General features: G+C 38.3%; 2 protein-coding genes across 9 annotated transcripts in view; both read left to right on the top strand.

The window, feature by feature from the left end:
• Positions 1-25434: 25434 nt before the first annotated feature.
• golga4 (golgin A4) lies at positions 25435-86844 on the top strand. 8 transcript variants are annotated; one of them, XM_079843486.1, is made up of 25 exons: positions 25485-25659; positions 27669-27743; positions 31853-31954; positions 37124-37192; positions 40383-40706; positions 44994-45041; positions 45206-45262; positions 48916-49014; positions 49084-49225; positions 49336-49529; positions 53296-53379; positions 56727-56874; positions 56950-57128; positions 60758-60856; positions 60973-61128; positions 61306-65303; positions 65441-65562; positions 66702-66832; positions 67310-67396; positions 69618-69635; positions 69848-69916; positions 71466-71541; positions 79532-79629; positions 83203-83289; positions 86098-86844. In XM_079843486.1, the coding sequence occupies exons 1-25, from the start codon at positions 25591-25593 to the stop codon at positions 86110-86112; spliced, it is 6546 nt and encodes a 2181-aa protein (XP_079699612.1). In that variant the 5' UTR covers positions 25485-25590; the 3' UTR covers positions 86113-86844. The 8 variants fall into 8 exon arrangements, with proteins under 8 accessions (XP_079699613.1, XP_079699615.1, XP_079699614.1 ...); XM_079843485.1 differs by having other exon boundaries at positions 49333-49529; XM_079843483.1 differs by having other exon boundaries at positions 25499-25659; positions 27666-27743; positions 49333-49529.
• Positions 86845-89565: 2721 nt separating this feature from the next.
• itga9 (integrin, alpha 9) overlaps positions 89566-144179 on the top strand; it is a 112859-nt gene continuing 58245 nt past the window's right edge. The window contains exons 1-15 of the mRNA XM_079842837.1: positions 89566-89958; positions 91978-92105; positions 106780-106886; positions 113268-113391; positions 117365-117432; positions 122597-122726; positions 122805-122890; positions 123008-123070; positions 124348-124485; positions 124683-124788; positions 131044-131138; positions 132450-132540; positions 135207-135252; positions 135377-135531; positions 137152-137312. Of these exons, the coding sequence (XP_079698963.1) occupies positions 89747-89958; positions 91978-92105; positions 106780-106886; positions 113268-113391; positions 117365-117432; positions 122597-122726; positions 122805-122890; positions 123008-123070; positions 124348-124485; positions 124683-124788; positions 131044-131138; positions 132450-132540; positions 135207-135252; positions 135377-135531; positions 137152-137312 (1710 nt within the window). The 5' untranslated portion in view covers positions 89566-89746. The remainder of the gene's footprint in view (positions 89959-91977; positions 92106-106779; positions 106887-113267; positions 113392-117364; positions 117433-122596; positions 122727-122804; positions 122891-123007; positions 123071-124347; positions 124486-124682; positions 124789-131043; positions 131139-132449; positions 132541-135206; positions 135253-135376; positions 135532-137151; positions 137313-144179) is intronic.

The raw sequence follows: 144179 nt of genomic DNA, 5'->3' as shown, positions 1-144179 counted from the left end.
ATTTATAGTGGAGAAAAGCGTCTTGGAGTTTCCAGGGCTATTGTTAATGATGTAAAAGTAGAATTGTGACTGAGCATCTCTCGAGGACCTTGCGTAGGCCTTCTGATGCTCTCTATCGGCTTGCTTATGAACAGTGAATCCTCAGAGCTTGAGGCGCTGTTCAAGTACACGCCCAACTAGGGCTGTGCAATTAATCGAATTTCGATTTCGATTTCGATTTTGCCTCCCAACGATCACCAAAATAGTACAATCGAGAAAAAACGATTATTTTGCCTTGCGTTCTGAATGAAACGCGCATGCGCTCATCCGCCCCTCCCGAAGCCACAAACTTTCTCAGATCGGGAGTCTCGTGTGCAGAATTTAAAAACTCGGCGCGAGTAAAGATGGCAGAAGGAGGGCAGTTACAGCAGCGTTTGGTGAGCAAAAAAGGCAAAACCAACTCCGTTGTCTGGGAACAGTTTGGCTTCGAGGAATCAGACGACGAGCAGAAACATGCTAAGATTTGCTATGGTAGTGGCTGCAACGCAAGGGAACATCACGAATTTGTTTAACCACTTGAAAATTAAACAGAGTGACCTATGACAATCTAATAAAGAAACAAAAACTGACGAGAGCAGGGGTGCCGTGTAAACGTCTTTTTTCCCCTCATATTTTTCAAATAATTCTCTCTTTGTAAACTTTGTTCAATGCATGCGAGTGCTGCCGTATGTTTGAATATGACCAGTCGTTTTCACCGTCATCACCCGGGTTTAGTGCCAGAAGACGTGAATGAGAAGCCGCGCGCAGTGAGAAAATGTATCTCTGTGCTCATCTGAGAGCGCGCACACGTCTCACAGCGCGCAAATATGGAGTTCTCTTTCAAGTCTTGCTCTTGAACGGACAAACTCACACAAAACGTATGTCAACATGTCCATCTTGATGAGTATCCTAGCAGACATAGTCTGTATATGCCTTAAGTGAACTTTATACAGTCGATAAAGACGACGCATATCCGATCCGGATTGAATAGCTTTTGTAAGTTTAATAGGATTCATCTTTAATTTATGCACTCAAATATGCAATGTTATTTTACATTTGAGACATTTCTGTACCTGAAAACTAAGGTTAGACGTACCTGAAAAGCATATCTAGCCGAACCATATTGTTGATCTTATTTATTTGTGATTATCATTTTTACATGAATACTTTTATACTTTGATTTGAATATATGTTATATTATTTATTTTAATAGTTCAAAAAGTACAACAAATGTTACAATTTCAATTGAATTGTTGAAAGGTGTATTTTTAATAAATACAACACATTCCCAAAGTCATGTGAAATAATCGTGTTACATAATCGTGATTTCAATATTGACCAAAATAATCGTGATTATGATTTTTTCCATAATCGAGCAGCCCTACGCCCAACAGTGTGAGATGGTGACAGTTCTCGTTCTGACAGGGGCTTGGAGATCTAGAAGGTCAACCGAGTCCGGGACTGAGGTGAGATCAACAGAGATGCTGGAGGTCTGTAGTTAAAGGGGTGGGAAAACACATTCTTTCGAAGGCTTGATTGTGTTTGTGGGGTGCACTGTAACGTGTTCATGCTTCGTTTTTAAAAAATTACATTATTTTTCATATATTTGACCTTTATTCTACACTGCTCTGTCCCTCCTTGTAAAAACAGTCTGATGGTTTCCGGGTTGGATGAAGCCAGTCCCTCAAAAATACGCAATGGGCTCAGATTGGTTAGCTGGCCCAGTGTGTTGTGATTCGCTAACCGCAGTGCACGTTTATCGGAAACGTCACGCCCCTTACCTTTACCGGAGGCTGTGTTTTGGTCAGTATTAGAAACGATGGAGTCAATAAAACCATACCAATTTGAGCCCGAATCGGACCCAGACAATTTTAGTGAAGATGATCGAGCAGAACCTGTTCATTCCTCAAGAGTAAAGACTGCGGATCTATAGTGATCGCTACTGAATGGCACTGTTACTTTTGTATTTTTAGAACGATTATAGCCAAATATCTGTCGCAAGAACTATTAACCCAAAACGAACACTAAACATTGGCTTTACTATAGTAGCCAAATCACACACAGAACCATGTTTAGCAAGCCTGTAGATAAACAATACATAAAAGCTCTAATCAAAGAATCATTTACACTAATGCCAAGTTCGCTGTTGAGATTTAAAAAAAATTTGTAACGTTAGGTGTTTGTCGGATAACGTTTAAGTATGAATGAGCATTAAAAAAACTGGTTTGCAGAGCCTAACAGCGTTGTCATTTGTGTACTTCCTTGCTACAACATACAATTAACAACACAAACTATTACAGGAAAACACATCGACGAAAAATAAATCATACTTACAGGTTGTGGCCCATAAACAGCTTCTGTTTTTAAATCCACCTTTCAGGACAAGCCGTTGTGCGAATCCTGCATTGAACTCGCGAAGATTGTAGAAGCTTTCCGTGAAATGTGCAGCACAGAGAGCAAGATTTGGGTAATAATTATGAGGGACAGAGTTAAAAATAAATTTTAACCATTGATCCCTAACTCCCCCGTCCCTAGGAAGGCTGAACAAAGTGGACCTGCAATCCGTATGAAAATTGCGGCAATAACACTCCAGCTTACTAACTATACCACAACCAACTCTCTCTTCCCCACAGCAATGAAAAATGGCCTCGGTAAATTTAGTATAGGGTGTGAAAATTGTACAGCTGTGGTATTTGTATAGGTTTAGCTCAATTTAGGTTTAGCTGTATTTTAGCTCAAAAATGGGTTGAATACATGTGGTTCTGTGTAATTAAATAGCATTCTGTGGACAACATATCTTATATAGAGAGAAATTAGATATAGTATGCTATTACTTTATCATACATTTACATGAGCAGACAGATAGCATTTAAGTCATTGCTTATAGTAACTCATCAGGAGCAAAGTCTGGCCTAAGTAAATTCCCCCATGCAGCTTTGATGTGTCTAAAAGCTAACATTACAGTAACTTTTCTTTAACACAGTAGAAATGGAAGAAGAGGATATGTCTGTCACGTTTTACTTGTTAACATCTTGGTTTCTTGACTGGTTGTTGACATAAGTGTAGCTCTAGATGTGAGTGTTAAGATTTTGCAAACGCACGTTACAAATACCCTGGGGGCTAAGCCCCCCCGTCTTCCAATCCTAGTGACGTCCCTGGTGGGGACATCCACATGCTGTTGGAGATTGAGTCCAGTAATTGCAGAAACTCAGCTGCAGTGGCAGTAGGGGGTGTCTACAAGAATATTAAAATCTCCTAATATTAAAATGTTGGCAGAAGTAGAGCAGAGTGTTGTAAGAAAGTCATGCATCTCTGCGATGAAAACTGAATTTGTTTTGGGGGGGCCGGTAAATGAGGAGTATTGTCAGAGAAAAATTAAACCTTTAAAGTTGCAAACATTATTTTGTAGAGTTCTGTTGACATACTAATGTTGATCATTACATCAACTCATCGTCTGTAATTTAAACTCTGGCTTTTAAAAAAAAAATTAGGCTGTAGTAACTTCATTAAATTGTCTTGATAACTTCAGTGAAATCCTTCGGTGGATTTGTAGTTCCCAGCATGCTTTGTATAGGACTGGGTAAGGAGAATAAATGTTGAAATTAAGTATTCATTTGTTTGTTTTAGGGAAGGGAGAGACCTGTTGGTGTTTAATGCTGTTACTTCTGACATGCGTTTCTGTAATGTTGAAGTTTTTGTGGTTACCATTGTGCTGAAGAGTAGAAACATGAAGGTAAACACTACACTGACTCTAAGCATTGACTGCACTCTGCACTTATGCCAGTCACAAGAAATATCTTACTTGTTCATTATGTTAAATAAGTTATGCTATTATATATATGATAGGTGTTGATTTGAACTGAAATAGACTAGATTAATTGGTGCCATGGCTCAACTCTTAATTTTTTTGAGTAATCAACTTAAAAATTTGTGTTTATGCTACAAATGATTAAGTTCCTCTGACTCAGTGTAGCTTGTTGGTTGAACGTAAATTCACTCAAAGTTGTCATTACTCAAAAACAAATTATGCGAACTGTTTTTGTTGTTGAGACAACACATTATTTATTAGAGTGAATAGGAAAGAAAACATGCAAAATACACTTTATTGCACTTTATCTATTTGTGTTTGTAGATTTCAGTTACAATGCATATCTTTAAAGGCAGTTTAGTTTAGGGTCTAATTCTCACTATTAACTACGACTTTTGCCTCAAATAAACTCATAATTACTGCTTATTAAAAGTTAGTAAGGTAGTTGTTGAGTTTAGGTATGGTGTAGGATTAAGGGATGTAGAATATGGTCACGCAGAATAAGGCATTAATATGTGCTTTATAAGTGCTAATAAACAGCCAACATCCTAGTAATATGCATGCTAATAAACAACTAGTTAATAGTCTGAAATCTCCACTTCAGCACGTACATACAACAAACTTTACAGTTTTATTCCTATCTATATTCTGAAAGTTTTTACAGAGGAGTTTGTTCATATATCATTTGCCTGATTTTATACAACATTTTATTCCTACGTGGTGATAAATGTATTTGTTTCTGGCTGTTGACAGTTTTTTTCTGATTTATGGAGTGATAAAAAGAAATCTCTAAAAAAATCTCTCCTGTAAAAACCTTTGACTCTAATATGCTTTATCCAAAGTTTAGATTTCTGTTCTGTAAAATTATGCAAATCAGTGCATATTTAATTAGATAATGATAATTAGATAATTATTTGCATATTGAAAACTAACGGTACTTGCCTGACTGCATTGTGCCGAGTGTAAAGTTTGGTGGAAGGGGGGATTATGGTGTGGGGTTGTTTTTCAGGGGTTGGGCTTGGCCCCTTAGTTCCAGTGAAAGGAACTCTTAATGCTTCAGCATACCAAGACATTTTGGACAATTTCATGCTGCCAACTTTGTGGGAACAGTTTGGGGATGACCCCTTCCTGTTCCAACATGACTGACCACCAGTGCACAAAGCGTCGCTCCATAAAGACATGATGAGCGAGTTTGGTGTGGAGGAACTTGACTGGCCTGCACAGAGTCCTGACCTCAACCTGATAGAACACCTTTGGGATGAATTAGAGCAGAGACTGCGAGCCAGGCCTTCTCGTCCAACATCAGTGTCTGACCTCACAAATGCGCTTCTAGAAGAATGGACAAAAATTCCCATAAACACACTCCTAAACCTTGTGGAAAACCTTCCCAGAAGAGTTGAAGCTGTTAGAGCTGCAAAGGGTGGGCCAACTCCATATTAAACCCTACAGATTAAGAATGGGATGTCATTAAAGTTCATGTGCATGTAAAGGCAGGCGTCCCAAAACTTTCGGCAATATAGTGTATTTTGGCTTTAATACTTGTATTGTGTGGTAACCGTTTTATAAAAGCAATAAGCCCCATGACGCCGTGGTTTACGGTGAATTTATAACAGCTTAAGTTGCGTTGTTAGGCACGACGCAGAGCATAAACCATGGCTTCACAGGGCTTATTGCGTTACTTATTCAGCTGGGGGGTCTTGGCCTAAGGCAAGGAGTATTTCAAGAATGCATATCTGCATCTGCATGTCTCCAAAATATGGTAGAGAATTGGTTGTGAGCTCCTTTTACTATAGTAAAGAACCACCTAGCAATTACAAGAACACCTTTGCAATCACCTAACAAACCTCCTAGCTGCAGGCACGTGCAGAGGGGGGGGGGGGGGGAATCAAAAGTGAATCAAAAGTGCCCCTCTCAGACAAATATCAATGATAATATCGTGGTCAATAAAACTAAATAAATGTGATTATTATAACATGACATTGATGACAATGTATACAATAGTAACGGACGGCTCAAAAGTCAGACAATTTCTGTTGAGGCGTACCATAACGCGTTGCTATGGGTTGCGTGCGTTTTGATTGATTGCTGATTTTCCTCTGTTCGGAAGCGGCTCTCGAGCCAAATATGGTCCTTTCAGAGAGTGTGTGGCCTTACGGAAAAAAAGTAAACCAATATTTTTTTTCATCCATAATAAGAGCTAATGTGTTGATTTAATTACAAATGTACGGTGCGCGCGTGTACCGAACGGTTATGAATGTAATCTATAACAGTCGGCTTGTTTAAAGCGCGGAACACACTTCAACCCGAGTTCCCACACGAACATATTAAGTATTCAGTCCATTTTATCACGAAATTCAAACGATAAATGCCATTTTAACGCTCTATTATGTGACGTGTGACAGATAGACGTGTATCAGTTCAACTTCAAGCAGCAGCGCGCGCCGCGCGAGTGAACGCGATCATCTCTTCCTAAAGAAATGAATATCTAAAGGTATGTTGAGGATACATTACAACTTACTGAAACGTATCATATGTTGTGTAATCGCTCCATCAGTGTTTCAACCGCGGAAAGACAATAAAACAGCTTGTAAACAATGTCATGTAGAATCACATTTACCTCAGAAGTCATTCAGTGTCCACAGCTGTGAGCACTAGAGAGATTAACTCTTTCACTGAATACATGCACCATATTAGCCTATATATTCGTTATATTAGCCTATATATATTCATTATATACCACTTAGCCTGTTAGTGATGTCTTGTTTATTTAATGTATGTTTAAATAAACCTGTCATGAAAATTACAGCCACTAAATGATTATATTTCAACGAGTTGGAGAAAAAATAATAATAATTAGATTTAGATATTAATGCAAAAATTGCCTTATGTGAAGCTTATGAGTGTTGATTATTATATCTAAAAATAAATAGCAAATGAATTTAAGCTAATAGTTTGGGCTCTGTTGTTAATCTTTAATAGCAATATGTAAGGGCTCCCTATATAGTTTACAGAATTATCTTTAAGAAACTTTTAGTTATAACTGAATTTATTTAAGGACAGACACAATTTTTTTTTCATTAAACCACTGTTGAATAAAAATTAATAAAAAGCAATTTTGTAAAACTGCTGTACCGAATCCGTACCGAACCGTGACTTCAAAACAGAGGTACGTACCGAACCATCAGTTTTGTGTACCGTTACACCCCTAAAATATATATATTTACATATTGCCCCTTTTTTACATTTGAGCCCCTGCCTCTGAAGAACTCTCTGCACGGCCCTGCCTAGCTGCATAAGATGATTTAGTTTCTGCTGCACTTGCATTTTCAAAACAATATCTAGCTGTTATATTGGGAATTAAACCATCTTCTCGGATCCCAGTGTTCTCATTAATCAAGCCAAGCATTTCAGCTGTGCCAGTATGTGTTGATGAATGTGTTTGTTCATTACTTACAAGTTCCAGCCCTTCATTAGTGTAATGTTTTTGACTATTCTCCTGCATTTTCTGGTCTATCCCTGAAAATCACTTTTTAAATATAAAAGCAAACACTAAATATGAGATTCACGATGAAAAAAGAAGAAAAGGAAATGTTAGCGCTTCTACTTCAGCATCATAGAGATTGCAAAACTAATGCAAACTGTCATTTTGGGGTGAACTATCCCTTTTAATCAAACAAATAAACGTTTAAAAAGTGACACAAGTTACACTTCACCAAGTCAAACTAATGTTGATTTATATTTGACTCTGAATGTTAAATATTAGAGAATGTATTTTAAAATCTCATTTGAATGCCCCTCAGATTTTGAGTTCCTCAAAAGCTTGCAATTATGACGGACTGTTTAATTGCTTATCAGATTCAAAAGCTTTTCACAAGCATAAGCATGTGTTAAATGACTTCTTACATTCCAGTAGGTCTTAAGATTCTCATTCATCTGTTGTTGTTGTTGAATCAAAAGCAGATGGACATTATTTCAGCACATGAGATGAAGTTTCTGAAATATTGATGGAGTCTAGTTGAAACTGGTGGGCGGTGAGAGGCATGAAGCAGGTATTGATCAGCGTGTGTAAATGCTTTAATGAGAAGACATGCTGCATGACTTTTAGTTCTAGAATTGAAAGCTTAATAGAATTGAGTTCAGTGTTCAAACAATCACACTATAGACAGTTGATTAACACAGATTCAATTTAGGTTTATCAATTATAGTCTCAGACTAAAAATTTAATTAATAAAAATTATAATTATAACCATTATTAACAATTGAAAATAAATAAATTATTATTTTAATCAAATAAATAGAATGTATATTTAGCCGCAGCTCCACAGCACAGAGCAGATCATGTGATCGAGTCATGACAGCACAGAGCAGATCATGTGATCGAGTCATGACAGCACAGAGCAGATCATGTGATCGAGTCGGTCCAGAGTCATGACAGCACAGAGCGGATCATGTGATTGAGTCGGTCCAGAGACACGATAGCACAGAGCGGATCATGTGATCGAGTCGGTCCAGAGACACGACAGCACAGAGCGGATCATGTGATCGAGTCAGTCCAGAGACACGACAGCACAGAGCGGATCATGTGATTGAGTCAGTCCAGAGACACGACAGCACAGAGCGGATCATGAGATCGAGTCGGTCCAGAGACACGACAGCACAGAGCGGATCATGTGATCGAGTCGGTCCAGAGTCAAGACAGCACAGAGCGGATCATGTGATCGAGTCGGTCCAGAGACACGACAGCACAGAGCAGATCATGTGATCGAGTCGGTCCAGAGACACGACAGCACAGAGCGGATCATGTGATCGAGTCGGTCCAGAGTCAAGACAGCACAGAGCGGATCATGTGATCGAGTCGGTCCAGAGTCATGACAGCACAGAGCGGATCATGTGATCGAGTCGGTCCAGAGTCATGACAGCACAGAGCAGATCATGAGATCGAGTCGGTCCAGAGACACGACAGCACAGAGCGGATCATGTGATCGAGTCGGTCCAGAGTCATGACAGCACAGAGCGGATCATGTGATCGAGTCGGTCCAGAGTCATGACAGCACAGAGCGGATCATGTGATCGAGTCGGTCCAGAGTCATGACAGCACAGAGCAGATCATGTGATCGAGTCGGTCCAGAGTCATGACAGCACAGAGCGGATCATGTGATCGAGTCGGTCCAGAGTCATGACAGCACAGAGCGGATCATGTGATCGAGTCGGTCCAGAGTCATGACAGCACAGAGCAGATCATGTGATCGAGTCGGTCCAGAGACACGACAGCACAGAGCGGATCATGTGATCGAGTCGGTCCAGAGTCAAGACAGCACAGAGCGGATCATGTGATCGAGTCAGTCCAGAGTCATGACAGCACAGAGCAGATCATGTGATCGAGTCGGTCCAGAGACACGACAGCACAGAGCGGATCATGTGATCGAGTCGGTCCAGAGTCATGACAGCACAGAGCAGATCATGTGATCGAGTCGGTCCAGAGTCACGACAGCACAGAGCGGATCATGTGATCGAGTCAGTCCAGAGTCAAGACAGCACAGAGCGGATCATGTGATCGAGTCGGTCCAGAGTCAAGACAGCACAGAGCAGATCATGTGATCGAGTCGGTCCAGAGTCAAGACAGCACAGAGCGGATCATGTGATCGAGTCGGTCCAGAGACACGACAGCACAGAGCGGATCATGTGATCGAGTCGGTCCAGAGTCATGACAGCACAGAGCGGATCATGTGATCGAGTCAGTCCAGAGACACGACAGCACAGAGCGGATCATGTGATCGAGTCATGACAGCACAGAGCAGATCATGTGATCGAGTCAGTCCAGAGTCATGACAGCACAGAGCGGATCATGTGATCGAGTCGGTCCAGAGTCATGACAGCACAGAGCGGATCATGAGATCGAGTCGATCCAGAGTCAAGACAGCACAGAGCAGATCATGTGATCGAGTCGATCCAGAGTCAAGACAGCACAGAGCAGATCATGTGATCGAGTCGGTCCAGAGTCATGACAGCACAGAGCGGATCATGTGATCGAGTCGGTCCAGAGTCATGACAGCACAGAGCAGATCATGTGATCGAGTCAGTCCAGAGTCATGACAGCACAGAGCGGATCATGTGATCGAGTCGGTCCAGAGACACGACAGCACAGAGCAGATCATGTGATCGAGTCGGTCCAGAGTCAAGACAGCACAGAGCGGATCATGTGATCGAGTCAGTCCAGAGACACGACAGCACAGAGCGGATCATGTGATCGAGTCATGACAGCACAGAGCAGATCATGTGATCGAGTCGGTCCAGAGTCATGACAGCACAGAGCGGATCATGTGATCGAGTCGGTCCAGAGTCATGACAGCACAGAGCGGATCATGTGATCGAGTCGGTCCAGAGTCATGACAGCACAGAGCGGATCATGTGATCGAGTCGGTCCAGAGACACGACATCACAGAGCGGATCATGTGATCGAGTCGGTCCAGAGACACGACATCACAGAGCGGATCATGTGATCGAGTCGGTCCAGAGTCACGACAGCACAGAGCGGATCATGTGATCGAGTCGGTCCAGAGTCACGACAGCACAGAGCGGATCATGTGATCGAGTCGGTCCAGAGTCATGACAGCACAGAGCGGATCATGTGATTGAGTCGGTCCAGAGACACGATAGCACAGAGCGGATCATGTGATCGAGTCAGTCCAGAGACACGACAGCACAGAGCGGATCATGTGATCGAGTCGGTCCAGAGACACGACAGCACAGAGCGGATCATGTGATTGAGTCGGTCCAGAGACACGATAGCACAGAGCGGATCATGTGATCGAGTCGGTCCAGAGACACGATAGCACAGAGCAGATCATGTGATCGAGTCGGTCCAGAGTCATGACAGCACAGAGCAGATCATGTGATCGAGTCGGTCCAGAGACACGACAGCACAGAGCGGATCATGTGATCGAGTCGGTCCAGAGTCATGACAGCACAGAGCAGATCATGTGATCGAGTCGGTCCAGAGTCATGACAGCACAGAGCGGATCATGTGATCGAGTCGGTCCAGAGACACGACAGCACAGAGCGGATCATGTGATCGAGTCGGTCCAGAGACACGATAGCACAGAGCAGATCATGTGATCGAGTCGGTCCAGAGACACGACAGTACAGAGCGGATCATGTGATCGAGTCGGCGCAGACCAGAAAACGTATAAGACCTAGCGATATGGAGGAGATCAGGAGGAAAGTGTGGCTTTACCGAGCTCAACGTCTCTGGCTGAGCTGTGATATAAACTAAATGCTATTGGCTATTTTTTAAATAGGGTAGGAGCTGCTTGTTATATCCCGCACTGTCTTCCTGTTTCAGAGGAAATTACGTCAACACATTGAATAACGCTCTGCGTTTCAGTGCACTTCAGTGTTAAGCCTTTGGTTTTCCTCAGGTGGTCCTCTGTTAATGTTATGCTAGTGTGTAGTGCTTTGTTTAGTCCTAGTGTTTATTAAAAGTATCTTGAATCGCCTTCCTATGTCAAACATCTCTCTCTTTTGTTGGATAATCTACACGCACCATCAAGTCCTCAGAAAGACCAGTGTGAGAGAAATTAAAATAATCAATTAAAGCAGAAATATATCCATTCCACATTTGAAGCAGTAATAATGGAAAAGAGCTGCTTTGTGAAAGGTCTCCGATAACAATAGCTTTGGCAAGAGTGTGTGCTTGTTTTTATTCCACTAATGCTAATATCATCTTGCGTATGAAAAACTCACCCGCTCTGTTCTTCCTGAGCACCTTGTTATGCATGAGAGCTCACCATAGGTCAGCTCTAAAAGGCTTTTTATTATGATAATGTGTGTGTGTGTGTGTGTGTGTGTGTGTGTGTGTGTGTGTGTGTGTGTGTGTGTGTGTGTGTGTGTGTGTGTGTGTGTGTGTGTGTGTGTGTGTGTGTGTGTGTGTGTGTGTGTGTGTGTGTGTGTGTGTTGGTAAACCCTACATTACAGGGATAAAATGTTCCCACAATGATGGCAATATCCAAAATCCATTTTTTTGAATCCCCATGAGGAAACCAGCATATACATCATCCTAAGTGGTGATGTTTTTTGTAAAAATGCAGAAGGTTTTGTGTGATGGATAGGTGTAGGGGTAGGGTTAGTGTAAGGGAGGAGAATATACAGTTTGTCCAGCATAAAAATCATTATGTCTATGGAAAATCTCCATAAAACATAAAAACACAACATGTGAATTAAGGCAACGATATATCCAGCCTCTGATTCAGGCTGAGCGGTCATTGCGTGACCCATCATGCATCTTTCAGAGGGACTTGTTGAGATGCAGAGGAGTTTATTTATGGTGTTACTATAGTGTTGCCATGCAACTGTCCCATATTACAATGAAAAGGCTGAAATATTACAGAGCTGACAACAACTATGCAATAAACAAAATGCCAACAATGTGATTGTGTGCTTAGGTTTAGGTTATACAATTTCACTCTGGCTGTTTAAAAAAAGTGTATTGAATTTACATTGTATACTTCTCAAAGTTAGCATTTTCCAGTTTAAATTATGCATATATAACAACTTTATTGAATGCAGTCATGAATTAAAAATTACAATTGCCTTTCCAAATCAAGTTCTTAATCAATATTTTTGTCTTTTTTCCAGTAAAAAAAACATCTAAACATCCTTAAAACAAGATAGAAAGTAAAGTGCTTAAAGTAAGAAAAAGTATTAAGATTTGTTGTCATGTCTTGTTTCTTAAACAGTATATATACATATATACACTCACCTAATGGATTATTAGGAACACACACTAAGGGCCCTATTTTAACGATCTGAAACGCAAGTGTCAAAGCGCGAACCGCAAGTAACTTTGTGGGCGGGTCTCGGCGCTGTTGCTATTTTCCCGGCGGGATAAATGGCTCTTGCGCCCGGCACAAATCTAAAATGGGTTGGTCTGAAGTAGCTTCATTATTCATAGGTGTGGTTTGGGCGTAACGTGAATAAACCAATCCGAGCGTCATCCAACATTCCCTTTAAAAGCAGGTGCGCAAGTTCAATTATGGATTGCTATTATTATGGCGTATTTACCAGGCGCACGCCAGGAGCGGTTCACAGCCGAGGAGACTGATGTTCTTGTAAGAGCAGTGAAAGACAGAGAAGTGAAGTTGTAATGTTGTACATTATGGTAAAGGTGATTTCACAGTCTTTTTTTTTTTCAGTCTTTCAGTTTTTTCAGTTTTTCAGTCGATTTTTTTTCCTGGTTCTTGACGGACAAACCAATTTGTCAGATGTCCTTATATACATATATGTCTTGCCACTATTGGGCAAACAGGTCTTATCCTTAATTATTACAATTAGCCTGAATCATTTGTAAGCTAGATTTATGCCTATTTTTTCACATCTTCGTGGCACACCACAATGATTTCCGTCATCTCATGTGTTAATATTTTTTTAGTGTAACAATTTATGATTTGAAAAAATAACTGTTGCATCTGTGTAGATTACATGAGCAAAGTGTATGCGCGTTGTGCACGCTATACATTATGGTCAAGCATGCGCCCTTAAAATAGCATAATGAACACCGCGCAACGCGCCACTGACTTTAGACTAGGTTTTTTCTGGTCAGTGGCGCAATTGTTTAATGGCACGAAGCTCCCGTTCCATCACATCCCAAAGATGCTCTATTGGGTTGAGATCTGGAGACTGTGGGGGCCATTTTAGTACAGTGAACTCATTGTCATGTTCAAGAAACCAATTTGAAATGATTCGAGCTTTGTTATGGTGCATTATCCTGCTGGAAGTAGCCATCAGAGGATGGGGACATGGTGGTCATAAAGGGATGGACATGGTCAGAAACAATGCTCAGGTAGGCCGTGGCATTTAAACGATGCCCAATTGGCACTAAGGGGCCTAAAGTGTGCCAAGAAAACATCCCCCACACCATTACACCACCACCACCAGCCTGCACTCAACTCAACTCAGCTTTATTTATATAGCACCATTAAAAACAACAATTGTTGACCAAGGTGCTGTACATTATATCAAATATTAGTAAAATATAGCACCATGTAGGCTAAAACATACATTAGGACACAAAACAGACCAGACACAGCACAAATCATCTACAATTAAAAGCCAGAGAAAAAAAATAAGTTTTGAGTTTTGCTTTAAACTCGTGCAATGTAGAGGCAGTTCTAATAGAGACAGGTAAACTATTCCAAAGTTTTGGTGCAGCAATGGCAAAGGCACGGTCTCCTCTCAGTTTCAGCCTAGACCGGGGAACATTTAACAGTCTCTGGTTGGTTGACCTAAGAGACCTTCCAGAATTTTGGATCGATTGTAAATCTGACATATATACCGGAGCTGATCCATTCAATGATTTAAAAACCAGCAGTAAAACTTTAAAATCAATTCTATAACGAATGCACAGTGGTAACAAGGCATGATGGATCCATGTTCTCATTCTGTTCTGACTCTACCATCTGAATGTCTCAACAGAAATCGAGACTCATCAGACCAGGCAAAAATTTTCCAGTCTTCAACTGTCAATTTTGGTCAGCTCGTGCAAATTGTAGCCTCTTTTTCCTATTTGTAGTGGAGATGAGTGGTACCCGGTGGGGTCTTCTGCTGTTGTAGCCCATCCGCCTCAAGGTTGTGCGTGTTGTTCAATTCAAATTTCAATTCAAATTTATTTGTATAGCGCTTTTCACAATACACATTGTTTCAAAGCAGCTTTACAGAAAGTGCATTTCATAAATGTACATTGAAAAATGTTAGAAAGAGAATGTTAAAGAAAAATCTTAGAAAAAGTTAATCAATCATGTATTCATTTAGGCCATAACAACGCTGGCGTTGAGTCGTCTCTTCACAGGCGTTGAGTCGTCTCTTCACAGGCGTTGAGTCGTCTCTTCACAGGCGTTGAGTCGTCTCATCACAGGCGTTGAGTCGTCTCTTCACAGGCGTTGAGTCGTCTCTTCACAGGCGTTGAGTCGTCTCTTCACAGGCGTTGAGTCGTCTCTTCACAGGCGTTGAGTCGTCTCATCACAGGTGTCGGGGCATCTGAAGTCTCCATGAGAGGCTGGATACAAACTGGAGCTGACGAACTAGTTACCTCGGGACTAGTGTCCCGAGATAACAACAGAAAAGCAGATGGGAAATAATTAGCATAGCTGCTGTTCAGAATATTAATGCCTTTGATCCGATTTAACTGTAGTATAAAAGGTAATTATAATGTGAATGCTTGGCTAAAGAGATGCGTCTTTAATCTAGTTTTAAACTGGGACAGCGAGTCTGAACCTCGAACAATTTCAGGAAGACTATTCCAGAGTTTAGGAGCTAAATGTGTTGAGGCTTCACAAAAGCTTTGCTGCATACCTCGGTTGTAGCGAGTGATTATTTCAGTCAAAGTTGCTCTTCTTTCAGCTTGAATCAGTCGGCCCATTCTCCTCTGACCTCTAGCATCAACAAGGCATTTTCGCCCACAGGACTGCCGCATACTGGATGTTTTTCCCTTTTCACACCATTCTTTGTAAACCCTAGAAATGGTTGTGCGTGAAAATCCCAGTAACTGAGCAGATTGTGAAATACTCAGATCGGCCCGTCTGGCACCAACAACCATGCCACGCTCAAAATTGCTTAAATCACCTTTCTTTCCCATTCTGACATTCAGTGTGGAGTTCAGGAGATTGTCTTGACCAGGACCACACCCCTAAATGCATTGAAGCAACTGCCATGTGATTGGTTGATTAGATAATTGCATTAATGAGAAATTGAACAGGTGTTCCTAATAATCCTTTAGGTGAGTGTAAGTCAATAAACAAATATTAATAATGCAACGAGTAGCCAAATGTACAGAGGACATGTCCTTTATTGTTGTTTGACTTCTAATCCTTGTCCAACTGCTCAAACACACTTTAAGGGCCGTTTACACGACACCGTTTTCAACTAAAAACGTTAAAAATTGATATCAGTGTATACGTGAAAACATTGAGGATGTTGGATAGAAGAGTTATTCGAGGACCATGTCCATTTGTGCATGGCAAATGGTCGTCCAACCCCAACCCCAATGGGAAACAGCCTGGTTGAGCTGCATTAGAGAGTGTTGTCGCTCTGTCAAAGAGACAGTTTTTTCCACGTTCCCAAAACTCATTTGTTTCTTAGGAATGATGAACTTAGAGTGGTTACTTTATTTTAAACACTGTTCCCGTAGATTTTAACCCCAACGCTTATCTGTGCACTGCACATTTTTTGGAGAACAGTTTTCTCTAACTTTTGTAAGCTCTCCACTTTTGTAACCCTCCCCTTAGGAAAATGAACCATGGTTTTGTGCTCGAGTACTGTTTGTATTACCTTAGTTTTCTGACAAATATCATGATTAAATGGTGGATAACATCATATCTATAATGTATAATTACAAAAAAACATACCACTCTGAAACGTCCTGTGAAATCCGTGCTTGCAAAGTCTGTGCATGGAATCCGCTTTGGACGATCCTCTTGTCATCAGGCTCGAATTGGTTTGAAATTGATGCCATCATTAATATTTACTAGAACTCGCAAACACACACTAAGCGTTACCAATCACAGCACATTTCATATTTCGGAAGAAGGGGCTTCATCAGACTAAACGGAACTAAACGGTGCATTCAAGCCAGACTGAGGAGAGAGGAGCTGTAATAATGTTAAATATGTGAAAAAAAAATGTAACAGTCAAGCATGAAAACATATTCTAGTACACCCCAAAAACAAAATAAAAACTAAAAGGGCATAATAGGACCCCTTTAAGAGTTTCAGGCCCTAAGCCTTTTCTAGTCAAGTCCAGTGCTCTAATACGCCAGACTAAAAGGTTTTCATATGGAAACTCTTTTGCATTGCAGATGCATGAGGAGACGAGTGTTTCCTGAATGTCTAATGCAGTTGTGTAATGTAGGTCTGGATGGGTTGCAGAGGTTAAAGAAGGATCTCCAAGTCTCCCGCACATCTCTGACTCAATGGAGGGAAAATGCTAATGCTAGCTAGGAACCGTTCCTCATTCCGGGGCTGAAGAGAGAGTGTGTAGGTGTTTAAAGATATTCTGTGGAAAATTAGAGGTTGAGAAGCCAGCGGGAAGCATGGATCATTTTTACAGCGAGACTTTAGCTGAGAGAGTCTACCATTTATTCATGCACAACTTTACCACACCTACAGTGAAAATTTTTTGGATTTACTTATAATGTTAAGTATTATATTCACTGTAAAAAGTGATCCGTTAATTTAACTTAAAAAAGTGAGGAAACCCATTGCCTTAAAATTAAGTAATAAACTTCATGCATAATTGAAAAAAATAAGTCCACATAACTTAATTTTTTAAATTATGCTTGAAGTTTATTTGATCATTTTAAGGCAATGGGTTTCCTCATTGAAACATGAATTTTTGAAGTAGAAACCCTAAAATAGTATATTCTTGTAAAACATAATAGCTTAACTTTGTTACTTAAAAATCTTTATTTTATTGTAAAAATCTTTTTATTTGGAAAATCATTTTTACACTGTAAAAAAGTGCTGCCTTAAAGGGTTAGTTCACCCAAAAATGAAAGTTAGCCCATGATTTACTCACCCTCAAGTCATCCAGGTGTATATGACTTTCTTCTTTCAGACGAATAAAATCTGAGTTATATTAAAGTCCAGGCTAATCCGAGCATTATAATGGCAATAATAGTTGCTCTGTTTTTGAAGTCCATAAAAAATGCATCTGTCTGTTGAATAACGTGCTCCACGCGGCTCTGGGGGGTTAATAAAGGTCTTCTGAAGCGAAAAAATATCCATATTTAAAACTTTATCAAGTAAAGTTCCAGCTGATCGCCTTTGGTGGAAAAGTGTTGAAAGTGCCTTCTCGCATTTCAAGATGCGTACGTGACGTCATCACGAGCGCACCTGGTCGCGTTTGTCTTTCGATCGGCAGAGGCACTTTCAACACTTTTTCCATAAATTGAATACGGAATGCGGTCGGCCAAAACTTTACTTGATAAAGTTTTAAATATGGATATTTATCTTACACAAACGCATCGATTGGCTTCAGAAGGCCTTTATTAACACCCCGGAGCCGCGTGGAGCAGTTATTCAACAGACAGATGCAATTTTTATGGACTTCAAAAACAGAGCAACTATTATACTATAGTTAACTATAATGCTTGGATTAGCCTGGAGTTTAATATAACCTGATTTTATTCGTCTGAAAGAAGAATGTCATATGCACCTAGGATGACTTGAGGAGTAAATCATGGGCTAATTTTCATTTTTGGGTGAACTATCCCTTTAAGTACAATTTTTAAGTGCAATCAACTTGAATGTTTAAGTAATTTGAACTTAAATTACATTAAACTGACATTTAAAAAGTTGAATCCTGTATAACTTATAAAAAAGTTGAACTTATTTTGATGAGTTAAAGCAATGTAAAAACCAATGTTGTAATAACTTGTTAAAACATTTTTTTACATACAGTGTAGTGTATTTATTTGGGTCACATATTTTATGCTCATTCCCAATCAAATTCCAAGCATGTATGTTTCCTTTCAGTTTTTAAATTCAAATAATCATAATTCAATTCCAATAATTACTTATATGGAGTTAGGTAACTGCTGGACAGATCAATAACCTGCAACATATAATTTTTGCACTTGACATATATAAATAAGAAGTGGTGCTCATGCTAAATTTGACTGTATAATGTTAGGGTGTTGTGGGTGGTTGCTAGGGCGTTGCTATGCAACGTTGTTCTATGTGTTCTAAGTGTTGCAATGCTAAAAAAGATTCAAAAGCGCTCAGGTCTCTGATATTTTGCTCTGTCATATTTGGCTTTGGGGTTTATTCAGATCACTAACCCTGAGTATAAACTTGCTTTAGTAAGTAACAAAAGATTCTCATTGTGCTTCAGGTCTGGCCTGTTTTCTCTCCATATGCAGTGACAGTCACCACGGGATCATCCGCCTGACAGCGGGACGATCGATTCACCTCAGAATAACGAGTCACCTCGCAGCTCGCTCGAGATTTTCCCTGCTGCTGAAACTGACACTTTGTATTGGATGAATATTTCATGGGCACAGAAGAGAAGGTGATGAAAACAATGAATAATGTGAAAGGCCGTTTCCTTGAGGACACACGGAAGATCTTTTTTTTTTTTTTTTTTTTAAAGGAGAGGAAGAAATTAAAGTGTTTTTGCTTCCAGATCAGGATAACGATGCACGTCCACTGGCGCAGAGAGGAGCAGACGCTTACAATTCATTCTCTATGGGAGGCTCGCGCTGGGGATTGTGGGATTGATAGCATGGGGAGAATGTCAAAAAAAGTTCACGAATGTTCGACTTTATGCAGTTGAGAGGCTGACATCTGTCACGAGTGTTTCGAAATCTGCTGATGGTGCTGGATTACTTAAATCACAGATCATTCGGATTTGAAATAGGGTCACATGGGGGAAGATGCCCCCCTTGAGAACAATGTGCATTTACTTTTAAATTGTAAAAGATTTAAGTATAAGTTTAGCATGTGCAGGAAGGATGATGATGCATCAGCCAATGTGTAAATAAACAGAAACATTTGCTAATTTAGTTGTTATTGAACAAAATGTAAAAGTATTCAAAGAGGCCATCTTACCCCACAAATGAGATAATTTGGCCCCCTACCTGAAGTAAGTTGACCCCCCTGGCTAAACGTTTACAGGATGTATAAATATAACATTCATTTTAAATATTTATATATTTTTGCAAGTGTCACTAATGCAAAATACTAAATCAGCTATTCTATTTGAATTAAAATTTTGATAATTTAGTTGAATAATTGAATAACCGATGACAGACGAAGCAGAATTATTCTGTGATTTATGCCCATATTTTAATCGAAGATATGTCATAATTAGTGCTGTCAAATTGATTAATCGTGATTAATAGCATCTACACTCTAAGCAATTGGGTTGTTGTAACCCAGTGAATGGGTCATTTTAACCCAGTGGTTGGGTTAAATGTTTGCTTAAAACAACCCAATCGCTGGGTTAAAACAACCATAGCATAAAAGTTTGTGTTTATATAATATATGGGTGTGTTTATATTATATATATGTATGTGTGCGTGTCTGTGTGTGTGTGTGTGTATATATATATATATATGTGTAATATATATATATATATATATATATATATATATATATATATATATATATATATATGTGTGTATATATATATATGTTGATTGAGTTGATTGAAATCATTCAATTTGCATTCATAGTGTGTTGCTCCTAGTGCTGTCAAATCGATTAATATTAATATACAAAATTTTAATATTTTTGACGGCCGGATCTGCGTCATATTCTCGCGCATGCGTCGTGGAGGCACACACGGAAGACAAGAACAAGTTGGATAAAGGCGTTATTTTGATTTTTTTTTGCGCATAAAAACTGTTGTCGTCGCATCGTAAAATTATTGTAGAGTCACTGTGGTGAGATAGACTTTGTAACGACGTTTTAAGTGCCTTTTATGGGTCTTGGAAGTGTAAATGTACTGAATGCCAATGGAGGCCTAACTGAAGCCTTTCTCAGCCATCAGCTTTCAACTAAAATATCTTCATTTGTGTTCCGAATATGATCGGAGGTCTTACGGGTGTCCAACGACATGAGGGTGAGTAATTAATGACAGAATTTTCATTATTGGGTGAACTAACCCTTTAAGATTTTAGCATATGCAGAATTATTCAATTAATTCCTATAAAATCCTCTGCTTCAGTCTATTGCAGATATAGATATTCATACATGCAGCATGCGTATAACTACGGTTGCAGACGCACAGGCAACATTTGAATGTTCACAAAGCGCGTTCACAACCTTTGACAGTTCGAAAGCGGCCCATAGAAACACTCGCTAGGCATCTACTTATGGACAGCAGCGCATGGGTTCAGTGGCGCTCATCAGCGCCATACCGTCGGGGAGTTTGAAAAGAACGAACGAGTCTCGGCCCAAGATCGGATTCTTTTTTTTTGTTTTGCATGAGAAATTGGATGTGTGGCAAAACCGTGTGTCACACGGCAAAAGCGTGAGAGTTGGCAGCTCTGCATTGATTGTGGCCATGACCTTTGTAATCTGCCTGTGAATGCTGCATTTATCAGATATCTGACACAAATCTGCAGGAAATATGATTTAATGAACCTGTGTGTTATTAGACCCAGTGCAAGAGGTCTTTCAAGAACCAATAGCACAGCTGTGGCACCAGAGAAGGTCTGGTGTCACATGATCACATCCTATGCTGCAGTGGAGATACATGGATGCCCCGCGGTTTCCTGAGGATGGATGTTATTTGGCATGGTGATTTCATTCTTTGAATAGGGTACAAAGGGTCAAAAGGGTAGAGGGTTGAATTAAGCAAAGCTGACATACCGATGTGCAGTTAATGCACATGACACATACAGTATAGGGGACACGAGTTTGAGGCTGGCTTGTGTCATGTTTCAATCCCATTCCTCATTCTTTCCCTTAGATTTCCTTTCCTGTCCAATAAAAGTAAAAACAGATTAATTTCATAGATCACTATTACACAACAATACAACATGACATAAAAGCTGATTAGATGTTTATGATGAAAATATGACTAGGGTAACTGATGACGACCAATTTGATTGAAAAATTGTTAGTTTATATGCTGATCAGGCATAACATTATGACCAGGTGAAGTGAATAACACTGATTAACAAATTTGTTTGCCCATATAATCTTAAGATATTTAGGTTAAGCTTATTTGGCTTGCTGTCTACTGATGAGGGGCTCGATGAAGCAGTTTCAACTCTAGCTCTGATATTCCTCCATAGTGACTAAATGATTATGTAGGGCAAGGTACCTAAGATAAAAGTGGAGTTTGGGGAGGTGGTGGGATGCTGGAACATCTGAGACTGAGGAGAGGTGAGCAGCTGTTTATATACTCTGGCTGTTGATTGGAAGATTAGATGGGCTCGCTCCTCCCTAAATTACGTTTGGAACTTCACTTATCTCTTCATCACGGCACCTGTTAGTGGGTGGAATATATTAGGCAGCAAGTGAACATTTTGTCCTCAAAGTTGATGTGTTAGAAGCAGGAAAAATGGGCAAGCGTAAGGATTTGAGCGAGTTTGACAAGGGCCAAATTGTGATGGCCAGACGACTGGGTCAGAGCATCTCCAAAACTGCAGCTCTTGTGAGGTGTAGCTCTTATTAGGAAGGTATAATGTTATGCCTGTATATATATACACACACTTTATTGCCAAAAGTTTTGGGACGCCTGCCTTTACATGCACATGAACTTTAATGACATTCTTAATCCGTAGAGTTTAATGTTGGAACAGGAAGAGGCATCAAATTGTCCAAATTGTCTTGGTATGCTGAAACATTAAGAGTTCCTTTCACTGGAACTAAGGGGCCAAGCCCAACCCCTGAGAAACAACCCCACACCATAATCCTCCCTCCACCAAACTTTACACTTGTCACAATGCAGTCAGGCAAGTCCCGTTCTCCTGGCAACCGCCAAACCCAGACTCATCCATCGGATTGCCAGACAGAGAAGCGTGATTGGTCCCACCAGAGAACACGTCTCTACTGCTCTAGAGTCCAGTGGCGGGGCACTTTACCCCACTGCATTGAATTGCACTCGGTGATGTAAGGCTTGGATAAGCTGTTGGGCCATGGAAACCCATTCCATGAAGCTCTACGCACTGTTCGTGAGCTAATCTGAAGGCCACATGAAGTTTGGAGGTCTGTAGCGATTGACTCTGCAAAGTTGGCGACTTCTGTGCACTGTGACCCTCAGCATGCGCTGACCCCACTCTTTGATTTTACGTGGCCTACCACTTCGTGGCTGAGTTGCTGTTGTTCCCAATTGCTTCCACTTTGTTATAATACCACAAACAGCTGACTGTGAAATATTTAGAAGTAACCCCAAGTGGATTTACACAGACTGAGAAAGTCAAAAAGCGTTAGGTTGTGCCCCGCTCTCCCCTATATATGAAGGTGAATTATTTTTCATGTTTTGGTAATGGCAGTTAACCATGTTTCAACAGCTTTCAACTTCTATAATATGATGTATTTACGATAAACTTGACAGGCTATAAAAACACATTAAAACGATGACCTAAAAACTATAACAAGATAATCTTTTGTCATAACATCTGATACATAGAAAATAACCACATTATGCAAGATATTGAATAAGCTTGTGTTCCTGGATACAGCATCCTGAACATGGTGACTTCAGACATTGATGGATTGTTTTCCGCATACGGCCAGTGATGAAGGATGCACACAGACCTGCAACCTGGCACAAACCTGACGCTCATGGCATTATCTGCTTCAATATGACTGATCAAACTCAGGTTATCTATGCAAAACACTACTGTACTTCTTGTAATATAATACAGGGCTGTAACCACCATCAGAATCAGAAAGATTTTCATTGGCTCATGCACAAATTCAATTTGGTTTGGTAACAGATGCTTCCAGTGTTCATAGAAACAGACATTACAGAAAAATGCAAAAAGTAAATGCAATGAGGTATCAGTCAGATGTGTATTTAAATATGAACACCAAATAAGATATATAAACATTGTGCATTGAATATCACAGGAGCATTTTGATATTGCACGGAAGTTTTATCATACATAAATTGAGGGAGAAACTTCCCTACAATATTTAATATAGTGATTGATCAAACAGGGTTTATAACAGAATGTATTGCCTATTAGGCGACATCCTGATAGCCTAATGTTTAATAATTGTGTTTCCGTTGACTTTATCACAGATACTACAGCTTTATGGTTACAGTGAGCGCCCTCTAGAGCTTCTCAAGACTATGTGCAATATTGAGTTGTGAGCCATAAAGAAAGAAAAATCAGTTGAATCACTTTGACATCTCAATTGTTTCGCCTAGACAGCAATGAGATCAAATGGAGAGCAAAACTGATGCTTTAAAGCACAAGAAACAGTGACCCACTGAACAGATCAGGTGTGAATATTCAATACTTCTCATCCGTAAATAATGTGTTGTTTTTATTCGTACAGCGCACAGTAATCAAATATTTATGGCTCATTAGGCTGATGCTTTATCTGAAGTGTATTATACAATGCAGTTTCTACAGTGATAGTCCAGAAACCTGGTGCCTTGCTCGAGGCTGTAAGAGTAAAACTCCAGTAACTTTGATCACCAGACCAGATATTTAACCATTATGAGTAAATTAACGGTGACCTTTGACCCCTGAGACGTGTAGAAGAGCACAGCCTGAGTGCATAAAGAATGAGAAGGGTAAGGCCAGACTCTTATACTTTGAAAAAGTGTGTAATTAAGGTTAAATGTCCTGCCAGGTTCAGTTTGCTTGTGCAGTGAGTGGGTTTACATGACAAAAACACACAAGCAATGGATCATTCATATAAAACAATACAAAACACACTTTTATTTTGCTAAGACGATTATATGCACATCATTTAATTTGCTTATTTTCGTTTGAAAGTTTTTTTGTCGAAGTTTGGCTGTTTCATCATTATGCATGTGATTACGTTTTACAGACCCTAGACAACATTTAATGCTATAAATATTTGTAAAAAGGTTAATAAATTATAATCAAAGGTGAAATTTCAACATGTTGAATCAGCGTAATGTCTTCAATTACACACAACGGAAAATCTGCCTTTTAAATGATATGATAAATATTATTATTTTATTAACATTTATTATATTTTGATTATTATATTATACGACCTCTTCGGAAATCTTAATGTATATGCTAAAATTATATAATATAATAAATAATAATTACATATTTTAATTGACTATAAGTATATATTTTTATTTTTGTATTTAATGACTATATGCATAATACTATGATATTGTATCTACATACAAAAAAGGTGCGACTTATGAAAATGAACCATGGTTGTACTACAAATAAAACAATTACAAACTACAAAAAATAACAATGATCTGTATGTCGAATCAACATAATAATGTATTCAATAACATACAACCGAAGAAAGCTGCCTTTTAAATGATAAATTATATGATAATTATTTTATTAGAATTTTATTGTATTTTGAACATAATACCTCTTCAGAAATCTAAATGTATATGTTAAAATTATTATAAATAATAATAATAAAATATAATAAATACATATTTCAAGTGACTATAAGTATATTTTATTATTTTTATTTAATGACTATATGCATAATACTATGATATTGTATCTACATACAAAAAAAGGTATGCCTTATAAAAATTAAGCTACAAATAAAACCAAAAACATTGTAGTTAAACCAAAGTAACCACATATTAACCTTGTTTTGCTACACTAACCATAGTTTAACCATGGTATTTGCAGCAACACACCAAAAACAAAACAAAACATGGTTACTACACTTTTACTATAATAAAACCATGGTTAATTTTTGTATTAAAATGTGTTTTTTTTAGTACCACAATACTACCATGGTATTATTGAAAATACCCTGCAGTACCACATAAATACCCTGGTACTTGAATTCTATTAGCATTGTATATATCAAAGAGAGTATATGCTATCTTTTTATTTAAAGTGTCACACTGTGTGAGTTCGTGTTATTCTGGTGACATTGAAATGTGGGGGAATTCAATAACTCACAATCGTCCTTTCTGAGCCTCTCGTCGACCCGTAGCTGTTCACTTTTCCTCCACGTCAGCTGCATCTGCGCACTGCTCTCATCCACACATACATCAAGTTTCTTACACTGGTAATCGGACAGTAAAATCTTCCCCTGGCGTGACAATTATCGCATGGAGTGATGTTTAAGAAACTGAAGCAGAAGGTGATAGAGGAGCAGTCGCCTCAGCGGAGCAGCGCGCAGGCGCAGGTCAGTGCACTTTGCTCATGTAGCATGTATGCTAACAAAACAAAACACAACATCAAGTATGTACTGCAAGGATGCTTTCTAATACACTTATTACCGTGCTATAGATTAAAATTACACCATGAGCTCTTTAAATAACTAGTCAGCTAGCGGATTGGTTGACGGTTGTACACTAACAGTACCAGAATCACAATTAAAGCATCAGAGGGTTATAATATAATATGGTGTAATATACTAAATGATTACCATAACATGGAGTTTCAAATAATACTATGATACTACCATGGTGATGATACTATGGTAGTATGAAATATACATGGTACTGAAATTAATTACTTAATTATTAATGAATTACTTCTAAGAATACCTAAAAGCATGACAATAATACCCTGTTACTTTTTGCTATGTTATTTGTTGTAATGAATGGGTGTCACAGGTTTACCTGGACCATGGCACTGGCAGTGTGTTGTGTGTGTGTATGTACCATGGTATATTACTATTAAGATAAGTCATATAGGTAATCATGTAATGACATTTCAGAGATTTTATAGCCCATCAGAAGGTTTACGTCATCAGATCAGTCGTTTTGGGATTTTAGGTGTTGATCTGTCAACTACTTAATGAACCACAAACCAACCTGACCTGTTAACCAGACCTGAGAGCCCGTTTCCCTAAACATGAAAGGTTAAACTGCTACTTCAGTTGAAATTCAAGTCTGTTTGGTTTAATTATTAAGCAAAGTAATGAATGAAAATTACATAATAATGAAAAATGAATCGTGATTAATCGCATCCAAAATAAATGTTTGTGTTACCTAATATATGTGTGTGTACTGTGTATAATTATTATGTATATATAAATACACACACATGCATGTATATATTTAAGAAATAGTTGCATGTATATACTGTATATCATTTATTTTATATATAAATATATTTATTTTATTAAAATGTAACTTTAAAAAAAATATATATACATGCATGTGTGTGTATTTATATACAGATAATAACTATACAAAGTACACACACAAATGTTATGTAAACACAAACTTTTATTTTGGATGTGATTAATCACGATTCATTTTTCCTCAGCACTAATAAAACGACATGTCTGTGTCATATTTTACCCCAAAATCTTAAGAAAAAAAGATTTAAATCTCTTTTTATCTATCAATTTATCTTTTTTTTTTCCAAAACTATTTTACACAGTTTATTTGTATTTGCAGGATTTTTCTAATAATTAAGCACATTTAAAAAAAATTCTTATTGATTTATATGATTTATATCTGTGATCAAAGCTGAATTTAACATCATTACTCCAGTCTTCAGTGTCACATGATCCTTCAGAAATCATTCTAATATGAGGATTTAATACTCAGTTATTATTATTATTGCAAACATAGTTTACAGGATTTTCATTACTTATAATAATAAGTTTTTCTTTAGTACAATAATGAACATTTGAGGGGAAATTGCATAAATAATGTCACAGTGCAAAATATCTCAAATAAAATCTTCATGCAGAATTACATTTCTTAATTTTATTTTTCAAATATGCCATTTCTTTTGTGTTGTGTTTTTGTGTCCATGTTGAAATCAGTACAGTAAAACACGAGGTTAACGCCGGCATGAAACAGAAGTTACGATAGCCTTTTCTTACGGCTTTTGGAACAAGAACAAATGTAGGGCTGGGATTGGATGGTTGTGGTTCGCTATTGGTCGATCTCATGTGAGTGACAGGTTGCCCCGTCCTCGTCATCATTGAAGAAAAGAGATGTCGATGCAAGAGGCAGAGGAAGTTATTTTGATTCAAGATTATGAGGGCATATGAATTTATCAAAAATAATGATGTGTACAGATAAATCATTTATAGTAAATACTGAAGAATCATCAATGTTTGATTTCATGGTGACTTTAAAGAGCAGTAGTTTCCTCTGAGTCTAATGTATTTGGTGCACTGGTAGTGATTACTGTGTCTGGATGTATAACACACATGTCTGTGTCCAGCAGGTGAGTTCAGGAGAGAGGCGTAATCAACCCCCTTTCCTGCAACAAGATGCCCCGTCCTCCCCCAACGACCGAGAGGTGAGCGCACAAACCGAAACACGCCTTCTCATTGGTCTTGAGTGCATGTAAATGAGCAGCAACTGCTTCCATGTGCCAGATATGCCCTTTAACTCTTCTAGAATATCTGACCTGTTATGCATAAGAATACACAATACTGTCAAAACACCTGCTTTCCACAAGATTACAGACATTTAATGAATGCCTTCAGGTCACATCTACTAATTGCTTTACTTTCTGTGGGATGCAATGTGTCCCATACTAGGATTAAAGTATTTACTTTACAGTAAATTTATACAGTATATCTGTCATTTATACCCAAGAAACACCAAACGTTTAGCTTGAAAAGTGTGCTTGTGCTGTTTTCGTTTAAAATAAATTATACTTGGTTTAAAATTTTAATATAAAGTGTCACTTAAGTATCTAAATACTGGTGTAAGTTAATAAATTCTGTTTTAAATGATATATAATAATAATCAGTGAATTAAAAGTTAAACGATCTACCTCTTGTTTTACAGAGAACGTGCCGAGATATAAAATCAGTTTGATAATCTCCAGCTGGTTGCTTAACTCATGACATGCTATTATTGTAATAATACGAGCTAATAATAGTCTAGATGGTTCAGTTTTGTCATTTCTGGACCGTGACATTAGACCCCCTTTGAAGCATGAACCTTTAAACATGGTAAATAATGACTTATGAATACACCTTAATGGACTTTCAGACACTCTGCTTGGTTTATCTTTAGGAGTTTCATCAAACTAGCATGAATCAAGTTACTATTTTTTGTTTTATTGATGTCTTTGTCCTCTTTTATGAATCATAGCTCAAACAGAATGCGGTATAGAATGAAGTATATCACCACTGCGGGTGAACCGTTTGACTGACCAGTGAGCCGAGGTTTTGATTGCACTTTTGTCTGTCACATTTTCTGTTTGCATTTCTTTTTGAAATTTCCACCATATCTCAGAATGAATTCCACATCATCTCAGCATTTCCAGGGCTCAACAATAAGGATTTTTTTTTGTTTAATCTTTCACTGGCCCTGCCACAATTAATATATGCAAAAATCTAAATTGATTTCTGTCAGAATTTTATTTTCAAAATATTTAAATACTTTATATAATATTGTTTTAAATGTAATATATATATATATATATATATATAAAACATTATATAATATGTACAGTAAATATTATAAATTGTTGGGGTAACAGTTTAGGACCCAAGACCAGTAGTGAAAAATCAGTAAAGTAAGGAGTGCAATTAATTAAAGAGAAATGCTGAAGAATAGTTTGCAGTTTCATCAGCAGAAGCCAGTTTCAAGTCTCACAAGGAGTTTGTAGGCCGCGCTCCCTCTACCAGTCTATCGTACATACAATTTCTCAACAGTTATACTGTTTTGAAGGTCTCGCCACGTGATTATTGCCAGGTGGATGATTCTGATTGGCTCAGAGAAAATGAACAGTCATGGTAAATTCAGGTTCACATGTACATATATCACTTGTTGACGCTTTCACCCCGGAATTAGGCACGTAGTGACCTTCCAGATTCTGGAGCAGGTGCCAGCTTGCCCAAAACAACAAGTCCATCCATTTCTTAGGATGCCAGTAATCCACCTCCAATACTGATCTGTAACACACAATATTACGCAGATACACAGTCTCTCCAAGGTTGGAGTTGGTTGAGCTCTGGTCCTAACCAGAAAAAGTTTCCCAAAACATACTGATAACATGTGCTTTCTCTCAGTGAGAAGTATCGACAATAGTACAGGCCATATTCATACAATTCTTTAGGGTTTCAGTAAAAGGAAATAAAAAATAAAAAAAAGAAAGACAAATCCATATTTCATATCTGGAAGCTAAGTGAGCAAGCACTGTTACTGCACTCCTGTCAGGTAAGGGGTGTGTGATGGCTCCGAAATCTAAACACATAACTGAAATCAAGTGTTTAGCGACACATCACACATCCCTTGGACGGTCTAGACCAGTGGTCGGGAACCTATGGCTCGCGAGCCACACCTGGCTCTTTGACAAAAATAGTGTGGCTCAGGTCTCTCACCCTTTACCAACAAATTATCGATAAAAAAAATTAGACGCATCAACTGAGATCCGCTCTCTGCAGAAAAAAGCAGCCAGTTACAATTCCCTTGTACAGCCTACCGAAGTTAATGAAACATATGATAATAGCTAATATTCAAGTTGTACCGGCCGTGCGCGTTCAGTGCTGTTCACGAGTGTCACGAGTCGCGACAGCAATCAATAACCACTTGCGTTTCTGTGGTAACAGCTTCTGCACTGGGATTCACGCAGCTGTTGCTTGTTAAAGGTAACTGAAAACCATTTTTAGAACAGCAGCGAAAATGTAAAAGTAGGCTATATAAACGTTAATATATCCTTTTATTGAAACTGGTGCTCTGCTGTGGAAGAGACATTTCGAAACATCACCCGCGGGTACTTTCGCTTTTGCCGCAGAGACCCTTGTGATAAATAAATGTGTATTTATGATAATCCACGCAGATTTCAGTTGACGAAAACAAATGATAAAAGCGTGATAAGTCACGAAAGACAACTGAATTACTGACAGGATGCTATGCACGCGCTCCGAGCGCAACACGGACAAGCACAGCTTTGTCCTCGGCTGCATGTCAAATTAATAGGCTACAGAAATATATCAAAATGATATGTCGAGTATTCACGTTAACACAGTAGATGTAAGCACTGTGTGCGTTCACAAACACGAAGAGGATTTATAACTCAACCTCACAAAGCCCTGCACAATTAATTCCATATTGCAACTTATTTATTGTTTGCTGCATATGTGTTTTTTTTAGTTATGGACCTAATAATTACTATTGTTGAAATTTTATTGGGGAAAAAAGCTTGTTTTTTAATAATAATTTAATATTATTTTTTCTGTGGCTCTTTTGGAAAAATGCATTAACCAAAAATAAAAAAATGGCTCTTTGGTCCAAAAAGGTTCCCGGCCCCTGGTCTAGACCCTCAGTCCCCACTCAGAGACCAAATACAAATTTTAGAAAACATAACGGAAAAACAATCATTGGCCCTTTTGATTTAGTAATATCATAACTGAGAAGAATCATTAAAAATCATCATCATAATATAGGAGGATAAATATTGATGAAGGCTTTGATTATAAATTCAATTAGAATATATACAATTATATTGAAGCGGCGGTGGATTTCAGAATCCAACCTTTCAAAATATATACATTAAATATGTTTATATATAAAACATTATATAAAAATATGTTTATTTATAAAGATAGTATTTTTATATTATTTTCTAAATATTTAAATGTAAATACTTTATATAACATTTATTTAATTTAATATATATATATATATATATTAAATTAAATAAATATATATATATTAAATTAAATAAATATATATATATATTAAATTAAATAAATATATGAAGTGTTATATTATATAATATATACAGTATATAAATATATACATTATATATGTTTAAATATAAAACATTATATAAAATATATTTATTAGTATTTATAAATATATACTAGCTATGCTAGTATTTATAAAGATTTATATTTATTTATAATATAGATTTTTCTTATACATTTTGTTCTATTTTCATTATATTACACCATGATATTATGATTTTATGTTTTAAGTTTTGATTCCAAGACTATCACTAAAGGCAAAACTTTACCTCGGTGACATGTTTAATTTGACACAAGGAATAGACACAAAAACTTGTGTACATCATCAAAAACAGTAAGATAAAGTGACAACGCAGCTTTGTCATCTCACCGACCCATCCTTATTTTTGAGCCCTAATTTCTTCTGTGCCAAGACGGCTTGAATTACCCTTTTGATGTCTCTACTAATGACATATCATGCTTCGATGCCAATCATGGACCTCTACACATTCAAGACACAAAATCAGCTTTGGTAGTGACATCAAATAGTGTAAGCCTCAGTGTGGATCCGCTGTCTCAATTCTCTTTCTGTTTCCACAGATGTCATTCTCTCATCCTCTGGCTCTTTTTCTGTCGTTTCACTCATTGTGTTGTTTTCTCATTGCTCTTCACTCCTTGGTCCCGTCATTAATGCGTTGACTCGTATGGGGGGGTCGTTCAGCTGCTGGCTGGGATGATAGCAGAACCTGCTTTTCTCTCTGAGTATACTATCTTTGCTCTGGACCACTCAAAACGACCCAAAGCGGCCCAGGTGCCCAGTGCGGTGAGTCTGTCCTCACACATCGCCTCCTCTTCCTCACCCCTCGAGAAATACTACAAACCCTCCTCCTCCTCCTCCTCCTCCGTCCCTCTGTGATGCCTTTGGAGGTTATGGGCTAGAGGAGGCCGAGTAACACCTGCTTGCAGCTTTTCTCACTGAGCGTTTCACTAGCCGCTCTGCATAACTCAAAGGCATCTCGCTCCTAACCCCTGCATCTAATCTCTTGCGTTCCTCGTTAGGCCTGATTTGTGGGATGGCAGTTGCTTTTCTCTGTTTTTGTACCTTCGGAATGGTTGCTCTTAGGGGTGGGCGATATGACCAAATTCATATTCACGATAATATGAGAATTTATTTTTTCACAATAACGATATACATCACTATATATTTTATTTAATTTCATTTGTTATTAAAAATAAGAATAGAGAAGCAAATTACAAACAGTAGGACCAATACAATATAACAAAATATGAATTAAACAAATTAAGTTTTTCAGGTGCAATAGTTTTTTTTAACATGTAGTTAAAATTAGTACAGAAATGTAATAATCAGAAGTTATTCAGTCAAGAGCAGTAAATTATCTTCTCTTTGATTCACATTAATGATACTGAGCAACACATAGTTGCAGTCAACTCCAGAATTATTGGCACCCTTGTTAAATATGATCAAATAAATCTGCATTGTTTATCCTTTTGGTCTTCATTGAAGTAAAACAATTAAAAAGTGGGGGAAATCTCATTATGAAATAAATGTTTTTCTATAGTTCACATTGGCCACAATTATTGGCACCCACTTATTGCAACGTCCTTTTCCCAAGACCATTCCTTCATGCAAAATCTCTTCAGATGCTTCAGATTTCCAGCTCTTCTCTTCAGTTCATCACTCATTCTCTATAGAGTTAAGGTCAAGGACTGGGACAGCCATGGCAAAAGCTTAATTTTGTGCTCAGTGACACATTTTTGTGTTGATTATGATGTTTGTTTTGGATCGCTGTCCTGATGGAAGATCCAACCACGGCCCATTATAAGATCTCTAGCACTTCAAGTTTAGATTTTTTTTATCTGTCGGTATTTGCCGGAATACATGATACCATTTATCTGAACAAGATGTCCAGGACCTCCAGCAAAAAATAGGCCCACAACATTATAGATCCAGCAGTATTTTTAACCATGGACATGGGGTGCTTTTTAATCCTTGTTTGCACCAAACACCAAAAGCTCTTTTTTTATAGTTTCATCTGACCACAGAACCAGGTCCCTTTTGAAGTTCCAACCGTGTCTGACAACTGAATATGCTGGAGTTTTTTCTTGAAACACTCCCAAACAACTTTTGGTGATCCTATGAGAGTCTTTGGCCGCTCAAACTCTCCTCCTCACGGTGCATTAGGACGATATAGACACATCACACATGTCAAGGGAATTTGGCCTTTTCCTCATATTTATACTTCTGTGGAACAGGAAGTCATGGCTGGACAATTTCTTGCTCCTAGTCACTCTGGTGTACTAAAAAAAACGTAAATATGAATGGGAATATACATTAGAGATATTTATTTATAAGAATTTCTTGGGGTGCCAATAATTATAGCCAACATGCATTGGAGAAAAACATTTATTTCATAATGTGAGATCCCCCCCTACTTTCAATTGTTTTACTTCAATGATAGTTTAGAATTTTGTGATTTTTTTTATTTTTATGAAAGATCAAAAGATAAACACTTTGCTCATATTTACCAAGGGTGGCAATAATTCTGGAGTTGACTGTATATTAGGCTGCTGTCACTTTAAGACCAAGTGCATGATACACATCCGGTTCACACATAACTATTTACTTTCTCTTAAAGAAACACGCCACTATTTTTGAAAATAGGCTTATTTTCCAACTCCCCTAGATTTAAACAGTTGAGTTTTCGAATTCATTCAGCCGATCTCCGGGTCTGGCAGTAGCACTTTTAGCATAGCTTAGCATAGATCATTGAATCTGATTAGACCGTTAGCATCTCACTCAAAAATGACCAAAGAGTTTCGATATTTTTCCTATTTAAAACTTGACTCTTCTCTAGTTACATCGTGTACTAAGACCGACGGAAAATGGAAAGTTGCAAAAAAATTAAAAATAGTCCCCAACACGCTCCCTATGCAAGCAGGTTGTCAAGTTGGTTATGTTGACGGAATTTAGCCTATTTTCAGGCGCTGCATAATATCATTGCGCCTGATGCACCCATGGTACGCGAAAGTACAGTGTTGGTACGGTCTTAGTACACGATTAAAAAATATCGAAACACTCTAACGTCTAATCAGATTCAATGATCTATGCTAAGCTATGCTAAAAGTGCTACCCCCAGACCCGGAGATCGGCTGAATGGATTCGTAAATGGTAAAACTCAACTGTTTAACTCTAGGGGAGACGGAAAATGAGCCTATTTTCAAAAATAGTGCCGTGTTCCTTTAAGACATAACTGGCTGTTTTTACATGAATACTCCGCATGATGGGCATTTGTTTGTCATAATTGCACGTGTATTCGACCATTCAAGCGCAGTAAGACTTGAAAAATAACTGAATTTGCGATCACATGCTGAGAGACGTGGCTTTCTGTGCACGCTTTACACTATGCCAGTTAGTGCATGCACCGCATTTAGGTTCTTTTCACTGCTTATTGTGCTTGATAACACTTTTGAACATTGAGCACATCCCAAATTTGTGCTCGCCTTCTGAGAGAGGCAGCTTTCTGTGTGTGCACCGCACCGAGTTCCTTTTCAAGATATATTGTGCTTATAACTCTTTTTAACATCAAGCACGTCCCACTCTTTATATTCTCATTCATGCTTTTTCATCACTCTTAAGTGCCAATAGTGCACGATATAGCAAAACCTCTAAGGATAGACATTTTATACCATGGTAAGTAACGATATATATCGTCATACCGCCCAGCCCTAGATCCTCTAATTTGGCACCTCCAGGAATGATTGTTATTCCCGTAGTATTAGAAATTGCCATGGATTCCCTGTCCCTTTCCCTAAGTAGCATCCTCATAGATTCATTCCCCTCGGTTATACAATGTTGAATGTTCCCGTGCTGTTCCCTTTCCTTACAAAAACGTTCAGATTCTTTGTTTAAAGGTTTAGTGCTTCTAAACTTGGATTACTGAAGGTCTTTCGCATGACTTGCGCCAATATTTCCCCGTGCACTATTTAGTTATTTTACACTTATTTACTTTTGAAAGATGTTTTTTGATTTTCAAACTGACACAAGGGGGATCTAATGGTTAATTGGTTATGTAATCTAATGTAAAATATAATTATGAAGTATTTATTATCATAATATAAAATAATAATGTAATATATTGATGATAACAAAAAAGTTTGAATCATAATGATATGTTTTTACCCCTAGCTTTATTTACTCGAGGCACAGTTTTACAGCAAGGCCACGTTACCTCTTTCCACTACAGTTATATTGTGTTTGTGGAGACGGTAGACGCTCAGCTCTGACAGACGGATAAGCGCATTATCTCTAGATACTGATAATCCCTCCATATGCACCTGAGCACATTACACACACATCAGCTGACACACAGCCCCGCCAATCTGATCAAACACACTGCTCATGTGATCTTGTGTGTTATTGGCCACGTCAGGTTCATTTGGTAGAAATGGACAAAAGGATGATGCAATATTTCTTTTTAAAATGAAATTTACAAGAACATTCGGATGTGTAAAGTGGACTTAATTTTGTTTTTCAGCATAATGGGATTAGGTTGGAATGTATGTGAATGTTTAAGGGTATATTTTTATTAAATAAACATACTTTGTATCTGCATTCTGCACCAAATTAGTCGTAAATCTCAACCCTAATCTGATTATCAGATACTCTGGTGTTTGTTAGAAAGCTTTGCATCGCTTTTTCCCTTCAGCATTGCAACAAACTGTGTTTTTTTTTTATATGATTAGAGAAAAAAAATGCTATAATAAATGTTAATGCCCCTGCAAATCAATTCTAGGGACAAGTATTTGTAGTATTGTTCATTAATTTAGTCTTGAATTGATACTGTAATAGTAGATCAATATTATAGACAGGTGCAATGATAACTGCATAAATACACTGCTGGTGTTGTTGCTTATAATGTGACATTACATAGTCAAAGTCTTCCTGGCCTTCATTGGCATATGCAAATGTGTTTAGTTCCTCCCTCAGTAAGTAAAGAGTTATTTATTGCTAAACGTACTTGTGTATAATGTTCTGAAGGACGCATGTGGTTTGAGTGCCCTTGTTTTAGGTTATCAAAGTGAAAAATGTCTGATTATTACTTTTGGCCCGAAGTGGGTAGAGATTGCCCTCGGCGCAGCGAACAGGAAGTGAGCTTCAGTTGTGGATTTTGATGTAAATATGACTAGCTTTGACCGTTTCCAGCATTTTGACAGGAACATTTTTTGAGGTCGCCGAGGTCCAGACTTCGGTCAATTGTTCATATCATTATGATTTATGCATCATTTTTAAATGCATTCATTTTTTTCTTCCATTTTTAATTTTATGCAATCTTACTATATGATATGCATCTTAGCTAGAACTGGGTCAACATTGAGCACAAGTTCTCGTTTAATTGCAACAATGAAACCTTAATATTGCCAATGTTATGCCTGCAAAAGAAATACTTATTACAGATTTTGTTAACCTGTTCATATAAAAAAAACAAAAAAACATTCAATTCTGACGTACAATAGGGTGAGATTTGTATACATTCTCATGTCCATGAACACAAACAGAGTAACATTACCCATGACTTCTTTCGTCTACCTTAGGGAGAACGCTGTGGCCGTCTAACTCCTGCAGATCTCCTCAATGCCAAACGCACACGCTCTCAGTAACCAGCTCCTCTAGTGGGTTTGGACTGTTTTGCAGTTGACAAAGCTGCTAGTGTAGTGCTGCTGTGTTTAACTCCTTGTTTGTTTAACGCAGTAGTTATGCTGTCTATGTTTGTATTTAACCCCTGTGTTCCTCTTCGAGTTGCATGAGGTTAGGGTGGGTGTAACCAGAAGCCCCTGCATTTCTCGTAGCAAAAACTAATATTGCTCCCAGAGTAATCGGGGTGCAGCACGATGGCTGGAGGAATACTAACCGGGCCTGAAGGTGACCAGCGAGACAGTTTTACTCATGTTTGTTGGTTCTGTTCTGATGCAGAGCATTGCTAAAGCAGCCGGCAGCTCTCCGAGAGGCAGTGTCAACGGGGATGGAATCGCTTCTCCTCAGGCAAGTGACCCAAAAATGAAAATCATCCCTTAATTTACTCACCCTCAAGTAAGTCATCCTAGGTGTAAACAGACTTTCTTCTTTCAGCAGAAAACACTCTGAATTGTATTAAAAAATAATGGGAGTGAATGGTAGATTTTGAAGCCCAAAAAAGCGCATCCATCCATCATAAATGTAATCCATACGACTCCAGGGGGTTAATAAAGGCCTTCTGAATATCCATATTTCTAACTTTATAAACTATAATCTTAAGCTTTCGGTAACGGCTGTACATGAGTCTATAGTTTCGGTGGAAGAGTGACCTCTGTCGCAGAGAATCGCCTCTCATGTTGCCTCTGGCTTGGCTTGCTCAGTTGGGGACACTAAATTTTTCAACTAAACATCGAAATAAATCTAATTAATAAACTAAATTAACCATTTAAACTAAATTACTGATCTAATTATTGATCTAAAGCCCACACTGTCACTGTATGATAATTGAAATGGAATGGCTATACAGCTGAATAAAATTATGCTGCATTATTTTCCTGTTTAACACTGTAAAGCTGCTTTGAAACAATCTACATTGTTAAAAGCGCTATATAAATAAAGTTGACTTGACTTGACATAGTTTAAACAAATAGGGCCGGGCTTGCACTTTTTTGGGCTTCAAAATCTATGGCATTCACTCCCATTAAAAAAGCTCGGAAGATTTTTTAATATAGGCCTAAAGGCCTGTACACACCGGAACGAATATCGCACGCGCTTATCGCCAGCGTTTTTCGTGACGTTTTTCGGCGCGTCTTGAGTGTTCACACCCAAGCGATTTCCACTGGCGATGCGCCGAGTGAACGTGCACATTCAGTAGATGCGCTCCCGGTACACAAGGTGGTGCTGCGGCACTTACGCTTCTGACATTCGCTTCTCACACAGAAAAAGAAGAGGAGAGACAGTATTTACGTGCTTGCCAAAACCACAGATATATTATGTCTATGGCAAAACCATTCACACACTTTTTGCTAACTGGCAAGCAGCATTAGCAGCCCATCTTCTTCTTTGTCTACTTACTACTTCTTCTTCGTATCAATGTGTGCTCGGCAAGACCGATTTTGTGCTTGAGCGCCACCCAGTCGTGTTTTACTGTCACTTCAGCAGCTCCAGGCACGTGAACAAAAGCGCTGATCTCATTGGTCGGCCAGTTTTTAACGCGCCGCGTCAAAATAAAAAAACGAACCCGAGGCGTTTTTTTTTTTAAATGACGCTTTTACGCCTGGCGTTTTACGCGTCGGTGTGAACACTCACATTGGCGCCCATTGTTTAGTCACGAGGCGTTAATCGTCGGCGATAAACGCGCGCGAAAATCGTCCCGGTGTGAACAGGCCTTAACTCTGATTAGCTGAAAGAAGAATGTCATATACACCTATGATGGATTGAGGGTGAGTTTTAATGTGTAATGTTCATGAACTGATTTGAAGCACAAAAACTATTCACATAGTGTTTGATGCTGATTTTTCTGAAATAAGTTGGACAGCAAAGTCATTTTATAATGAAAGAAATTCTTCTATTCAGTAAGGACGCATTAAATTGATCAAAAGTGACAGTGAAGACATTTATAATTTTACAAAAGATTTCTATTTCAAGTAAATGCTTTTTTTCTGAACTTTCTATTCACCAAAGAATCCTGAAAAAATGTATCATGGTTTTCACAAAAATATGAAGCAGCACGAATGTTTTCAACACTGATGATAATAATAATAATAAATGTTTTTTTGAGCATATCAGCATATAAGAATGATTTCCGAAGGATCATGTGACACTGAAGACTGGGGTAATGATGCTGAAAATTCAGCTTCGATCACAGGAATAAATGATATTTTACAATATATTCACATAAAAAAGTTATTTTAAATGGTAATAATATTTCACAAAATTACAGTTTTTACTGGTATTTTTTTAACAAATAAATCTAAGAGTGGAAGAGTGGTTGTGCACATACAGTGCTGTGTGAAAGTCACTAAAGCAAAAGGTATACAGTAAATAAAACAAGTTTTTGTAAAGCATGACTTTTGCACAGTACTGTATGTGTCACGGACATTGCATCTTCCTTTTTCAGCTCTTCACATTTTAAATGTCCTATTTTGGAGGAGTGTCATTGTATAACTGTCATTGGATTTCAGTTTTCATTGCAAGGTATTGCATTGTCATTTGAGTTATAGGCCTAATTAAAGGATTAGTTGACTTCAAAATGAAAATTTCCTGATCATTTACTCACCTCCATGCCATCCAAGATGTTCATGAATCTCTTTCTTCAGTCGAAAAAAAATTAAGGTTTTTGAGGAAAACATTCCAGCATTTTTCTCCACATAATGGACTTCAATGGCAACCAAAATGTTAAAGGTCCAAATCAACGCAGTTTCAAAGGAAGGGCTTCAGAGGCTCTGCCCGATCCCAAACGAGGAATAGGGTCTTATCTAACGAAACCATCTGTCATTTTCTAAAAAAGAATAAACATTTATATAGTTTTTAACCTAAATTGCTCATCTTGTGCTGCGACGTGCCATGGATTACGCAATCACGTGGGAAAGGTCACGTGACGTAGGCAGAAGTGCCGCCCCCGTGTTTACAAAGCACTCGTGCGAAGACTAAAACAAACATCCTTTAGCAAAAAAAGGTTAGACAACGATGTCGGCGATTTTGAAGTTGAAGATGGAGTTTTTTACTAATACGTTTGTGTTAGTCTTCGCACGTTCGCTTGGGGCGGTACTTCCGCCTACGTCTAGCGTGACCTTTCCGACGTGATTACGCAATCCGTGGCGAGTCACAGAGCAGTGCAAGATGAGCAATTTAGGTTAAAAGCATATAAATGTTTATTTTTTCTTGAAAATGACAGATGGTTTAGCTAGATAAGACCCTATTCCTCAGCTGGGATCGTGCAGAGCCTCTGAAGCCCCTCCTCTGAAACTGCATGGATTTGGACCTTCAACATTTTGGTTGCCATTGAGGTCCATTGTGTGGAGGAAAATCCTGGAATGTTTTCCTCAAAAACGTAATTTATTTTCCTGAAGGAAGGAAGACACGAACATCTCGGATGAGATGGGGGTGAGTAAATGATCAGGACATGATCAGGTCAAAGTTTGAATCTTTGATCTGAAAGAGGGTCTACTTATTTTTCTGAAATTTTTGTATACTCAAAGTGTTCATTGTCCTCCAGAAAGAGGAGCCTCAGTCTCTGGCCCAGAAGCTGCAGCAGAAGGTATCTTCCGTGGAGTCTTTGCTCCGGGGTTCGGGTCGCAGTGAAGGGCTCTTCCGCTCCAGCTCGCGGGACAGTCTGGTTAGAAGCTCCTCTAGAGACTCCCTCACTCTCATCGGAGAGAATGACGCCCAGTCGTCCCCGGCGTACGACCCTCCGTCAGACATCGAGAGTGAGGCGGAAGACTCGCCCGGCAGCATCGAGAGTCTGTCCAAAGAGCAGCTCTTAAACCGCCTGCACAGGGTGGAGAGAAGCCTCGGCAATTACAGAGGGAAATACTCAGAGGTGAGCAGCCTTGGTGTAAACATTTAAGGCGATCCAATCGCTCGTGGACAGACCAGATCAAATTATGATCAGTTTTTCAGGGATTTTCTAGGAGAGTGTCTCAGAATTACATATATTACTTCAGATGCTTAATTTCCAATAAATTTCTTGTTTTGGCACAATTTTTACTTGTTAGAAGTAGGTGGTCACATCAGATACTGATTACTTTTTGACGTATGTGGCCCTGACCGGGTTTTTCCTGGGTCAAAAATGGTCTTCGGTGGTGGTTGACACACACACACACACACACCCTACCCACGTGATCTGCGAGCGCAATACTGACAATACATTAAAAAAATTATAGTCATTTTCATCATCTTATTTTGACATCTAATATTATGTATGATCTCTTACATCGATGTTTGTTTCTTTTGTTCCTCATTTTTTACACCATTTACAGATAATTGTTTTGGTATATAATCAAATCAATATTAAAAAGTAGCACTAAAAATGAACAAATAGCCTAATTTTCTGCCATATGCATGCAATTTAATTAAAATGATCAGCTAGCTAATAACAACTTTGTTCTGGTTTCACCTCACTCCAGTCTAAATGATTGTAGGCTATTTATTTTACTACACATTGTCAACAAAAATGAGCTGAAATACTGTTGATAATTAAAAATAATTCTTACTATCCACTCTTGCTAAATTGGGTAAGCACACTTGTGTTCTCATTTCAGATGTGTTCTGACTGAGTAAATGATACACTGATTCATTAGTTCAGTGTTGGACAGTTCAGTTGTTCTAACCAGTCGTTAAAATGATTCGGTTCAAAAGAGTCATTAGGTCACGAATCGGACGTTAGCAGATGCGTTGTGTGCGAATCCCGTCTGTTAGAACATTGCGAAAGATGTCAACACACAGAAAACACTTCATAACTGAATATAATTTTTGTCCTGTTTATTGAAAGTATGCTTTATGTCAGCTGGTCAGAGAAGAGTCAACGTTTTTTGAGCGCAATTCACACCCAGCGGTAATTCTAGGAAAAAATTGTCCGAATGTGATTGTGATTGATGATTTGGATTAATATGTGAAATATGAGAGAGCTAACAGCTAACACAGTGATTATTTTGAAGACCCAGAGAGTGTGCGTGTGGGGAGGAGCTCTCTCTCTCTGTCACAAGCGCAGCATCTATTCTACATCACTCATAAATCACAATAACTCATTAAATTAGGCTTTGGTGGGACAAAAATTTGTTTTGGCGCCCGCCAAAACATTTTCAATGCAGGAAAAACCCTGCCTGAACACCTCTGGTCACAAAATGCAAAAAAAAGTTATTTAACGTCAAAACTTTGACTTATTGATGCATTTTATTTATTTAAAAGTAACTACTTCTGATTAAAGGGTTAGTTCACCCAAAAATGAAAATTCTGTCATTTAATTACTTGCCCTCATGTCATTCGACACCCGTAAGGCCTCCGTTCATCTTCGGAACACAAATTAAGATATTTTAGTTGAAATCTGATGGCTCTGAAAGGCCTCCATTGGCACAATGCACTTTACACTCTCAAGACCCTTAAAAGGTACTAAAGACGTTGTTACAAAGTCCATCTCACTACAGTGGTTCTACAATAACTTTATGAATCGGCGACAATAGTTTTTGTGCGCAAAAAAACCCTAAATAACGACTTACATACAGGGAGTGCAGAATTATTAGGCACGTTGATTTTCTGATCATATTTTTTTTCCAGGCACATTTGACCAATTCCAAACCACAGTAATCCTAATAACTACTATTGATTTAGTATTTAATAATGTATAAGTGATATATAATTGTTCATGAAGGCTGGAAATGAAAATCACCTTATATTCAGGTGTGCAGAATTATTAGGCATGTTTTCTTTTACAGATAAATTGAGCCAAAAAAGAGATTTAACTCAGACTGAAAAGTCAAAAAGTATCAAATGCCCATGAGAAGGATGCAATACTAATGCAGTACTAGACATTGCAGTTAAGGCATGACCATTGGACAGTGAAATGCTCGTTGGGTCAGCAGGATCTGACAAAAACATGTGGCGGAGAAAAGTACCACTGTTTGAAGAATTCATCTTCCAGAATCTGGCAATACGTTTTGGGAGTTCATTTTAGTCCATCCTGAAGTCCGTTTTGCAGAGATGGACTAAAAATGAACTCCCAAAACGTACTGCCAGATTCTGGAAGATGAATTCTTCAAACAGTGGTACTAGAGGATGTGGTGCTGGTCCTTCAAGAGTCACTCTCAACCTATCTGTCCATAAAGCCTATAAAAAAACCTTCTTCATGTATTTTACAACACTTCAGCTTGTGATTCTTATCTAGTGGGGGTCATTTTTTAGGATTCTTTACCTAACTGAAGTCTCTGAGATCCTGACACCTTGCACTTCTGGAGACTCCAGGTAGGTTGCAGCTCTGGAAAATGGTGGCGCTGGAGACTAAAGGGTTCCAGATGGTTTCACCCTTAATTCTTCACCTTCATTCTTCATTCTTCATTCTTCACCACCTGTTTTTGTCAGATCCTGCTGACCCAACGAGCATTTCACTGTCCAATGGTCACGCCTTAACTGCAATGTCTAGTATTGCATTAGTATTGCATCCTTCTCATGGGCATTTAATACTTTTTGACTTTTCAGTCTGAGTTAAATCTCTTTTTTGGCTCAATTTATCTGTAAAAGAAAACATGCCTAATAATTCTGCACACCTGAATATAAGGTGATTTTCATTTCCAGCCTTCATGAACAATTATATATCACTTATACATTATTAAATACTAAATCAATAGTAGTTATTAGGATTACTGTGGTTTGGAATTGGTCAAATGTGCCTGGAAAAAAAATATGATCAGAAAATCAACATGCCTAATAATTCTGCACTCCCTGTAGTGATGACGATTTCAAAACAAAGCATCATGAAGCTTCGAAACGTTATGAATCACTGAGCCGAATGATGATTCGGCTCGCTTGTCAAACCGCCAAACTGCTGAAATTTGCCGATTCAAACCGCTGAATCGACTCAGTGATTCATAACGCTTCGAAGCTTCATGATGCTTTGTTTTGAAATCGTCATCACTATGTAAGTAATAATAATTACTATAATAATAATACTTTAATAATATTGATATTTATTACATTTATGATCTTACTTGGTGCCGTCATGTTCATGTTACTTTCATTCATCGCAGCAAAGTCATTGTTCATGATTTTGGAAACTTGGCTGATATTATTGTTTTATGTTTTAAGCGTGAACCAAAGCGAGCAGTGCATGTGTGTTTCAGCCAGATGTTGTCTTGACTGTCTGTGATCTGTATAACAGGTCTGCTCCAGGCAGTTTTAAAACGTTTTTATGATATAGTGTATGTTGGAGACTTATACGTCAAATGCAACACAATTTTAGGCTGTTGCTAGATGCTTCTAGTATTGTTGAGCGTCTAATTCAACAGATTAGTTTCTAAATTACTTGGCATATAGCAGATTGTGTTCATTCAAAGTGGCATGTAGTACACTTTTTCCAGGGATAATTCCCCTAAATCATGCTTACTTGAGATGTAAACCGCAATATTTGTTAGCCGTCAGGGCCTTAATAATTTTTTCTAGAAAGTATGTAGTATTGCTCATTAGTTATTTGAATAAACCGCTGGCCAGTGGCAATACTCTTAAAAATATTGTGTGATTTATTGGTCTGGTAGCAACCCACATCCAAATCTAAGGCCTTCCGATTCCCGGCGCATTGGGTTAGATACAAATTAAAGCGCAAACCCGCATGTTAAATATATAAAAGGTTTCGTGTTTCAAGGAAAGCTCTTTGGCTTATTTGTAATCCCTGCCTTTTCTGTGTTGTAGAGTTCCTCTGGATGTGTCTCGAGATAATAGCGAAGTAATAGATCGATAGACCTTGCGGCATGAACATGTGTTGCATATGGTTAAGCTCTCATTAAAAGATTATTTGAACAAGTCTGTTTTGTTCAAGAAGAGCTCAGCCCTCTAGTACAGACTGTGCATACTAAACATGACACATCGGCGCTGCCTCAGTTGAGCAGATATCTGAGATAATGCACTGCGCTGACACTGTGAGGATTATTAACTGTTTACACTGGTATTTATTTACACTGATCCAGTCACTCAAACCACCTTAGGAAGTAGTCAGGCACTATTTCTGATCAGATGTGATCCTACACAGAATTCCTGATTTGGGAATGAGATTTAGTTTTTCACGAAATGAGTTGATCATTATTACTCGACTGATAAATTCTTTCTCTTTTTCTTCTCCCAGTTGGTAACAGCCTACAGAACCGTGCAGCGAGATAAAGAGAAAACTCAGGTAATTTCATATTCAGCCAATGCAGCAGAATAAATGAATGTAGTTTCCTCGCAGCTCGAGGGATGTTTTTCTAATGTTTTTCCTTTAATGAGTTGCTGTATTTGTGCTGTGAGGTTTGGCACTGATATTAGTCTGTCATTCATCTCTGTCTGTGTTTATTTCAGGCCATCCTCAGCCAGAGTCAAGATAAAGCCCTGAGAAGAATAGGGGAGCTCAGGGAGGTTCGTCTTTTGCTGTTCACTTCCTCTGTTCATCTGGCACTCACATTAATACTTCATCACAGGCTCTACCGTCAATGTTTTTCCATCTCTGATATCTCTATTACTCCTCGCTTCACACTGTGTACTCAAAGGCAGCATGAAACAGCATTTACAATGCAGTTAACGTCTGTAATGTGGCATGTTTCAGAGACATTTCATGAGTTTGTCTCTCTGGTTTTGACTGTATCGGGATTAGGCGTAATATATCAAATATTTAATATACACTATTGCTCAAATATGAATCACTCTTTAAAGAAATTAATACTTTTATTCTGCAAGGATGCATTATTTCGATCAAAAGTGACAGTGAGGACATTTATAATGTTATTAAAAAATTATATTTCAAATAAATGCTGTTCTTTTGAACTTTCTATTCATAATTTCAAATTTCCACAAAAATATAGCAAATAAGGGCATGTTGCAGGTAAAAAAAAATCATAATAAATATATAACCTTGTATGAAAATACCATTTGAAAAGGTGATGCAGGATTTAAAATGTTTTAAAAAGCACAAATTTAGTAGAAAAAGTGGCTGTATTTTTTTTTTTTTAACATCGTGTCATATTACGTCACGAGAGGGAGTCGTTTGCCAGGCTCTGCGTTGGCTCAGTGCAGAATAGGTTGGTATTCAGTACGAGTCAGTGTATTTTTGGTAGTTTTTCTATTTCAATTTATCATCGTCAAGGTAAATTATTGTGTCCAGCGTGTCAGGACATCGAGTCCACTCCACAGGTTGCCTAAAAAGTTAGGAAACCTGCATGGTGGTTTTTTGCAAGTGATGAGACGGGACTTCACTTCTGCATCTGCTTGGAAACACGCGGTGGTGTGTGTAGTGTTCACTTTAGACCGGAGGATTATCATCCCGGCGATATGATGGAGTCAAACATTGTAATACTCATGTAAAGGATGATATTAAACGAATAAACATCCACACGCGAGGCTTCTTTGCCGTTGTTTTTACGTGAATCAATTTCAACGTTGATGACTATGCATATTAACACAAATGCATACGGTCTCACACTTTGTTTGGAATTATGTGCTGGTAATATTTTTTATATTTTATTCATGCCATGTATGTACGTTCAAGTTCACTTAAATACATACTCATATTGTCATATACAGTGGCATGAAAAAGTATGTGAACCGCTTGCAGAATCTGTGAAAATGGGACTAATTTTAACTTAATAAGAGGGATCATACAAAATGCATATTATTTTTTATTTAGTACTGTCCTGAATAAGATATTTTACATAAAAAATGTTTACATATAGTCCACAAGACAAAAAACCCCTGATAAAAAGTTTATGTACCATTGATTCTCAGTGCCTGATGATCCACGGCTGTTTTTTTGTTTTGTGATGGTTGTTCATGAGTCTCTTGTTTGTCCTGAGCAGTTAAACTGATCAATGTTCTTCAGAAAAATCCTCCAGGTCCTGCACATTCTTCGGTTTTCCAGCCTCTTTTGCATATTTGAGCCCTCTCCAGCAGTGACTGTATGATTTTAAGATCCATCTTTTCAAACTGAGGACGATTGAGGGACTCAAACACAACTACTAAAAAAGGTTGAAACATTCATTGATGCTCCAGAAGGAAACACGACGCATTAAGAGCCCGGGGTGAAAACTTTTGAACAGGATGATGTCGTCCAAATTTTTCTTATTTTGTTTAAATATTTAAAAAAAATAATTTAGTACTGCCCTTCAGAAGCAACAGAAGATACTTACATGTTTCCCGGAAGACAAATTAAGTACAATTTACCTTGATTTTCTAATTCAATAGGTTTTCACCCCCCCGCTCTTAATGCTTTGTGTTTCCTTTTGGAGCTTCAGTGAATGCTTGAACCTTTTTTTAGTAGTTGTGTTTGAGTCCCTCAATTGTCCTCTGTGTGAAAAGATGGATCTTAAAATCAAAGCAAAAGTTTTTGTCTTGTTTTGGGGGAAAACAACTCAAAATTAAGGGAGTTTTTGCTTAAAATAAGCAAAATAATCTGCCAATGGGGCAAGCAAAATAATCTTGTTTTCTGTTTGAATTAAGATTATTTAGCTTACCCCATTGGCAGATTATTTTGCTTATTTTAAGCAAAAACTTCCTTAATATTGAGTTGTTTTCCCCCAAAACAAGACAAAAACTTTTGCTTGTCTAGTAAATGCTTCTTAATGTGAGATTTTTTTTAGATATTTTGACTGAAAACAAGACAAAAATACTAAGTAAGAAAAGCATTTTTTGCAGTGTATAGTGTCTGTGGTTTGGCCGCCAGCGGGAGATGTGACGTCACGGATCCATCAGAGATGCATCTTGAAGAAAACGTGAATTGTGTACCGCAAATCTTGTTTTTTTAAAACATTTGCTAACTACCAAATCAGTCGTGATGAGAAGCCGCTAACGTTATATCACTCAAGGTTAGAATCACGTAACGTTTAGTGTGGACGGATATTAACGAGTGTGACTTATGCCTGATTGTCAAAGCTTATTCGTTTCTGTTATTAGTAAGGTTCAATACTCCTAGATGACCAATGCCAGCTTTGCTATTGCTGGTCTCTCACCGAGACACTGGTTCTCCTCACACAACAACTCAATTTGTCTCCTGTAATCGTTGATCTGTCTAATCCTGGCCTGTCCCTAATTGTGTGTCATAATTGTATGGCTGTGCTCTGCCATATAAGTATTAATACACATTTATAATTCCCTCAGCGTCCGAACTGTCATTGCGATCCATTGTTTTCCTATTGTTGAAACTGACCGCACTCCCTCCCGTTACGTCACTTCCGGTTTTGGCATTTTTAGATGCAGAAGTAAAATGTTCTCACAAAAACGACTCCAGAAGCCTTTAGTAGTATATTTTAAAGTAAAATCTAGTTCCTTCATAATTTTTCTATACATTGACTCACTGGGGTCTCTAACCTGCAATATGCCCTTTAAGATGCTTTTCAACATTGATAATCATAAATGTTTCTTGAGCAGCAAATCAGCATATTAGACTGATTTCTGAAGGATCATGTGACACTGAAGACTGGAGTAATGATGCTGAAAATACACCTTTGCATTACAGGAATAAATAACATCTGAATTTTTTTTATTTATTTTAAATTGCATTAATATTTCACAACATTACTGATTTTACTGTATTTTTGATCAAATAAACACATCCTTTAAATGTTAAAAATATTATATTTTTTTTATTTTAGGGTTCAATTCTCACTATTAAATACTTGGATATTTGCTGTTTATCAGTATAAAGCACATATTAATGCCTTATTCTGTGTGACCTTGTTCTACATCCCTTAATACATCCCTTGTTCTCACCCAATAGCTACACTTAAACGCTACAAAAACTACCTTACTAGCTATTAATATGCAGTTTATTGAGGCAAAAGTCGTAGATAATAGTGAATATGTGTTCCCCATACTAAAGTGTTACCATTTTTTCTATATTGAAATGATTTATTGTGCTTTTTTATTTATCCTTAAACCGCCAGTAGGCTATTTTTGCGTCCTGATCGTGTCACGGTTCCCAAGTATGAGTTTACCAAAACTCCGAAGCGAAAGTGCCAATAGAATTGGGAAGCTGCTGTAAAACTCTTGATATGATGGCGAGCCTCATATCTCTTCCTCAGGAGCTCCAGATGGACCAGCAGACCAAGAAACACCTGCAGGAGGAGTTTGACGCTGCTCTCGAAGAGAAGGACCAGATGATCACTGTGCTTCAGACTCAAGTACGTGTTTATTTTGGTTTGCTCATTAACGAAGTTAACGAAGGTGATACTGAAGCTGTTTGTGTTCAGGTGTCTCTCTTGAAGAAGCGACTACAGGCTCCTGGAGGGATGGGATCACCAGAGCTCGAGACCTCTCAGTCCACGGATACGGTTGACGCGACCTCTGACATTCAGAGCCCCACGAAAGACGACAGCTCGACATTTAATACAGGTGTGTGTGTGTGTGTGTAGGCTCTCTAGTGCACACTTAACATGTTTAGACACAAAAGTTGTCTTGACTCTTTAGCCAGTTTGTCTGTCTTTTGTGTGTGTGGCCAGCAGAGGGCAGTGGAGAGCCGGGCGACACGGTGGACCTTGAGTTGCTCCAGAAGCGAATCAAAAGGCAAGAGAGTCTCCTGCAGAGATGTAAAGAGATGATTCGCTCCAGTAAAGAGCGCTCCGCTCAGCTGGGCAGTGAGAACGAGGTTTTACAGCAGCAGCTGCAGGAGAGGCTCCAAGAGCTTGAGAAAATGAAGGTATAGAGAAACCAAATGACACACAAACTGAAGAACATCTAGTTTTTGCTTAGCTTTAGATTTTAGATTTTGCTTAGAGTTTGGTCAGGGATTTGTCTTTATTTATATATTTATATCTTTATATCTATATACAGGGGTGTGTATCTTTATTTTATTTTTGATTTTATTTTATTCATACATACATACATGGTTTATTTTATTTTTGATTTTATTTGATTTTATTCATACATTATTCATTTTTTATTTGATTTTATTCATACATTATATATATATATTTGTTTTTTTATTTATTCATACATTGGTTTGGTTTATTTTATTCATTTTATTTTATTCATACTTGGTTTATTTTATTTTTTAATTTTTTTATACGTACGTTATTTGTTTTAATTTTATTTTTGTTTTAATTTTATTCATACATACATGGTTTATTTTATTCAGTTTTTATTAGAATTTATTCATACGTGATTTATTTTATTTATGCATACATGGTTTATTCATTTTTTTATTTGATTTTATTCATACATGGTTTATTTTTTATTTTATTTAGTTTAATTCATACATTGGTTTGGTTTATTTTATTAGTTTTATTTTATTCATACTTGGTTAATTTTTTTATTTATTTTTTATATGTACATTATTGGTTTTAGTTTTATTTTTGATTTTATTTTATTCACACATACATGGTTTATTTTATTCATTTTTTATTTGATTTTATTCATACGTGGGTTATTTATTTATTCATACATGGTTTATTTTATTTATGCATAAATGGTTTATTAAATGTTTGATTTTATTTTATTCATACGTGGTTTATTTTTTATTTTTATTTTGTTTTATTCGTACATTGGTTTGTTTTATTTTATTAGTTTTATTTTATTCATACTTCGTTTATTTTATTTATTTATTTTTTATACGTACATTATTTGTTTTAATTTTATTTTTGATTTTATTTTATTCATACATACATGGTTTATTTTATTCATTTTTTATTTGATTTTATTCATACGCAAGTTATTTTATTTGATTTTTTATTTTATTCATACGTGGGTTATTTATTTATTTATTTACTCATACATGGTTTATTTTATCTATTTTATTAATGCATACATGGTTTATTTAATGTTTTTTATTTATATGTGGCTACTTATTTTATTTTTTATTTTATTCATACTTGGTTTTATTTATTTTTATTCATACATGTTTATTTTATATATTTTTTATATATTTTATTCATACATTGTTTGTTTTACTTTGTTTAAATATAATATTTAATTTTATTGTTAGTGTTTTTAAGCTTTATTTTATTTTATTTTATGTATCATTAATTCATGGTACTGTCTTCGGGAGCCTGTTTGGTGCTCTTGTGTGTGTGTGTGTGTGTGGTGTGTGTGTGTGTGTGTGTGTGTGTGTGTGTGTGTGTGTGTGTGTGTGTGTGTGTGTGTGTGTGTGTGTGTGTGTGTGTGTGTGTTGTGTGTGTTGTGTGTGTTGTGTGTGGTGTGTGTGTGTGTGTGTGTGTGTGTGTGTGTGTGTGTGTGTGTGTGTGTGTGTGTGTGTGTGTGTGTGTGTGTGTGTGTGTGTGTGTGTGTGTGTGTGTGTGTGTGTGTTGGAGTGGTAGCGGGTGGAGTCCCGTGAGTGTGTTTCCTGTGGATGTGATGTGTTTGTGCTGTGTGTGGGAACAGTGCTCAGCGGGGACAGTGAGAGCGGAGGTTAATAGCCCACCCCTCCCTGCCTCAAACAGCGTACACACACACACATTACAGCCCCTCCGAACCCACCGTCACACTCACTCACACTAAAACACACCAGCTGACGCTCTGCTCACTGATTTACTCTTCTTCGCTTTGCTTGGCCACTAAATCATTTCAGATTTTTGTGAAAAACTGAAGTTCAGCATTAAATTATAGCGGTAGTATAAAACTAGATTTGAATTGAAGTGAGATTTGAGCTAGAAACACAATTCTTGGGTGTTGATTGCTAGGTGGTTAAGTCTCTACCTTCAGGTCTGTACACTTCAAAAAATATTTTCAGTAAGACTTTAGTTTAGGGTCCATTTCTCACTATGAACTAGTTCCTTATTAGCATGCATATTACTAGTATATTAGCTGTTTATTAGTACTTATAAAGCACATATTAATGCCTTATTCTGCATGACCATATTCTACATCCCTTAATCCTACACCATACCTAAACTTAAAGGGTTAGTTCACCCAAAAATGAAAATTCTGTCATTAATTACTTGCCCTCATGTCGTTCGACACCCGTAAGGCCTCCGTTCATCTTCGGAACAGAAATGAAGATATTTTAGTTGAAATCTGATGGCTCTGAAAGGCCTCCATTGGCACAATGCACGCTTCACTCTCAAGACCCTTAAAAGGTACTAAAGACGTCGTTACAAAGTCCATCTCACTACAGTGGTTCTACAGTAACTTTATAAATGGACGAGAACAGTTTTTGTGAGCAAAAAAAACCCTAATAACGACTTTAGCCCTATTCGCACAGTGAACCTATTGAATCAGTGAGTCGAATCATGATTCGGATCGCGTGTCAAACTGCTGAAATTTGGCGATCCAAACTGCTGATTCGACTCACTGATTCATAACGCTTCGAAGCTTCATGATGCCGTGTTTTGAAATCGTCATCACTATATAAGTCGTTATTTAGGGTTTTTTTGCGCACAAAAACTATTCATGCTGATTCATAAAGTTATTGTAGAACCACTGTAGTGAGATGGACTTTGTAACGACGTCTTTAGTACCTTTTAAGGGTCTTGAGAGTGAACCGTGCATTGTGCCAATGGAGGCCTTTCAGAGTCATCAGATTTCAACTAAAATATCTTAATTTGTGTCTGAAGATGAACGGAGGCCTTACGGGTGTCGAACGACATGAGGGTAAGTAATTAATGACAGAATTTTCATTTTTGGGTGAACTAACCCTTTAACAATTACTAATTATTAATAAGCAGTGAATTGAGGCAAAAGTCGTAGTTATTTAGAAATGTATAATAAAAAAAGTATTTTATGTGATTTTTTTTTTATTCCCATTTATTCTGTACTGTTTTAGTTTATTTATTTTTTGAGTCGTTAGTGTCAAACTCTCCAGTTCAGGGAAACCAGCAGGAAACAGGAAGTAACCGCCGTTCCCTAACAGAGGGCCGTTCTGCGTACGAGGCGCCGCCGCCACAACCACTGGCTGCTGTTCTGGGCTGTAATTGAGGTTTGATTGTTGGTCTGGTGCGGAGACTCGAAGGGCTGCTGTGATGTGAATGTGGCCGTGTGTGTGTGTTTATCCGTGGTGGGAGTTCAGCGCAGCCGGCGGAGACATTGAAAATTATTCACAGCTTCTTGGTTGCTGTTTTAATTTAATCGCCTGGTCATCAAATATATGTTATAGTAATCTGGAAGATCAGTGTGATGGCAATTATGATGGAGTAAATCCATGCATTACAGTGTTTTTTCCACAGTTAAGGGCACATGGGAACAGAAATCTGTTGTAAGACTGCAAGTATCATAGTTTATATGGTTGCTGATACCATTTTGTGTAGCCAGAGTCTTATTGGATGTGAAAAATGTTCCACATTGTGGAAATCAAAGTTTCAGGTCAGTACAGTTCCAGCTGGCCAGTACGTTTCCAAGTGACTCTAATCCAGGTTGACTAGACCAGCCGGCTCTTGGGTCTTTATGATAGATGCTCAATAAGTGTTGATTATTATTCTGAGAATAATGTATTAAGATCCATCGTCACACACTCATCGTGATCTGTTTACCAGGAACTCCACACTACAGAGAAGACGAAGCTGATCACACAGCTGGGAGACGCCAAGAACCTCATCGAGCAGCTGGAGCAGGACAAGGTGAGAGAGACGCTAACAGACACGCTTCATTTTACCCCTCAGAAGGGTTCAGCTATGTTGTGCGTCTGCCACAGGACTGTTTATGAGCCAGCCTCAACAGAAGATTACAAATTCCACTGGCCCTCTTAGCAAAAGACAAAGATGAATTTATCCCGGGAAGGCTTTTTAAAATGATCGCAGTACATACTTCCTGTGGGTCACTCACTTTGTCACTTTTGCATATAAAATTAAGCCTGGATATATTCTCTTTTTGAATGGGATTTATAACTTTTTGCAACATCTGCCAATGGTGGGTGAATTGACCAAATTATTATTTACAGAATATTTCAAGAATTATTTCAAAATATTTTTCCCAGGCCATGAAATTGTATCTTGCATTATTTTAAATAAAAAAAAATATTACTTTATATATAAAATGTAGTATGTGTGTATATATTTATATAAATATACACCTAAATATTATTTAAATAATATATAAAATAGCATTATAAAATGGGATTTTTTTAAAAAGCCATATATCATATAATTTATATATATATATTAGGGCTGTCAAAAGATTAATCGCGATTAATCGCATCCAAAATAAAAGTTTGTGTTTACATAATATATGTGTGTGTACTCTGTTAATTATTATTTATATATAAATACACACACATTCATGTATATATTTAAGAAATATTTGCATGTATATACTGTATATACATTTATATAATCTATAATATATAAATATAAATGTTTTATATATAAAAATAATATTTTTTTCTTAAATATATACATGCTTGTGTGTGTATTTATATATAAATAATAATTAACAGAGTACACACACATATATTATGTAAACACAAACTTTTATTTTGGATGCGATTAATCTTTTGACAGCCCTAATATATATATATATATATACAGGGAGTGCAGAATTATTAGGCACGTTGATTTTCTGATCATATTTTTTTTCCAGGCACATTTGACCAATTCCAAACCACAGTAATCCTAATAACTACTATTGATTTAGTATTTAATAATGTATAAGTGATATATAATTGTTCATGAAGGCTGGAAATGAAAAACACCTTATATTCAGGTGTGCAGAATTATTAGGCATGTTTTCTTTTACAGATAAATTGAGCCAAAAAAGAGATTTAACTCAGACTGAAAAGTCAAAAAGTATTAAATGCCCATGAGAAGGATGCAATACTAATGCAATACTAGACATTGCAGTTAAGGCGTGACCATTGGACAGTGAAATGCTCGTTGGGTCAGCAGGATCTGACAAAAACAGGTGGTGAAGAAAAGACACCTGTTAACTGCAAAAGAATTAAGAATTAAGGTGAAGAATTAAGGGTGAAACCATCAGGAACCCTTTAGTCTCCAGCGCCACCATTTTCCAGAGCTGCAACCTACCTGGAGTCTCCAGAAGTGCAAGGTGTCAGGATCTCAGAGACTTCAGTTAGGTAAAGAATCCTAAAAAATGACCCCCACTAAATAAGAATCACAAGCTGAAGTGTTGTAAAATACATGAAGCCTGCTTTTTTATAGGCTTTATAGGTTTTATAGGTTGAGAGTGACTCTTGAAGGACCAGCACCACATCCTCTAGTACCACTGTTTGAAGAATTCATCTTCCAGAATCTGGCAGTACGTTTTGGGAGTTCATTTTAGTCCATTTTAGGATTCTTTACCTACCTGAAGTCTCTGAGATCCTGACACCTTGCACTTCTGGAGACTCCAGGTAGGTTGCAGCTCTGGAAAATGGTGGCGCTGGAGACTAAAGGGTTCCTGATGGTTTCACCCTTAATTCTTCACCTTAATTCTTCATTCTTTTGCAGTTAACAGGTGTCTTTACTTCACCACCTGTTTTTGTCAGATCCTGCTGACCCAACGAGCATTTCACTGTCCAATGGTCATGCCTTAACTGCAATGTCTAGTATTGCATTAGTATTGCATCCTTCTCATGGGCATTTAATACTTTTTGACTTTTCAGTCTGAGTTAAATCTCTTTTTTGGCTCAATTTATCTGTAAAAGAAAACATGCCTAATAATTCTGCACACCTGAATATAAGGTGATTTTCATTTCCAGCCTTCATGAACAATTATATATCACTTATACATTATTAAATACTAAATCAATTGTAGTTATTAGGATTACTGTGGTTTGGAATTGGTCAAATGTGCCTGGAAAAAAAATATGATCAGAAAATCAAACTTGCCTAATAATTCTGCACTCCCTGTATATATATGTCTCAATGTTAAGTGGTCTCTTAATTTTTTCCATATATATATATTAGTGCTGTCAATCGATTAAAAAAATCGATCGTGATTAATCGTACACAACATTATAGTTTTTAATATTTTTATATTGTAATAATTTCACATTTAATCTCCAAATTAATGTAGAAACAACATACAGTATATTTTAAACATTTGATCTAACAGTTAGGAAATAGACAGAAATTGAATAAAGTTATCAAACACTTCAGTCATAAATTATAAATGAAATACAGATTAATCTTTATTAAAGCTACAAAAGTTCAGTCAAGAGCAGTGAGTGATTCTCTCTGTCTTTTGTGCTTTGATTTACATTAATTTCGATAGCCCTAATATAAATATATATATTATAATTATAATAATAATATTATATACATTATTATATAATATAATATTCTTGAAATGTATTATTCTATTCAAATAAAATATTTTCTATTTTTATGTAAATATATAAATGTATATTATACCTATAATATAAATGTATATGAAAATATAAATTACATTTTCAATAATAATATATAACAATCGAAAATATCAATTATCAGTTTCAATCTGTTATATTTATTTTCATTTGGTCTTGGTAGAGTGTTTATTTTGCACCCTGTAATCAAGAAATAGTCTTTGAGATGTCATCTAGGTGGGATTGATTTGAAATATGGAGCGCTGTCTGTCTGCTACTGAGTTTTGATCAAATCAGGCGTGTTGTGTTTAGCATTTGACCTTCACTCTGCAGGATAGAGATGATTTCCTCTTGGGTCACATGTATGGAATGTGAAAGAATGCAAACATATGTCAGAAGCGATTAGCGGTGCGTCCTCAAACTGAGCACAGAACCTGCTGTAGAGGAGCAGGAAGCTGGTTGGCACATGTTTGTGCTATACTATTTAGACATAATACGTAGCTGTATATCTGAGGTTTTATTTTACAGGGTCTTTTTAAAAATAAGCCAATCCAACTGACGTCATATAATAAACTTTTCATGACAATCAGAACAAAATATAACCTTTATTAACTGAAAATCTACCCCTTAATTTGTGTGAATATCACTAGCCCTTTAATGCTCACCTACGGCATCATTTTAAAGGGAATGGTTATTGCTGAAACGAAGCGTCAGATGCATGAGACTTTGGAGATGAAGGAAGATGAGATTGCTCAGCTGCGCTCCAGACTCCAGCAGACCCTCGCACAGAAAGATGAGCTGCAGGAACAGAAAGAGAAATCAGAGAAAGCAGGTGAGTGAGACGATCTCCTTTCTCGTTTTCCCACCTCTGTTTCTACTTGTCCTAACAAGTGTGACTCTTTCCCAGCGTTTGAAGAGCTGGAGAGAGCCCTGGGTGTGGCTCAGCGGACGGAGGAGGCACGCCGTCAACTACAGCTGAGCATGGAGGAGCAGGTGAAGCAGGTGGAGAAGGCCAGTGAGGAAGAGCGGAGAAGCCTGCAACAGGAGCTGACCAGGGTCAAACAAGAAGTGGTCACCATTATGAAGGTGCGCATGCTTATCACATTTTATTTGATCATTTATTTTATCACAGAGTGCTTGTTAAAGGTAGACTGGGTAAACCCAGCCTGATCTGCCGGCGGTTTGATTTCAACCTGCAACTCAGTCTGGAAACCTGTACATTCATTTCTACTGCTTCTGTTACACTTTTGCGGGAACAAATCACAGACTGGCTTATCCACCTGGCGCGCTTTTGGCATTTTACCCCATGATTTACTCTCTCTCTCGTCATCCTAGGAGTATATGACATTCTTCTTTCAGACGAATACAATCAGAGTTATATTAAAAAAAGTCCTGGCTCTTCCAAGCTTTATAATGGCAGTGAATGGCAGGCCAAAATTTAAAGCCCAAAAAAGTGCATCCATCCATTATAAAAGTACTCCACACGGCTCCAGGGGGTTAATAAAGGCCTTCTGAAGTGAATCGATGGGTAGGGCCCTATGATTTCCGCGATCACCGAATCGCGGACGGAATCGCGGAATTGGCATATTAACGCGGAATCTATTGTTAACGCGGAATTTCCCGGAATTTGATATATTTGGAATGAAATGCGGTTTTGTGTGGGAGAAGAACGTATGTCTGGGGAAAATGCAGACCGGGGAAAGCAAATCTGGGCGACACAACCCCTCCCGTCATTTCAGCTCCCCCTTCAAAACAATGAAAGTATGGCGAAGCGGCTCTCCACGGCTCTGCTTTCGTCGGCGAAAAAGTTACGAAACTCAAGCCGAGCCGAGCAGTTCCCTCACGGGGAGTGCTTGCTGTATTTTGCCTTGTTTTTTATGCACTTTAATGTACTGTATGGAAAATAATGCCTTAAATGAACTTGAGAGAAAATGAGATGCGCGGGTCAGCGCATCTTATGCTGCCTTCACGTGCTCTCGGAATTATCGTAATATACGAGTTTCCTAGGTAAACATTGCACATGAACGCCCTCATATTTTGAAACTTGAATGCTTTGCGCTCGTAATCATAACTTCAGAAGTCGGAATCATCAAATTTCCGATAGCACGTGAAGGCAGCATTATCCACATCATGTTTGGCTGAGGTAGATCTTAAAGTGACAGGAGCACTGATAATGTCTGTCATTAATGTTCAAAGAACAACGGGAACAGAAGATTGTAGCTTTAATGATGATTCATCTTTATTTCACTTATTATTTATGCAGTTAAGAAAGGTGTTGATAACTTTATTCAATTTCTGTGAAGACTATGTCTGACAGGGAAGGCCACAGGCAAATATAACATTTATTATAATGGGTTTATGTAAAGATTGTTTTAAGTTCAATTCAATTAAAAGTTATTTTTTAAAGCCTAATAAATGTTGAAATTGGTATCTTTCAGTTATACTGTAATGTAACGTCATCAATGTTTCATATAGACATTAATATCAGTGATACTGGCCTTCATTCATAAAAAGATGCCATTACAACACACATTTAAAATATGCTGTCTTTAAATTGTTTCTAAATTAATTTGGAGAGTAACTGAAATTATTACAATATTAAAATATTAAAAACTTTTGTTTTTAATTGCAATTAATCATGATTAATTACAGAAAAAATGTGATTTAATTTTTTTAATCATCAATTCACAGCACTAATATCTAGTTGTGACTTGAAGTGCTTAGAGTGCAGTGTTATGTTGCAGTATTTGTCCTGAAAAGTAAATGTGATGTTTGTTACCTCAATAAATTTAAGGTCATTCCTATTTTATGTTTTATGTTCTATTATATTAACATTAAAAACACTCTTTTTACGACTAAAATAACAGTTAAGGGTAAAAAAAATGAATTTCCAAAAATTAAAACGAAAAAAAAAGGAATTAGCAAAAATTAAAATGGAAAAAACGGAATTTGGGAAAAAATAAAACGGATTTCATAGGGCCCTAGATGGGTTTGTGTTAGAAAAATATCCATATTTAAAACTTTATAAAGTAAAATATCTAGCTTCCGCCAGATCGCCTTCCGTATTCAACTTACACAGAGAGTGTCTCTCACAGTTCAAAACACGTAAGCTGCGTCCGACGTCATACATCACACCAGTTATGCTTCTTTTGGGTGAACTATCCCTTTAAGGGGGTGTTTCAGAATAATTTTTTTGTGTAAAAAGGGATTAAATTTAGAGCGTTTGTGTCACAAAAAATAGACAATTTCAGTGTTAGTAAAACATGCAATCATGCAACTGTTTTTCACACACATCAGTGTTGTTTGAGAGGAGTTATGCATCATGAATAAAATTATACAGGATTCAAAAGATTTTGTTTTGCATTTCCTTTTGACTTTTCTCTGTCCTCGTTTGTACTCGACCTGTTTAAAGTTATTTTGCCTGGAAAAGCCATCAATCCACTCACAGTGTCACATTCATCCTGAGAATTGTCTGGATGAGCGTTTTAACGTCCATGACTGCAAAGTTTTCATGAAGGCTGTGTGTTTTTATAGATATGCACACCTTTAGTCTCTTCCTTTGTGTGTTGGATTATGATTCATTAACTAAATGGCAATAGTAAATCAAAATTGACCAAATTGATGCCACATTTACAGCCCGCCATTCTTTCTGCATGTATCTGAGAGAGGCTTCATTTTTCAGAAATTCAGACATTCGGTTCTGTTTCATTCATCAGGACCATTATCCATGCCATAACAGGGACAGATACCAGTTTCGCTTGCCAATTATTCATTGAAGAGTGAGTTGATTATTTCACCAAATCACAATGCTTTGGGGACTAGTCAACTGAGATATTTCAAATTCTTACTGTGAACCCATTGAGTTTATTCATGAGAAATTTTTAGAGATACTCCGTTTGAATGTGAATTCATGCAATGTGGAATAATTTTATTATATTTATTTATTATAATTCTTTATATATATATATATATATATATATATATATATATATATATATATATATATATATATATATATATATATATATATATATATATATATATATATATATATATATATATATATATATATATATATATATATATATATATATATATACATACATACAGCCTTTGATGCTGATGTGGCCATTAAAAACAAATAAAACTAAATCAAATGGTGATAATTCCCCATCCTCTGACCTTTAGAATTAAGCAGCCTGTTTGTGCAACCATAGTTCCAATACATGGTTTAGATCAGGGATGGGCCACTGTCCTGCAGAGTTTAGCTCCAGCCCTGATAAAACTTACATCCCTGTAGCTTTCTAGTCTCAAAGCCCTTGAATAGCTTGTTCAGGTGTGTTTTAAACTCTGCAGGATAGTGACCCTCCAGGACCGAAGTTGCCCATCCCTGGTCTAGATGGATTAGAAAGAGAGTTTTTCATTGTGGATGTTACACTGTGTCTACACCGGACATGAGCGCCGTGATACGACACAACAAAAGACAATACAACCCATCATTATCAGTAATGTTTTCTACACTGGATGCGGCACCAGTAAACTGATGCCTCGTTCTATTTATGACGTACTGACATGGAAACGCTTTTCAACGGTCACTTTGTCGCGTCCAGTGTAGACAGCTTCTAGCTGTCCGTGTAGACACGGTGTTAGAGTATATTTAAATTGTCCATCAAATGATAAATGTTAATATTTTGCCATGTTTTCTTTCGTTTCAGAAGTCCAATGAGGACAGGATAGCAGAAATTGAGCGGTTACATTCAGAGGCTATGGCTAGCAAAGAACAGGAACTGAGTGCCCAGATCAAACAGGCAGTGGTATGCCCTGATTTTCATTTCTGTGGTAACCTGTGATCAGTTCATTTAAATATTAGCTATTTGGATGTAGATATTTCCCAAGCTATTTGCACTAATGCTCTTTTTTTTTATCTCAGGAGCAGTGTCGTGAGGAGTTGATGCAGTCGGCACAGGAAAAAGAACAGCAGGCATCTCTCGCTCTGGAGGAAGCAGAGCTGCAGAAAGCTGCAATTCAGTCTGAGGGGGAGAACAAAGCCAAGGAACTACAGCTAGATTTGGAGTCTGCCAGAACGGTGAGTTTATATGCCACTTTATCTGAGGATAGATCAACAGGATATCCTTATTGTAGTTGCATGGCCAAATTAAGCCATAGAACCACAGTCAGCATGTATGAGGATGTGATTAAAAGCAATGCCATATTTTTGCAATGTACATTCCTTTTCAAATTGTTGTTTTTTTGTGTTTTATAGAGAATTCAAGAACTTGAGAGTTGTATGGGTAGCTCGGAGAAGGATGATGCCAAGTCAGATGAACTTGAGAAGAGAAAGAAACATGAGGCTGAAATAGCTGATCTAGAAGAGGCACATAAGCAAGAACTGGAAAGGACAAAGACAGAGCAAATAACGGACCTCAAACAGCAGCATGATGTTGTTATGGAAGAGCTCATGCAGAAACACAAGGCAGAGATTGAATCTATTCTGAAAGACAAGGAGGAACAGTTCCATTTTCATGTGGAAGACATGAACAAAAAGATGTTTGATAAACTGAGTGACAAACAGACAGAGATTGAGACCCTGTCTGCTGATCTCAGTGAAGTACTGAATAGTAGACAACAGTTAGAAGAGAGGCTGTCCTCTGTGGAGGCCACCAGTGAAACTGCAAGGCAAGAGGTTGAGGAAAGACTCAAGGAAGAACAAGCAAAATATCAGGCTGAGATTGAAGCTGCGAATCAGAATCAAGAGTCGTTTGCAGGGATGGAGAAAACGCTGAAAGAAGAGATAAATCAGCTGAAGACTGTGTTGGAGGAGAAGGAAAAAGCACTAGAGGAGCATATGCTCAGGGAAAAGACATTGCACGAAAATGGAAGTGCTCAGTTGGAGGAACTTCGTCTCAGGGCAGAGTCGAATAAAGAGGCCCTTGAGGAATCAAGATCTCAGATTAGCACACTTACAGAAGAACTCCAGCTAACCAAGAATCAAGTGAAAGATCTTGAGCAAACCCTTGAGGCAGTGCGTAACGATTGTCAGGAGAAAGGAGTGTGTCTTGAACAGAAGACAAATGAACTTCAGCAACTAGTGCAGAAGATGGAGCAAGTCAAGAGGCACCTATCTGAAAAAGAGAATTCGCATTCTGCAACCTGCAAAACGATGCAAGAGGAGCAAAACCGGTTGAGGAAGCAGATGGAGGACCAGAAGAATTCTCACGAGAAGAAACTTGAGAACATTAGGAAAGACATGGATTGTAAGCTGAAATCCCAGGAAAACAAAATGGAGAAATTCAGGCAGAAAGCCAAGGAAGCACATGACAAATTGAAGAAGAAGCTTCAGGATCAAGAGGAGAATGCCAAAGCAGAGTTATCTAAGACAGTTCAAGAGTTAGAACTGAAAGACCAGCAACTGAAGGAGAAGATCCTTGAGATGGCACAAGCAAGCTCTGAGGGCCTTGGCACCGCCATGTCTGATTTGGAGGCCAATTACAATGAGCAATTAGGCAAGCTTCAGGTGACCCATAAACAGGAAAAGGAAGAGCTTGATCGTCATTGGCAGGAGAAACTCAACCAGCATGAGGAGGAGATGCAAGAAAAACATGCCCAGTCTTTGCAAGAAAAAGCCCAGGAGTTGGAGGAGATCTCTCAGCTGCTTTCGGCCAGCAGGGAAGAAAAGGAACAGATCATGAAAGACATCCAGAACCTCAAGGAGGAGCTTGCCATGAGGGAAACCACTGTGCAGAAACTACAAACAGAGCTCAGGGAAGCAGCAAACAAACTGGAAAGTTTGTCTGAAGGGGAAGGTATCCTTAAAAGACAAGTTGAAACTATGGAGAAGAATCTAAACCAGGCCTTGAATGAACGGAACCTTCTGCAGGACGAACTGAGAAAGGCTGAGGGTACTAATAAAGAGAAATTGCAGGGCATATCTGAAGAGTTAATAAACACCCAGCAAAAATTGAGTTTGCTTGAAACATCCAAGTGTAAAGAGGGTGAAGATCTCCAGAGGAAGCTTGCAGAAAAAATGGATGAACTTAAAAATAAAGAAAACGAATTCCAGACACAATTGTGTACCATCACAAAAGAGTTTGAACAGTGTTGCCAGAAAGCCCATGATAAGTTAGATGTTTTATCTGTTGTGTTGTGTAAAAAAGTTGAGGAACAAGTTAGGGAATTACAAAACCGGGTTGCAGATAATCAGAATAAGGTTACATGTCTAAAAAATATTGTCTTGACGAAGGACAACAGAATCAGCACTTTAGAGAAAGAACTTCAGCAGACTTTGGATGAGAGCCATAATCTAAAGAGCTCTCTTGATGAGGTAACTCTTCAGTTTAGTGCAAGTTCAGATACTCTTAAAGCCTTACAAACCGAAATGGAGTCTCTGCAAACTGATGCAGAGAATCGCTCCCAAGTACTTTCTGAGAAAGACCTTAACATTGAGCAGATTCGTGAGGAGAACAAAAACATATCAGAAAATCTCAAAGCAAATGTTTTGCAAATCAGCAATCTAGAATCTGTCATAAATGACTTGAAGACCCAGTTATCAAGTTGCATAACTGAAAAAGAGGAAGCCATATCTCTGCTGAATCAGCAGCACAGTGAGGACAAGGAGAGGGTAGCATGTCAAATGGGGGAGAAGGTGGAAAGGCTAGAAAAAGAAAAGACCTCGCTTCAGGAGCAGGTAGACTCACTCAGGAATAAGTTCTCTGAGCTGAAAAAGAAGTTCAGTCAGAGTCACAGCACTGTTAAGTCTCTTCAAGATAAAGTTGCGGACATGGAGAGGCAGATTGCGGAGAAGGACGAACAACTTCAGATGCTCACTGCCAGCGTTGACAATCACTCCGTTAGTAAGTCCGAGATGGACCAGGCGCTTAGTGAGAAAGAACAGAGGGTTCATGCCTTGACCTCAGAGCTGGAAAGCTGCTCAATGAAAGTTTGTGATCTGGAGGAGCAGCTGGAATTGCGGAAAAAAGAGCGAGAACAACTTGCAGCTGATTTGCAGCAGCACCTTACCATTAGGGAGAGCGAAAAGATGGAGTTGATGAAACAGGTGCAGGAAGCTCAAGACCAAAGCTCTCAAAGTGGTGCCCTAATAGAAAAAACTGAGGAAAATCTTCAGTCTTTACAGAAAGATGTTGAAACAGCCCAGCAGGAACTGGAAGCCCAGAGGAACGACTTTGAGAGGGAGAAGGCAGAGATTCTGAATGCAAAAGAAGAGGCTGTGAAGGCAGCCCAGGAAAAGGCGTCCTCCGAGACGGCTGGTAAAATAGCTGAGTTAAAGAAGAAGGCGGAGCAGAAGATTGGCATGCTTCGTAAACAGTTGACTTCACAAATTGAAGAAAAGGAGCAGGCTATCAAAGACCTGCAGATGCAGTTGGAAGGTATTAAGCAAAACCAGACTGAAAAAGAAGAGCGGATAAAGTCTCTAGAGGAAATTGAGAAGACAATGGAAGAGGCCACCGCAAAATTAAAGGAAGAGCATGCAAAACATCTACAAGAATTGCAGCAGAAAGAAAATGAGGAAAGACAGACCTCTCTGCAAAACTTAAAAGATATGTATGAAGAGAAGCTTGCTGTTCTTCACAAAGATGCGTCTGCGAAGGAGGAGCAATCTGCTTTTGCTACGAGAGAAACTTCTTCCAGACTCGAGGAGCTTGAGACCAAACTTTCGGAATCAAATGAACAGATTACAAACTACCAAACCGAAATAAGTCGCCTTAAAGCAGACCTGCTTGAACAGACAGTTCAAGTGCAAGAGCTTCAACAGACATGCCTGGATCTTCAAGAACAGATTAAGGAGAAACAGATTGATGAAGTAGAAAATGAACATGTTTCTGAAGTGCAAATGAGCTGTAGTAGATTAGGAATGGAGCCTGCAATGTTAGGGGCTATGGAAAGCAAGGACACTGTCAGGGACCAAGACGATTGGACAAGTCAAAAGGACTTGTTGGTGAAGGAATACGAGGAGAAGCTCCAAGATCTACAGCAGAGGCTAGAAGAGAAAGAAAATCAGCTAAAAACACAACAGAGTTCACCTCAAGGAAATGGGGAGACTGATAGTGAGTGCCTAATCAACAATACAAACACCTCAGAGAATGATCTTCAGAGAAAACTGGTAGAGGCTGAGAACGAGAAGCAGAAGCTCCACAAAGATTACACCAGACTACAAAAAGACCTTCGGTCTCTAAGGAAAGAGCATGAGAAGGAGCTGGATTTCCTGAAAAAGGAGATGGCTGAGGAAACCGAGAAGAAGCTCAAGTAAGATTTATGGTTTATTTTAGGAACAGGTGTGGAGAGTTTTATGTTTCTCCTTGATGTAAGGATGCATATTTTCTGCTACATCGTTGTTCCCAGGGTTCATATGGTTGGTAATCTCTTTTTTTTTTTTCTAACAGGCTTGAAATGGAAGATATGGAAATGAAACACAACTCTTCTCTTAAGCAGTTAATGAGGGAGTTCAACACTCAAATGGCCCTGAAGGAAAAGGAACTGGAAGGTTCTGTGAAGGAGACGATTGGTAAGAGGGGCATATTACTTGTTTACAAGTGCAAAAGTAGTTTATTGCTCATGCTACCATAGTTATACTGTGTTTTCCGGACACTACTGTGATGGGTTTAATACCATGGCGTTCTTTAAAGAATATTGTGGTAAGGTGCAAATATCATACTATATGAATATGGTATTTAAAATATTCAAAGGCAGGTTATTTAGATATTTAAAGTAATAGCTCACCCAAAAGTGAAAAATTGTTAGCATTGGTCCTCATTTAATTAAAAGTGTAATTGTGAACATTCGTTGTGGCCTTTTCTGTTCGATGGACAAAGATATTTTATTTTTTTTGGAATGATAGGAGTAGTGTTGTCAAAAGTGCCGACTTGGTACCAAAGTCGGTACTTTTGACAACACTACTCTCATTTAAAAAAAAATAAAAAATGTTGGCCTCTTCAAACTCATTTTGAACAGACTCATGAACGCCTCTGATTGGCCATCGTGTTCACAAGCTCAACATAAATGTCTGTGATTGTCCATTGTGTTCACGTGCTCAACATGTATGTGATTGGCTACAATGATCAATGCTTCAAACAATTTTTAAATAGATGCCTTTGACACTTTTCAGCGAGTGCTTACACAGATACACACACGAGCGTTTGAAAGCAGGCATCAATCAGCGGATCCGTCTATCAGCAGATATATTCGGAATACACATAATCTGTGTAAGCGCTCTGTGAAGAGCATTGCTCATTGTAGCCAATGGATAGGCCACAGACATATATGTTGAGTCTGTGAACACAATGGCCAATCACAGACATATATGTTGAGCTTGTGAACACGATGGCCAATCAGAGGGTTTTTATGAATCCGTTCAACAGCGCTCAAAATGGAAACGATGGTAGTGTCACAATTTTTTTACATTTCAAGTACCAATAGTCTTGGAAAGCATTGTGGAAAGGAACAAACTGTGTTTTCATAGTTGAGCACAGTTGCTGATTTACTGGCCTCAGGAAATGCAAGATATGAAATTCATAACTGATTTACCATGTGTTTTCAATCCTGACATTTGATCCATCCAGTCTGGAAATGAGTGTTTTACAATCAGTGATGGTAACGTTCTTCATGTCTTCTTACTGTACTTTCCTGTTTATTGCTTCCACACAGAGAAAGCTCAAGGTGTTGAATCTGAGCTTATAACTAGCCATCGAGATGAAGTCAGTCAACTTCAGAAAATAATCGCTCAGAAGGACGAAGACCTAAACAAAACGGTTCAGCGTTACGAGCAGGTCCTTCAGGTACAGCAAAATAAAGTGAAACTGTAGCTTTTGTATTTAATTGCGAGTTATTGATAAACGGCCAGCAGATGCGTCAGATGATAATAATACTTTATAGAAAGACATTGGCACGGGACTAATTTTGTGAGGAGTTTATAGCTTTTGCTAATTCCACCACATAAAGTCAGTAAGTTCAGGTTTCAGCTAATAGTGTGTACATCATCAGGAAACACTTACCTCAGTCAACTAGCACCTCAAACTCCCCCTAGAGCTGTAGTGAATGATGTAGACCTTATGCTGCTTACATCCATCCTGGAAGAGAAGTATGCTAACTATTTATAATAGGATTATTTCCACATCTTATAGATCTAATTGTTTACCCATGCATTTTAAGACCAAAGTTTATTACCTGAAAATGAATGCAGTCTGACAGCATTGTAAAATGCTTCAGACAGAAATGGCATGTTTGCTCAGACTCAGAGTTTGGTGTTCTTGTAGAGTCGTGAGGTGGAGATGGGCGACCGTGTGTGGGAGGTGCAGAAGGAGTTAGAGGATCTACAGCAGAGAAGTCTCAGCGGCCCACAGGTACAGCCTCAGAGTTTAAACACCATGTGTTGTTGCTTTTAATTAAATATTAATTTAAAGCTGCAATATGGAACATTTTTGAAGTAAATTATCTAAAAACCACTAGGCCAGTGTTACATATTTTGTTCAGCTGAGTACTTACAATTTCCCAAATGTTTCCAACTATTTGTAAATCGAGAGAAATTGCTATTTTAACCACGGAACCGGGACGTGTGTGGGCGTGGCCTGTCAATGACATCATATCTGCGTCCCCTCGGTTTCTGGTTTTATTCTGCAGAAACGCTTTACTCTCACTGCAGTGTGAACAAGTTTCATAGCAGCCGCAGAGAGAACGCACTCAACACACTCAGATGTGTCTAATATGATAAACAGAGCTGCATTACCTCATACTCATGACCGGAAAAGCGGAGATGGCGCCGGCGACTGTGTCATAATAAAAGTCCTGCTGCTTGCGAGGCTTGTTGCGTTCATCTCATTAACAATCGCTCCAGCGGTTCCTCAGCTCCACAACACTCGCTCCTGCTCTGCTTCACTACAGTAACGTTAATAATCACATCAACATGATTTCTGCCCGAGTCCTATCCCGATTCTTTCCCACCGGCTGTGAGGTGAAGACCACATGTCCCAAGATTCTGCGCTCAAACTTGACGTCATTTAAGCCACGTCTTTGTTTTGATTTCCATCTGGACGTTGCCTTTGGCAAAAAACACCACTTTCTCTGCTTTTTGCTAAAAATGTAGCTTTTTTTTTATGAAACTTACCAACATTCAAGTGTTGATAAAAAAGAATGCATGAAGCTGGATTTTTTTTTAAAGCAGAGACTTCTTTCTTTTGATATATTGCATGTTCAGATATTACAAAATATGTACAAAATATTCTGGGGGCCATGAAAGTTTTTTGATGATTTACAAGTTGACTCCAAATGACTATTTATGGATTTGATTTGTAAATAAATGAAGGCTGCCTTCACACTCGAATTATCGTAAATAGTTTCCTTGTTGGAATGTGGACATGAACAAGTCGTATTTACTTCTGGGAAACTCTGAGATCATTGTGATACCCAAGTTTCCAACAGAACGATTGCCTCTGTTACTGGTATTCTTTATTCATTATTCATTCCACAACTGCCAAGGTTCTTGTTAAAGTCATTTTTAAAGTTATTTGAAGCATATTGTCTGTATTATGCACAGCAAAAATAGCACGTATTTGACCGAAATTCCAGAATAGTCAACAAGCTGACTATCTAGATAGATAGTGCAGTTGTTTATAATGTTTATATGGTTGTCAAAAAATGGGATGCTATATTTTATTTTAAATTAAATACCTTCAATGCATTTAGTCTTTAATAGGATTTCACCAAGAATTTGTCAAAAATAAACCTGGTATCTTCCATTCGGACAACATAGCATTTGAACATAATGAGCTCGTAATCATGACTTCTGAAGTGAGAAGTAGGACATTTCCGATTAAATATATAAGCATTAAAGTCGTAGTTAGTAAATATTGCCATATTTGGGTGAACTGTTAAGGTCATTCTTTATCAGCTTCATGCTTTCTTTGTCTTTCTGCGCATCTATGCATGTTCATGGACGTCAGACACCTGTGCTGCTGCTCATAATGAGACCAATCTTTAGAAGTGTTATGGATGAATGAATGTAAATATAAATCACAGAATCAGAAAAGTTGAAATGTCAAATCAGATGGATGTTACCGGTGTTAAATTTAATGGCATTAAATATTGAATTAACCCCAAAAGTTAACCTTGACAGCCAAGCCTTACAAAAGCGACACTCTTTATTATATAAGACTATTCGCAGTTGCAGTGGAATAGTCTCACTGCAGAAGAGGCCATAGGAATGAATTTCCTGAAAAGGTTTGGAATGCGTCCCTGAGAAAGAGGCCTTAAACAGTCTCTGTTCTCAATTAACCCCTCGGAGAGCATCCTGAGCTGTTAGATTTATGCCATAGTGCGCTCTCAGGCGAGCAGTGCATGCTTGGAAACAGCCTTGTTCGGGATAAAGCGGTCCTTGTGTGTTCGCTGCAGATACAGAGACGTGAAACACACAGTGCACCTCTGGAGCCCATGCTGCATTTTTGCAGTCTGATGTCACCGGTTTTCTGTGGGCAAACACCACAAATTCCAGTTAGAATTTGATTGCTTGTTAATATTTATATGCAATGATGCAGTCATGTGACCTGCTGATTCTGTTTTGTGTTTCAGGGTATTGATGAGTTAAAGGTAGGTTTTATTTTCATCCATTTGTCTGATTAACTCCAATGGCAGTTTTTATTGCACAATATTACATTTATTTGACTATTTTTGCTTACGTTTTCGATAACCCTTGGTGAACATAAGAGACCACATATGTCTGAATGGTGGTGTTCCTCCACATGTTGCTCTTATTTTGTTTACATTTTGACCTCTAGTCTTTTTTCTCTTTGTCAAATCAGGTTCAGCTGGCAGAAAAGACAACCATGTTGAGCGAGGCCAGGCTAAAAGAGCAGGAATACCATGACAGGGTAAGTGAAGAGGTACACTAACAGAAAGACAGAGAGTTTAGCAGCGTGGGTGTCTGTACCGCTAAACCGGATGTGTTATTTTCCATGTAGCTAGCTATAAACCTTGATGACAGTTTAACTTACTTTAACTAGCTTGCTCAGCAGGATTCTCTTGCAGAAGACCTGAATGAGAAAACGGACCGCTGAGAATGGCGAGCTTGTGTTTGCAAAGACAATGTAGAAGGCAAAGAGACAGAATAAGAGGAGCGTTTAGCAACCCGTCACATTCCCAGAGCTCCTGCACCCCTTCAGCTGTGTAAAACCGAAATAAGATTAGATTCATTCCACCGCACATCTGTTTACTCTTATTTCAACTTTACAAACAGTTACAGCAATGCTCATGCTGTTTCTCTCACCCCACACGAATGCAAACTCACACGAGGAGGTGAACACACTGGACATGCCTTTATTTTATAACCCGGCTTCACCCTGGGCCATACGTTGTTGTTAATTTGAGGACTAGGGGAAGAATGGCTAATTTTAAGGCTATGTCTACATGAATCTAGATGTATTTGAAAACAGCATTTTAATTTCAAAGCGCTCTCCGTCCATATATGGATCTATGGACACCAGCTTAAAAGTGCAGTGTGTAAATTTTAGCGGCATCTAGTGGTGAGGTTGTGAATTGCAGCCGTCCACTGCTCACCCCTCCCTTTCAAAGCATATAGAGAAGCTACGGTGGCCGACACAGGACAAAGATGTCATCGTTTGAGACCGCAGAGAGTAACTAGCGCTCTGTAGAGCAGTTTGTCCATTTAGGGCTACTGTAGAAACATGGCTGCGCAAAATGGTGACTTCACAGTGTATGTAGATAGAAATGGCTCATTCTAATGTAATAAAAATATAACGGTTCATTATGTAAGGTCTTTATACACCACTGAAAACATAGTTATGTAGATCAGGGGTTTTCAAACTGGGGTCCGGGACCACCAGGAGTCCTCCAGGGGGTTCTAAGGGGTCCCCAGAAAAACTGTTTCTCTCCCTGTTTGCCGTATACATACTTTCCAGAATATATATATTCTAGAATTTTGTAGCTATATGTTTGCTTTGTATCTTTAGTGAGTTTTTCTCACTATAGTCACCTCTGTCTCGCTCACTGGGGTTGTAAGGCAATATTCTTAATGCAGTATGTAAGCTGCTTGCATGCATTTATTGTGAAAGTTGCTTATACAAGTAATTTTTCATTGAAAATGTTCTTCTTCAGGTTTATACATCCAACATTAATAGCCAAGTTTGGAAACAATATGTTGTATTTATAATGTCACACTTACTATTTATCTAACAGTTTAAATGTTTGATGGATTTTAGGAAGGGGGTCCTTCATAAATGTTCATCATATTTGGGGGTCCTTGGCATCATAAAGTTTGAAAAACCCTGATGTAGATGATATTGCATTTCTGTCAATAGATCCTCATGAATACTACACACTTGACCTTTAAGTTCACTTCAAAGATCACTTTTACACTGTATTTATTTTCAATAACGGTATTTATTCTTAATTTATTTTCAGATTCATGCTCTGGAAGACAAAATAAGACGCTCCCATAAAAACACAGTGGTGACTCACCTGGGAAGCACATATAGAGGTACATAATCATAAACATTTTCTATAAAGTTGGCTATTTCATCTGGGGGCAAGCAGAACAATGGTTCTAAAGCCAGCTGTTATCCAGATGTCATTTACTGTCTTATTTATCTGGTTGTAATATGAATTAGTTTTTTTTTTTTAGCCACCTAGTGACTGTAAAATGCTTGTCAAGTATCTCCTGTAGCTCCCAGAGGTTAATGAATGATGTGGCACACTGACCCTTGGCAGACAAACCTCAGCTTCATTCTCACTGGCTCAGAGCGATCAGTCACCGCAGGAGAGCCGCGCTTTAACACCCCGCTATCAATCACGCACATATGCAGACCTTAAACATATGGGCAGCTAGAGGCCAGTGTTTTAGAGAAAGCTGCCCCTCCACAGCCCTTCCCTGCTGGTGTAATAAAGAGCTCATCTCTGAATCTAATGGTTTTCACAGACCGTGTTTCTCCCCAGTTCCCACAAATGACCCCAGATTCAGACAGTCGTCTGAAGTCGACTCTAAGATCTGCAGTGTCTTTTATACTCGCAATAGAAGAGCAGCGCCAACATCAGCACCAAAATAACATCTTTAGTGTTACATGGAGGAAAGAATGCCATATGGGTTTTGGATACAAAAGTGTGGAAAGACTTCATTTAAAGCCTAAAATTCAATTGTAAACAATAAGTTAGGGAAATTCAAATTTGAACACATTTGAACATGTGAACACTGATTCATGTTGTCTTTATATATATATATATATATATAAAGACAACATGAATCAGGGTTGTATATGTATGTATACATTATATATACACTCACCTACAGGATTATTAGGAACACACACTAATACTGTGTTTGACCCCCTTTCGCCTTCAGAACTGCCTTAATTCTACGTGGCATTGATTTAACAAGGTGCTGAAAGCATTCTTTAGAAATGTTGGCCCATATTGATAGGATAGCATCGTGCAGTTGATGGAGATTTGTGGGATACACATCCAGGGCACGAAGCTCCCGTTCCACCACATCCCAAAGATGCTCTATTGGGTTGAGATCTGGTGACTGTGGGGGCCTTTTTAGTTCAGTGAACTCATTGTCATGTTCAAGAAACCAATTTGAAATGATTGGAGCTTTGTGACATGGTGCATTATCCTGCTGGAAGTAGCTATCAGAGGATGGGGACATGGTGCTCATAAAGGGATGGACATGGTCCGAAACAATGCTCAGGTAGGCCGTGGCATTTAAACGATGCCCAATTGGCACTAAGGGGCCTAAAGTGTGCCAAGAAAACATCCCCCACACCATTACACCACCACCACCAGCCTGCACAGTGGTAACAAGGCATGATGGATCCATGTTCTCATTCTGTTTACGCCAAATTCTGACTCTACCATCTGAATATCTCAACAGAAATCGAGACTCATCAGACCAGGCAACATTTTTCCAGTCTTCAACTGTCCAATTTTGGTGAACTTGTGCAAATTGTAGCCTCTTTTTCCTATTTGTAGTGGAGATGAGTGGTACCCGGTGGGGTCTTCTGCTGTTGTAGCCCATCCGCCTCAAGGTTGTGCGTGTTGTGGCTTCACAAATGCTTTGCTGCATACCTCGGTTGTAACGAGTGGTTATTTCAGTCAAAGTTGCTCTTCTATCAGCTTGAATCAGTCGGCCCATTCTCCTCTGACCTCTAGCATCAACAAGGCATTTTCTCCCACAGGACTGCCGCATACTGGATGTTTTTCCCTTTTCACACCATTCTTTGTAAACCCTAGAAATGGTTGTGCGTGAAAATCCCAGTAACTGAGCAGATTGTGAAATACTCAGATCGGCCCATCTGGCACCAACAACCATGCCACGCTCAAAATTGCTTAAATCACCTTTCTTTCCCATTCTGACATTCAGTTTGGAGTTCAGAAGATTGTCTTGACCAGGACCACACCCCTAAATGCATTGAAGCAACCATGTGATTGGTTGATTAGATAATTGCATTAAAGGTCCTGTTCTTCGTGATCCCATTGTTCAAACTTTAGTTAGTGTGTAATGTTGCTGCTAGAGCATAAATAATACCTGTAAAATGATAAAGCTCAAAGTTCAATGCCAAGCGAGATATTTTATTTAACAGAAGTTCCCTTTCAAAGCCTACAGCGAACGGCTGGCTTGGACTACATCCTGGTATTTCCTGCTTTAATTACGTCAGTAGAGCAGTAGAACAGACTAACCTCCGCCCACAAGAAAACGCGAAAAAAGGGGGCGTGGTCTTGTTGCTGTCCCACGTGGAGAAGAAGAGGACGTCGCGTGGAGAAAAGGAAGTGCTGCGTTTCAGTGTGTTTGTCGCCATGTCGTCGAGACGCTGTTATTTTCATCCCGGAGTCAAATCACCTTTGTTTGGCTTTCCCAGGGACGCTGTAGAGATTATTAAGCGCGTATATTTCTCCCGTTAAGAGGCGTGACCTTTCCACGTGCGCTAAGCTGCTGTCGAATCACAACACGGGAACCGCTGACACAATCAGAACTCGTTACGTGTTTCTGAAGGAGGGACTTCATAGAATAAAGGAAGTCATCAGCCGTTTTTAGGACAGTGAAAACAGCGGTGTACAGATAAGTAAATTGTGTTAAAAATACAGTTTTTTTTTACACGCGAAACATGAACACATGTTATATTGCACACTGTAAACACAATCAAAGCTTCAAAAAAACACGAAGAACGGGACCTTTAATGAGAAATTGAACAGGTGTTCCTAATAATAATCCTTTAGCTGAGTGTATATATATATATGTATATATAAATGTATGTATGTATGTATGTATGTATGTATGTATGGTGTGTGTGTGTGTGTGTGTGTGTGTGTGTGTGTGTGTGTGTGTGTGTGTGTGTGTGTGTGTGTGTGTGTGTGTGTGTGTGTGTGTGTGTGTGTGTGTGTGTGTGTGTGTGTGTGTGTGTGTGTGTGTGTGTGTGTGTGTGTGTGTGTGTGTGTGTGTGTGTGTGTGTGTGTGTGTGTGTGTGTGTGTGTGTGTGTGTGTGTGTGTGTGTGTGTGTGTGTGTGTGTGTGTGTGTGTATATATATATATGTTTGGGGTTAATTTCTTTAAAGGCCCACTGAAATCAAAATAATTTTTTTTAGCTTTTAGTATAATTATCTTAGCCCTAAGTTTATGAATAAGCTGATGGTTCCAAAACAATGACAAAATTTCCATTTAGGAGATATAAGCGTTCAAAATGTATGAATCACAGATTTTGATGACATCATCACAGACTTCACCTTCTCATCAGATCTTCTGTCCAATCAAATGCGCTCTAAAATCTGAAGTCCCGCCCCCTGCATTATAAATAGACCATGAACTGCGTCTGAAAACAGTCAGTTGTTCACACATTTACTATTTTCTACATGGTGAATGGCACATAGCGCACTATATATGCGAGAGTTTTCAGTTGAGGTGAATGAAGTCTGGGTTCACGATAGTTTCACGCGCACCGCCGCAGCGCACACAGTCTAGTCAACGGCTCACACCAGAGCACACTAGAGACACGAGAGCCCAGCGCGGATCATAAGCGCGAGTCGGCGCAGACAACAAAACATATCGGACCCATTTAAATGCTGCACAGAATGCTGTATTTCAAGGAGATATTGAGGAGATTATGATGATAAACGGTTAGATTTGGACGAAAGTGGCTTCGTCAAACTAGTCAAACTGTGGTAATAACGAAAAGCTATTGGCTGTTTCAAAAAAGGGGAGGAGCTGCTAACAGCTGGGGCCGTTTCAGGGGAAATTACGTCAACACATTGAATAATGCTGTGCGTTCCAAGGCACTTCAGTGGGCCTTTAAAGAAAATAATCATTGTAGTCTACAAAGGATGATATTAAATTGATCAAATATAACAGTAAAGACATTTTTGATGTTATAAACAATTTCTATTTCAAATAAATGCTGTTCTTTTGAGCTTTCTAATTATCTAAGAATCCTGGAAAAAAATTACCATGGTTTTCAACATTGATAATAATCAGAAATGTTTCTTGAGCAGCAAATCCTCATATTAGAATAATTTCTGAAGGATCATGTGACACTGAAGACTGGAGTAATGATGCTGAAAATTCACAGGAATAAATGACATTTTAAAATATATTTCAATAGAAAAGTTATTTTAAATTGTACTAAACTGTACTTTTTGATCAAATAAATGCAGCCTTAGACCCCGATCACACAGAACGCGTTTTTCAGGTTCGAAAATGCGAGGCGCACCGCACTGCCTTTTTTGGTTGACGTTTTTTCATTTACAAAATAGCAGTGGGCTGCGGGGTTTTTTTTATGTTGCTAGGAAACCCCAGAATCAGCTGTCCTGTCAGTCTTATCAAGGTAACATTTGCCACAACGGAAGACCCGCCTCTCCGTTCATTCGATTGGACAATAGAAAAAAAACGCAATGACGTCGGGCGCTTTTCTGCTCAGAGTAGATTTTTTTTCAACTTCAGGCGCTCAGAGCGCTCCTTCTAAAACGCGAGGCGCCCGGGGTGCATAAGCAGCACGCATAACGCTCACTGCCATCAGACATCTATTCAAAAAAGGCGCATCTCGCTGCAAAAACGCGTTCTGTGTGATCGGGGCCTTAGTGAACAAAAGAGTATTTTTTCTAAAACAATCAAAAAACTGACCTCAATCAACTCTCTCTTAACATCAAGCAATTCACATTTCCTTTAAATGCATTGTGAACATTGAGTCACATTGTCTTTAAATATACACTACTGTTATATTAAGAAAATCATTTTATTCAGCAAGGATGCATTAAATTGATCAAAAGTGACAGTAAAGACATTTATAATGTTACAAAAGATTTATATTTCAAATAAATACTGTTCTTTTGAACTTTCTATTCATCAAAGAATCCTGGAAAAAATATTTACCACGGTTTCCTGAAAAGTATGAAGCAGCACAACTGTTTTCAACTGATAATAATCATAAATGTTTCTTGAGCATCAAATCCTCATATTAGAAAGATTTCTGAAGGATCATGTGACACTGAAGACTGGAGTAAAGATGCTGAAAATTCAGCTTTGATCACAGGAATAAATTACATTTTACAATATATTCACTTAAAAAATTGTTATTTTAAATTGTAATAATATTTCACAATATTACTGTTTTTACTCTATATTTTTAGCAAAAGAGTATTTTTTCAAAAACAATAAAAAAAAAAAACATACTGTCCTCAATCAACTCTTTCTCTTAACATCATTCATTTTGCAGAGCTTTTTGTAAAGCGTTCTGCAGTTACTTTATCTGCAAAATAAACCTGAAATGCTGAATTTGTCCCAAAAATGACATCGTCTTAAAACATCTTCATTTTGGGAGTATCTACGAAGCCTTAGAAAGTAAGTTCCTAGGTTTTGAAACTGACCTCTAAATCATCTTCTCTCCTCATAAACGACGTTAAATATCCTAAATAAATTCCCAAATGATGATTTCCCTTGATATGCAACTAAACAAACCATCTGTTTATACACAAACAATCCCGTCCATTTATCCTTCAGCTTATCTGTGTGGTCTCTACATTAAAGGGACAGCAGTTCATGACGTCTGTTTGACCTTCTGACTGCCTCACCCTGCCATAAAGGCTCATTCACAAGACACACACTGTCTCAGAAACTGCCCAGAGACGACATGTTATGTGTGTAACTCTTTGATAGAGTATTAAAATGATTTATAGTGACTAATCATCGATTTCTATATTATTTATGGATTTTATTGATGATCCAGTCAACAGTTTTAAGCATGTGCTAACAGTTGTCGTAAACCAGGCCCTCTGTATTATTTTGGAGATGCGACCGATGTGGCTCGTGTTTCGTCCCTGTTGGCCCAGCCGGGCTGTCCTGAGGTCAGTCAGACAGGTCGGGTTATTTATTAGCCCCTCATTTCTCCATGCTTCCTGATCAAAGGCCTGTTTGGGTTTCAGCGGCACCTTGAGTTCCAGCTCTCTCGATCAGGCTGTCTGTTGCTGGACGTTCAGCCACCCCAGTGTCTTCAGCATTGCTTAAATGGACTTTCCAGAGAGACACACGGCTCCTTCTGCTAATTGTCAGTCAATCACAGGTTTAATGAGGCAAGAAGGCTGTCGTAATACAAACAGATCGCTGTGCCTTCTGTGCTGTTTGCGCATGCTAGATACCGTAATGCATATTTCAGAATAATGGTTTCATAATTGCTTAATCCTTACATCACTGCTATGAAGATTTACTGTACATCTGGGGCGCTTTGAATGCTTATGATGTTTACCACATGTGCACATTCTATTTAGCAAAAAAAAACGTTCAAAAGTTTGGGGTCTGTAAGATGTATATTTGTTTAAATGTTAAGCATGGAGGTTGTACTGACACGTGATTCTGAAGTTCTCGTAGGTATTTTACGTCATGTTTTCCATGGTATCAACATGGAGGGCAGAAACCTGCCCACTCATCGCCGCCTTTGTGACACGCTTTTTAAAAATACCTCAAGTTAGTTTTTGTTCATTCACAGCCTTAACGTCTCCTGTTACGTTTCGGCTCTCACTTCTTTATCCATTAAAAGCAGGGTGGAAAACGGAAAGGCCCCCACCTAGATTGAGCCAAAGCTTCTTGTATTTAACCACAATGCTGTCATTATAGTGTTTCCAGTGTTGCTGCGAGCTGGCACCCTTAACTACTGTGACTGGAAGTGAGGCGCGTCTAGCGCTCTGATTTACGGGCTGATTATTGCCACGCAGAGGTCACGGGGGTGTGTTTAATGAATGCATCGAGTGTATGAATGCATGCTTATCTTATTGATGCCAAAGCTGAGGAAAATTGTCCTCAATCGCCAGTGCTGGTTCTTAAAGATTAACTCTTACTGATGCTCATTCTTCATTTCTGAAACCATTAAACCCTCCTTGAAACAAGTTTTAAAAGTAAAACACTAGTCAATTTTGCTAGTTGCAACACACACATTTTTTGTTTTAGCTGAACATGTTATATGGAAGCTTGTTTTTGCTACAGAATAAAAACTAAAAAAGGTACTGCGACTTTTTATCTCACTATTCTGACAGGTTTTTTTGTAATTGCGAGTTTAAATTTTGCAATTCTGACTTTTTTAATATATATAAACTTGCTATTGTGTTATAAAGACAGAATTGCGTGATATAATTCTGACTTCTCTTCTCAGAATTTCGTGATATAAACTCGCAATTGTGTTATAAAGTCAGAATATCAGATTTTATATCTCTCAATTATGACTTTATAACACAATTGAGAGTTTATATCATAAAATTCTGAGAAGAGAAGTCAGAATTTTGACTTTATATCCTACAATTCTGACTTTATTGCGAGTTCATGTCTCAATTCTGACTTTATAACTTGCAATTGTGAGTTTATAGTCGCAATTCTGATTTTTTTCTCGCAAGTGTGAGTTTATATCTCGAAATTCTGGCTTTATAACTTGCAATTGTGAGTTTATATGGTCTTTTTGTCCTCATAATTTGACTTTAGCTCTCAATTACGTGTTATAAAGTCGCAATTCTGAGAAAAGTCCGAATTTTGACTTCATATCCTACAATTCTGACTTTATTGCGAGTTTATATCTTGAAATTCAGATTTTATAACTTGCAATTGTGAGTTTATATGGTCTTCTTTCCACAATTCGTGTTATAAAGTCAGAATTTCGAGATATAAAGTCAGAATTGTAGGATATAAAGTCAAAATTCTGACTTCTCGTCTCAGATGTGTGTGATATATTCTTGCAATTGTTATAAGTCGCAATTCTAACTTTTTCTTGCAATTGTGAGTTTATATCTCGAAATTCAGGCTTTATAACTTGCAAAATGTCAAGATATAAACTCGGAATAAAGTCAGAATTGTAGGATATAAAGTAAAAGTTCTGACTTCTCGTATCAGAAGTGCTCAGCAGATCTTGACTGAATAAGGGTTTTGTACAGGCAGAGACCGTTTCATCTAACCTCTAGTACTCATAGATAATGATTATGATGAATCTGTTGTTCGTTTGTCCCTACAGATATGTCACACAACAGCATGGACCCCTTCTCCGAGCCCACCGAGTACGAGTACCTCAAGAAGGTCATGTTTGAGTACATGATGGGAAGAGAGACAAAGGTACACTTCACTTATTTTTACACTTTACGATGATGCAATTTGGGGGGAGCCTAATATATATATTTTTTAAATATTCACTTTTTATTAACTTTAACACGACTTAAGAGCTATAGTTAGGGATTGAGTTCACTTACATGAGGATCAGTGTTGTTGTTGTTGTTGTTAAACTAAAAATATTGTTAACTTTTTTGTTAATTTAAATAAAGCTGTATAAATATTAAATGAAAAACTTAAAACACTGCCTCAATTAAAATTAATTCACGAAAACAAAAATGGAAATAAAATAAAGCTAAATATAAATAATTAGGGGTGTAACGATTCATCTACTACATCGATGTATCGATTTATTTTCCTACGATCTAACTACATCGATCTGTGCTCGGCAAGTTGGCCTTCCGGACGACATATATCGATCTAACATCGTTTTAAAAGGTAATCAATCGATTGTATCGATCATAGGAAATAACGCATTGGATTTAAGCACGTCAGACTTTAAATGGATGTTTTTTCTTAGCACTTTTAATGATAAAGGCGTTAAACGTTACTCGATTCAGTCTGCCTATCTGTGACATCATCGCAACGCACGCACCAGCAGCAGCGCTAAGAAAACAAAACATAGCGAACATGGCGGATGGCAGAGGAGAAGCCAACGAGCGAGAAATGATCAAGCCACCAGGAGAAAGAGCTAAGTTAGTAACGTGTTACCTGTACTTTCAACCCTTGCTAAATGTTACCTGTGCATTCCTGGGACCAGTGTGCCAGCAGAGCGAGTTTTTAGTACTGCTGGCAACATAGTGAACGCACAGAGAAGTGTTCTGCGGTCAGATCATGTTGATATTTTTGAAAAAGAAATCTGTAGAGTCATTGAAGTGTAGTTGGTTACATTTTATCTTTTGTTAAATATTGTTTGTTTATTAAACTGAGAGTTTTAGCAGGTTCAGCCAGTTTATTCAAACTGAAGAAATGTTGGTTGCACTTTATTTTTGATATTAATATTGTATTTGTATTATTTTAATGTTGAAAAACAACAGCAAAAGTAACAGGTACACCTACTATTAATTAAACCTGAAGAGAAGTTAGTTGCACTTTATTTTTGATATTAATATTGTAATATTATTATGTTGGATAACAAAAGCAGAAGTAGCAGGTTAACCAACTGTTGAAATTTTGGTTGCACTTACTGTGCTTTTATTGAAAATGTATTGAATATTGAAAATGAGAGCAGAAAAGGTTAACTTCCTGTTAATTCAACCTAAACTGTTGGTTGCACTTTATTCAAAATGCATTTGCCATTAATTGTTGTTTACTTGTTTGTTTATATCCATAATATATGGATATGGATACCTGATTCCCTTACAAGAAACAACAGGAATCTAGGAAACTTCACCTGCACTGACCAGTATCCAGATATTTATTTCAGTCACACAATTTTTGGCTAAAAAGTTACTGAATCGATTTCAAGTCACTGAATCGTTTCGGATCGTATCGTTCTAAATGAACCAAAATCGTCCTTGAATCGTATCGACAACCTCAAATCGTGATACGAATCGAATCGTTGTTAAAACGAATCGTTACACCCCTATAAATAATACATGCTAATTCAAAATATTAATAAATACTGTAATAGTATATAAGAACTATTAAAATAACAATCTGATTTTTTTGACTAATCGAGTCACCAATATTTATATTTATAAATAGTAGTATTCTTACGTTTATTATTGCTACTGAACTATTTATTTATTTATTTTATTATTTATTTTGGGATGTTTATGCATGCATGTCATCATTTATATACTATTCTTAGAGTTTAGTTTAGTTTCAAATAAACTACAGAAACATCACAATATTTTGAAGCTTTTCTGTTAAATAACTGTATTTCCGTCAGCAAGGCACATTGTACATTGATCATGTTGAATAAACATGTCCAAAAAAATAAATAACACTGATTTGAGGATGTCAAATTCCAGAATTTGTATATATATTTTATATTTTTTTAACCATCTTTTGACATTTTGATAATATCAAATATGTATCCAATGTATTAAGGCATATAATGGGGACTGCATGTGTAGGGCGACCCATTTGATGATTATATGCTTCCATGTTGTAAAACTTAAATTTTATCATATTGTTCTTTCCCACAATGCACGTTTTCCACAACATAATAATGCCATTTGTTAGAGGAAGGATGCAGTAAATAAGTGTGACGGGGAGTCCGGATGGAAGCCTATAAAATTATTCATTCCCATGAAAACTCCCAACAGCATAATTTCGTGTCCATTTGGCAGGACCCTAATGAGCGAAACTTGTCCGTTTAGCCAGGACTAATTATCAGCCCTGTTGATGCCGCCCTAAAGCCAGCGGGATTCCCCCTCGTTGCTAATAAACAGTCGGGTCCTTATGACATCACAACAGGCCTCCCTGTCAGAGAGGATGTCCGGCGGCTGACCCAGTGGCTCGTTCTCATCACATGACCCAGCAGCGCCTGCCATTTTAAGAGAGTTGCTCGGGGTAAACGGCTGTGCTGGTTTTGATTAGCGCTATATACGGGCACATGAACGCTGGCAGATCTATCTAGGGCTGATTACCCAGCAGGCTGCAGATAATGAGCTTTTTTCTCTTTGCGAGATGTAATTGCTCACAGAACAGCAGCTCCGCTAAAGATAATTTTTTAAAAGACAATTTTGTTATCAAATTAAATTATGAAAGTTGTTTTCATTAACTGAAATAAAGCTGACTTAAAGGGATAGTTCAACCAAAAATTAAAATTTGAAGTTGTTCCAAACCTGTATTAGTTTCTTTGTTCTGCTGAACACAAAAATATAGGCAACCAAACAGTTACAGGCCTACCGAAGTGCCTTGAAACACACAGATATTCAATGTGTTGACGTAATTTCCACTGAAACAGGAAGACAGGGCAGGACATATCGATCAGCCCCTCCCCCCCCTTTTTTTAAAAGGGTTAGTTCCCCCAAAAATGAAAATTATGTCATTAATTACTTACCCTCATGTCGTTGGACACCCGTAAGACCTTCGTTGATCTTCAGAACACAAGTGAAGATATTTTAGTTGAAATCTGATGGCTCTGAAAGTCCTCCATTGGCACAATGGCACTTTACACTCTCAAGACCCTTAAAAGGTACTAAAGACGTCGTTACAAAGTCCATCTCACTACAGTGGTTCTACAATAACTTTGAATCGGCGACAATAGTTTTTGTTCGCAAAAAAACCCTAAATAACGACTTGTATAGTGATGACGATTTCAAAACACGGCATCATGAAGCTTCGAAGCATTATGAATCAGTGAGTTGAATCAGCAGTTTGGATTTTTATTTTTGGGTGAACTAACCCTTTAAATAGCCAATAGCGTTTAGTTTATGTCACAGCTCAGCCAAAGCCGTTGAGCTCGGTAAAGCCGCAGTTTCCTCCTCATCTCCTCCATATCGCTTTAAAATATAATTTTGTGCAGAATTCAAACGGGTCCGTTACGTTTTCTGGTCTGTGCATTAGATGCTAGGATTTGATTTGGAGATCATTACAGTTTCCTTTTGTTGCTTTTTGTTTCTTCAGACAATGGCTAAAGTCATAACATCCATGCTGAAGTTTCCTCCGGACCAGGCGCAGAAGGTTCTGGAGCGTGAGGATTCCCGTGTGGTGGTGAGTGTGTTTAGTATGCCGAAGCAGCTGTGAGTTTTTAAACGTAACCTTCAAAGCCTCTCCGTAGCCCTCCATATGTTAACAAACGGACTGAAACAGGACTGAAACAGGTATCCCAGATGTGTGCACGGATGTTCTGTCTGCGTGTGCAGCTCCTCACGACTGGGTCATGTGCAGAAAGGGAGCCGATCAAATGCTAAATGAAGCACATATGTGTGTCTTATCGAATACTTTATGGTTTGTTATCAGGTTTCTGCAGCGTGTGTTCACAGTGCTTCCTTTCCAATGTTCCATTGAATTGATATAGTATCATCATTTCAGGACATTTATTTCAATTTCTCCAGCTGTTAAGCCATTTGTTACTTCTTTTGCCACTCGCTCAGGAACTTATAGTTCTGGAACGATTTTTTAATAGCCAATAGACTTTCGTTTACACTGCCATTCAAAAGAGTTGAAGATGTCTCTTCTGCTCACCACGGCTAAGATGGTCAAATAAAGGGCTAAAGGGGAGTAAAATTAATTTAGGAGAGTCCCATATCTGCAGGCATATAACACAACCAGATGAGGTGTAAAGGTACGAAGAGAATACTAAACTGAATTGCCAAAAGTGTTTATTTACAGAAAAAAAAGAAAGGTGAATAATATTAATAATATATACTAGGTCTGTAATCTCCCAGTCGATTATTAGTCGATACATTCTAGCTCGACCAAAATTCGGATTTTTTTTGCCGCGTTCATTTCATCAGGTGGAAAGCACTAATTGCTAATGGGGGTGTTGCTGGAGAAGAGAGACAGATTGAAGTAGGCTTTGCTGTATATTATTTATTTAATTGTGAGAGCGTTTTCCTAGTCAGTCCTCTTCTACCATGTCAACAAAGACATGCGTGGCAGCACTTTTTTAAATAGAAAATGGGAAATGCAAATTATCACAGCTCGACGACAAACATGTCATATCACCTAAAAACGGTAAGCTAACTTGTCTGCGTTAGGTTGCCCCGTCCCTTTTATTATTGTGCGAACTGCACATTTATTTCTAGTATTATTTATTGGATTTGGGCACTTTATTATTTTATTTGGAGCCTAATGCGCGGTGCGCTGTGCCCACTGTTTGTATTAGTTTTGAGCCTATGCTTTATTTTTCAGTTATGCACTTTATTTAGTTTCTGCTCTTGTTTAATAAATATTCCTTTTTTATTAAAGTGGATGTGCCTTTTGTGTTTAAGAGTAAAAGCTTTAAGTTAATAGTCTATTCGTGTCTCCGCGAAGCTGAGCTGATCCTGTTCGAGCTGCACAGAGCGGCTGAAATATTAGTGTCAGTCAGTTATTATAATACATATGACAAAAACTATTGTCTATATTATGTTGCATATTCCTCAAAAGTTCTTGTGATGATATCACTAGTTGACAACATAGTACTATATTTTTGGAAATCATAGGCTATGATATTGCGCAGATGCACGTGATGCAAACGCTGTCAGAGCCGACAGACTCGTGTGTCAGACTCATTGCAGTCCAAAATAATCAGGTCAAAAACTATTTAATATACTGCAAATAGCCTACTAGTTTTTTATGTTTATTTATAATTTATTTATAAGACAACAAGGCTAACAAGTACTGCGCACAGTGCGCAGCTAATTCATTTAACGTTTTTTAACGTTACCATTTTTAGTCGAAAATTTCAGGACTTCAGTCGACCAAGATTTTCTTTGGTTGATTACAGCCCTAATATATACAGATATACACAAAGGATGGAACAAACAAAAAAACAACTGGCAACCAAAAACCACTAAATTGGAGAAGGAACGTGGGCGGCCTCCAAATGAAAGAACAAAACAAAACTCAACACTAACTTATGGCCCAGTCTCTAACCTACCTATACCCAAAAGAAAATTATGAAACAAAAGAATCTTCACCTCTCCGACGCACTACCTGACCTACACTAACTACCCAAACGCGGTAGAACCAATGGAGACGAGACGGTACACCAGCCTGTACACTCAATTACTAACACACAGAATCACTATACACAGGCTGTCACACAGAACAAAGTTTCACAGCGTATTGGGCCTCGCAAGTGGCGTCTTCTCTCCACTTTTATGGGGAATAATTGACGACGGGCCGTTGAATTATTAGAAAAATATTGTTCACCCAAGGTGGTGATGCGGTCACGACGTGAAGCAGAGTGGCCGTTACACCTCGGGAGAGCAGGAAAAACGAGGGTGATGTGCGTTTCTCACATAATTAAACTTAATTTTGTGGAAATAAAACATGGAAATAATTTGTCCTGTTTATCTTATTGTTAACTATATGTATTTGATTGGTCAGTGTCGCTGTGGGTTTTGGTTATTTGCTGTTGTAGGCTGTAAAGACATTTGAAATAACTGAAATCATTTGGCGAAGTGATATGGAACTGTAATGTGGTCAAGACGTTCGCTGTGCATTTCCCAGAAAATAATTGCACACCTCAGAACGTTCATCAGCCAATCAGATTCAAGCATTCAACGGCCCCGTATTATAAATATATATATATCACTGACCCCAAACTTTTGGGGTTCATCACAGCCTTGAATCATGATTTTCTACTTTCTATTTTTGTATTTTAAATATGTATCTACTAAACGTTTGATTATAGAAGCATAGCAACACCCTGGCAACCACCAGGCAAAAAGTATAAACACAAAAGCACCGGAGCATTTCTTTTCTGTGCTCTTTCCGTGTTGTAGTTTTTGGCTGGTAATTTTAATGCATGTCCCTGCAGCAAATAGTTGAAGTAACTGTGCTTCTGTTCCCCATCTGTGTGTTTTACAGCCTTGGCTCCGGTAAGGTGGAACCAGAACTGTGCCTGAACCTGCCTGACAAAACCACCGATTCTCCTGCTACTGCTGCTGCTTCCGCTGAGGGATGCTACTGACGCGAAAGAGCCCGGTCTACTTATCTACGTGTGTGTGTGTGTGTGTGTGTGTGTGTGTGAGAGAGAGATGTGTGTGTGTGTGTGTGTGTGTGTGTGTGCGTACGGTTACTGGTACAAGGGAAGTAGGTTAGATTAAGAAACCGAGAGTAAATGGAAAGAATATTCTTAAATTTGTAGCTTGCCAGAAAATAATTTATTACATGGATTTTTCCTGCTTTCTCTTTGTTTTCATTTCTTAAGGGTAGACTTCTTTATTTTAAAGCTGCATTTGTATGATTCGAAGACTTGTGCAATAAGTTTGATTGTAAGTTTCAGTTAGGTTGACTGACTCTATTTTTCCTGAATGGTTTAGTTTGTGTTCTTCTTTTTCTCTGTTTTAAGGTAAGATGAAATGACCCTTTATCCATCTGCACAGCACATGTACTATATAATGACACAGGCTCATAGTATGCTGATTGTTTACTATGCTTTGTTTGTTTGTTTGTTTTTGTAATTTAATACTGTATTATCGGGGAAACTGACTAATTAGAACCATGCTTCGTATTGTAAATAATCATTGATGGAAAAAAAGGCTATAAATCATAGGGCACTTTGAGGTGGTTAATACATTTTAAGACAACTAATAAAGTTTTATTTACACTACACTCAAATGCTCTTTGCTCTGCATACAGAAGGTCTCGGAACAATTGCTATATGTTGCGGTTGTCAGGTAACCATCGTCTTTATTCTTACTGTAATATTTATAATCACTGTCGGCCAATTGTGCAAGGAATATCATGGTGCTGAACGATTGCCATATTCATATAGTACTGGTCAAAAGTTTGGAACAAAGACTGTAAAAAAATACGGACGTAGTGTCCGTGACGTAACCCATAGGATTCTGAAGAGCAGTTTTGAAGCGTAAAGTAGGGTCGATATGGCCGTTTCCAATTTGGGCAGCGCGTCATCACGCGTCACTCCCGGATGACAGAAAATGGGCAAAGAGGCGGGACGTGGGCGGTATGGAAAGCCAAGAGGGCCAAAAACGCAATTTTGCAAACGCAATTTTTTTTAATTTTAACGTGTTAAATACGTGTGACAAATCCGCGAGTATTTTACATGTATTTCAATATACACATAAAATACAAACTGATTTTTCACGCTTACACAACACGTATTTCGTTAAACACACTTTATATTTCAAGTTTTTGGCCCTCTTGGCTTTCCATAGGGCGGAGCTGAGGTGATGACTAACAGACAGCAGACAAACGGCTATCCATCTGTCACTCAAAGTGGCCACGCCCTTAATTATGCAGAACTTTAAGGCTTTATATAATGTAAACGAATGAGTTATAAAAATATTCACCCCCCTCACAGTCGCCATGAAGAGCAAAATTAGCCGTATAGACCAAAACCACAATTTGTCCCAGACTGTAAACATGTGTTCTTCTGCTGTAAAGTTGGGCATTTTAACATGAGCTCAATGAGATTCTGCTCCTTCTGGAGTCTGTCTCTAGTGGCCAGTCCATGAACTGCAGTTTATGTCACTTCCGTATTGGCTTCAAGAGAAACGGGGGGATGTTGCCACTTGGTTTGGAAACGTTACTATTTTTACTTTTTTTGAAAGTCTCTTGTGCTCATCAAGCCTGCATTTATTTGATCAAAATATTATTACAATTTAAAATAATTGTTTTCTATTTTAATGATGCAAAGCTGTATTTTCAGCATCATTACTCCAGTCTTCAGTGTCACATGATCCTTCAGAAATCATTCTAATATGAGGATTTGATACTCAGTTAATTATCATTATTGGAAACAGTAGTTCTGCTTAATATTTTTCTGGAACCGGTGATGCTTTTTTCAGGATTCTTGATGAATATAAAGTGTAAAAGAACAGCATTTATACAAAATAGAAATCTTTTCTTGCAATATAAATCTTATTTTTGATCAATTTAACACATCCTGGCTGAATAAAAGTATTAATTTCTTTCAAAAAATAAAAGAAAACAAATGACTGACCCCAAACTTTTGAACGGGAGTGTAAATTGTTACAAAAGATTTCTATTTTAAATCAAGTCTGTTCTTTTTTTTACATTTTATTTATCAAAGAATCCTGAAAAATGTATCACAGGTTATATTAAAAAAAAATGAAGCAGCACAAATGTTTCCAACGTTTATAAAAAAAATCCTCATATTAGATTGATTTCTGAAGGATCATGTGACACTGAAGACTGGAGTAATGATACTGAAAATTCAGCTTTGCGTCATTAAAATAGAAAATCATTATTTTGAATTCTAGTATTTTGATCAAATAAATACAGGCTTGAAATGCATAAGAGACGTTTTTCAAAAACATTAGAAATAGTATGTTTACAAACTTTTGACCATTACTGTATACCATGATATTAACAAAAAAATCCATTACCAGCATTTTTTGTCAGGATTCAGATCTGTGACCCTGTCATAAGTCGCACATTGTATGGGTCAAAATTATAAATAAAAAAATATTTTATGGCAAAAATCATTAGGATATTAAGTAAAGATCATGTTCCATGAAGATATTTTGTACATTTCTTACCATAAATATATCAAAAATGTATTATTAGTAGTATTATGCATTGCTAAGAACTTCATTTGGACAACTTTAAAGGCGATTTTCTCAATATTTCGATTTTTTTGCACCCTCAGATTCCAGATTTTCAGAAAGTTGTATCTCGACCAAATATCCTATCCTAACAAACCATACATTAATGAAAAGCTTATTTATTGAAAAAAAACAAAAAAAAGACCCTATGACTGGGTTTGTGGTCCAGGGTCACATTTGTTCCTGAGAACAAATGATTATGCATGTATGAAAAAAGGTATCACTTTACAATAAGGTTTTCATTAGTTAACATTAACTAACCATGAGCAGTACATTTGTTACTGTATTTGTTCATCTTTGTTAACGAATACAGCGATTCATGGTTTGTTCATGTTAGTTCACAGTGCATTAACTAATGTTAGCAAGATTTTAATAATGCATAATTAAATGTTGAAATTAACATGAACAAATATTAATAAATGCTTTATAAGTGCAGTTCATTATTAGTTCATGTTCATTGTTTACTAATGTAGTTAACTAATGAACCTTATTTTAAAGTGTTACCAAAAAATATGCATGTAATATGTTATCATGTTAAATACTCTGAGCCTATGCAAAAGCATTCAAAACTTAATTGCAAATGGGCATAATGTACTCCAGTAATGAGCTGCAGTATTGCGCGCTGCCGGCAGGGGGACGCAGCGCCGCGCGCTCTGCTCCAGCTGTAACGTGAGATGTGATGCTCGTGCCCGTCAGCTCGCGCGCAATACTCTTTAACTCCAAGAGAAACTCTAGAGACGCAACAGAAGGGAAGAGCCGCGCAATGAGACCGCTATTCTAACCTCAACCTCCGCTTCACACACTTCAGTCCTGTTCGCATGCGTTTAGTTCCCAACTTAGCGAAAGGAAATAGTTTAAATGTAGTTTTTTTTTCTCATTTGTGAGACTCTATACACAGATTTAATTGCTTTTATAAAGTTCTCATGAGATTGGCTTCAGCACTGAGGATGCGAAACAGAATGACGGAACTTTCTACACGGAAAAGAAGCGCTTTGGATGTGTTTGTGTATTTGGGGTTTGTTTCCTTGGCTTATTCCTTCAACATTGACTTGCAACATCCCCTGGTGTTTCGGGGTCCAGATGCGACGTTTTTTGGATATTCAGTCCTGGAGCACGTCCATGACAACACACGCTGGTGAGTAACGTTACATGATCAGAGACCGAATACACATCAGGTATTGTGATTATTATTATACTTTCTTTGACGTGGTTTGCAGTATGCGAAATTGTACGATGATTTTAAATGAACTTTTTAAGTCCGTTTAGGTGTGTCAACTTCTACCACAGTAAGCCAAAAGTCTTTAAGGGGTCATTAAAAAATAAATGTTTAATATAAATGTATAATTAAATAGGCCTGTAATAAACAATCACAGTACAATTTGCCGTTAATTTCCTAACGGACGCGCTCGAGCGCTGTTCAGTTGCCATGGATACCTCCTCAGGCTAACGTCACTCACTTCATCAGTTGCGCCATGTAAAAAAAAATAAACACTTAATAACTTACTTTTAAGTGAACTTTTGTGGTCACTGTCCTTAATGTTATATTAATAGACTATATGTAGACCTACTTTAACAGACCCATAGCCGTGTTGTCTATGAGAAGTCGATGAATATCATAAATAGCTATAATGCATACAATGAGAAATAATAAGTAAGTTAGCCTAAATAAAAGTACACACTTTTTGTCGTGGTCTTCCGTTGTTGTCCGTTACGAATATACGTTAACGTCGTTTTAGCGCCTGGTGAAATTAAAATCAATGTAAAAAAATGTATGTGTATATATATATATATTTTTTTTTTTACATGTTACTTCCGTTGCTGTAAGCGGCAGGTGAAATTCAAGTCATTTACGTTTATACCGAAAACGGTCTTGTTTATTTTGCTTTATCTTGGTTTTTGGGGTTGTCAAGGTGGCTCCAAAATTATGTGGACCCTTAAAGGGATAGTTCTTTCAAAAAATTTACATTCTGTATGAATTTCTTTCTTCTGCTGAACACGAAAGAAGATATTTTGAGGAATGTCGGTAACCAAACAGTTGATGGTCCCCATTGACTTCCATAGTCATTTTAGGTTAAATGGAAGTCAATGGGGACCATCAACTGTTTGGTTAGCGACATTCCTCAAAATATCTTCTTTTGTGTGTGTGTGTGTGTGTGTGTGTGTGTGTGTGTGTGTGTGTGTGTGTGTGTGTGTGTGTGTGTGTGTGTGTGTGTGTGTGTGTGTGTGTGTGTGTGTTTTCAACAGACTCATACAGGTTTGAAACAACTTGAGGGAGAGTAAATGATGACAGAATTAAAATGTTTTGGTGAACTATCAAAATTCTGGGTTAAAAACAACCTAAAGTTGGGTTGAAATGGACAAACCCAGCAAATGGGTTGTTTTAACCCAGCGGTTGGGTTAAATGTTTGGTTAAAACAACCCAATTTCTGGGTTAAAACAACCCATTTGGTGGGTTTGTCCATTTTTAACCCAACATTTTTGGAGTATACTTACAATGTGTGACTTTTATTGCATTAGGTGATTTGAACCTATTTCATCAATAAAATTGACTTTCAAAGCGGGTTTATAAAAGTAAAAATGATGATCCATTTGAGGGAGAAAGACACTTGGTTTGATGTTTTGTTGTCATATATTTATGCACCACAAAACAATCACACTTAAGTACATTACATTCTTTAGCATTAACAGTTATTATTGAAAATACAATGAGCCACTGTAAAGCCCTTTGCATGTTTGGCCTGACTTTTAAAACCCACTCAACCCACTTTTTTTTTTTTTATCTTGTGACTGTACAGATGTTAAGCCTTTCTTCCAAGATCTGTCCTGAATTTTAAAGGGAAGCACTGGCCAGTGCCCAAATCATTGCCTTTTGCTTCAGCGGAGATAATGATGTAGTGCTTACATCACTGAAATATAGAGCCAAACCATGACAGAATGACAAGGCGAGACCACCTCCAGCCCTAATTCACTTATTAGGCATCCTTATTATTCATCCAAGGCACTTACAGACAAAAAACAGACCTACAAAGAATATTAGTTTTATGTTTTCTTTTACAATGGCTGAAAACGGTATAAATAGACTTGTATCCTCCTGAGCTCAGAGGTTGTGTGTGGCTGTGTTTTGTTGACTGTGTGTTTCTCCTGGTGTTTGTAGGATTGTGGTTGGGGCTCCCAGAGCAAACTCGTCTTTCAGTAGTTCAGTTCAGTCCCCGGGAGCCCTGTACAAGTGCCGGATCCGCAACAACCCAGAGCAGCGCTGCACTGAGATGGACCTCGGCAGAGGTGTGTGTCGCTCACACATCATCTCACAAACATCCCAAACTCACACAATCATCAAAGAACAGCACAAAAAAACTATATGGATATACAGTGTATACTGTGTAATACAGTTAATATCACCACTTAAGTTTTTATTGACAATTAATTAATGACATACTATACGCAAGTATAACGTTACTCAGATAGTCACAAACAGCACAATCACATTAAAGGGTCAGTTCACCCAAAAATGAAAATTCTGTCATTAATTACTTACCCTCGTGTCGTTCGACACCCGTAAGACCTCCGTTCATCTTCGGAACACAAATTAAGATATTTTAGTTGAAATCTGATGGCTCTGAAAGGCCTCCATTGGCACAATGCACGTTACACTCTCAAGACCCTTAAAAGCTACTAAAGACATCGTTACAAAGTCCATCTCACTACAGTGGTTCTACAATAACTTTATGAATCGGCGAGAATAGTTTTTGTGCGCAAAAAACTCCTAAATAACGACTTATACAGTGATGACGATTTCAAAACAAGGCATTATGAAGCTTCGAAGCGTTATGAATCACTGAGTCGATTCAGCGGTTTGAATCGCCAAATTTCAGCAGTTTGACACGCGATCCGAATCATGATTCGACTCACTGATTCATAACGCTTCGAAGCTTCATGATGCCTTGTTTTGAAATCGGTCATCACTATGTAAGTCGTTACTTAGGGTTTTTTTGCGCACAAAAACTATTGTCGCCGATTTATAAAGTTATTTTAGAACCACTGTAGTGAGATGGACTTTGTAACAACGTCTTTAGTACCTTTTAAGGGTCTTAAGAGTGAAACGTGCATTGAGCCAATGGAGGCCTTTCAGAGCCATCAGATTTCAACTAAATATCTTCATTTGTGTTCCGAAGATGAACGGAGGTCTGACGGGTGTCCAACGACATGAGGGTAAGTAATTAATGACAGAATTTTCATTTTTGGGTGAACTAACCCTTTAAAATTACCCTGTTCAAAAGTTTACATACCCTTGATTCTTAATACTGTGTGTGGTTCTCTGATGATCCACGGCTGTGTGTGTGTGTATTTTGTGATGGTTGTTCATGAGTCTCTTGTTTGTCCTGAGCAGTTAAACTGCTCAGTGTTCTTCAGAAAAATCCTTTAGCTCCTGCAAATTCTTCAGTTTTCCAGCATCTTTTGCACATTTGATCCCTCTCCAGCAGTGACTGCATGATTTTGAGATCCATCTTTTCACACTGAGGACGATTGAGGGACTCAAACACAACTATTAAAAAAGGTTTAAACATTCACTGATGCTCCAGAAGGAATCACGACGCATTAAGAGCCAGGGGTGAAAACATTTAGATTTTGAAGACACACACAAGATAAATTGTACTTAAGTTATCTTCAAGGAAACATGTAAGTATCTTCTGTTGCCTCTGAAGGGCAGTACTAAATGAAAAAAATACTATTTAAACAAAAAAAAAGAAAAATTCATCCTGTTCGGCTCTTAATGCATTTTGTTTCCTACTGGAGCTTCAGTGAATGTTTGAACCTTTTTTAGTAGTTGTGTTTGAATCCCTCAATCGTCCGCAGTGTGAAAAGATGGATCTCAAAATCATGCAGTCACTGCTGGAGAGGGATCAAATGTGCAAATGATGCTGGAAAACTGAAGAATTTGCAGGATCTGGAGGATTTTTCTGAAGAATGTTGATCAGTTTAACTGTTCAGGACAAACAAGAGACTCAAGAACAACCACACATACAGCCGTGGATCATCAGAGAACGACACACACACACACACACACACACACACACACACACACACACACACACACAGCTAGGGATCATCAGAGAACGACACAAACACACACACAGCTAGGGATCATCAGGGAACGACACAGTATTAAGAATCAAGGGTACATAAACTTTTGAACGGGGTCATTTTAATAAATTCAGCTTTTTTTTCATCTTGTGGACTATATGTAAACATCTTTTATGTGAAATATATCATTCAGGACAGTACTAAATAAAACAATTAAATGCATTTTGTATGATCCCTTTTATTTTGTTTAAATTATTCACATTTTCACAGATTCTGCAAGGGGTTCATAGAATGATGCATGTTTGCAAAAGGAAAAGTGTAAATCTAACACTATCAGTGCTGAACATTTCTGTTAGTATAGCACTTACAGAACTTGTGAGCTATACAAGCACCGCTGCATGAAGATATTATGATCATTAACATCATGATTTTCTTTGGAAAGCTGCTTTGAAACAATGTGTATCATTAAAAAAGCACTATACAAATAAATGTGACTTGACTAATACTTTTTCTATTGAATTTAGAAGAATGTGTATAATCGTACGGTATGCTTTAGACTTGTAAAAAGGGAAGTGAAAAAAGTGTTTCTGTGTGAGGGTCAAGTGTGCTTGTGTTTGACAGCACCAGCTCAGCTGAAAACCGGTTCGATGATGCCATCTGTGCGGTCAAATAACACACATTGTTTTGCATGGGTAGTTTAACCCTAACTACTATATACCACTGAAATTGCTCATGAAGTTAAACATGGAATTTGGACCAGTCAATATTTGAAAACCTGCCTGGGCGAATGTTTTAGCAGCCTTGTTTTCATCACCTTTAATAACGGTTCACAGATTTAATCAAAAACAGGGCTGTTATTTTATCCTATTGTTTTCGCACTACCCGTGTTATACTTACAGACATTTTCAGCACTGATAGTGTTAGATTTACACTTTTCCTTTTGCAAACATGGATCATACTATGAGCTTGTTTATGTGATGGACAGCAGTATCTAAAAAGCTTTTTTTCCTTTTGGACATTATTAATATTACTGTGTGAAATCAGTTAAAATGTCTGTAGCATTTTCAGTCTGGCTCCTGAAGTATTTTGATAGAAATGATGAATGGTTTGGCTAATATTTTCCGAGCTGCCGTGCCAAGGATCCAATGTGTAGAAATCTCTTGAAGCTCTGAGTTCTTTTCTTGTGGTGGAGAGATGAGAGCGGTTTATGCGGCTTCAATGCGCACACTCCTGCTTACGCTAGGTCTTACTGATAGAACACACATGAGCAAATGAGCGTGTCAGCGGGCCTGGGGCCCCAGCTTTGAGTTTACATGAATCATATGGGATAAAGACCCCTCAGAGGCCCCTCTCGAGATATATCGCTACTGATATCAGGGAAACTAATGTCAGTTAAAAGGGGACCTATTATCCCTTTTTACAACGTGTTGATTTTGTTATTGGGCTCTACTGGAATAGGTTTTCATGCATGAGTGTTAGGGATGTGACAGTGAGGATATTTTCCCATGACTTGTGACCGGTATCATCGTCTGGGACTGATTTGAAAGCGGAAGCAGAGCGAGCGTTCTCAAATAGTTCCTATTGAAGTTGAGCTTTCATTGTTTTCAGACGTTGACATTGTACAAGCCGAATGTTGCGGTTGGTCGGTGTTGTATTTGTCCCGCCCCTCCTCCACTGTGATTGGATGGCTGGGTGAAAAGTGACAGTGATGAAAAAGTTAAGCAAGTTAAACATTATTCTTCAACTTTCGGCGACCAGTAAAAAACACAGAGTGCTCAGCGATTGAGCGTGAAATACTCGCTCAGCGCCTCGTTACGCTCATGGCGTTCTAAAAACGCGGTGCTCCCATTGAAAACAAATTACCTATCGGTAAGCCCCGCCCCCCTTAGTTACTGTTGCTAACTGTCTTACAATGACAGCTGTCAGTGTGAAAACCTTATCCCAAGATGTTTTTGGACACGGAATGTAGCGGACCCTCTCCGATTGATTGCCAAACTTTACTGATGGTTTATGAAGTTTATTACATCGTTTTTCACCCCCAAAAAATCACTGTAAGAGTTGAACAAACAAAGCAGAAGTGCACATTAGTGTCTCATTCACAAACTCTCTCTCTCTCTCTCTCTCTCTCTCTCTCTCTCTCTCTCTCTCTCTCTGTTGCATTATCATTAACATACACCGCAAATTATACAAAAACACTCATACAACCACTAACAGTAAACAAACATATACAGACCTTATGCCTTTTCGGGGGTGCTAATAAACTGTCATCTTTGTATCTGAAAACAACTGCTAGCTCTTCCTTTCACTACCCGTAGACTATAATACACATCAAAATAGAAGTCCTCCTTAGTAAGACAGATAATGTAGACCGTAAACATAACTAAACAGAAATATTAAAAATATATACAAAAACAAATCGTTTTTTGTTAACGTTACATGACGTGAGAACAGTTAGTTATTTCGGTTTGTATGTTAGCAGGGACTCACTAACTTTAATCGTAACTTAATGAGATATGGCCACCAGAAAATCATCTCAGGATACCTGGAATCAGTGTTTCAGTATCCCAGGCACATCGTTTGACCATTTTTGTAGCATAAACACCCTCAAACCGATGAGAGCTTCGGATTTTCCAAGGTATCTCTATGGTGCTGAAACCTAAAGATGTCCTTGTTCCGGTCCCAGCGCAACTGATACTCAACTGCCATTGGCTCATCTGCGTTTGAGGGGCGGGGCTTACCGATAGGTCAATTGAATACGCCAGCCAGCCACGTGAAAAAAACACTTTGGTGGACACACGGCCTTATGAATGTCCGTGCTCATTTTACTTTTGCTTACAAATGAGCAATTTAAAATCCCCTGCCAGTGATACCGGTGTTGTCACAAGTCGATTAACCAGTGGGAAAATCCGTCACATCCCTAACATTCATGCATGAAATCTGACTGGTCTGTGCTGCGACTATCATTTGTCTCACGCTTTATTAAGCAGACATGTGTATGTTCTCTAACTGAACTAAAAATAGCCTAATGAATTTTCAAAAAACACATTATTTTTCTCATATTTGACAGCACCTCTCTTCCCAGTCTGTCAGTAACGCTCCGTTTAGTTCCTATCTCTATGAAGCCCCTCCTTCCGAAAAGTCTGGTCTGCCTCAGGTCTAACGGCGCTCGTCAATGTCAAAATCATTGAGATGGCCAATCAAATCAAAGTAGGCAGGGTTTACGTTACGTCTTCACACACAGACAAGCGCATCAATCTATCGCTTAATGCCATTGCGGAGACCCTATTCTTTTCGATGAAATCACAAAACAAAATGCACACAAATGTGTCCCTGCTCTAACATACAATCATTGAACATCTTTGATTTTAAACTATATTTGAGAGTGGATTATAACCCGAAAACTTTAACACGGTTTACAAAAATTCTACCACCAGACCACTAGGGAATTCAAATATTAACAGCAGATGTATGTATTTATTCACTAATGCGAAGAATCTCGGGACTAATAATATATTTGACACAAATTAATGCAAATATTGTTTGCAAATAGTCCCAAAATGATTATTTCCCAACTAGAAATAGACCTAGAATTTCGTTCACTGTTCAGTTTCTTTATGCTTTATAAAAATAAAAAAACGGTCCCCCCAATGTTCAAGACATGGTTACGGCCTTGAAATGGAGGCGGGTTTTTCAGAAACAATGACACTGATATAGAGAATAACTCCCGCTGAAGGGACTTTGTAACTTTACAGACCATGTTCATGTCAATGTAAAAACCATCAGGTCCTCTTTAAAGCAATAGTTCACCTAAAAATTGGCTTTCTTAGCTTATGTGACTTTATTACTTCTGTGGAACAAAAACATTCTGCTAAACATAATTGATCAACTTTACACAGTCATTGAACAAAACTGAATCAACACTGAACTGACTTCAACTGAACAATGACACTGTTGTCTTTATTTAAAGATGCTTTACAGCTAAATTGAATTCTGTTTGCGTCACGTATTGCTATTTCCTGTTGATCATTGTAAAGCTGCTTTGAAACAATCTGTATTGTATAAAGCACTATATAAAAAAGGTGATTAAGTACATCATTTTTAGGCTCCACAGAAGAAGGAAATGACTTGTGGGTGAGTAAATTGTGACAGATTAATTTTTTTATTTTTAGTGAACTATTTCTTTAAATCTTGTTAAAGGTTCATTAGGAATATCTGTTGTCAATTTATGAAGAATGTTTTTTGACTTGTGAACATGGGTCAGATGATATCGCAGTGCCATGACTAGACATTTACTCATCCGCTTGGAGACACAAAACTATTTATTGGCTTCGTAATGGTCTTGATCTTGATAATTGCAAGCATATTTTGTGCAATTCTTTAGTTGTATTCTCCTATTTTTACAGCAATCATTGAAGTTCATTACTGGTAAAGTGAAATGCGTTCAAACTGTCCTCAGTTGTTATGGGAGGTAATTCTCCACTTTCTACAATGTCTATTAGCTTCATCAAATACAGTAATTATGATATTTCCTTCTAAGCAACACAGACATATCATTCAAAGACATATCCAGGAAGAGCAATTACGATCTTTATTTAGAGTAATAGAGTCAGTTAATTGTCTGTGTGATGAGGGTTTATTGCACTGAACGAGGTATTGTATAGTGTACTGTGTACTAAAAGAATAGTTCTGACTAAGTTCCAAGCAGCAGATCCTTTAAGTCCTGTAAGTTGCGAGATGGGGCCTCCATGGATCGGACTTGTTAGTTCAGCACATCCCACAGATGCTCGATTGGATTGAGATCTGGGGAATTTTGGAGGCCAAGTCAACACCTCAAACTCGTTGTTGTGCTCCTCAAACCATTCCTGAAGCATTTGTGCTTTGTGGCGGCGCATTATCTGCTGAAAGAGCCACAGCCACCAGGGAATACCGTCTCCATGAAAGGGTGTACATGGTCTCAACAATGCTTAGGTAGGTGAGACGTGTCAAAGTAACATCCACATGATGGAGGACCCAAGGTTTCCCAGCAGAACATTGCCCAAAGCATCACTGCCTCCGCCGCCACGCCTTCTTCCCATAGTGCACCTGGTGCCATGTGTTCCCCAGGTAAGAGTTTTCCAAAGAAAACGTGATTCATCAGACCAGGCCACCTTCTTCCATTGCCCCGTGGTCCAGTTCTGATGCTCACTTGCCACTGTTGGTGCTTTGGACGGAGGTCGTGGGTCAGCATGGGCACCCTGACTGGTCTGCGGCTCTGCCGCCCCATACACAACAAACTGAGATGCTCTGTGTATTTTGACACCTTTCTATCAGATCCAGCATTAACTTCTTGAGCAATTTGAGCTCCAATAGCTCGTCTGTTTGATTGGACCACACGGGCCAGCCTTCGCTCCCCACGTGCATCAATGAGCCTCGGCCGCCCATGACCCTGTGGCCGGTTCTCCACTGTTCCTTCCTTGGAGCACTTTTGATAGAGACTGACCACTGCAGACCGGGAACACCCCACAAGAGCTGCAGTTTTGGAGATGCTCTGACCCAGTCGTCTGGTCATCACAATTTGGCCCTTGTCAAACTCACTCAAATCCTTAAAGGGTTAGTTCACCCAAAAATGAAAATTCTGTCATTAATTACTCACCCTCATGTCGTTCGACAACCGTCAGACCTCCGTTCATCTTCGGAACAGAAATTAAGATATTTTAGTTGAAATCTGATGGCTCTGAAAGGCCTCCATTGGCTCAATGCACGGTTCACTCTCAAGACCCTTAAAAGGCACTAAAGACGTCGTTACAAAGTCCATCTCACTACAGTGGTTCTAAAATAACTTTATGAATCGGCGACAATAGTTTTTGTGCGCAAAAAAACCCTAAATAACGACTTACATAGTGATGACGATTTCAAAACAAAGCATCATGAAGCTTCGAAGCGTTATGAATCAGTGAGTCGAATCAGCGGTTTGAATCGCCATAATTCAGCAGTTTGACACGCGATCCGAATCATCATTCGGCTCACTGATTCATAACGCTTCGAAGCTTCATGATGCCGTGTTTTGAAATCGTCATCACTATGTAAGTCGTTATTTAGGGTTTTTTTGCGCACAAAAACTATTCTCGCCGATTCATAAAGTTATTGTAGAACCACTGTAGTGAGATGGACTTTGTAACGACGTCTTTAGTATCTTTTAAGGGTCTTGAGAGTGAACCGTGCATTGAGCCAATGGAGGACTTTCTGAGCCATCAGATTTCAACTAAAATATCTTAATTTCTGTTCCGAAGATGAACGGAGGTCTTACGGGTGTCGAACGACATGAGGGTAAGTAATTAATGACAGAATTTTCATTTTTGGGTGAACTAACCCTTTAAGCTTGCCCATTGTTCCTGCTTCTAACACATCAACTTTGAGGACAAAATGTTCACTTGCTGCCTAATATATCCCACCCACTAACAGGTCCCGTGATGAAGAGATAATCAGTCTTATTCATCTCACCTATCAGTGGATGTTATGCCTGATTGGTGTATGTATAAGGTATTCATAATGTACGTTATAATGCATGCATTATATCGTTTCATAAATAATTGCAACCAAAATTATAATGCATTATAATATTTGCACATCATGTATACTTTCAAAAGGTGTGTTCAAATGAATAGACGGTTATACATGAAATCATACAATGCAAAGGTGCATAAGAAGGCATAATTAATGCATTATATACAAAGGCGTTAAGTAAAGTGTTACCATACCAATATGGTTTTGCAGTTTTCTAAAATGTTGGTAGAGGCACAGTTTTTACATTGATAGATTTTTAGAATGTTTACTTTTCATACAATAGTGCAAATTGTACAGAAAATGGGTCTAATGTAGTTTTAATTGTGTTTTAGTATTGCATTACTAGCTAAGCAACACGCTAAAGCCAACGATTGGACTGAGCTATTACTGGCAGTCATTTTGATCCCACAGTGTTAAAAAGATCCTCGCCTGACTAAATCTCTGTTGACCAACCCTCAAGCTTAGCTAACTGTGACGATCAAAGCAGAGATAGCGTGTGCATTTGTTTTCTTTCAGTTATCAGTTAACCAACCAGCACACTCCGGCCTCTCGCCCTGTCTAGATCTCCCCTACTTCTCTTCAGAGAGAAGGCCATCCCCTCGCTGTGCAGTTCACAACCAGAAGAACGCAGCATTCAGGACCCACACAGATGAGAAAACAAACACGTCTGTTACGGAGATGGCCGGGGGAACCGGGGGTCGGTGATTTGATGAGATGTTTATAGTCTGAGGAACATTCCTCGCACCCTCTCATTTGAAGTGACAGCCAAGGTTTTTAAGAAGGGAATTCTTCTCGCGGTTTTCCTACAGTCTTGACCCCGTGTAATATATCTGTGTTCGATGAGTAGTGTTTTTTGGATGGTGCTTCGCTGCTAATTGCTGAATATAGTGCTTCGTCCATATCCCAAGCAAACTTCATCTTGGTTTTTGACAGTTTGTATTTTCCTCCTAACTTGAGATCTGGCGCTCGTCTTTGTGTGCTTTGGATGCTTCACAGCTTTAGGGACAAAAGCATTAACACCTCAAACAAGACTTGATGAGAACCATTTGTCCCATCTTTGACAAGCTGCTGTTTAGGAGGTAAAGGGTTGTTTCCTGACAAGATTTCATGTAATGGCTGCTAAAAAAGATTAGCTTATGAACCTAGACAAAAACCTCGACAATGGTCATACATTACCATTCAAACTATTCAGTAAGATTCTTATAAGTAAGTTTTACTCAGCAAGGATGCATTAAATTGATCAAAAGTGACAGGAAAGACATTTATCATGTTACAAAACAGTTGAATCCTGTTCTTTTAAACTTTCTATTCATCAAAGATGAATCCATAAAAATATGAAGCGGCACACAATTGATAATCAGAAATGTTTCTTGAGCATCAAATCTTCATATTAGTAAAGATTTCTGAAGGATCATGTGACACTGAAGACTGGAGTAATGATTCTGAAAATTCAGCTTTGCATTGCAGGAATAAGTTACATTTTAAAATATTTTCATAGAAAATATGTATAGATAATATTACACAATATTACTTTTATTAAATTAATGCAGCCTTGGTGGGCAGAAGAGGCTTATTTCAAAAACATTTTATTTTTAGCTTATTACATTTTTGTTGTTGCTATCCGCTTGTTAAGTCATGATGTACGGAACGCCGTTTCTGGGTCCAAGCCTCAACTCGTTACACAGGGCAACTTTTTGAGCAATGTTAGGCAATGTTGCCGTCGACGGGCAACCAGGTAAGACACTGGGCCCATGACCGATCTAAAGTATCCAGATAGAAATTGTTGCCCATTCCCAATGGGAAAGTGCCCAAGCAACATTGCTTTCTAACATTACTCCGCAACATTGCTCAAAAAAGTTGCCCCATGTAGCATTTGTGACCCATCACCTTTAGACCGCATTGTGTTTGTGTATGTATTAGCACCGTTTGTTGTTTCTTGTGGTATGAGATGAGCGTTTGGACCCGGAAGCTCTGGCGTGTGACGTCAGACTTAACAACTGAATACGTCAAACTCTATTGCAATAAATTGCGTGTTGAGTCTTGCATGTTTGATTCTTGTAGGGTGTTACAATTCACTTTTGAAGTTCCAAGACCGTTAGGATGTTGTCTTTGTACACTGCAAAAACAATTATCTGGATTTTTAACAGTAAAATACGTACTGAAAAATGCTACTGTAAAAACCTGTTAATTAGTTCCGTTTCCTTATTATATACACTCACCTAAAGGATTATTAGGAACACACACTAATACTGTGTTTGACCCCCTTTTGCCTTCAGAACTGCCTTAATTCTACGTGGCATTGATTCAACAAGGTGCTGAAAGCATTCTTTAGAAATGTTGGCCCATATTGATAGGATAGCATCTTGCAGTTGATGGAGATTTGTGGGATGCACATCCAGGGCACGAAGCTCCCGTTCCACCACATCCCAAAGATGCTCTATTGGGTTGAGATCTGGTGACTGTGGGGGCCATTTTAGTTCAGTGAACTCATTGTCATGTTCAAGAAACCAATTTGAAATGATTGGAGCTTTGTGACGGTGCATTATCCTGCTGGAAGTAGCCATCAGAGGATGGGGACATGGTGGTCATAAAGGGATGGACACGGTCAGAAACAATGCTCAGGTAGGCCGTGGCATTTAAACGATGCCCAGTTGGCACTAAGGGGCCTAAAGTGTGCCAAGAAAACATCCCCCACACCATTACACCACCACCACCAGCCTGCACAGTGGTAACAAGGCATGATGGATCCATGTTCTCATTCTGTTTACGCCAAATTCTGACTCTACCTTCTGAATGTCTCAACAGAAATCGAGACTCATCAGACCAGGCAACATTTTTCCAGTCTTCAACTGTCCAATTTTGGTGAGCTTGTGCAAATTGTAGCCTCTTTTTCCTATTTGTAGTGGAGATGAGTGGTACCCGGTGGGGTCTTCTGCTGTTGTAGCCCATCCGCCTCAAGGTTGTGCGTGTTGTGGCTTCACAAGTGCTTTGCTGCATACCTCGGTTGTAACGAGTGGTTATTTCAGTCAAAGTTGCTCTTCTATCAGCTTGAATCAGTCGGCCATTCTCCTCTGACCTCTAGCATCAACAAGGCATTTTCTCCCACAGGACTGCCGCATACTGGATGTTTTTCCCTTTTCACACCATTCTTTGTAAACCCTAGAAATGGTTGTGTGTGAAAATCCCAGTAACTGAGCAGATTGTGAAATACTCAGACCGGCCCGTCTGGCACCAACAACCATGCCACGCTCAAAACTGCTTAAATCACCTTTCTTTCCCATTCTGACATTCAGTTTGGAGTTCAGGAGATTGTCTTGACCAGGACCACACCCCTAAATGCATTGAAGCATCTACCATGTGATTGGTTGATTAGATAATTGCATTAATGAGAAATTGAACAGATGTTCCTAATAATCCTTTGGGTGAGTGTATACACTCTAAAAAAAAAAAGGTTCTATATTGCACCAAAAATGGTTCTTGGCTCGTAATCATAGGGGAACCTTTTTTAGTGCTATATAGCACCAATTTTGGTGCTTCAGTGGTGCTTCAGTGGTTCTTCAGCGGTTCTTCAGAGGTTCTTCAGCGGTTCTTCAGAGGTTCTTCACCGGTTCTTTGACTAAGGTGCTATATAGCACCTCTGAAGAACCGCTGAAGAACCACTGAAGCACCAAAATTGGTTCTATATAGCACTAAAAAAGGTTCCCCTATGATTACGAGCCTTTTTTTTTAGAGTGTATGGTGAATAACTGTAATCTAACCTTTAATGTGATTTTACAGTAAAATACTGTTAAATTTACAATTTTTGGAAGTGAAAAAGAACAAGTCATCATATAATTTACAGTTAAAAATTTACAGTAAATTGAGATTCCCAGAATTCACTACTTGACTCTTCCCATTGAAATAATTGTTTCATCTTAGTCAGTTATATACATTATGGTTTTATTTTACAATTCATGTATTTAAAATAATGTCTATTGCAAAACTTCTCACTAGGTTTTGGGCTGGTGTGAAGGTTTTTTTTTTTTTTTTTTTTTTTTTTGGTAATGCATTGCTTCATTTACATTTCATACCAAAACTGTGTGGGAGTAGAATAGACATCCAAGTTCAATTGGGCATTTCTCAGTCTAAGTCTGCAAGTCTCTGAGCCGATGTCAGTCTGCTGAGAAGGAAGAGAAAATAACCAGAGCCAAAGAAAACAGCCGCAGTCCCGGGAGCCATCACTCTTTCTCCTGCGGACAATCACAGTTTGCCCCTCAGAGGGCCGCTGTAGCTCAACGCTCATAGATAAACATTAAAGTCGACCCTTATGCTTAGATAAACTCCCTGCAGGAATAACACGCCTGTGCTCATAAATTCACCATTTTTGTACACAAAAAACCCCCCAAAATAGACAATAGAATACCTCTAAAATAGGACATGTCTGATTCAAGAAGCTGATATCTCATGGTTCATATTTTCCAAGGTCGCCAGTGTTAGTTTTGTCATTTTTATTCCTAACATTTGAGGTAAATGAACTCTTATCATGCTTTAGTATTTTTTAAAGTCTTACATTTTTGTAAACAGACTGGGAAGCGTTACCCAAAAGCAAGCCTTAGTAACCGATGAAATGGTCTCTAAAGTCTTCTTAGTCTTGCTTGACGGTTACAAGTAAATTGAACATTGAACTAAATAATGACATTTGTCTTTTTAGAGCTGCTTTATAGATTAATTCTTTCATAATTGATTAACTTTGCAACATTTGTAGTTATTTAAATGAATTGAATTGACATTGAACTCAATTGAGCTGAATATCGTCTTCTGTAGAGCTGCTTATAGCTGAAATTTATTGTTTCATAAATTATTAACTTTATAACATTAGCACTGTTGTTTTCCTGTTTATTACTGTGAAGCTGCTTTGAAACAATCTGTGTTGTATATAGTGCTATATAAATTACTTCACTTGACTTTATACCATGGTACTCGAATGATCACCAAATTCATGCACCATTATATTTAAATGACAATGGTGTATTTTTGTATACCTTGGTACCTTGGTATGCACAACATCCTGCAATAGTCTAGATGTGTTTTGCATGGTGTTGGTTATCATTTAAGGAAACCAAAGTGTATTAAAAAGCCTTTAGGTGGTTATTTGCTCCTTTCTGCTACTGTGTTGTAGCCTGGCTCTGCCCTCCTACATACTTCTGCACAATTTTCATTTTTCTTTGCGGTATATTTTCTGGTTTTCTCCGGTCAAATTTTAACCGGTCCAATCAGCGAACAGAGGGAGTGGCTGAGAACGATGGCATTGATGTTGCGCGCTAGTTTGAGATGACATGCGTTACAACTTACAACCAAACGTTAGCGATTGGTTATGGCAGATCCAGAGCGGCTCTGGGCAGACCCAATAGTTTTAAACTTCAAAAGAGTACCTGCCTTCAAGGAAGTTAATGCTTGTTAATCCACTTTTGCTAGTGTAATGACAGGAAAAACGATCGGTGCGCCAGACGCATGGTCTAAAAAGGCTGTCCCTAGTCTCTTAATGAGTCATGGGTGTGTTTTGGGCATAACGTGCAATAAACCAATCAGAGTCTCATCTCCCATTCCCTTTAAAAGCCAGTTGCGCTCAAGCCATGGCAGATTCGTTATTGACGAATCCTTTTATTTTTTATATTTAGCGTGTGTGTGCTGCTGCACTGTGTGTGTAATAAGTGTATGCGCGTTGTGCACCCGCCCGCCTATTGACGCATATTACTAACACACCCTTTAAATAACACAAAAAAATACTGCGTTTTCAGTTCCTCAAAATAGCAACTCGCCAACAATGCTCCTGAACACACCTGGTTTTCGGACCAGCACGCCCATGGGTGAACAGATGGCGCGAGTGCATTTGCTATTTAAACAACGTGGCGCTTGACGTGAAAATGATAACTGCGTCGGGCTGAATTATATGATATTGTACACCGGGCCGTGTGTATGATAGAGCCCAATGTGTTTGCTTACATTTTCCTGAAATATAATGTCTAGAGACTTTATGATTCCCAAGTCGAGCAGTTGCCCACCGGCATTGTGAGCATTGGAATGAGTTCATACACTTTATATATTCATATTTGATACACATGAGTTTCACATTTCAAATATTTTGTGTTGTACTCATCTTACTAACACTAACTCTTTTGTTCTGTCTGCAGCAGTATTGTCTGTATTTAAGCATATTAAACTGTCTCAAACATTGACTGTCTTTTTTGTTTCAGGCTGTCTGGTCTCAGTGTGGTTTTATTGTGTTTCTCTTTGCAGACAGAGATGTTTGTTTCTCTGTTGGCGACAGTAACGTTCTCATTCTGTACTTTAGGAAATAATCAGACGGAGTCCTGCGGGAAGACGTGTCGAGGCAACAGGAACAACGAGTGGATGGGGGTCAGTCTGGCTCGACAGGACAAAACCAACGGCAAAATTCTGGTATGTCCCATTTAAACACAGAAAACAACCATTGTTTTCCAACTGTGACTCGAAATTCTGATTGGATGAGTTGTGTTTGAAACAATGCAGAGATGACATATGTTTGTAGGGCAACCCGGAAGTTATCATCACCCTGGTTTCCTCCACAAAAAGCCAATAGTATTTTTAGTATTTTTGATTATTGCTGAAAATAAGCTCTGTGACCAAAAAAAGTTCATGATTCTGACACATTTTGTTAAACTAGACAAGTCTTCACAAATGAACACAACTGTTATGAATTTTAAAGCCTAAATACAATCGCATTCAGACATTTATCCCCAAAAAAGTGCAAAAATATTTCGTTTCTGAGTTTTAGGACTCTTAGACTCTTAGGATTCTTGCAGCACTTTTGCCTTAATATTGTACAGAATAGGAACTTTGAGGAAGAAGATTAGAAAGGAAACCTGTTCAAAGTTTAATGAAACATGAGGATGAAAGACTAAAGCGTTAAACAGGTAATTATGATCAAAATGGTCTAGATTTAACGTGTGTGATATTGTGCATGAATGAGTAGGAAATTGATGTTTTTCGTGGGTTTTGTTTGAGTACAATAGACTGTGTTTAGTAATAATAATCTTGAGCATGCTTTACTTTATTCTTTTTTTTTAACAACCTTTAACGACTGAATTTTCAACCATCTCAGCAGTTGTTTAATACAAACCACATCGAGTTGTAAAACATGGGCAGAAACTGAAGCCATCATTGTTACAAATATCTTTCACGACGACCGCATTGTTAAAACTCCAGCTGTTCCGTACATCAAGAGAAAGCAAGAGTTTGAAGTGAGGGCCACTTTATCACGATGACAAACTGGAGCTCGAGAATAGATGGACAAACAAGTCAAACTAGACGTCAGCACCAATCTGCTGTGTTTCTGTTTCTTCAGGCTTGAATTGTGTCGTGGTGGTCCGATTCGAGGTCAGACTCCTCGTTACGTCTTATCTTCAGCACCCTGTCGTGGGGTTCTCTGGGTTTTGATGGGCGTCTTACAGGAAGGCAGGATCAGGGTGGTCTGACAGAGGAAAGGACACTTGCAGCACTGATATGTTCAAATCAAAGAGGTCGAGGGAGAGATGGCATGTTATAGTGGTGGCTGTAATGATGGTAATTTGGTTGGTAGATTAGTATTTACAAGTCAGGACCGGATTAAACAAATGTGCATTCAGGCTCGTGCCCAAGAGAACCAAGTGCAAGAGAGACACCAACACAATCAAGGTTGTATAAACGTTTTTAATTGGCAGGAGATGTGGCACAGCAACCTAAGACGTGGCGTAACTCATGCAATCAGATTTTAGAGCTGAAACTGTGTATTACGAGATGCAGGCAGGGTGACATTGAGTTTGTCTTTTGATTGCACCATAAACTCAGTATGCACACTCATTTTTTAAAAAGAAATTAAGGCTTTTATTCAGCTAGGAGACATTAAAATGATCAAAAGTGACAATTTATAATGTTAAAGATTTTCTTTTGAACGTTGTAGTGATCAAATAATCCCGAAAAAAATAAATTTTCCACAAAACTATTAAGCAGAAACTGTTGTCAACATTGATAATAATAAGAAATGTTTCTTCAAATCAACATATTAGAGTGATTTCTAAAGGATCATTCGACACTGAAGACTGGAGTAATGATTTGCATTACAGGAAATAAACTATAGAAAAGTTATTTTAAATTCTAATATTATTTCACAGTATTGCTGTTTTTACTGTATTTGTAATAAATGTAGCCTTTAAAGGTCCCATGGCATGGATTGTTTTTATTATTTTATAATGTTTCCTGAGGTGTGCTTGTATTGTTAGTATGGTTTTTACATCAAAAAATGTCATAATTTAGAAATAAAAGGCATTTTTTCTATACTGTTATTAGCCCTCTGGCTTGAATGCTCTGTTTCAAGGGGCATGTCTGATGTGAGACTTCAGTGAAAACGCCCACTGTTGTGATTGGCTGACATCTTTGCATTTGAAATGAGTATTAGATTATGTGGTGGAGGGGGCGTGGTTTAGCGAGACACAGTCTGACTCTGCAAGAACTGCCAATCCAGAGAGAGACGGACTGAGCACACAAGATAGCTGAGAAAGTTTTATTGTACCGAGTTGTTGAGAGCGCAAGTTTATTTTGTTTGTATCTGAGAGTTCTGAATAAACATGAGTCCCAGTCACGCGACCCTGTCTTCTTCCTCCTTATTCTACGAACTGTGTAACATGTGGAACCCTCTCGAATACTTTTACTAAGTTTTTTTACCATCACAGCCGTCGAGATGAACGAATCGTCAAAGTGTTGATTTTAGCATTATTTTTTCGATCTTTTCCCATCACATGAAAGGCTTGAGCATTGAGTACAGACGGTCTGTTCATCGTGTGAATGCTGTGATCTCGTCATTGCAGTGCGTTTTCTCTCACAAAATGCTTTGACCACAACTAACAGCAAACACGACATTGACAGGAATACAGTAAGAGCTTTGTGCAGCATAACAGCGTCATTCATTATAACGGCAGTTTGGGCAAGTGTGCAGATACACTCGTGACGTGTGATTGACAGATCCGAACATTATAAAGAGAGTGTTCTTTGATCGCTCTCTGTAATCATTTAAATAGCAGATTTGTTTCATGCTACTAACAGAAGCGATGTGAAGTTGATCATTTTAGTCGCTGACTTGATTCACGGATGCATTACGCTGAGGGCATCAAGACGGCCAGCGGCGGGACGGACAGTATTAAACGATTTAGAAAGAAAGTCTGTGTGAACTTGAATGATTAGCTACACATCAGAAATCACTGATCACAGATCAGATTAATGAACACTGTTACTCACTGTTTGTGGCGGTGCTGTCGAATCCATATGGTAAAGTCTGTTTGTAAAGCCTGTGCTGACATCGTGACTGATAAACGAATCCATTTTCTCCAAATTCTCTGGGTGGGCAAAGCAGAGGAAGGAGAGGTAACCTTTTCTCGTATGACGACATACAGGGAAGATTCCAGATCGGCTCGTCTGAGCTCTCATTTTCTCAAAGGCAGAGCAGGACACCCAGAACTCAGTTTACACCTATCAAAATTTCTGGCCACTTAGGGACCATATACAGGCTAGGGGAACTCATATTAATGTTAAAAAAACCTCAGAAAATGAAAATTTCATGCCATGGGACCTTTAAAAACATGAAACCCTTTCAACCCCAAACAATTGAATGCTAATCTAAGTGATTAGTCAAATGCGCTTTGCATGAAATATATTTTTGCATACAAAATATATTTTATCTATAACCTGAAAGCACTTCGACAGGTTCTTTATAGATGCATATGCATGTGTTTACAGTGCGTGTCCCACCGCGACAAATAGCTGCATTTGAAGGGAGTCACGTTTACGTTTAAGGCATATAAGAGAGCTGTTGGGCAGATGTGGCGGCTCTCACTCAGCCAGTCAGCTCTCAGCATGAGCAGAAACATGATTAGCCCGTGATCCACGGTGACTCAGACCCGCTGAGGGGGAAAAGCACATCTCGGACTCGTCCCTGATTTAGTTAAGCATTACGTGTTTCATTACGTCTGTCCTGTGTGTTTCCCAATGCCGGCTTCCAGGGAATACGTTGGAGTTTGTTCCTTTGGTTGTCATTAGAAAGGCTGAGGCTGTTTTATTGACGTTCAGCTTAGATGGTTATCAAATGTGGATCGTTTTGAGTTTGATGATAGTGAAAGCGTTGCCAGCACAGTAGAGCTCTGACACAGACTAGCAGTGTTTCTCAATTCAACAAACTACTCCCAGAAAGTCATCTGACATCATGTGTGAGCATTTGTATGAATCAGTGAGGCTATAATATCTTTAACTTGGTTGTTTATCTCAATGGACTGTGTTAGAGCTGTTGTGGTGTTTCCATCATGGAGAAACAGGAAGCTGAACTGTGTTTTGGAGGGAATTTGCTTTTCTCCACAATCCTGAGCTTTTCGACAAGGGATTTGACTCTAAATAAAATGAGGAAAGGAAAATTTGTGGCATATGATTACGGGACTGTATTAATGAGCAAAACAGAGAGGGTTTAGAATTGTTGATGGCAGGGGTTTGCGTGATCTTTTCCATGTTGTTGTTGTTTATAATGACTCTGTAAAAGTCGTTGTTAGTAGTTTTTTGCTAGGACAAGTATCACTGTTACTATTTCTGATACAAACACCAGTATTAGACTTTGAACAGAACAGTTTCTGCTATGGACATGAATATTAATGCACATTTTAGAAAGCAAGATGGGTGTCATGACAGCAGAAAAGCTGATCTGATCTGAAAACGTATCTACTAAGAACCTAAGGGGGACAAACACAGCATTTTATGAACATCTATATTGTTCATCACAGGAATAAATTACTTTAAAATACACTATATTGCCAAAGGTATTGGGACACCCCTCCAAATCATTCAGTTTGTTCCAATCACTTCATGGCCACAGGTGTATAAATCAAGCACTAGGCATGCAGATGCTTCTACACACATTTGTGAGAGAATGGGCCGCTCTCAGGAGCTGAGAGAACTCAAGTGTGGTACCGTGATCAGTTGCCACCTGTGCAATAAGTCCATTTGTGAAATTTCCTCACTACTAAATATTCCATGCTCAACTGTTAGTGGGATTATAACAAAGTGGAAGCAATTGGGAACAACAACAACTCAGCCACGAAGTGGTAGGCGACTTAAAATCACAGAGCGGGATCAGCGCATGCTGAGGGTCACAGTGCACAGAAGTCGCCAACTTTCTGCAGAGTCAGTATCTACAGACCTCCAAACTTCATGTGTCCTTCAGATGAGCTCAAGAACAGTGTGTAGAGCTTCATGGAATGGGTTTCCATGGCCGAGCAGCTCATCCAAGCCTTACATCACCAAGTGCAATGCAAAGCGTGGGATGCAGTGGGGTGCCTGACTGCGTTGTGCCAAGTGTAAAGTTTGGTGGAGGGGGGATTATGGTGTGGGGTTGTTTTACAGGAGTTTGGCTTGGCCCCTTGGTTCCAGTGAAAGGAATTTCATGCTCCCAACTTTTTTGGAACAGTTTGGGGATGGCCCCTTCCTGTTCCAACATGACACCGCATCAGAGCACAAAGCGTCGGTCCATAAAGACATGGATGAGCGAGTTTGGTGAGAAGTCCTTAACTCAACCTGATAGAACACCTTTGGGATGAATTAGAGCAGAGACTGAGAGCCAGGCCTTCTCATCCAACATCAGTGTCTGACCTCACAAATGCGCTTCTAGAAGAATGGCCAAAAATCCCCATAAACACACTCCTAAACCTTGTGGAAAGCCTTCCCAGAAGAGTTGAAGCTGTTAGAGCTGCAAAGGGTGGGCCAACTCCATATTAAACCCTATGGATTAAGAATGGGATGTCATTAAAGTTCATGTGCATGTAAAGGCAGACGTCCCAAAACTTTTGGCAATATAATGTGTTAAAATAGACAATAGTTATTTTGAATTGTAATAATATTTCACAAAATTGCTGTTTTTACTGTGTTTTGGATCAAATCAATGTTGCCTTGGTGAGCGTACGAAATTAAAACATAAATGTTTCATAAAACATAAAAGGATGAATTTTCTTATATATCCAAGGCAGCATTTATATATCTATATGTATGTATGTGTCTGTGTGTTTTTTACTTTGAAATGTGCTAGTGTGTAGGCCTAATAGTGGATTATGAGATAATTAAGTCAAGATCAACATAAAAAATCTGTTATGTTAGCATCATGAGGAAAATTAAGCCAAAATCAGGCGGATATTAAGAAGAATGCATTGACTCTTATAGGGTTTCTGTAACAATCCTAAGCTTACGCAACACTATAACACTATTCTTCCTGGCAAGAACTTCCTTTAGGCGTTTCCGCCAGGAAATGCAACTGCTTTAGTTACTGTCCTCTGTCTATGACCTTTTTGCTTTGTCTTTGTCTGTTTTCTCTCTCTGAGTCTCTCTGCTCTCTGGCTGGCTTCACAGCCTTGAGCGCTTCTGTTGTTCCAGAGATCAGAGATGTTTGAATGAAGATCCTCAGCTTTCTAAAACCAACAACCCCCTCTCAGTGGACATATTAGATCCACAGCCGTGGCCAGCTGGTTTTGTCTCAGAAGTTAATTTGGCACTGGAATAAAGAGAAGAAGCTTTGTCTGTGTATCCTGTTTGTTTCATGGTGCAATTACATGCTGCTGCTGATGATGATGATGATGCTATATACACACCTCAGTCATGGTAGACACAATATTTAATTAGATGAGGCTGTAAGGGATGTAGAGTCTGGTCAATGGGTCAAGCTAGGAGGTCAAATTAAATATGCTGTCTACACTGACTAACTAGTCTCTCACCCCTCATCTTTTCTTTTATTGCCTGCAGGCCTGCGCTCACCGCTGGAAGAATGTATTCTATGAATCGGAGTATATTCTTCCCCACGGCTACTGCTCCATCATCCCAGCCACTCTGCAGGGCAAATCACAGCCTCTCATACCGTGTTATGAAGGTACGAGTCTGACCACTTTAACTCTCCTCAAAAGTCATTTATATATATATATATATAGAGATCAGAGATGTCTATATATATATATATATATATATATATATATATATATATATATATATATATATATATATATATATATATATATATATATATATATATATATATATATATATATATATATATATATATATATATATATATATATATATATTAGTATTTAATAATATTTTGAATTTAGATGTTATTTTGATATTTTCAGTTCTAGTAATTTTGTTATTTTTCCCCCGTTTTATTATTTGTTGTTGTTTTTTAGTAATTCTAAATTATTTAGCCAGGTTTAGTTTTAGTAATTTTGTTATGTACTTTTGTCAGTTTATTTTTTTGTTTATTTTTTTATATTTCTGTTTAGATTCTTATATAATATATTTTTTAAATATCTGTCTTTATTTTAGTTTTCTTGTCTAGAAACGTTTTCAAGACAACATTTCTCATATTCATTGACTTTTTCCAAGTTTAAGTTTTTCATCTACTATTTATATCAAATTTTATTTCAGTTTTATTTCATTTAACTAAAATGATTTTATAGTTTTAGTTTTAGTTAGCAATAGCACTGGTCTTTTAAATGTACGAGCGATTTGAAAATGACTTTCAGTGTATCGGTTGTATTTGGATTTGGTCAGCGCTTTGGATGGCCATGGGTCTGTTAAAAGCGCTATATAAATGCAGTCCATTTGTATCAAGATCATTAGCTATGTTTCCATTCAAAGTTACGAATTTAACCTGTGCGCAAAACTGAAATATCGCATAAAACAGTTGCAAATAAAGCACCGTTACCATCCAGTGAGTTGAACAGAACAAAATCGCCATTTCCTGATAAACTGGCGATAAATATCACTAAGATAAATGGAAGTTGATGCAGTTGAAGAAGACACTGTATAGCCTATATAATAATTTTCGTATATAATATATTATTCCTCAGAGGGCGCAGATGAAACACAATAAACACGGTCATGTTAACTTGCTTTCTGAGGCAGATGCAGCTGTTTGGGAACGCAGTCATGTAAGACAATTCTGGGAGGTAATTATACCTACCACTTTGACGACAGACTTTGCTCAGCCATTTCAGAATGTCAGATGCTGGTTAGGTTAGTCCAGTTATGCCGTCCCATCGCAAAGTCAAATTTTTTTTTGATGTGCATCGAGGAATTTATCCGGGTTAAAAATGTTTTCGACTCAGTTGAGACTCAAGTTATGCACATTTTTAGAATTTTTGCACATTTTTGCATTTCCATCCAGCGTTTTTTTTACACGATATCCCAAATGTGCATAAAAAAAGTGGATGGAAACATAGCTAGTGATAGTATCGTCCTGTTATTCAGCAGTGAGAGTAAACATCGCTATTACTATTACGAATAATGTTTAAGGTTAGTCATTTGAGCAGACCTCTAACCCCAAGTATTACCATAATTGCACCACAGTTCAATTAATGTAGAAGCAGGTCATCTAAATGAGCGTAAACTCTGAAACCGCTGATTCTCAGTGTGATTGATTTTCTGATTTTCATCCATGGGGCGCCATAAATGGACTAAAGTGAAGTGAACTGTGTGAGAGAGATTGAAACTGATCTTGCTTATTCCCTCTACATGCCAGTTGAAATTGTTCTGTTCAGTTGGTGATGCATTGCAATGTGTATGAATCTTGGATATGTGTGACAATGTATATTGTGTCGTGAGGTAGTTGGTGATAACCAGCCCCATTGCAGTTCTTCATTAAGTCCAGCAAACACCCAACTGAAGCAGGCTACAGCAATGATAGCCAAGTCTGAGCCTTGAACCCTCAGAACAAGTTGGAAAGATGACATTGTTTATTGTGGCACATGTTTTCAACGGGCTTCATGATGAGTTATGGCGCTCTGAACTTCCTCCAAAACCTCAGAGTGATGTTGTTTGGCATCAGAGCGCTGGCACCTCCAGAATCAAATGGAAGCAACACGTTTCCAGACTCCGCTGGAGAGAAATATGACCAAGGGCGCAGCACCTGGGAGTTTGGAGGACGCATTCAGGGTTATGCAGATTAAATATTTGACTTTTTGCACATCAAGCTACGAGATGGTTTAGAATTTATTTAGCCAACATTATGGTCATGTCCAAAAAACGTGTCACCATGTTACCAAATCCAAAAAACACAATACCATGATAAATTTTTGCATACTTTTTTGTGAGTGAAAGCTGTTATATATTAGCCTAGAAATCTAGACGCGTTCCAAATCTAATTTGCAGTCAGAGTAGTCTAGCAACTCTCCGTTGGCTTGCGAGCTGGAAAAACCAAACTCTGGTCAGGCCAATCACATCGTGTATAGAGTCGGTGGGCGGGCTTAACATAATGACGAGCAGAGTTGAGGCGGTTCCGCGTGCTACTCGTAAACAAAGAAGCTGGCGAACAGCGGCCTTTCCAATCGGCTTTGGCCTCGACTCTGGAAAACTTGGAGTTAAGCTTTTCTTTGAGAAAAGAACAAAGAACGGCACTGAAGTCATTCTTAAGAAAGGAAGATGTGTTCAGAGTTTTGCCGACCGGATACGGCGAAAGTTTAATCTATCAACTAGCTCCGCTTCACCTTCTTCACTGCTCTGGTTGGTTGTAGCGCTGTCCTATTGCGTGCAGAGGGAATCTGAAAGACAACCGTTTATCCCGCCCCTCGGATTGAGCCCTGCCAATGGTGAGTTCCCAGACCAAACATCTTGATGTGGGTCTGGCTTGTCAGGCTAGTTATATATACCCATGAGAGATCACAATTCGTGCTTATTAAAGAAAGTGGTCAGGTTTCATCACTTTATCAGATGTACCTGAATTTGTGGCAGAATTTCAAATTTCCCTATTTATTTATTTTTTATTTATTTAAAGAATGTTCCAGGTTCATGATTTTATCAGATTTACCTGCATTTGTGGCATTATAATAAGTACCACAAAAAAATTTACTTTCCCTCCTTTTATTTTTTTATTTTAATTCCTAATTTTAATTAAAAAAAAATATTAATAAAAACAAAATCAGTTATTCTCATTAAAACACTTATGCTTCATGTCAGTTTTCTTTTTTCATTTCACCCAAAAGTGTTTAGTCTTTTTATGACAGGAGAAACATGCACAGATCAGGTCAGTAAGCAATCTTCTCACACTAACCTCACATTAACATGCATTTTTTTTAATCTTGAGGCTATACTTTCAAAATAGCATATATTTTATACGCCAGTGCAGTGCTTTAACCCACCACCAGTGTTCCTTATTTTTAAATACTGAGAAATAAGTCAACATTTTTTGCCTCAGAAATGAACTTGTATTGAACCTGGAACGCTTCTTTAACGGTACCAATCAACAGCTGTCAATATCAAAACTGGCTTGCGCTCGCTGTTTATCACTCCCCCCATCGCGTATTATACATTTGACAGATGTTATTGTAGTATATTAAATTCATCGCCTCCATCAGAATTGAATTTCATCATCCCAGTAGGATTCCTCGTATTTTACAAGATGTTTTGATTTGCTGCGGAAAGAGCGAGGGAGGGTGCGCGAATTCTTGATCTGAATTTGTTTCCGTGTTCAGCTCCTGAGTTATTTATTTCCTTCCATATCTTTTCCTGACTCCAGTGAGTTAGTATTGGGGGCCTTCTATGTGTGTGCAGTGCATTATGGGGAGATCCAAGCCCAATATTTTCTGTAACCGGAGAGCACAGCAATCCCTCCGTTCTCAAAGCCCTCCAGAGTGTGCGCTTTTGTTGAACGTGGTGCTGTTAGGTCGTTCTCAGTCTGTCTCTCGGCCCCCAGATTCCTCTTGGATGGAGTTGGGACTTTGACTAACTCCATATGGAATGTCGGAAGAACTCCAGTAAATGCTGGCTCAGACTTCCAGCGAAATCATTTGTGGTCTGTTGTTTTTTTTCCTTCCTCTGTCTCTCTCTCCCCCTACTCACTCTCACAGACCATAAGAAGACCTATGGGGAAGAACATGGCTCGTGCCAAGCCGGGATCGCAGGCGTTTTCACTGAGGTCAGTAGAAGTACGAGCTGGTTTTCTCATGTGTGCCGCTCAGATTACATGATTACATGTATGAACAGAGACATATAATAGAGTGTAATTAATATACACGTATTCCCTCTCCAGGGTCTTAAAGGGATAGTTCACCCAAAGATGTCTGTCATTATTCACTCACCTTCATGGCGTTCCAAACCCGTTCTTTCTACCTTGGAACACAAATGAAGATGTTTAGCAGAATTCCCAATCTATTATTTTCCATCTGTGGCTATCAAGATCAATAAAAGTAGTCTGTACAGCTTGATGTGCATCTGAATATTTTCAATGAGAATGAGAGTCCTGTAGGATGGGAATCAGGGTTAACTATAGCCATTATATGTTACCTGTGCTGACAAAATGAGTCGAAATGAGCACATTTTCAAAAATTAGTTATTGTTACACATTCTCTATTAAAAAAAACGTCAAAATGATGTATGATTTGTTTGAATTGGACACAAATTGGCTGAGCTACACCTATAGAGTCAGCAAAGTCAATTTTGAGAAAAATCGAGTTAAAGTTTTCTGAAGGTTCCAAAACAAATTACAGGCAACCATACCTTAAAATCCCTGCTAATAACACCAAGTCAAAACCTATATATAGAAAAAATATATATTCAACATTTTTCCATGATACCACAGTTGTTAAATTAACATTAATGAAACAGACAGCCTATATATTAAGACCTACTGTAATAAACGGATCTAATATAATGTTACACATCAGATGTTTTTTTCCCAACAGTTAACCAAACGTTCACTTAAGACATAACAGAAGATGTTTGCGTGAATACTCGCCGAGACCGATATTTTGAAATACTGTAATTCTGTGTATATATGTGTGGCGAGAAGGGCTGTGCAATGTATCGAAATTATCGAAATATCACAAATGTACATATCGCAATATGCATATCGCAAGGGCACGCAATATCTGAATGATTTTAATAGGCTACTTCAACATTGTGAAAAGTGTATGTTTCAGGTCGATGCATATAGCAGAGAATAGACTGAGCACACGACTGTTACTTAAGTGACTTGCTTGACGTTAAAAAGAGTTATTAAACACAATAACTTGCGAAAAACAACTCCTTGCAGTCTCGTGCTATCTGCCACACACACCGAAATGTGCGATCAAGCCATTCTTTTTTGTCTTGTTACACACTCGAACTGTCGATGCTTCCTTTTCCAAGAAACCGATGCTTTCTTTTCCCAGAAAGAATGTGAAACAACACACAAATGATATAATTCTGTTTTTAAATATATTTTTAAAAATATAATTTAAATAGATTTTACACACTTAAAGCAATATCTTATCGAATATCGCATTGCCCTAGTGGCGAGGTTGGCGAGCGTGAGACATGGGAGGAGCGAGCGAGGTCTAGAGTCCTCTCCTTCTCCTGGGTTTAGGCACCAGTGTAACACGGTTTGTTATTATGGCAAGAAGGAGACGGGAACCGGCAAACGTTGAAAAGACTTTAATCAATAAAACAAACAAACTGAAAGTAAAATCGGCAGCCCCTCATGGACGACGAACGCCACGAACACACATACACTCTAAAAAAAAAAGGTTCTATATTGCACCAAAAATGGTTCTTGGCTCGTAATCATAGGGGAACCTTTTTTAGTGCTATATAGCAACAATTTTGGTGCTTCAGTGGTTCTTCAGCGGTTCTTCAGAGGTTCTTCAGCGGTTCTTCAGAGGTTCTTCACCGGTTCTTTGACTAAGGTGCTATATAGCACCTCTGAAGAACCGCTGAAGAACCACTGAAGCACCAAAATTGGTGCTATATAGCACTAAAAAAGGTTCCCCTATGATTACGAGCCTTTTTTTTTAGAGTGTAACAAAACATAAACAAAACACAACGTAAATTCCAGGCCTGGTCCTCTCTCGTCCTTCACTGGTGTCGCTCGTCCTTATATGCCTCCGGGCTCCCTCATGAGAGGACTCGAGAGGTGACACTCATTCTCAATCATGCACCGGTCTCGCTCGCTCCTCTCACGTCTCTCGCCAACCTCACCACAATATGTATATTGGAATCGCGCGCATCTTTGTTTGCACGCATCGGCTCTGTCAGTCAGCACGAGTGAGATTGTTTTAGTAGAACATACAAATAAAGACACTTTTAGATGTTTAATTGCTATTTGGAGCATTGGGATGGCTAGACGAGGGCTTAATGATGTTGTGTGAACCTCAAAATCGACATTTTTCACTTGTTTTGCCTATAGCTCGAAATTATCCCGTGCGCATTCCGACTCCTTTTGCCAGCACTGGTCACATATGAAGTTTTAAAATATATAATGCACAATACTCATGTGAACTACTTTATTTTGCAATTAGGCCTTTTTTGAACCTCTAGTCACTAATATGCTTTTATTGTATGAAAAAGAGCGGTGAGAACTTCTTGTTTTCGTCCATTGGGAAAAAGAAATTCATTCACAGTAAATGATGATAGAATTTACTTTTTTTTATGTGCGTGAACTATCCCTTTAAGAGGAAGGTTGCATCCAGACCTTGGCTTGGCAGGCCCGTTAGCTTCTGTTTAACAGAGCTCTGCAAGAATTTGAGCATGATTCAAATTGTGTGCAATACACACGTTTGCATGAAGGCTGCGAGTTGTTTGTCCACTTGCCCTTCGTTTTGCACACTGACCATTTCAGTGTTTTGTATGAAGCGCAGCCAACCTGTTAACGTGCAGTCCAGACTTTGGAAACAATGTTTGGATCAGATATGAGAACACAGGCTGACAGATGTGATGCCCAACAGTTCATCAATATCATCACTCACTCTCTGACCCTCTTCACTTTGTTTTTCTTAAACGAGACCGAAATCAGACTGGAAACTAAACTCCCTAGAGGTTCTGATTGCTGAGGTGTTATCCATTTATCAGACCGTGTGTTTTAAAAGATGGCTGAGTTCACTAGATTTTGGAGCAGAGCTATTGTTGTCTTGAAGATGACCAGAACAGATCATTCACAGAGGAATCCAAAAGGTTTGACCCATAGAAGAATGGCATCTGCATCGGCTGCTTTGTAGGTTGGGTGGTAATGGCACTTTATCATTTGGAAGAATGTCTTAAGTGACCTTAAGTGGCTAAAACAGATGTCTAAAAACTCCTTGATTGAATGCTGTCGGCTCAGCTGGAGATGGTGTTTTTGCATGTTTGGCAGGACTGACCAAGTCAAACAGCATTTGTGTGTTTTTTAGCAGTCAAGCATTGTGAAATGGAAAAAGCAGTGGAGAGCGTCCATTTGTGGCTTGATGGAACTCAAAACAACTGCGTAAAGACCCCGTTTCTTCTGTCATTCGAGGGATATTCCATGTGCCTGAGCTTTTATTTTTGAATCCCCAGAGATAATGGGTGTCGGAAAAAGGGGGAAAAAAATGTTTCACCAAAGATTCAGAGCTAAACATTTATGCCAAATTGTGCATTTTTTAAAATGTATATGTCTATTGTTGCACAACAGGGACCACCCACTTTTTCAGTGGCTTTGGATCCATAAGTATTTTTCCATTCCATTTTCTTCAAAGAGATTTTTCAAGGTTCTAAGCATTGCCAATTAAACCATATACATCTATATATTCTATAAATCTATATTATATTATGTTTAGGGCTGTCAATTCAACTCGTCAACTTAATTCGTTATGGGAAAAAATAAGGCGTTGAAATCATAGACTGTAAAAAAAAAAAAAAGGACGTAGTGTCCGTGACGTCACCCGTAGGGTTTCTTTCTAAAGAGCATTTTGAAGCCTAAAAACCGGCCGTTGCCATCTTGGCAGCGCGTCAGCGCGGGTCACTCCCGGAGGACTGAAAATGGACAAAGAGGCGGGAAGTGTTGCTAAAGCCACGCCCGCCGCATAATGGCAATCTACCTGTCACTCAAGTGGCCAGCTGGCCACGCCCATAATTATGCTAATTTAAACAGATGAGTTCTAAAAAAAAATCACCCCCCTCACAGTTATCATGAAGCCAAAACCATTGACCAAAACCACTTTTTGTAACAGGCTGTAAACATATTTTTTTCTGCTGTAAAGTTGGGCATTTTAACATGGAGGAGATACAGATTTGACTCTCTTTTGGAGCCGGTCTCTATCGGTCAGTCGAAGAATTGCAGTTTGAGTCACTTCCGTGTTGGTTTCAAGAGAGACCGCGGGAGGTTTCCGCTTGCTTAAAATGAACGTTTTTTAAACGCAATTCTGTCATTACTCACCCTCATGGCCGTTGAAGCCCAACCCTTTATGTGTAATAATTTCTATGTTGAAACAAATATAATATTTCTTTCTAAAGATACTTTTTATAATGCTTTTCTCATTTCACATCACAGTAATGACTTTACATCTTTTGGGTGTAATTATCAGTCAAATGTGATGTCTGATTAAATTCGATTAATAAATCACCACATTATGTAATTAATTAGATTACAAAATTGAATCACTTGACAACCCTTATTATATATTATTATATTATATTAATTATATTAATTATATTATATTATATTATATTATTTTAATTATATATTATATTATTATATTAATTATATTATTTTATATTATATTATATTATACAATTCAAGTATATGCAATAAATAAATACAAATATTTAGATAATATTTAGATTTTTTGTAACTGAATTTTCGAGTTGGATTTCTTTTCTGGATTTTAATATTGATGTCAGAAATGAAAGAATATTCTTTTTTTTACCAAGTATATGCTTAACAACCTTACATTGTAGATCTGTCATGAAAAATGTATGCTGTATCCCAAAAAATACATTTCTCTATGTAGAAACAGAATTGCTTCCCATCCTACTGTTTGTGCTGTATTGCGGCTATCATGTAAAACAAAACGACGTCTTATTTGGAGTGTGACAATGTGGAGCAATTAAAACAGTTCAAAGGCTTGAGTTCTCCTCCAGCTTAAAGTCCATTGAGTGATCAAAGTGAAGAACGATAGCTGCCCTTTCAGCTCACGGTTGGGTTACCAGCAGATAATACAACATGGTTTGTGGCTTTCGGTTGACCAAAGCCTCACCAACAGCTCTGTGCTTTTCTCCCATAATTTGAAATGTAACTTTTTTCAGCTGTAAGGAAATGTGCTGAACCTCTTTTTGAATGGATCTCCTTTGCTTTTTATATCGTTTTCTAGGAGCTGGTTGTCATTGGTGCACCTGGTTCTTACTACTGGACCGGAACAGTCAAAGTGTTTAACATGACATCCAATACTCACTACAACCTTAAACAAGACGACCTGAGCCCTCGAAGATACAGTTACCTCGGTAATTCCTGCTTTGATGTGATTAACTTCTTCAATATCACATGCTGTAGCCAATTCATCACAGATTTGTGTTTTTTAGGGTATGCTGTGACTGCTGGACACTTTTCCTCTCCAAATACCATAGATGTGGCAGCTGGTGCACCTCAAGACAGTGGTGGTGGAAAAGTGGGTGGTTTTCACTTGGTTTCTTGCCGTGTTCAGAAATGGCATCATTGCTTCCAGGTTCTGTTTACATTACACCAACATTGACATTGTGTAACCACATTGTCCTCCATATTTTAGGTTTACATCTTCAGAATTGAGGGAACATCTCTTGTGAAGACCTTTCAAGCCTCGGGGAAAATGGTGGGTATAATGTTCCGGTTTTCTAATTATTTACAACCGTAATTTATTCCAAATGTAAGATGTTTATTTAATCATTCAGAGCCATTTGAAGAAATAGTTCTCTTTTCTGTGCAACAGAGAAAGAAATGTTTTGAAGTTTGTATAAATGCATGTGTTGATCAGGGGCTGTGGAGATCCTAAAAGGACAAAAAACTTAAGTTTTTAACCTTTTGAAAAACGTTAACCCTTTAAAGCCTGTATCAGATTTGATATGCAAATTTCTTATGCCTCTAAAGTATCAATATGATCAAAACCTTGGTTAAAATCAAATCTTACTACATGTCTTCTGCCCTCTGATTGATAGTTTACTTTTGATACTTTTTAGCAAGTAAAAGTCCTTTTAGTACAATTGTAAATGTCCACCTTCGTCCTAAATGTCGTTTTGGAGTGAAATCAGATTTTTATAAAGTAAACATAACTTTTATTTAGTTAGTAAGTAATATTTCAAGATAGACACTTATTGGACTGAAGCAAGGTTTCCTTGATAAGCCGTACATTGTTTTTTTGTTTTTTTGTTGTTGTGAAAAATCATGTTAAATATGAACTCAACTCATCTCAGCTTTATTTATATAGCTCCATTAAAAACAACAATTGTTGACCAAGGTGCTGGTCAACATTGTAAGAGCCTTTGTCTATTATCTATTAAGTAAGAACTATTATCTTACTAAGACATTATTAGATATAGTGATAACTGATATTTATATGTACTTTGTGTTAAGTAGTCTGCTATACTGATATAAAGATCGCATTAATTTACATTACAAGCTATCAGAATTTCATCTTAATTTTTGGCCATATAAATATGAGCAACCACACCAAATTGCATGTCTTGCTCAGTTTGAGCCTCTGAATGATATAGTGATTAGCTTCACTATATCATATTAGCCATAAAAGCCTCAATATGATACTCAAACAAAACACACATGCCAACTTGTTTCGTATATTGTGTCTAAATGTGTCTAAATGTGTTTTACAGGGTTAATGTAGTGCATGTGACTCTGTCTCAAGTTTGGTGTTAAAAAAAAGACAAAAATTGACATTGTTCTCCAGCTCTCAGCTCTCAGATCTCATGTATCTTCATGTTGCTACAGTATGTTCAAATATGGGGCAGCGTAGCTAAATCGTAGCTTGTCTTTCTAAAGGGAACAGTATGAGGTAATGCATCTTATGGAGGTGTATGTGCCCTGTGCATGGCGTTGTAACCTGACCCGTTTGCTCTTGGCTCGGCTTGGTTTCAGATGGGCTCTTACTTTGGCTCCTCATTGTGTGCAGTTGACCTAAACGCAGACGGACTGTCGGACTTGCTGGTGGGAGCACCCATGCACAGCAAGCTCCGGGATGAAGGCCAGGTTTCTGTTTACCTCAGCAGTGGTAATGTGAGTTCACCATGCCTTGCAATACAGTATGTGTTACTTATTAATTATGCCAATATTTGTCATAAACGACAGTGAAATGCCAAATAGGTTGGTACTCTAATGCCTTAAAGTTGCATTGTGCTTGAAGTGACCACGTTTTTAATTCTAAGTTAAATGATTTGAACATAAGCAACGTTTTTTTGTTCCTGTTTGTTCAGGGAGTTATGGAGGAAGTTGCGATATTGAACGGTGACAATGCATACAACGCTCATTTCGGAAAGTGTATCACGTCTCTCGGGGACATTGATGACGACGGCTACCACGGTCAGTGTCCAAAGTCAGTTTGAGCTCAAAATGATCACTCATCAGAGCAGTGTATGAGCTTCAACATAAAGGAATATTCTGGGTTAAATCTATCAAATTAAAGTTTGGACTCTGAAAATATGAAAATTATTTCTTTGCTTTTATTCAGCAAGGACGCATTAAATTGATCAAAAGTGATAGTAAAGGCATTTATAATGTTACGAAAGATTCAAATAAATACTGCTCATTCGAACTTTAAATATTTAAAGAATCCTGAATTTTTCAACTATTTTTCAACATTGATAACAATAAGAAATGTTTCTTGAGCAGCAAATCATCATATTAGAAGGATTTCTGAAGGATCATGTGACACTGAAGACTGGAGTAATGATGCTGAAAATTCAGGAATAAATTACATTTTAAAATATATTACAATAGAAAACAGTTATTTTAAATTGTAATAATATTTCACAATATTTCAGTTTTTACTGTATTTTTGATCACATAAATGCACTCTAAAAAAAAGGCTCGTAATCATAGGGGAACCTTTTTTAGTGCTATATAGCACCAATTTTGGTGCTTCAGTGGTTCTTCAGCGGTTCTTCAGAGGTGCTATATAGCACCTTAGTCAAAGAACCGGTGAAGAACCTCTGAAGAACCGCTGAAGAACCTCTGAAGAACCGCTGAAGAACCACTGAAGCACCAAAATTGGTGCTATATAGCACTAAAAAAGGTTCCCCTATGATTACGAGCCAAGAACCATTTTTGGTGCAATATAGAACCTTTTTTTTTTTAGAGTGTGTAGCCTTGGTGAGCATAAGTGACTTAAAGGGTAACTAAACCCTAAACCAACTTTTTTTAGTTACTGATCTGTAATACTGGGGCTTTATTAATGCTGTTCATTGATTCGAGTAAATGTTTTGACATTTGAGTATAAAGTGTTTTAATTCTATAAAATATGGTGTAAAATCGCCAAAGTGCTGCCCTCTTAAGGTTGAACGGTGGCTACTGCAGTTGAATTTTCCTATTGGACGTTGTGGTACATCGTGACGTAGGATGGTACCTCCAACGGCTCACTATCCGCGCCCCTGACACGAGCTCACCACGCCCTCAGAAATGTTTCCCCAATCACATGATGAGAACGGCTTCACAGTATGAACTTAGCCTGACGTCGTCATACTCAATTCTAGTCAGAATATGAGTCTGATTCTGCTCCGTTGGGCTGTGATTATGGGGCGTGTTTCAACCGAACCAGGAAAGACCTCAATTGGATAGACCTACAACCAATCAGAGCAATGGAGCGACGCATAACGTTAGTTGTCAAATGTCAACAGAGCTCAACTGCACTGTGTTGCCATGTCCGCGGGTTGAAGCGACCCCAATTATGTGATATACAGACCCAGGAATGCGATTTTTAGCTGCCAGCCCTGCCAACATAACACATATTTTACCCCCCAAATGCCTTTTTTTCCCGGAGAACCCCCCCTGGAAAGCTATTGGGCTTGTTTTTGGCTAGTTTTGAGGAACGTTAGCAATTGGGCGGGTTTTGTTGTAAAAACTTGTCAACCCTGTACCTGCACGCACGCTGGAATAAGTAGCCTAACGTTAGAAGAAGAAGATTAGTGTAAACAATCTTTGCCGGTGTTGTAAAAAAAGAATTTAAGGATACACAGAGTACTTACCAACACGATCATCATTTCTGAGAGAAATAGTGAAGGTGAATGCATATATGAACAAGTTCTCCGTTTAGGATTAGAACAAACTCAACCCAAGCGCCTTTGATGACGTGGATGATTACGTTACTGTTGATCATCTGTCCATCATCGTCTAAAGCCCGCCCTGACAATTTCATTGGTCCGAACAGTTTCTGTTCGGGCATAATTACTCCTCTACCGATCAAGTCCAGACCGAACTGCCCCAGTAAAAATGTTGTGGGCGGGGCTAAGTTCGGCTGGCATCCTCATATTACATGAAGTGGAAACATTATGAATGAAACTGACTTGACACTTGCTTTAACATTCTATTGAAGAAAATACGGTTAAATAATGCAGTTGCCAGTACACGTCAGGCTTTTCTTGCGATATCATTGCCGCCCGTCATGTGTACAGATAATTTTCATACATGAGTCGCGCTTTCAAACCCTGACACGCAAGTGGTTGCCGCGGACGCAGATAGATTAGGTCAGTTCTCTTGCGCTGCTGCTTCACTAGCATCGTCGGCATCGGGAGTTAATGCAGTTTGAGCTGCGGCTCGCATTGATAAGGCTCCGGGTTTGTGTCTGTTACAGACAATCCACCTTCCTCCACTTCAGGTGAAGGTAGGAGAAATGACCGCTCTGTTGCAAAGCTGGCGTCACTCCAGTCATTCTCCATCTTTGCGACTCGCGAGTCTGACAGCTGTCAAACAACCCGTCCCTGAGGGTCTCAGGTGCACGCCCTCCGCTCAGCCCCGCCCTCGGTTCGTCCCCTCTGTGTCCGCCGGGCTCTGCCCACTTTTCCAGCATTTTTTGAAAATTGCCAGTGGGTGGAGTTAAGCTCTGAGCAGGGGTTTAGTCACCCTTTAAGAGAAGTGTGTTACTGTACACAACCTGTTATATTCCTCTAAATTCAAATTACAACAGAAGCAAATTTTACAAAAATCATATTTCCACTCTATTGGAGACAGACAGACATTGTTTGTCAAGTAACTGGAAAAGATATTTCGAATATGAAGCAGATTCAAACCTCAGATATCTCCTCTGTGACCAGTGTTCTCACTCTTGATTTTCCTGGCACCCCGCAATCCAGTCGGAGGCTTTTCTTGGCGTCTGGTTTCGCTCTTTACCTGATGCATTGCTTGATTGTAGCTCCATTTTCTGCATGTCACCTTTTTTTTTTGTACTTTTAGAACGGACTGTCCTCGTAACTGTTACTGAACTTGTTTAGGGAGACTGACCATCGCATAATAAAAGACCAAATACAGATCCATTCATATGGTAACAAGATGGTTAGAAATTAGAGCTTATGAAGCTAATTCAAATGGCCTGAGGACTATCTGAGAAGTGGAGACAGATGTGTCAGATTAAACAGGAAGTGAATCTTTCCGGTGTGGGACAGGGGGGTTGGCAGCACTTATAAACAAGAATCTGATTCAAATAATCAAGCATGTACATGTGTATTGAGAAGCATCTGTGATTAACTTTTTTTTAGGGGTCAGTGTGGTAGTAAATTGTCCTTTAGGAGGCTGTAACCGTAAAGAGATTACATGAGGTTAACCTGTTTCCATTTGACCTGCCTCTTATTGGGTATAAATTTACATCAGCATGTGAAACAGGGGAGTCTGTACCCTAATAAAGATTTATATTGCAAATAAATGCTGCTCTCCAAGGATCAGCATTCTCCCCTAAAACTGATTAGGCAGACCAAACCGTAAGTCGTATGGACTTGAAACTTTGAGGGCTGATGGTACTCACACCATCTACAACGTCGCCAAGGCTCGCCCCAATTGGCCTGACGGGGACGCTACAGTGGTGAGAATAACTCATCACTCATAAACCGTCAGGTGTAGGCTCAAGTGTCTTCTATCGTTGGAATCCTTGGCTCAAGACGGACAAAATGTATGTGTCTGTGAATTTCGGGTATCTTGTATTTTTTGAAAAGCCTACTTTTGCAACTTAGTCGTAGGTTTTTGGCCTTTAAACCAAACCAGTGCAGCAAGATTATCTGGAGTCTGATTGTCAATATTTATCAAAAAAAGTTTACATTTCGATTCACAGTCTCTAAGGGCCGCCAAAACATCCATAGTGGAAGGAGCCACTTTTACTACAATGGCTAAAGCTCGTAGATATTTTATGTACCTATGTAAGAGCTAATTCTGTGGCCGTGTGAAAAAGCATGCCACTTGGTGGTGCTATAACATGAAAAAATATATAAAAAATTGCTATAACTACGCAACCAGAAGTCTGATTGACTTCTAAATTGGCATGCGGTGTCTTCATTCAAGGTGCCAAGACTGCCGTTGAGGACATTGACGTATCTTGAAAAATGCGGCAGCCAATGAAGTTTGAGCAGCTATCAGACAAGGTGAATGTAGGCTGATCGTTGATTAGTGGGCCAGTTTGACGCATGGCCCTAGAGAATGCCTTCACGTTTTTTATGTGCGTAAAGGATTGTATACAACACGATTTTTTACACATGCCGAATATTAATTCATACCTCATGGTAGAACTTGTCGCTCTGAGCAACTAGGACCGCCGCTGTCAATCAAATTGTTTGTTAAATATCGGAGATTATTTCAAAAAACAACTTTCACAAACTAGTCCTAGGTTTTTGGCTCAACCTCGATAAAACCACTGCGGCACAATTTTTGGGACTCTAGGTCAATAATTATAAAAAAAAAAAAATTGAAATTTGGCCTTTTGATTAGCCTGGATGCCAGCCGAACTTTGCCCCGCCCACAACATTTGAGTTCGGGAAGTTCGGTCTGGACTCAGAAGCTGTTCGGACCAATCAAATTGTCAGGGCGGGCTTTAGACGATGATGGACAGATGATCAACAGTAACGTAAGCATTCACGTCACCAAAGAGCGATTGGGTTGAATTTGTTCTAATCCTAAACGGAGAACTTGTTCGTATATGCATTCACCTTCACTATTTCTCTCAGAAATTATGATAGTGTTGGTAAGTACTCTGTGTATCATCCAATTCTTTTTTACAACAGCGGCAAACATCGTTTACACTCACTTCTTCCAGCGCGCGTGCACAGGGTTGCCACGTTTTCACAACAAAACCCGCCCAATTGCAACTCAAAACTTGCCCAATAGCTTTTCGGGAGGGGTTCTCTGGGAAAAATGCCGTTTGGGGGGTAAAATATGTTTTTTTTTTGGCTGGGTTCCTGGGTCTAAATATCACATAATTGGGGCCGTTTCAACCCGTGGACATGGAAAAACAGTTCTGTTGACATTTGACAACTAATGTTATGCGTCGCTCCGTTGCTCTGATTGGTTGTAGGTCTATCCAATTGAGATCTTTCCTGGTTCGGTTGAAACACACCCCATAATCACAGCCCAATGGAGCAGTATCAGACTCATATTCTGACTAGAATTGAGTATGACAACGTCAGGCTACCTTTTGATAGCTATAGCTGGGTCATTTATAAACGTCACAAAAATAGGTGAGAATATGCGACGTGATTCTAAACAAGTATGCAAACTTTTATGGAGATCGGTCCATAGGTGGCGCTATAACTGTTATTATATATAACTGTATATAATATATATATATTTTTATTTTTATTTCCTATGGTAAATTGCCTCTATTGACTGTAAATGCTCGTTTCCATCTATAATCTAAGTGGTTACATGCTTGCTAAGTGAAACATAATACCTTTTTGCGCATTGGCTTAAAGGCCTTAAAGTTCTTGATTCACGATAATTGCTGCTCGCAGCTATATTTCACTTTATTTCTGTTTTTACTGTATTTTTTATCAAATAAATGCAGCCTTTGTGAACATAAGAAATATATTTCGAAAGCATAAAAAAACTCTTACCAAAACCAAACCCTGAATGCTAATTATATAATGGCTGGTGCTTCAGATTTAGTCATTTTTTGCAGTTATGAAAATGTTTTTTTGTGATCAAAAGTCTTATTGTTTCAGAATTTCGGCATATACGAAACATGCCATGAAAACTGTCCACCTTAATGCAAAGCAGTTATAAAAATGTTAAGCTCAGCACATTTAAGATATGTCTTAGTGAAATGTGTTACTGCTGTTGTTCATGCACAGGGTTTTTTTTTTTAATGACACAGTTTCAACCCCCCTTAAGTTTCACAGACCTTTAAAGGCTCTCAAAAACACGTAAGTGTCCATTAAGTGACTTAGCAGAGCGTCTTTAACAGAGATGGGCTTAAAGCAAACAATCATTTATTGGGGTCCTGACACACACAAATCCACTCCCAGCGTTTCTATTCCAGTCATACGTCTCTGGCAGGCTCCCTTTAGCCGGCTGCAAACTATGCTGTTTTTTTCTAACGTTTACGATTGTTGCTCGTCAGACTGTACGTAATGACCCCAATAAGATCTTGAGTAAAAGCCAAGGCAGACTCTACCGCCACTGTATATTATGTCAGGCTGTCTGTCTCAGCTAGAGCGAAACTCAAATGGTAGAGTTTGTCCTACGACAAAAGAAATGTTTAAAAATCTCTGACATTTAGATAGAGAAATCATGGTAGTGCGATTCCTGTTTCTCTCTTGTTTTCATCTTCCTCATTGATGTCTTTGCTTTTGTTTTGTGCTGTAGATGTTGCGATTGGAGCCCCTGAAGAGGATGACTATGGAGGAGCTGTGTACATCTATCATGGCGATGCCACAGGAATAGTTAACAAATACTCAATGGTAATCAATCACATAAGTGATTTGCTGTCTGTATTACTTATTGAAAATTAGTATCTATATTTTTAGTTTCTTTTATTTATTTGAATTTATTTAATTTTTTAGTTTGATTTAGCATTTTTTATTATTTTTTTATTATTATGTTGGCTTGACAAAGCCAACAAACTGACTTACCGACTTACGATCCGACTTTTCGTTAAATGGACGATCAAAATTACGAAAATTCTAAGCGGCATCCTCCCCCAGTTTCTCTTGAAGCCAATACGGAAGTGACTGCAATTCATCGACTGGCCTCTAGAGACAGACTCCAGAAGAGAGCAGAATCTCATTGAGCCCCATGTTAAAATGCCTAACTTTACAGCAGAAAAAAACATGTTTACAGTCTGGTACAAATTGTGGTTTTGTTCTATACGGCTAATTTTGCCCTTCATGGCAACTGTGAGGGGGGGGGGGTGATTTTTTTTTATAATTCATTCATTTATATTATATTAAGCCTTAAAGTTCTGCATAATTAAGGGCGTGGCCACTTTGACTGAAAGGTGGATAGTCGTTTGTCTGTTGTCTGTTAGTCATCACCTCAGCTCCGCCCACGTCCCGCCTCTTTGCCCATTTTCTGTTATCTGGGAGTGACGCGCTGCCAAGATGGCAACGGCCAGCTCGACCCTACTTTATACAACCTGCTTATTCGTGCTAGCAACATGCTAAAACATGTTAGCAAACGTGTTAAATCATGCTAGCGACACTTTTTTACTTTTTTCTGAGAAAAAGCAACCTCAAGCTGTTCAAAATGATTTTAAACTTTCAGACTTGGCTTTGTCAAGCCAACATAAAAGTATGTCATCAAACTTTGTCAGCTTTCAACATTATACACCATTCCATTAGTTTTGTTTAGTTCGTTTTTATTTATGGTGCTATTGAGCTTGATTGGTGACCATTTTAAAATTAATCCGATAGATTTATTTAGTTGGATGTGCGTCACCTGTTTTGTTTTATAGCTCATGCAATTTAACAGTTTGATTGATGGGTAACTAGTAGGTCCAGATGGAATCCACTGGCTGATTTTGTGGAAAAATGCCTTAAATGGAGCTGAGAGTGCTACTCGGATATTGGTAGCTGAAAGAATAATCAAATTAGCCACAATATTTAATAAATGAACACACAAGGGAATGTGTAGAACTATGTGGCATTAAAATCTCTTGTTTTTTTTATTTTATGTTTTTCTTTCTTTCTTCTATGTGCATGATAATTCAGATGTTATGAAACATCTCTGATTGGTTGATGTGATTTTCTCTCTCTCACCTTGATCGTATGCAGAGATTGTCTGGGCGAAGCATCAACCCCTCCCTCCAAATGTTCGGCCAGTCAATTTCCGGCAATGTGGACATGGATGGAAACGGATATCCAGGTTTGGCTTTACTTTAGACACTTGGCTAGTTCTGCTCGAATGAACATTGAGAATGTTCCGAATTAGCTAGATCAAAACCAACCGCATTCAGTGAGAAACCATGACGGGTGCCAGACCACTTACATTGGCCTTTTGCGATCTCTGCGTAAAGATGGGAAACATGTAGCATTTTTACCGACCTTCAGTGAGCTTATTCCATTCTGGAAACCTCTAAGTATTAAACTTCAATGTGTAACTCATGACATGAATGATTCGTCAAATCGTGTGATTTGTCCAATGCTGTTAAAGCTGCTGTAAAAATGGCCAAGAGATGATACGCATCTTTTTTGCATCTACAGAAGAATCTGGTCAGGATTAATTATATGATGGAGACTGTTCCATGCTGCGCTAATCCGAGGAATGTAGATTAAGTGTTTGCTTAATTTTCTTTTGACACGTTCTGTCTGCTCGGCCGAGCTCATAGTGCTGTGGCCAGCAAGCATTTTGTTTACAGCATTCCACAGCGGATGCTCAAACAGAGACGAAAGAGAATATCGACAAGGAATGCTTCATATTTTGTTAAAAAAGAAACACTTCTGTGTTATATACTGTATATCAGTTAGCACGTGCAATACTTAAAGGGATACTTCAGTGCTGGGAAGATGAATGTGTATTTAAACTGGGTCATTTATGTAGTAGAAATGTGAAATTATTTTTGAATTTGATGCCTTCTAGACTGAGAAAAGACAGAAAATGTATTTTTGTCTCTTGTGGATGAAAGACAACAACTCCCAGAATGCACTTGCTTCGCTGCCCTACAAGGCCAGTCCCAAAGCCACGGCTACTGGTTATCACTTGCCCACCGCGGCTCCACCCCACCGTCGTTTTGATTTATATACTAATAAAATAATTTCGTTCAGTTAGAGAATAAACACTACAATTAAAAACTGAACGTGTCTTTTCAATAAAGTGTGAGTGAGCCGAACGAAAGTCACGGCACAAATGCGGCAGGAGTCAGATTTCAATCATCACGAGAGCGAAGAGCTGAGCAGAGCTGAGGTAACCACGGCAGACATTCACGGCACGTGTCCAGTCTGGCGCGTTTTCAGATTGCATATGGAAGCTTAACTTTCATAGCAATTCATTGAAAAGTTGAAACACTCACTTTGCTCTGCACCGCTCCGTTATTAATGCCTGATCCGAGCGGCTGCGGCCGTGCGCATTCAGATTCTGTGAGTGAGATCCCTCCCCTGTGGGCGCTGAAGTAACCCTTCAAAGAGAAAATGCTGTTTTACATTGGAGTTTACTAATTTGTAGTGACCAATCATAACCTTTGGCTATCAGAAAAATGTGCATGTGTTATTTTAGTATTGTTTATATGCCATTATCATATTTTTATATTGAGATTTTTATTTTTATATTTCCAGTTTTCAAGTTTTAAGAATTTTCTTATGTGCTTTTGTCATTTTTATTTATTTATTTTTAAATATTTTTATATTACTATCTTTTTTCCTCCCAGTTTTTGTTTCAGTACTACAGTTACTACAGTTGTCATACTTTACAGTTGCCTACAGTACCAAGGCAACTTTCCAAATTGTTAATCTAATATTTATATTTTTCAGTATCTCAGTGATTACCTCAAAGATACATCTTTGTACCTTATCAGCTCATAAAGTGTATTTTAAGACCTTACATGTATACATTAATATTAAAGATTACATTTTTGCACATCTTTTCTAAGTGTGGCATCATGAGGTTTCTATAATAATTTTTTAAACACTAAGGGCCCTATTATACACCCGGCACAATGGGACACCAGGCATGCAACACAAGTGTTTTTCAGCCCGATGCAGTTATCATTTCACGTCCAGCTCCACGTTTTTTAAATAGCAAATGCACTGGCGCCATCTGTTCGCTTATGGGCATCTGGTCTGAAAACCAGGTGTGTTCAGGAGCATTGTTGGAGCGTTGCTATTTTGAGGAACTGAAAATGCAGTATTTTTGTGTTATTTTTTGTTATTTAAAGGGTGTGTTAGTAATATGAGCCTATAGGCGGTGCACAACACGCGTACACTCTGATTATTACACACACAGGGACGCAGAGCAGCACACACACATTTTTAAATATTAATAATAAAAGGATTCCTCTCTGGAGAAGCGTTCAGTCTTTCCGCTCGCAAATTCTGCCATGTAAATATAGCAATCCGCCATGGTGCGAGCGCAACTGGCTTTGAAAGGGAATGGGAGATGAGACTCTGATTGGTTTATTGCACGTTATGCCCAAAACACACCCATGACTCATTTAAGGGATAGTTCACCCAAAAATGAAAAGTCAGTCATCATTTACTCACCCTCAAGTTGTTCCAAACCTGTATGAGTTTCTTTGTTCTGCTGAACACAAAAGATAATATTTTGAAGAATGTTTGTAACAAAGCAGAGAGAGCAACCATTGACTACCATAGTATTTTTTTCCCATACTATGGTAATCAGTGGTTGCTCTATCTGTTGCTCTACCCTTTTGGACCATGTGGCTGGCGTGCTGAAAGTTTTTTCCATCGTTAAACTAGCAAATTCGGACACGCCCTAAGTGCACCTGCGCCATGCGCTCAGATTGTTAAAATAGGGCCCTAAATCATTCCTGACCTTCCAGAAAAACATTTTTGTTTGTTTGTTTTCATTCATATCAGATGTGACGATAGGGGCGTTCATGGCTGACAGTGTGGTTTTCTTAAGGTAAGTGTGCACTTCTGATCCTGCAAAAGCTTCTTATTACACCAATTCCTAGTTAATGTTCTCTGGAAATCGTGCCATCCATTCTGGTGTAGCTTTGACCTTTCTTTGCTGTTGCGTGTGATAGATCCAGGCCGGTGATCTCTGTGGACGTCTCCATCTTTTTGCCCGTCTCAATAAACATCACAGTACCGCAGTGTCATGAGGGACCACAGCATCTCAACTGCTTCAATGTCACCATCTGCATGAGCTTTCGAGGAAAACATGTACCTGGCCACATAGGTGAGTCACTATGTTATTTTTTGGGAGTGTTTTTGGAATTTTATTTTATCTTTTTTTCTTTTTTTTCTTTTTCTTTTTTATTATTTTATTTATTGTATTGCATTGCATTTTATTTGATTGCACATTATTGCATTACATTTATAGCAAAATTGTATTATTTTATATTTATTTATTATTTAAAATTGTATTTAATCGTTTTTTTTTTTTTTTTACACATACTAGACCCATAACTAGATACTCTTGACAAGCAGGAATTTACTATGAATCACTTTTGCCTCTTATATAATGTTACTGATATCAACAAATACCGTTTTAAAATTGTTTGGAAACAATGCTTTTTTTCATTAAATCTAGTTGTTTTGTTTCTGTTTTTGTTACTTGACTCATTGAGCCTGACTGCACGTGTTTGCTTAACTTGTCAAGATGGACACCTTACAGCTACGGGATTCAATGAGAATGACCTCTTGCTCAACCTTTGGGTGTGACCACTGCTTGCTGAGTGGGTGTGGCCTTATGGGAGATGGAGTATATAAAGGGGGTGTTACATAATGGGAGGTTTCTGGGAAGTACAGAGCACTAGTGTTAGCTCCACATGGCACTCGCATTGGAAAGTGCACCTTGTGTCTGGGTAACGCCCTGGTCCTGTAGGCCGGAGTGAGCTCATAGTGCGCTCACAGCTGGATGCATTCAAAGAACAATCCCCTGCATTGGTCCAGGAGCCCCTTCCTGCTCTTCATTAGAGTAACGCCCTGTGAGACTAGCAGAGAAAAAATAGCTCTTACTCACCGTCAGGACTGGGGCAAGGGTCCTGCAATTACACATTTGACCTCATCACAAAAACTGTCAAGAAATTCACTACAGTCACAGTCATGGCAATGGAAAGAAAGCAGCTATTTCTGGGGTCGTGTCCAAGAGTTCTGTGCTTTTGATCAATTTCTGGGTTTTGGAAAAGCCTGTAGGTGTAAATAGATGAATCTCACCAAGAGATGGCTGGATCGTATTTCCTCCTAAAACAAAAATAAAAAATACTCATATTATTTTGCATAAAGAACCTTAAGCGTACTTTAAGAGCATTTAGTCAAGTTGATTGTATTGATGACAATTCAGCACATTTCATCTCAATTGTCATTTCTTTAATGCAAAATATATATTATTTGAATTGTATAGAATAGTATAAAGTACACATCATAATGTATTTGTTGCAAAAAACGAAATTTGTTTATAAAAAATCACTAGAGAATGAGAGTGTATTTGGATTACAGTAATGAAAATTTGGGAAGAAATGTGCTCATTTGTCATTAAATATTTATTTATTTATTCCTTCATTCTGTTTTATTTTATTGATCAGTACAATTTGAACCATATTTTTCCTTCATGTCTCAGACTTCCAGAAATTCATCAAAAACATTTAACTCTTGGACGTGGCCCCAGAAATGTTCTTGTTCTGTTTTCCCTCATTTCCACAACTTTGACAGTGGGAACTTGACGTCTTACTTTTTAAAAAAATCTAAAATCGCTCTGGAATGCCTCTGATAGTGAGTGTTTAAACACAGACCATGTTTGAGAGAAGTTTACACATTGTTGTCTTACTGAAATGTGTTTGTCTATTTTTCTCCTCAGAGTTGCTGTACAATCTAACAGCAGATGCCGATAAGAGACACAAAGGTCTGCCGGCCCGGGTGTATTTTGGAAACGGCGTTGAGCAGACAGGTGCTGTAAGTCAGCGCTTTAACCTGGAAATCAACCGGCAGCAGTGCCATCAGTACACGTCCTTTGTAAGGGTGAGTGTTCCTCAAAGATATCCCAGCATACCTCATGTTCCACAGGATCAGGCTCAAGGGATTTGTCCTGTCAATATGAAATCAAAATGTACACATTCCTGGTGTAATTGTGAGTTCATCCTTGTTATCCCATCAAATAAAATTAGTCTTTTCATCAAAAGTTCGTAACCAATAGCCAAATAGCTGTTTAGTTGATTTTTAGGCTGCTGTTTTAACCCTGTGAAGGCTACTGTTTTATATTTGATACATGGAAATGTATAAGGCCTCTAAATGATCAACATGATCAAAGCTTTGCTGAAAAACCTGTTGTGCACAATCATGCCTTCTGCCCTCTGATTGATAGTTTATACTTTTATAGTGGTTCACGTGTCTTTGTGTTGCGAAATCTTCATCGATTTTTATGAGGTAAACATAAGAATAACTTGTATGTTGTTAGTAATATTTGAAGATGAACATGTTTTGGACTGAAGCAACTTGAAGGTTTACTTGATTATCCACAGATCATTTTTTTAGAAAAATCACGTTAAAATGTGAGCCAGGAACGTTTTATTTTTTCATCTCTTAATCATTATTGCATTGCATTGCATTATATATTTTAAAACTACAATCATAAATTGGTCATAAAACTAAGCATTTAAACATCATCTTATTAAAACAATTATAGAGTGACGACATTTTGATATATATTTTGTCTAAAATGTTCAATAAACAGTTCCATTAAAAAAAAAAAAAAGACTTATTCCATATGCCAGGCTTTACAGAGTTAAGTTATGCATCCTATCTTTAATCTCACCAATAGTTAAATTAGAAATTGTAATGCTGATTAAATGTCAATTATGGGTCACAATTTAGTTTAGGGTCCAATTCTCACTATTAACTATGACTTTTGCCTCAGTAAACTCCTAATTACTGCTTATTAATAGTTAGTAAGGTTAAGTTTAGTTATTGGGTATCCATTTATGATATGGAACGCTCAATTTTAAAATGCAAGTCCCAGCCTAGATAATTTCTCGTAGTATTTGCTGTTTCGTCGGGAAATACATGACATTACGAAAGTGAAATGGGTTGTGAATGCCATTTCATGTTGACTAGATGTGTCTGGATGTATCTGCACCGCAGAATTCATGCTGGTCCATGTGATGTTGTTTGCACTTTTCCTCGCCTGACCCGGTGTCTTTTCTCTCCCATGACCTGTGCTGCAAACAGCCCTGTCCTGGAGGTCAAGCCATGTTGTGCTGAACTTTATTTCACTCTATCAACATGCACCAAATACGTCCATGTGCATTTTTCTGTAACTGCTTCGAAATGGTAGTTTTTTTTGGTTTTTATTTGTTGCTGGTTGGAGGATAAGACAAGCTATATGAATGGGAATTTGAAAACGATTCACACCTGCACATTAAAGAAATAGTTAGCATGGCAATTTTGAATGTCAAGCTGGTAAAAATTAAACTTAAAATGACTTGTGTGCTGTGTTCTGAAGCTATACGATAGATTTGTGTGAGGAAACGACCAAATTGTGTTGCTATTTACTGCAGTCTTGCCTTCAAAGGACTTCAGATACCCATGTCTTTGGTGCCGAGGTTAAAGCTCTGATTAAATCATGTAGGAGCTTGTGTGGTTTTATTCAAAGGAGAATTTCACTAAGTGACCTATAATAAAGTCTCGCTATCAAAATGAAATGCCCACCATCAGGTGACAAACAACCACCTTTGAAATGCAGCAACTTAATGAGAGACCTTGTTTTGCGAGTCGGCCGAGAGACAGTCGTCATTGTGACCGCACAGTTAGGCTCTTGTTGTCTGTGTGCTGGTAATGGGCTGCAATCACAGCGTTCAGTCACTGCACACAGCGTCAGTATCCTCAGGGCGCCGCGTCCGTGGAGCTGAAACTCTGACAAGGAGGCCCACACAGAGCCTGTAAATTTCACTGGCTCTGCTTTATGAGTCACTGCAGGCCACGTCTCCATAGGGGAGCTTCTTACAGGAAGGGTTTGCCCCATACCATGCTCCTGTTTTTGCTTTATACGAAACAGCGCATGATGCAAATATGCTTTAACCAACAACATTAAGCCTTTGACAATAGAGTTTGCTGACCAAGTCTTCTTACGTTTACTTCCATTTGCAGCTGTAAGTGTTTTGCCTTTTGTGTTCTTTCATTAACATGCATGACTAATGACTTTAACACTTTTAACAACTTGTCAACAAAAACAGAATAGGTGGTATATATGCGAAGAAAGATTTTTTTTTTTTTTTTTAAAGTAAAAAATTCTAAAATGGTGGTATCATTTTAGATTGCAAGTGAACTGCTTATATTTAGTTGGGTTTGTCAGTAGGGGACAATTTAAAATTGTTAACCTTGTTACCATGATTTTGCAGTGCAAGCTATTGAGTATTGAAAACTGTGTATTTGTGGCATTAAATTCTCTAAGAAGTATGCAGTGTCACTCAAGGGGTTACTCCCCCTCAAGCCGTCCTAGGTGTATATGACTTTCTTCTTTCAGCCAAACACAATCGGAGTTATATTAAGAAATATCCTGGCTCTTCCCAGCTTTATAATGGGAGTGAATGGAAGCCCAAAAAAGCGCATCCATCCAACATAAAAGTAATCCACACAGCTCCAGTGGGTTAGTAAAGGCCTTCTGAAGCAAAGTTTGTTTATGTAAGAACAATATCCATATTTAAAACTTTATAAACTATAATCACCGGCTTCCGGTAACGGCCGTATGTGAGTCTAGTTCTGGCGGAAGAGTGACCTCTGACCCGACGCATGACATAGGATGTAGGAGTATCGTAAGCTTAGTTGAGAGTAGATGCCTCTCGCAGTTCTGACAAATAGCCCCTCCCACATTTCTCTTTAAAAATTCTTGTTTTAGACTTATAATTTGTGACCGTTTTTTTGTTTTGCTCTATCCTTTGCTTCTGCGTTCATCAATATGTCATGCGTCGGGTCAGAGGTCATCGCTTCGCCTCAGAAGAAGGCCTTTATTAGCCCACTGGAGTCGTATGGATTACTTTTATGATGGTTTGATGCACTTTTTTGGGCTTCAAAATCTGGGGGGGGGGGGTCTAATGCTATTTCATGCATTCTGACTTCTGAAATTTCAAAAAATATGTTTTGGATATATGACAGAGTATTTCTGTGCCAAGTACACTCCTTCAGGATTCAAACAAGTTTTGGAACTTTTTTGTTTTAGTATGGCCCTTTATGACATCATAAAGGGCGAATTCCTTGTATCGGCACTTCTCCTGGACATGCGGGTGTGCACTTCAACCAGAACTAGAGCAAGAGCGTTAACAACGAGCTTGTGTGTGTGTGTGTGTGTGTGTGTGTGTGTGTGTGTGTGTGTGTGTGTGTGTGTGTGTGTGTGTGTGTGTGTGTGTGTGTGTGTGTGTGTGTGTGTGTGTGTGTGTGTGTGTGTGTGTGTGTGTGTGTGTGTGTGTGTGTGTGTGTGTGTGTGTGTGTGTGTGTGTGTGTGTGTGTGTGTGTGTGTGTGTGTGTGTGTGTGTGTGTGTGTGTGTGTGTGTGTGTGTGTGTGTGTGTGTCATAGGTGTTTGCGTGCTCGTATTTCTTTAGCTCCGCTCACTGCACGCCTTCACGAGTTTGGCTGTTTTCGGAAAGTATTGGTACAGTGTATCTGTCTTTTATAAATCTGATCAAACTAAAGACTCTTCAGACATATAAAGGATGCAACACTACTCTACAGGTACTCAAGATTAACATGAGACTGGCAGAAACTGTGTGAGTTATGTAGCCTTTAATATAACTCCGATTTGTGTTTTGCTGAAAGAAGAAAGTCATATATACACCTAGGTTGGTTTGAGGGTTAGTAAATTATGGGTGAAATACATTTTTGGGTGAAATAACCCTTTAAATGTCTTTGACTTTAAATTAGCTGCTAATAAATACACACGAATGTAGCTGTACTGTAGCGAAGGGGAGACGCAATGCATCTTAATATTTCATCTTGTTTGTAGACACTGCAGATTTGTTGCTGCATCTGTCATTGTGTTTGTACTTTCAGTCAAACACTGTACAATCTTTTCTCAAGTCCCAAAACAACCGTAGAGAGTTGCTTGTTTATTATGCATTTTTAGTCTAATGAGTCGGCGTGGTTTATTTGAAATGTTTTGAGGAAACTCTTCTGGACTAGGGAATCATATATAGCGGGTTATCTGTTTTAATGGCTGATTAATGAGTGGGAATTCTAACGTAATGCCTGAAAACTCGTCCTTGTGTTCTGGGTGGGCAGGCAGATCCCCATGCCATCTCACTGGGTGATCCTTAATGGATCAAGCAGCTTAAACACACTTCATCTTAGTAAAGAGACTCATTTGTCTTGAAGGCCACACTTCTCTCGGTAGATTTGACTTGAATCCTGTCTGTCAGTGGAGAAACTTCACTTAAATTACAGTCTAAATGTCCCACAAAGAAGGGTTTACATGTGTTTCCATCCAGGTTGATATTTAATAGTTCCATGTGGAGAAAACTGTTATCTCCTCCGTTATCTTCTGGTATCTGTTGGTGCTTGCTAAAGCCTTACTTCTACTGCTCATGTTAGACTTTGGTGTTTATCCCACAGCACTTTGGCATCATGACGGCGAGTTTTGCATGAGCACACACCAGTCACGTTTCCTTCAGAACATGTAAATCTAATCTAATATTGAATGTTCTCTAATTGCAGTATTTTATTCCAAAGTACATAGTATACATGACAAGAGTATGATCAAAGCAAACACTTTCAACTTAGTCTGAAGTAAACTGACCTTGTTAGCGCAGCTTTGAATGAACCTGTCAGCCGTATGTAGGTGAGATGTCATTTTATTGCACAGTTTTCTTTGTGCATTTGTGAGAAGTGTTTGCATTAGCAGGGCTGCTCTGTTTAAAGTTTGTGTAAGAAAAGTATCTGTGTCTATGACGTGTCTTAAGATTGTTTAAACTGATTATGCCAGGCATGGCTTTAGTGGAGTTATATTATGGATATTGTCAGGCCGTTTTTATGTGCACTGGATAAGGTCTTGAGATCTGTAAGATTTTTTATTTTAATTGTTTTTGAAAACAGTCTCGTATGCCCACCAAGGCGGCATTTATTTGATTAACATACAGTAAAAATATAGTGGAATATTATTAAAAACTAAAAGAACTGTTTTCTATGTGAATATATTGTAAAATGTAATGTATTCCTGTGATCAAAGCTGAATTTTCAGCATCATTACTCCAGTCTTCAGTGTCACATGATCCTTCAGAAATCATTCTGATATGATGAATTTCTGCTCAAGAAACATTTATGATTATTATCAATGTTGAAGGCAGTTGTGCTGTTTCATATTTTTGTGGAAACTGTGGTGCAGTTTTTTAGGATTCTTTGATGAATAGAAAGAACAGCATTTATTTGAAATGTCACTGACGTTTTACTGTTGCTTTTGATAAATGGAATAGTGAATAGTGAAAAGTATTAATTTCTTTCAAAAAGGACTTTACTCAATCCAAAATGATGCATCTACTGATTCACTCTATAGTGCAATCCCATAATTATAAGCCTTGTATCGGTTTATCAAACAACACTTAAATATGTTCCAAAACATGAGTGTGTTTATTCAGTCGGCGAGTTTAAAGCAGCACAAATCCCCCGTCATCAAGCGTGATTTGGCTGCTGTCCCGAGGGCCAGGTCTGCACGGCTCTCCTCTCATTTATCCGGGTGTTAGTGTCTCCCCGCATGAAGCCAGGACCCCCACTCACTAGCTGAGGTATGCTAATGGAAACCAGCTGGCTCTCTGCCGGGTTCTCTGTAGGGAACCTTCTCTAACTCTCACATGGTGAAAACACTGTATTATCCCACTATGGTGAGTAACGTCACAACGCCCCGGGGAGCTGTTGTTGTGTCAACTGGAGCTCTTGTTCTGGCCTCCCAGTGACATTGAGCTGGTATCATACGCACTTTACTATATATTGCGGGAGAACATTTGGACGAACCTTCATCTTGATTTAAGAGATATCTGCATAGTGTTTTTCTTTGTTAACCTTGGTTTCTGAGCAAAGTAAATACCTGCTGATTTAGGTTAGTTGAGGCCAATGAATGTGATATTTGCATTGGCTGATCTTACTTTGGTCTTAGTTTTGTTCTCGCAAGTTTTGTGAAATAGACCTTGAAATTGGATTTGACATTTGATTGACTTTTAAGTCTTAATTGAATTCTTATTCTTCGCCACATGACCGGGCCATTAGGATTCAGTTGCGTGAATACCTCTGACAGAGATATAGGGCTCTATCATACACATGGCACAATGCGACTCCAGGCGCAACGCAAGTGTTTTTATTTTAGTTTCGGCCTGACGCAGTTATTATTTTCACGTCCAGTGCCACGTTGTTTAAATAGCAAATGCACTCGCACCCATCTGTTCACCCATGGGCGTGCTGGTCTGAAAACCAGGTGTGTTCAGGCATGTTGTTGACACGTTGCTATTTTGAGGAACCGAAAACGCAGTATTTTTTGTGTTATTTAAAGGGTGACGTACACTCTGCTTATTACACACACAGCACACAAACATTTTTAAATATTAAAAATAAAAGGATTCCTCTCTGGAGAAACGTTCAGTCTTTCCACTCGCAAATTCTGCAATGGTGCAAACGCAACTGGCTTTTAAAGGGAATGGGAGATGAGACTCTGATTGGTTTATTGCACGTTATGCCCAAAACATACCCATGACCCATTAAGAGATTAGGGACAACCCTTTTGGACCATGCGCTGGGCACGCAGATCGTTTTTTCCATCGTTAAACTAATGCACCTGTGTCGTGCGCGTCAGACCATGAACTAAAAAAGAGAGAGAGATTATCCTACTGCTTATAAAACATTCACTACATGGCTTA

Source organism: Gobio gobio, assembly GCF_949357685.1.
Source record: "Gobio gobio genome assembly, chromosome: 18".
NCBI classification, from domain to species: Eukaryota; Metazoa; Chordata; class Actinopteri; order Cypriniformes; family Gobionidae; genus Gobio; species Gobio gobio.
This window is presented reverse-complemented; position numbering and strand designations above follow the sequence as displayed.

What these genes read in the sequence shown, in the direction of transcription:
- golga4 (XM_079843483.1), top strand. Translation starts at nt 25,591, where the DNA reads ATGTTTAAGAAACTGAAGCAGAAGGTGATAGAGGAGCAGTCGCCTCAG. An exon ending in AAGAGCTTGAGAAAATGAAG is followed by an intron (nt 49,530 to 53,295) that starts GTATAGAGAAAC and finishes TCTGTTTACCAG; the next exon opens with GAACTCCACACTACAGAGAA. An exon ending in CCTGGGAAGCACATATAGAG is followed by an intron (nt 71,542 to 79,531) that starts GTACATAATCAT and finishes TTGTCCCTACAG; the next exon opens with ATATGTCACACAACAGCATG.